Here is a 144,179-nt window from a genome sequence, read left to right as displayed (position 1 = left end):
GTTTTGAATGTTCACTGGAGAACCTCAACAGGTTTTACAGTTAGATCATGAGCTCCACTAATGACCTGCCCCAGTGGTTTCTCACAGTCTCAGTAATCAGTACTCAGCCTCTAGAAATTTATCACATTTTAATTTATATATATACATATATTTTTTTAAATACATGGTTTCAGTGGTTTCTGATCCAGGTAAGCAGATTACTGCTGTGCCTCTCTGAATGCACCTCTCTCTAGATTTTTGGAGGCATTTTGATATGTCAATCCATGTCAGTTCTCTGATGCCCGCATGTAGGGACTCCCAGCATCCGTGCATCCGTGACTCACATTGCAGAAAACGGAGCTTATGACTGACTCAGAGGAGGAGACAGGCCAAGAGAGAGAGTGCAGGGGTCCATAGCGGAAAGAGAGTTGGAGGGGTCCAGAAAGGACCCAACGTGGGCACACAGGCACAGAGCTGTGGTAATCTCCATGTGAATAGATGTTATGGGGGATGAGTGCAAGCGGTGCCTCATGGCCCAACATCAAGCAAACCTGATCAACATTTTATCACCCCTTCTGCTTTGTACCCAAGTTCTTCCAGCTGAAACCTGGAAACCAGTCCCCTGGACTTTAAATGAAAACCATCCAGAGGTTAGTGGGTCTTATGAGCTCTTAGCTCTTGGATTGTTTTAGGACCATTCAGACAAGGCAGTATTTTCATAAAAATGTGTACTATACTCTTCACATTTTGCCAATTTTGTAGTGATATATCCTGATATTATGGGTTTTCTCTCTCTTTTTTCTTTCACAGTGCTGATATTATTTTTTAATTAAAATGTACAACTTTTGTTAATCCTGTTAATGTATCTTAAATATATATTGCAAAATAATTGAATTTATTTATGGAATAATATCAGACTTACTGTGATAAAGATAATTTCCTTTATATTTTAAAAGATGTTTTGTATGATTTTTGAAGTTTACACACTTTTATATTATTCAATTGGTTGCCTTTCAATTTTTCTTCCATTGTGTTTTGTGGACCTTTTTAAAAATTTTATTCCCTGCCTTTTTTTAATCATTTCATTAGGGGTCCATACATCTCTTATCACAATCCATACATATATCAACTGTGTAAAGTACATTTGTATATTTATTGCCCTCATCATTCTCAAAACATTTGTTCTTCACTTAAGCCCCTGGAATCAGCTCGGTTTTCCCCTTCCTTCCCACTCTACCTCCCTCATGAACCCCTGATAATTTATACATTATTATTGTGTCATATCTTGCACTCTCTGAAGTCTCCCATCGCCCACTTTTCTGTTGTCCATCCTGTAGGAAGGAGGTCACATGTAGATCCTTGTAATTGGTTTCCCCTTTCCAACCCACCCTCCCTCCACCCTCCCAGTGTCGCCACTCACACCAGTGGTCCTGAAGAGATCATCCACCTTATATTCCCTGCATTTCCAGTTCCTATCTGTACCAGTGTACATCCTCTGGTCTACCCAGATTTGTAAGGTAGAATTGGGATCATGATAGTGGGGGAGGAGGAAGTATTTAGCAACTAGAGGAAAGTTGTATGTTTCATAGTTGCTACATCACACCCTGACTGGCTAGTCTCCTCCCCAAGACTCTTCTGTAAGGGGATGTCCAGTGGCCTACAAACGGACTTTGGGTCTCCATTCCACACTCCCCCACCCCCATTCACTATGATTTTTTTTGTTCTTGTGGACTGGTTTTTATGTGAGTAGTGGAAATAAGCATATGCCTGCTAAAATGATACATTTGTTTCAATTCTTTTCAACGAGTAAGAAAAGCTAAGTTCATGGAAGACATAGGTGGCTATTTAGGAATACACGCTCATTACATTAAAAGTGAGAGAGAGGAGGATACAGTAAAATGAGTAAGACTCTCCCAACCCCAGGAGTCGGTGAGAAATCACTGCACTTCACAGACCAGAGGAATAGCCGTGGTGGCAGTTACATAATTTCATGTTAACTTGATAAATAAGTGTAGGGGTGGAGTCTAGCCTGTCAATCAGCTCACAGCCTGAAGATGCTTACTTGTGTGTGTGGCCTTCTCATGACGATTCTGAGAATTTCCTCTCTCTTGGGAGGCGGGACACACCTTGTCTGTGCTTCATCTCCCTGTGGGGAGGCCCATGCAGAAAGCTGGAGGAACCACATGGATACACACACCAGCACCAAGAGGCTTCCACTGATATTGGATCCACAAGACTTTCCAGCCACTAGACTGTGATCTTCCTGCACTCATCATCACTGAATACTCTGTGAGTCAAGAGAAATGTACGGACTAGTATTGGACATATGGCCTAATATCAGGCTTATGGATTTGATCTGGACTGGGCTTGGATGTTTTCTCAACGTACAATTGCTATTTGATAGAAAGCTCTCTCTTAACCTCTCTGGGTTTGTTTTTCTAATCAACTTCACCTAAAACAACCCCCTTGAATGGTCAGTGTTAGTGTTTGGGAAGTTGATTTTGTCACCTCTCACCTATGAAGTGAATGAAATTATAGGAGACGTGTGTACGCGGATACGTCTGTACCAGTCATGACCAGCTGTGAGTTCACTTGGTGAGATATTCCCACAATTAGCCATCAGTATTCCAGAATGCACTTGAGATGAACAGCTCAGCTATCACTATGTGTGATGCTCTAAAGCAGCAGTCTCAATGGGGTCAAGACCCCTTTGGGGGTCGAACAAACCTTTGACAGGGGTCATCTGATTTATAAAAGCAGCAAAACTACAGTCATGGAGTATCAATGAAAAATAATTTCATGGTTGGGAGGTCACCGCAATATGAGGAAGTGTATTAAAGGGTCGTGGCATTAGGAAGGTTGAGAATTGCTGCTCTAGAGTTATCAAGGCTTCTTATTATTTATCACTGATTTAGACCAGGAATACATTCATGAATGTGAATTATATGCACATACGAGAGCTCTATAGATTTGAAGGCTGAAGCCATTCCCCTGGGGAAGCATTAAGCAAAGATATTGCCACATAGGTTATTCCTAAACCACTGACAACAAAGTGCACTCATGAAGGGGTGACTGTGGAGCTTCATTTTCCTATTGGCAGTCGCCCTGGGTAGGATAAGACATGGGAATGGAGCGAACACTGTGGCAGCTCCAGAGCCCTCACTTTCTGGTTTACGTCCTCACACACAGGTGTGCATGCCTAAATGCAGTTAGTGCAGTCTGGGGCTGAGGTGAAAAAGTTGGGAGATTCGTGAAGGTGTCTTGTAGGACTTCTGTGAGCCCCTTCACCAGTGATGGAATGAATAGGGTTTGACAAGTACCCGGAAGAGGCTTTCAGTGGATGGCTGGATCAACACCCACACTGGGAAATCAACATATATCCAGGGATTCACATAGGGCTCTGTCTTCTCCTTGGATGCCCCCATCAGCACAGCTTATCTACGGATAAGCAGCCTGAAGTCCAAGGACACTGCAACCTGACTGTGTGAGACAAGCGCTGTGAAACCCATATCCTGAGAGCGTCAGAAAACCCGGGGGAATGGCAGCTGTGCTCACTGAGGCAGGGACTCCGAATATTTCGCTGAATCCTTTCTTTACTTGTTACGCATTTCAAGATGGGAAACAAAGACAATTACTTCCTGAAAATAGCATAACGTTCCTGTGAAATGAAATCACCCCTCAAGAGAGGAGGATAAAGATACCTTGGTATGTAAGCTTTGTTCATCAATTTGTGTAAATAGTTCCGTTACAGCACTAAGAACTATGCAGACTCTGGAGGGTTGATTCAATATCTGCAGAGACAATGACATGAACACAGTTTATCTGCAAATGGACGGTAAGAAAATGAAAGACAAGACCCTCTGTTACTCTGTGAGAAAATGAGAGGAAGTGAGTGTGATCCCAGACACAAACTCCCTGCTGGGAGGGAGCTGGGCAGCAGGGGGCGCTCAGGACCCACAGATCACAGGACACACTCAGGAGCAGGTGCAGAGGGACAGTTTCAGGGCTGGTTTCCTTTTGTGGTCTGGTTATGCATCTCCATCTCGCTGTTTCCCTCAAGGGTTTTCTCTATTTTTATGACATAGGAATACAATGTAAATGTATAAAAATATTTAAAATCAGACCTATTGCATGTAGGATGTATAATAATGGAATTGAAATCTCAGCAAAAAAAGTGGGGAGTAAGAACCAAATAAAAATATAATTTTTATTTATTAGTGTTATATTGATATTCTAAACGTGGCAGCACTTGCATTGTTCAAGTAATCCTTGATAATAGTTGTATTGATTGGATTTCCTTGAAGGCAAATATAATCTTATCACAGCGAGTACTGTATTTCATGATGGGTTTAGCAAAACCTTTCTGACAATTCCATGCCATTCTCTTGACTGTGCTGTTCCCAGCATAGTAACTCCTATGATTTTCTGATCAAATTGGCCAATACTGGTCAGTGCACTTATGCTCACTAATGCCTAGGATATCAATCAATACACATGTATACCATTTAATATTTGACCACTTCCAATTTCCCAACATCCGTAGTATGCAAATTACAAGTTCTGTTCCTAAGAAGACTTCTGCAGCTGTTTCTCTTTACCTTGAGGCATGCCCCATCAGCAAATGGAGATCCTGATGACTCAACTCCCAAATCACATCATCATGGAAATCAAGATGACTTCAAGAAATCAGCTCCTCTTCAGTAACATTTTGAGTGCCCTCAAACCTGAGTGGCCCATCTGGCAGTAGCTTCAACAATTTCCTACTTCCTTTGCCTAGGCTTTCAGTATTCAGCCATGCTTCAAAGTTATGCATAAGGTTTTAGCAGCTTCTTCCTCTGAAGAGGGAGAGGGGTCCTTCTGCATTGTCTGTTCTTAGTCTGGAAGCTTTGCTGAAATCTGCTCACTTTGGGTGACCCTTCTGGCATTTGATATAAGAGTGACATATCTTCCAGCATGTCAGCAAAACACAAGCCACCACAGTATAATTAACTACCAGACAGGTGGTGAGAATATGTCATTATTTCTTCAAAATATATCAAACAACTTCTGGCTAATATTTTAATGCAATAAATAAATAACAGCATAATGCAACCAAATAATGGAGTAATTCAATTTAACATGTTCAATTATTGACTTAACATTGAAACAGAAGATCCAAAAGGACATCAAGAATCAAATAAGTAAACAAATAAATGAGTCTAGTAAACTAAAATCAATGACCTACATATAACATACTCCACCAAGAACAAAACAAATATACTCCCATTAAGCCGAGGTTTATTTCAGAAATAAAGTTAAGCATGAAATAGATGGAAATAGGAAAGGAACATAGATAGATAAATACAGATAGATGATAGATACAAGATATGGACAGTATATACAGAGAAAATAGATGATAACTTAATCAATTGTTCAGTAGATTGGTAGACCAATTAACAGATTTATGATAGATAGATAGATAGATAGATAGATAGATAGATAGATAGATAGATAGATATAGAGCAGAGATTGGAAATGTATAGAAGGATGGAGAGGGAGATAAAGAAACTCGATCAACAAACTCCAATGTCATTGTGTATTCAGATTCGGGGATTTGGGCTGAGTCCAGGCAGAGGGTGTTCAGATAACACTTTTTTCTATTTGAGATAAATTGAAGACTAAATGCCCAAACTACAACATGAGGTGTGTCATAAGGAGTTGTACATGGATGTTATACAACAATGACTCACTCTTCAAGAGATTTTCTTAAGAAACTGGGTCTCCACAACAGGAATATATCACTTATTTGATGCGTGTGGTGATGCAGATAAAAGTAGGTAAGGAAAGTTATGTGAGACCAGATTGTAAGCACCATGAAGGGAAGGTTGGGATGCATGGCACAGGGTCTCAGGCCAAACAGGCACATGATCCTGATTCAAGACTCAGTGTGTGATGAGGAAGATACAGGTTTCCTAGCAGAATTGGAGCCTCCCCTATCTCATTTTTCCCTGTGTCGTGGTTTTTAGTCCTCTTCCTGCCTCTGAGAACCAAGATTAAGATGTTTTTAGCATGACTGTCAACTCCAGAGAACAGAGGGAGGAGAATGAGGCATGGAAGTAGGACACATTCTCTGGGTCCTTGTTTGTTTCTTGGGAGACCCCAAGTGCATAAACCACAACCTGGGGTGCTCTCTCCTCATCAGGAGAAAACTGAGGGGAAATGCTTTAATTTTATTTTCTCTTTTTTTTTTTTGTGGATTGCATGAAGGTATACTGAGAAGATTAGTGTTCATTCAAAAATGCATGCACTTTTGTTTCATTTCATTGACTGCAATGCACACAAACTCCTGTTACAATTACCTTTTCTTTCCAAACATTATGAATTTTTCCCTGGATAAATGTTGCCCTTTTAATCACAGAAGTTTGATTGTTCTAAAGTCATTGTATCTCCCCAGGACTATTGCTCCCTTGTAGGCTTGTCAGTTATTTGGCTGGAAGTTTTTCCAAGGGCTGAGTTCTGTCCCAGACCTGAAGGGAGGCTGACAACCACAGTCTCAGGACTTCCACAAGTCTACCAACCAGTAAATCTATTCTTTTTTTCTCTTTTCTTTGTGTGTGTGTGTGTGTGTGTATGTTTCTCTCTGTGTGTATTGTTTCACTTTTTATCCCACTCTTCCTAAGACCTTCTAATGCTATCTTTTCCAAAGAAATGGGTACTGATAGTAAGGCACCATATGTTTCTTCTGGTCTGAGAGTTCAGGAGACTCGAATCTATGATTGATTACAGCATTGGACTAATGGTTTCCATCTGTCTTCAATTATCATCACTCTGGAAAGGGAGAAACAATTAGCTGCACTTCATATGTTTTAATGTCCCCAGTCACTACTCTCAAAACCCAGACGTAGGACATTGTCTTTGTGGGCTGTTATGTCAGTGGTTCTTTGTGTTCCCCGAACCCCAAGGCCTCCTCCTCAGAGAGAGAAAAAGTTAACCCACTGATTGTTTTCTTTAGTTTAGATCAGAGTAGGTCAGAGAAATGTTTAGGGACAGATTATATTTCTTCTCAGGCAGCAGGAAGCACAGGGCAGACCTGGGTACTAGGAGGTACCTGAGAGTTTACTAAGAAGGGACCATTTGGGAAATCAGATTCTGCAAAGTCTTCACTAAGGAGACAGAGGTACTCTCTATCTGGACATCATTCCCCACAGACAGTAAGGAGGGACCCTTTGTGACGCCCCAGGCTCCTTGGGCTGCAGATTCACACTGGGTTTGAAACAACTCCTCCCCGGGTGTGGACTAAGAGATACACTGAGTGGAGAGCCACAGTGCAAAACTCTCCATGCGTGAGGTGTCAGTGCCGGGTGGTGGTGGTGGTTGTGGTGATGGTGGTGGTGGTGGTGGTGGTGGTGGTGGTGGTGGTGGTGGTGGTGGTGGTGGTGGTGTGTGTGTGTGTGTGTGTGTGTGTGTGTGTGTGTGTTTTGCAGGATGTTACTAGGATCAGGTTCTGTCCCTCCCAGCAGTCCAACACACGCACCTCCTCCTACCTTGGGTTTCCAGGGTTATAAGACTGGAGGAGTCTGACATGGAGAGCAGGGAAGAAATATGCAAAGTGAAGACATCCATTTTAGATCCACAGGCCACCTCCACAGGGGAAGCACCCTCATCATCCAGCTGGGGACCACAGTGTGATCCCTTTCCATCCTCCTTGCAAGATGGGCTCTGCCAGCCTAGCTCTCCTCATTGCTCTTCTCCAAGGTCAGGATCGTCACAGGATTTGAGATGAATGGGGTGGTGGGGTGGTGGTGGTGGTGGTGGTGGTGGTGGTGGTGGTGGTGGTGTGTGTGTGTGTAGAGGGAATATCTGATCTCTGAATCCTATCTCCACTGGTGTCTGTGCTCAGGTGACCTGGTGCAGTCTGGGGCAGAGGTGAAAAGACCTGGGGAATCTTCGAGGATCTCCTGTAAGGCATCTGAGTACAGCTTTACTGGAAGCTGGAGCCACTGGATTAGGCAGCCACCTGGAAAGGGCTTGGAATGGGTAGGAATGATTTATCCTGTTGACTCTGATACCAGGTACAACCCATCCTTCCAAGGAAAAGTCACCATCTCCACAGACAACTCCATCAGCACCACGTACCTGCAATGGAGCAGCCTGAAGAACATGTATTACTGTGCAAGAGACACGGTGAGAGAACCCCCTTCCTGAGAGGGGCAGAAACCCTCAGCCTGATGCAGCTGCAGAGCAGGAGTCTCAGAGGCATCTCTCAGTCCAGCACCAGAGGACACAGTGTCTGTTGTCTCCTAGAGAGTGAGAATAAAAACACAGGTCACTGACATGACAGGGAGACATCTCACCACATGGGGGCACTGACGCCTCTTACTGGATTGGGTTTCTCTTAAGTGGCTCACTGTGTAACATATGATTAACCGTAGGGCTATAGAGCAGATTAAGTACAGTTTCTTCATGAAATTCTCAGAGTTCAGTCCTTGATGCCCTTGAAGAATGAGCAGGTGCATTGTCAAAATTGAAGAAAATGCTCAGCTCAAATTTTCTGGCCCTTTCTCAACACATCCATTCCCAATATTATTAGACCTTCTTTCCTTCTTTCTAATAAGTGGACATGTTATTTGCTTGCTTTCTAGCTTCATTCACTTGCCTGCATTCAACTTGATGTGGGAAACAGTTCTGGAGAAATCTCTTGGTGGAGCGGTAATGCTGTGGCATTCGCAAACTACTCATGGATTCCAGACCTTATAACAGTCAGTTATACTCATAAGAAAATGATTGGTATAGTTTCCTGGTTAAAAGTGGCCTCCTCAGGAGGAGACTCCAAAGCCTCTTGAGATAGGACGACCTTGGTTCAGGGAGAGGGTATTTGGGATTGATTGGATTCAGGCAGCAGCCAGGGAGAGGCCATGGTGAACAGGGATCTCCTACTATAAATCTCTGTAGTATTGACCTTGATTCTTCCAGGAAACAGTTCTCCCTACCCCTGACCTCTGTGAGCACTGAGGACCCATCTGTCTATTTCAGTGCAGGTGGACATAGACAGGGCAGTCAGTGTGACCCTCACAGGACAGCTCTGGGGCTGGACTGCATGGGGCTTACTGACCAGCAGGGGGAGCTCAGGACAAACAACAAGCACCGGATCCAGGAGCAGGTTCAGAGCTGAGCACAGGTGGGCCTTTCTCCGGAGTCTTGAGTTGGTTTTGTTCCCACAGCTCTCAAACAGATTCAATGGAAACCCTGTTTACAATCGTAGAGAGTGTACTAGTCTCTTCTAAATTGTACATGGAAACTCTCACTGTCAAATAGTTGATTGTGACCCAAAGTGACTCTATCGGACAGGTTTGAACTTGTAAAAGGTATTTGCATAGAAGTGGTTGGTCTTGCAACATTCTGTCCTGTGATCGACAATTTTAATTTTTAGTTTCAACTCAGTTGAAAGTGTAGAAAATATGAGTAAAAGTCAGCATAGCTACTCCCACAACAAGCTGCCAGGAAGAGCATTCACTCTCTCTCCCAATATCTAAAGTCAAAGCAAAGCAAATAAAAATTGTTACATGACTCAATCATTATATAGTGTCCTTGATATTGCCTTGTCCATTTGAGCCAAACGTAGTAAAGATCAAGGGATTGGAATAATCTTTTAAGTTTCAGGATCCTTCTGCATTTAAACTCTGAAAATTTACTTTTACGGTGGGACTTTGTGAATCCTTACAATTATTATTGTCCATTCCTCGATTGTTTTGTTCCTTCAATAAACTCTTTAATTTTTGAGTGAAGCTCCAGTTTGATCTTTGGAAGGGGAACACAAAGGGAAGTAATATATACTTTTCTTGCCCATATATATCTACCAATCACTGCCAAATTCCTAAAAAAGAAAGAAAGAAAACAAACAATACATATGCAAATATATTAATGTATGAGGATGGGGAACTATATCTATGTGCACATATTTATAGGTTTAGAATTAAGGTAGCAGAAGGACATTGGGCCTCCACTCAAGTACTCCCTTAATGCAAGAATACTTTCTTCTACTAAATTGGCATTCTATGATTCTCACCTTCCTAACACAACCGCTGAAGACAAAGTGGATGAATAAGCAAGTGTGGTGAATAAAGCTGATGGTGCCCAGCTATCAAAAGATAAAGTGTCTGGGGTCTTAAAGGCTTGAAGGTAAACAAGCGGCCATCTAGCACAAATGCAACAAAGCCCACGTGGAAGAAGCACACCAGCCTGTAGGCTCACGAGGAGCCAAAGGGATCAGGTATCAGGAATCATCAGAACAAAAATTTTTACCATAGTAAATGAGGGGGGCAGTGCGGAGAGGAGACCCACAGCCCATTTTTAGGCCACTGGAGACCCCTTGCAGAGGGGTCTTGGGGAGGAGATGAGCCAGTCAGGGTGCGATGTAGCAACGGTGAAAAATACAACTTTCCTCTCGTTCCTAAATGCTTCCTCCATCCCCCCATCCCCCACATATCATGATCCGAATTCTTCCTTGCAAGTCTGGCATGACCAGAGGATGTACACTGGTACAGATAGGAACTGGAAGCACAAGGAATCCAGGGAGGATGATCCCTTCAGGACCAGTGGTATGAGTGGCGATACTGGGAGCATAGAGGGAGGGTGGGTTGGAAAGGGGAATCGATTACAAAGATCTACATGTGACCTCCTCCCTGAGGGATGGACAACAGAAAAGTGGGTGAAGGGAGACATTGGACAGGTCAAGATATGACAAAATAATAATTTATAAATTATCAAGGGCTCATGAGGGAGGGGGTAGTGGAGAGGGAGGGGGCAAAATGAGGACCTGATGCCAGGGGCTTAAGTGGAGAGTAAATATTTTGAGAATGATGAGGGCAATGAATGTACAAATGTGTTTTATACAATTGATGTATGTATGGATTGTTATAAGAGTTGTATGAACCACTAATAAAGTGATTAAAAATAACAATAGATGTACCATTTCTGGGAAAAAGTTATCATTGATAACTAATCCCTTGTGACAAGATTATATTTGTTGTGAATATAGTAGCTAAGGAGTACAGTATAAGATGAACTTTGGACATTGTCTTAGAGATTATTTCCCAAGCTGCTTAAGGTTGTGTCACAGTGTAAATTCCATAGCTTGTCCAAGGAACTTCTCCTTAAGATATGAGATGTTGCCACAGGATGTTGGAGTGCCTCATTTATTGCCTGCAATTATTCTGTATTTCCCTTCCTGATATCCTGTATCTGTTGAGCTCTTTCCTCACAAAAAAATATCCCACTACACCAAATGAGTATCCATTCTGGCCAGGCAAACATGTCCACCAAGACATTCCCAACCTTCAGGTCACAGGTCACATGGAACATAAGAATTTTGGTCAAGGAACCAAAAGTCACCCAAAAGGTCAAATAAGACACTTGGAACCAAGAAGTACAAGGAGCTGTGTCTTGCCCGGCTACTGAGAGATATAGCATCTGGGGACGTAAAGGCTTGAAAGCAAATAAGCAGGCATCTAGCCCAGAAGCAACAAAGCCCACACAGAAGCAGCTCACCAACATAGGTGATCGTGAAGGGCAGAGGAGACCAGGTCCCAAACAACAAAGGTGGGGTGGTGGCGAGAATCACATCACCGTGAATGAGGGGGAGTGCATGATGGGGACCCAATGCCCATCTGTAGACAGCTGGACATCCCTTCCAGAGGGGTAGTGTGGAGGAGATGAGTCACTCAGGGTTCACTGTAGCAACAATGAAACTCAAAACCTTCCTCTAGTTCCTGAACGCTTCCTCCCTTCCCAATTATCATGACCCCAATTCTACCTTGCGGACCTGGTTATACCAGAGGATGTACAGCGGTGAAGTAGGTATCTGGAAACACAGGGAATCTAGGACAGATGAACCCCTCAATACCCGCGGTAGGAGTGGCTACACCAGGATGGAAGGGGGTGCAGAAAGGGAGAGCCAATCTTGGAGATCTATGTGTAACCTCCTCTCTGGGAAATGGGCAATGGGGAGGTGGGTGAGGGGAGACACCGGGGAGTGTAAGATAAGATATAATAATTATTTATAAACTATCAAGGGACCAGGGGGAAGGGGGGAGCAGGGAGGGAGGGGAAGGGGGAAAATGGGAAACCGGGCTGATTCCAGGAACCCAAGTGGAAGGTGAATTTTGAGAATGACGAGTGCAAAGAATGTATAAGGGTGCTTTGCTCAATTGATGTATGTACGGATTGTGATAAGAGTTGTATGAGCCCAATAAAAAGATTTATTAATTTAAAAAAGAATCTTAACCTCACCCTAATGCATATTCGTAACCATCCCTGTGAAATATGTTTCACATCCTTAATCCTATACATTTACTTGTTGGTATATATTTCCAAACCTTTAAGCCATGCCTACCATCTTTTTCAGAGGCTTTCTTTGGGGAATCTTCTGCCTCAGTCCTTGCTTGATCCAAGGAGAGCGGGTCCCTTTCACTGTCATGCAGCCCTGTGTTTGTTTCTAGCAGGAGTCATGTTGGTAACACAGTTCCTTTCGTCGAGTGTGCTTTTCAACATGATGGAATACACTGTCATATAGAGTCTCTATGAGTCGGAATCCACTGATGGCAGTGAGTGTGGTGTTGGTGTTAGCACAAAGAAGATGATGGGGTCAGACTTGCAGTTTCTGAGAAGATTGGGAACTTCTCTTCTTTATTCCTGGGCTTCTAATATGCAGAGCACTTCATCAATTTCCAGGTAAAGTCTCAAACCTAGTGAAAAACATTTCATCATAGACAGGGTTCTCTAGGATCCATAGACCTTTTCCATAGGACATCAATGTCCTGTGGAGATTCCTCTGCCTAGCTATTACTTCTCTCTAGCAGTGTCAAGATTCCAAAAATGGGCTGGATTACTGAGGCTTCCATTACTTGTCATCAGTGATTATTTTCCCTGTTCCTAGTTGTCCAAGATTTGGGTCCAAGAGTGAGAAATCATCACAGATCCTCTGCATAGGCTTTGCTGTCTCTGATGCCTAGATGCTGCTGGAGCTGGAGCTGCCAAAACCTTCAGAAAAGGTTGCAGTAGTTGTGAGCAATATATTTCAATAGCAGAAAACAACATCTCATCTTTAAGGAACTGATGATGCTCAAGCTCCAGAAAAATATACAGACTCAAATCTGTTCTCCCTGCATCTGAGCTCAATGACACTGAGGACGTGGCTGTCCATTAATGTGTGAGGGAAACAGAGGACTCACTACCATCACAAACACAAACGTCCCTGTGATGATGGTATTGGTCTATGGGGATAACTTGGGTTGTGGAAAGGACAGGGGCAAGAATTCTGAGACCATAGAAATGGGGGAGGCATGGGAACAAGGAGCATCCTATTAGCATCTAGAGTTTCAGTTCCCTCCAAAATGACCACTCTGTGAATATTTATTACAAAACCCCACAGATATTGCGCTGTTTATACATTTGTAGATTTTATGCTGTGGTAGTTACACAATTTCATGTTAACTTGATAAAAGACTGAAGGTGAAGGGGTGGATTCTAGCCCATCAATCAGATCAAAGCATGGTGATCCCTTCTTGTGCGTGTGGCCTTCTTATGAGTCTTCTCGGAAGTGTTTTCTTGAATCTCCCATTAGAAGAGGTAGATATCTATCTATCTCTCTCTCTCTCTCTCTCTCTCTCTCTCTCTCTCTCTCTCTCTCTCTCTCTCATTTTCATGTTGACAAGCCACGTGGAGCCACAGTGATGGCAACCAAAGCCCTGAAGATGCGTCCACTGCCATTGGATCCCCAGGACTTTCCACTTGCCTGCGATCATCCTGCATTCAGCATCATTGCATGTGCTATGTGACTTAAAAGAGGAATTCAGACATATGGGCTAATATCAGACCTATGAGCTAATATTGAACTTATAAATTTTATCTGTACTGGCTGGGATGTTTTATTGATGTGTAATTACTTCTTGATATAAAGTTATCTTTTACACATATATGAGTAGCAATGGACTTGTTTCGCTAGACAACCTGGTTTAACACATATGCAAATATGACATTGTATGTATTCATGAATACCTGTTTTATATACAAATGCTATTTGTATCATTGATAGCTAGTACATGTAGTTAATGATTTTCATAGCCTAAATGGCTGTGTTGGACTGAATTAATTAATGACTGCTGTTTCCATTTACTGGAACCAGAAAACGATGAGTATGCTATATCATAAGTTAGGAGGGCAGGGGGTGGGGGAGGAAACCAATAAATATAAGAACTCAAATGAAGTGGAAGGAACACATTAAGTAAGCCAATTAAAAGAAAAGTGACTTTTAGGAGATAAAGTTAAATAATCAATATCGAGTTTTCCTGATCATGACAAAAGAAGTAGGACCAGGGAGGAGATTTCATTCTTCATGTTTTCTGTACACATTCTATGATCAACTTCAGGCCCAAAGTTAAAGAGTATCACTGAAATGTGGAAATTCCATGGAAAGCAAAAAACAAGACAAAACAAAACAAAAAACATCTAATAAGGTTCCCTTGTAATACAAGAAACAGATTATAGAGTTACCCATCATAATCATGTGTACCCATCTCTTAAAAGGGATGGGAGAGGATGCAGTAGGAGCTCTTATGTCACAAAGGTTGTTGTGTCTGTAATATAAGGTTTATAAATTAGAAAGTACTTTTCAAAAATATTGATAATATACAATGATTAAAGCAATGCTTGATAAAAATCCTAACTAAGAGTTCTGTTTTCCCTTGAGAGTGCTTGTGTTTCTTTGAGTCTGAGGGAGAACTCTGGCCCATGATCTCTACTCATCTGCTTCAAATTTCAGGGGACATGCAAATGTAGCTCTCTGCCTGCTGATAAGCCGGCCACAGTCCCTGATGTGGGAGATCTCAGAGGACAGCCCCAGTCTCTGGGGTCTCTGATATTTCCATTTGTGCCCAGGAGCTAGTCCACAGACTTTGGCATTCATTTTTGGCTATTTTACATGGCAATTGTGATAGACTTTGCTCTGTGTGTTTAAAATTGTGAGGGCAATTGTTTGTATGTGGGTTGTATAATCAGAGTGCCTCTGTGTTTGCAGGTGTCCAGGGTGAGGTGCAGATAGCGGAGTCTGGAGGTGAACTAACAAAGCCTGGTGGCTCTCTGAGACTCTCCTGTGCAGACTCTGGATTCACTTTCAGTGACTCTTACATGCACTGAATCCGCCAGGCTCCAGGAAAGGGCCTGCAGTGGATCGCAGCCATTAGTGGTGATGGTACATATTCTACACCAACTCCGCGAAGGGTCCATTTACTATCTCCAGAGATAACTCCAAGAACACACTCTTATCTTCAAATGAATAATCTGAAAGTTGAGGACATGTCCATGTATTACTGTACAAGAGACACAGTGAGGGGAACTCAGTGAGAGCCCAGACACAAACTTCCCCTGTAGGGAGGAGACTGGTCTCCAGGGAGGTGCTCAGGACCCACAGAGCATAGGACTCAGCCCCAGAGCAGGAGCATCTGAAGTTTCAAGGCTTGTGGTCACATGTGGATTCGTCTAAATCTCACAGTTCCCTAGGGAATCTATCTCTAATTTAAAAATATTAATTATATGCCTACTCCATATATCTTTGATTTCAAAAGTTATGTTGTAACACGAGAATATATTCTGTCTTACAGCAACAGTCTGTCCCTGAAGGACAAGAAATGACACTCTCAGGGGTCCCTGTGTCAGAATTCTCATGACGCTCAGATAAATACTTTTCAACTAGACTCAGGGGAAATGGAGGGATGGAGGTCTGGGTAAAGATAACCATTAATTGTTTTTGTATTGGCTGGAAATTTAATAGTATATCCTTCCACCACACTTTGAGAAGTATTCCGACAATCATTTAGTTAATGATTTAGTTGAAATTTAAGCAGTTATCCTATGTTTTAAATTTAATTCTTCAGAATATGCAGGGTTTTGTATTTGGTTTGGTTTGGTTATTTTTCCAAACCATGGTGGCCTAGTACTTTTTTCTTTCTTTTTTGATTTTCTGTTTTGCCTTTTTAACATGCATATGAGGCCATAGAAAATGTTTGGCATGGTTAAAGCACATCTTTTTGGTCACAGGACCACTTTATCTCCAGGAGTCATGGGGCAGGCTGCAGTTGACTTCCTACCAGTATCACAGTTTCCAGCACTCCACTCCTGTCCCTGCCTCCCCATTCACAACCCTGCTGTCTCTCTGTTCTACTCCAAGAACAAGGGAATCCCCCTCATCCTGGATATCCATGTTCCCCCTTCCCTAAGTTTATTCCTACTCATTCTCACCACGATGTCTTTGCACATGAAAGGAACTGGAAGTTTCCATCACAGTAACATCTTCCCTGATGGTAGGTCCTAAGATGAATGATGCAGAAAATAACAAACTGCTCATTACTGCACTGTCCTGACAGCCTCCGTCTCCTCTAACTCACCAGCAACCATCTGACATAGCCTTGTCCCTGCCTTCTGCCACACCATAATGTGCCTTTTCTCTAGAGCCATGTTTTCCATGCAGATACACTGTGCAATTGCTTGTCCCAGCTCAGCCTTCTGTGACATGAAGGAATGACGTCCATAGAAAGTATCTACACCATTCAAGTTTTCCTTTGCAAATGCTCAGAAGCAAAGCCTGAGCTCCTCACAATTAAAAAGCAAGCCAACGGACAAAGAACAAAGAAACATATTTGAAATGCTTCATTATATTGTTTGTACTTTTTCTGCCATTTCTCCTAGATAATAAATTTTAAACTGCCAGGTTTCCCCCTCAAAACTTATGAATAAATTTCTCCCTCATTTGTCCTTAATTATCTGTCCCCCAGACAGCTCAAGCATAGGATCTTGAGAACGGACGGTGCAGGACCAGACAGTGTTCTGTTCTGCTGTGCACAGCGTCCCTGTGGGTCAAAACTGACTCAATACCATCCATCCACAACAACCACATGACCCAGAACTCTAATCCTGCCTTCATTCAGAACACGATGCTTTAGTGGGAAGAAGACATGCTAACTGCCCAATAATTGGTCTATTGCCTGTAGGACCCCTGTCCTGTAGCAATTTTAAAAGGCTTCAGCATAATGACCAGGGCTCATATGAAAATGTTTTAAGAAAATGGAAAACTGCAATGATGAGAAAAAGGGCAAAGAATTTGTGCCACATTTCCTTTTTCCCTTTTAAACTCTTTAGGGCTTTGTACCTACTTATTCTTCAAGGGTAGCAAGAGCAGTCCTAAGAATTAATTTGGAAATTTTTGCTCATCCATCTTACAACACTGACCTTTTTTTAAAAAATCACTTTATTGGGAGCTTGTACAACTCTTATCAATCATAATAGATACATCCATCCATTATGTCAAGCACATTTGTACATTTGTTGTCATCATCATTCTCAAAACATTGTCTTTCTACTTGAGCCTTTGGTATCAGCTCATTTTCCTCTTCCCTCCCAACTCACCCCTCCCTCCTGAACCCTTGATAATTTATAAATTATTATTTTGTCATCTCTTACATTGTCTGATATCTACCTTCACCCACTTTTCTGTTTTATAACCAGGGAGTGGGTTACATGTAGATCATTGTGATCAGTTTCCCCCTTCCCCCCCAACTTCACCTTCTCCCCCACCTTCCCCTAGCCTTCCTTGTATGACAACTCTTATTATTAGTCCTGAGGACAACCTCAACCTTGCCTCTTCCAAAATCTCAAGGGACATTAAGAAGGAAATGCTGTGAATCCTTCATAGATATAAAAAACATTTTTACATCTCTGTATGTAGTATTATTCCTAAAAACCAGAAATCTATAAATATAATCTTATGTATTGTGTTAGTAGAAGAATAAAATGAATTATAGATGATAACAATTTAGCATAGAACAGTAATATAATACATGTTACCAAGGATATTATCAGCATGCCCTTTCCAACACACTTAAAACACTCATATCTGTTCTAGGAACAGAACCCTCGGATCTCAGAAGTCATGCAACTTCATTTATTGCTATGTAGTAGGAGGGAATGCAAATCCACCCCTCCCTCTGCTGATGAAAGCCAACACAGCCCCAACCCTGCAGCTCTGGAAGTGCTCCTGGATTCTCAGGAGTCCCAACTCAGTGATCAGGACTGAGCACAACACAGAAAGCCTGGCCTCTTAGTTGAAAGGGGCTTGTCCTTGTTGCTATTTTAACAGGTGATTTTGTCATGAACCAGTTTGTGTGCTTGGGTGTGAGTGGGAGACACGGTGAACATGTCTGATGGTTTTCCTGCCATGGATATCTGTGTTTGCAGAAGTCCAGAGTGAGGTGCAGCTAGTGGAGTATGGGGTTCCTTGGGGGTCTCTGAGATTCTCCAGTGCAACCTCAAGGTTGCCCTTCAATAGCTATGCATGATCTGTGTCCACCAGGCTCCAGGGAAGGACCTGCAGTGGGTGTCAAGTGGTGATGGTGCATACTACAAAGACTTCTCCAAGATGTTTTTGTATCTCCAAGAACTGCTGCATCTGCATATGAACAGCCTGGAATTCGAGGACATGCCTTTTTATTTCTGTGCTACCATCACAGTGAGGAGAATTCAGACTGAACCAGGACACAAACCTCCCCTTCAGGGAGGAAACAGGCCCCCAGGGGGCGCGCAAGACCCACAGAGTCAAGCCTCAGGTCCAGGAGCAGGTGCAGATGGGGACATTCAGGACTGTTTTCCTGTTGTGATATTGGTGTTCTTCTCCATCTTGCAGTCTCCCTCAGAGAATCTCTTAATGATTATACTACCAGCTTTGCCTATCCTGTTTATACTACCAGCTTTGCCTATCCCTGATATTTCATACACTTAAAGAGCTGTATCATAACAAAGAAAATATTCTTCAGAAATATCAGCCTTTTTTCGTGTGGAGTAAAATGATTTTGCCAGGCAGTCCTCAGGATCGAGGTCCAGATGAAACTCATGGAAACTTGGTGATTTGGATCTAATGAAATTGAGGGAAGATGGAGCGACAGGGTACTACTGCCAGAGGTGAGTTATTTGAATTAAATCAGAAAGACTGGCTATTCAAACTTACCAAGTGATGCCTGAAGAGAAAGACTTGGTGATGTTACTTCTGAAGGGACAGACTGAGAGCAGAGGCTTCCATAGAATTTCCCGATTGTGACATTGATTTCCCGGCTATAGTTATGTAGGCAGCAAGTTAGGGAACAAACCATATGAAAACAGAATGTGGCTCCCATATGACTCTCATCTTTAGTAGGAAGTGTGCAGGTCGAACTCAGCACTGGTCCAAAGCCTCTTTGTGTCTTCTCTATTTTCTGTCTCTCTTGTTCAGCAAGATGCCATGATTCAGGAATGTTTATGCTTCCCAATGCAAGTCTGTTCACATTCTCAATATGCCATGTTCATGGATAAAGAGGCCCAATACCAAGGAAATGTTAAAACTACCCAGTACTGTCACTAAGTACAATGTAATCGTGATCCAAATGCCAATTTAACCCTTTAAAGAACTGGAAAATAATTACTCACTTTATATGGAGAATCCTAGGATAATCAAGGGACCCAAAAATATTTGGATCAAGTTAGGGGGACTCACACAAACTGACCTCAAAAGTATTACACCGCCACAGCAGTAAAAACAGCCTGGTACTCATACAATGATAGATATGTTGACCAATGAAATAGAATAGAAAACTAATAAATAATCCATCCACATACAGGCAACTCTTCAACAAAGGCCATAGGAACTGTATAAGGGAGAGCGACGTTATCTTCAACAATGGGGTTGGCACAATTGACTCGTCACCCTCAGAAGAATGAAAGACAACCCAAACCTCAGCCATGTACAAAAATGAATACAAGATGGGTCAAGGACCTAATGTAAATCCCAGAGCTATAGAGACCATCTATAAGGAGGCAGGGACACACGCAAGTGCCCCACTGCAGGGCATCCATATACTATCGAACACAGCAAAGGACATACACACAAAGAAGACAACAGAGATGAGAGTGTCCTCTGAAATCATATATGTGCATTATAAGAGTAAATAGGAAAGTCAAGCAACAAATGAAAAACAAAAAGATCTTGTGATTTTAAGCTACAAGATTTCATGTCTGTTTAGTGTACAACAATAGACAACTGGAGAAAAAATCTATTGCATTTTCCTTGAGGCCATATTTTCTATCATTTCCATATTTCAGTATTTTGAAAGATGCAGTACACCTTGATTAAGCGACCGGTCAAGCCCAACCCGAGGAGATGGGGACTACAAACAAATCCAGAAATCTGAGTCTAAAAGACCTCAATGTTTCTTCTTCAGAGTGCAGGGATTACTCGGGAGCTGAGGTTGTTAGTTTATTGTGCCAACCTGGCTAATAAAAACATTAATTGAAGTGCGGAGAGATAAATAGCTCGGAGAGCCTCGCCTCTCTTGTCTCTTGCTCTTTGATCATTGATCATCGGACCAGTGTGCAGCTACCTTACTTTTTCTTTGCCTCAATTTGCAAGCTACACTACCTGTGGGACACCTAATCCATGGACTGTGTCGCTGTAATTTGAGGTTCCTTCAAGACCTGATCCTCCACACCATTGTAATCTACATCTTTTGAGCTGGGGACTGTCGGACCCTGTCATCTGGCTGACTGTTGACCTGACTTGCTGTGTGCTGCCTGTAGCCAGATAGCCTGAATTGCTCTACAGAGGACTACCCAGCAGCCCTCAAGACTTGAAGGACTGCCAGTGTCTCACAACTCTCTCATAGGAGTGAATGGCGATGAGCCATATGTACTGCTTTATAATTTAATTAACTATTTATTTCGTATGTTATCTATCTATCTATGTAAATATGTAAGATGACATTGCCTATTCCTGTAAATAATTATAGTCAGAAGAAGCTCAATGAGTTCTAATCAGTCTTATAGGGTTCCTATGAGTCAGAATAGATTTGGTTTTGAAAGAAGAGATTGTTCATTTCTAGCTCAGTTGCTTGGTTTTCTGATTTTCCCTCAGTCAGAAGAATATCTGGCGTGTTCATAACTCTCAGACCTCACAAAGAAAAATTAATTCATGAGTTAGTGGATGCATATGTTCAAATCAAACAACACTGCTACCTTGGAACTCTGATTTTGTAATTTCAAATATTGGAATTTGGAGAGCCTACTAATTCAAGGTATGCCTGTTGGTCACATCACTCCCATCTCTGTCATCCAACTTTATTCAAGAATCATCCCTGGAGACACTTTCTTGTGGAACTGAGGTGCCTGCACCTTAGTATGCTATTCATAGCCCCAAACTCCTATAACAGCCAGGAACACTCCTAGACAAATGCCTGTTGTGGTTTCTTACTTAATGAGACCACCCCCATCACCGCCCTGCAATCAGGGGATTCCAAACCCTTCTGAGTCAGGGAGCCTTTGATACAGAAATGTCTGCCTCCTATCTCTTCCTCCTCCTGATGGTGCTGGGTCTCCCATCGGGTCAGTGGCAGGGAGATGCAGTGAATGACAGCACATTCAAAGACATATGGGGCCTTTAATGCTTATTTCATAAGACTCCAGGGGTCCTGCACCACATGCAGCTACAGGAGTCAAGCAATCAAGTGGTGAAGCCTTTACAGACTCTCCCTCTCACCTGTACCATCGCTAGGAACTCCATCTCCAGCAACAATGTTACTTGGGACTGGATCAGACAGAGCCCTGGGAGAAGCCTTAAGTGGATGGGAAGGAACTTCTATTGGTCAGAGTGGTTTAGCGAATACACACCATCCCTGAGAGACCATAGTCATTGACCAACACACATCCAAGATCCAGCTCTCCCTGCAGCTGAGCTCTGTGACCACTGACAAGCACTGTGCAAGGAGATAAGGAGAGGGAAAGTCGATGTGAGTCCCCACACAACCTACCATGCAGGACAGCTGGAGGCTGAACTAAGAGAGCTCTTATACCAGCAGGGGTAGCTCAGGCCCAGGAACCAGAAGCAGGTGGGTGTGTGAGCACAGATGAAATCTTCTGCTGTGTCTTGGGTTCATTTTGTTCCCACTGCTTAGGAGCAGATTGAGAGGAAACTCCAGTAGAAACTGTTCGGGAGAGTATGGGGGTGGGGGTCATTTTGACATTGTATGCCAGGTTTTTTCTCTTTTTTTAATTTGAGTAATTTCTTTTAAAATTTGGTTAGTAATCTCCATGTCCTTAAATATAGACACTGGTATCTTGTTCAGAATTGCATTAAAGTGATAGATCGCTTAGAGTGTCTTATTTTCACAAAGTTAAGGCTTACTACTTACTCATGATTATGACCCATTATTTGAATGATGTGTATGTCTTTTGGTTTCTTGGAATAGTGTTTTCTTTCTATGAGACTTTTGTTTCTCTGCTTAGGCTTATTCCAATTTGTTTTATGCTTGAGGTGGCGATTGCAAATTGTATTATTTTCTGATTTTCTTTTAAGAGCTTTCTCTATTGGTATGTGGGAACCAAACTGATTTTCTATGTTTACCTTATAACTTGTGAAATGGCTTACCCTTCCAACTAGTTGCAATAATTTTCTTCTCAAGCTTTTGCGTTTTCTATGTTTAGAGAGTTTTACTTCTTTATTACCATTTGGATGCCTCTGTTTTTCATTTGTTGGTTGATAGCTATAGTTAAGATTTGCAGCATGATATGAAATAAGATTCGTATTTAATGGTATCCTTAATCTGGTTCCAATTAGAAAGTTGAATGAGTTCACTTCCTCTCCATGGAGTGCAAAGTTTGCCATTGGCATTGCATTTTGCTGTTTTAAGACCTATCAAATCAGTTTGAACTCACAGAAACACTAGAGAAAACAATTAAACACAGGTCTTGCCTCATCCTCACAATTTTCATGTATGAGGCCTTTGTTGTGGTTACTGTGGCAATGTATATTCTTAAAGGTCATCCTTTTAAAAATGACCTTATGCTTTATCAAGCAGGATGTCCTCTTCCAAGTTCTGATTTCCTTGACACATGTTCAAAGTACTTGAGATGAAGTAATAACATGCTCACTTCTTTCTACTAATGATTACAAGTGTACATCATCCAATATATGATTGTTTGTTCTTCTGGCAGTCCATCACACCATGAAATTATTCACCAGTACCATAATTCAAATACATTGTTTAATTTTAGATCTTTCTCATTCATTCTCCATCTTTCACGTGCATATGAGACAATTGAAAACTTCATAGCTTGGGCCAGGTGTATCTCAGTCCTCAAAGGGACATCCTTGCTCTTCAATCTTTGAAGAGTTCTGTGCAACAGGTTTGCTCAATGAAATGCATCATTGACTGGGGTTTCCATGAATATTAATTGTAGATCCATGCAAAATGAACTCCATCCCAACCTTAATCTTGTCTCTATTTCCCATATTTTCCATTGTCCCATAGATTCATTTTGTTTACATTGAATTGTGGTGTACAGAGAAGGCAGAAATTCCTGGACTTCATCAGTAAGTTTTCAAATCCTGCTATCATCGTAGAACATGTTTTCAAATCCTGCTATCTTAGAACATGTAGCTTTATGTCACCTGCATATCACAGATTATTAGCGGAGTTTCCTACAACCTTGATGTGTTTTCCATTTAGTACAGCTTCTCATGTTATTTGTCCCATTTAGCATGTTATGCAGAGAAACTGCTGACATGTTCTATGATTCTGTATTTCTGTGATGCACAATGAACACCCATGGAAGCAACAAACCAAAAATCACACCACATTGAGCTTAGATATGAAAAATGACTTCATCAAAGTGCTTAAAATGCTTTCCAGATAATATGGCTATTCTATAACCACCCATTCCAAGAAAATATCTACAAAAAACCCCAATGCCAATCAAACAAACAATAATAGCAGCAATGATTAATGTGAGTTAATATATTTGTATTTTTGCAACTTAAATGTCTCCTTCAGTCAAGTTCCATTTCATACCCTTTGCCTATTTTGAGTCTCAAAACCCTACATGTTCCACTGTCATTACTGGCAGTAAGTGAGATGGCATGATAAAGAGAGAGAAGTTAACTCTCCAGCAAATATGCAGAGGAATGAGAAAACATGGTAAAATAAATGTCCACTCTTAACTGAGGTTTTTAAAATATCAGAATCTCTTAACATTCTCTGTGCTTTCTGTGTCCCAACAGTTTCTCTGATTTTCAGCCTAAGGAGATTGATTCCTCAATAGATGGAAGCAAATCTTAAGAAAGAGGAGGAACAGTGCATGAATACTTTCTTTTATTAAATTGGCACTCTATGATGCTCACTCTCCCGACACAACTGCTGAAGCCAAAGCAGGTGAACAAGTAAATGTGGTGAAGAAAGCTGATGGTGCCCGGCTAACAAAAGAGATAGTGACTGGGGTCTTAAAGGCTTGAAGATAAACAAGCGGCCATCTAGCTCAGAAGCAACAAATCCCACATGGAAGAACACACAAGCCTGTGTGATCGAGTGGTCCCAAAGGGATCAGTTATCAGGCATCAAAGAACAAAAAAAAATCACACCATTGACTGCACACCTCCATGATAGGATCGCTGAAGACAAATGCGTGCATAAGCAAATGTGGCGAAGAAAGCTGATGGTGCCCAGCTATCAAAAGAGATAGTGTCTGGGGTCTTAAAAGCTTGAAGGTGAACAAGCGGCCATCTAGCTCAGACGCAAAAAAGCCCAAATGGAAGAAGCACACCAACCAGTGCGATCACGGGGTGCCAAAGGGACCAGGTATAAGTATCATGCAAAAAAAAGACATATATGTGTGTGTATGTGTGTATATATATATATATATATATACCATATTGAATGAAGGGGGAAGTGCAGAGTGGAGACCCAGGGCCCAAGTGTCGGCCACTGGAGATCCCCTCATAGAGGGGTTTAGGAGAGGAGACGAGTCAGTCAGGGTGCGAGGTAGTACCGATGAAGAACACAGCTTTCCCCCAGATCCTGGATGCTTCCTCCCCCCAACTACCATGATCCGAATTCTACCTTGCAGGACTGGCTAGGGCAGAGGTTGTACAATGGTGCATATGGGGGGTGGAGGCACAGGGAATCCAGGGTGGATGATACCTTCAGGACCAAGGGTGTGAGGGGCGATGCTGGGTAAGTGGAGGGTGAATGGGTTGGAAAGGGGGAACTGATTACAAGGACCCACATGTGACCTCCTCCCTGGGAGAGGGACAGCAGAGAAGGGGGGAAAGGGATACTCTGGATAGGGCAAGATATGACAAAATAACAATGTATAAATTACCAAGGGCACATGAGGGAGAGGGGAGCGGGGAGGGAGGGGGAAAAAAAGAGGACCTGATGTAAAGGGCTTAAGTGGAGAGCAAATGCTTTGAGAATGATTGGGGCAGGGAACGTGCGGATGTGCTTTATACAATTGATGTATGTATATGTATGTTTGTGATAAGAGTTGTATGAGCCCCTAATAAAATGTAAAAAAAAGAAAATGATTAGGGCAAAGAATGTACAGATGTGCTTTATACAATTGATGTATGTATATGTATGGATTGTGATAAGAGTTGTATGAGCCCCTAATAAAATGTTTTTTTAAAAAAGAAATATAAAAAAAAAGAAAGAGGAGGACATTAGACTTTTTCTTTTCAGTTTCTGAGAAAAGATTGGAAGTTTCTCTACTTTTTTTCTTCTGGGGTTTCTAACATTCAGATCACTTCTTCAATTTCCAGGTTAAGTTTTAAAACTTAGTGAAAAACATCACGTTGTGGGAAGAGTTCTCGATGAACTGGAGCAGGGTTGCCCCCAGGCACTAGGGATATCAGGCCTCAGCATTGTAAGGAGAGTTCACTGAAGTCCCTGAGTGAAGTTTTCTCCGGTGTCCTACGTCTACGTTCCTAAAATTTACTCTGCGGTTTCTGATGACTCTGGGTTACGAACGGCCACCATTCACCGTTCTCCTTACACTCGTGCGTCTCCATCGACCTTAAAGGAAAGGGAGGACACGCAGATGCTGGCAGCTAAATTCAGCAGAGTTTGTCTCAACACAAAAGAGACAGCTCTGTGGGGTCCCGTCTTCCATGGTAAAACATTTCCAAGGGAATAAGAAATCTTCCCATCGCAATGACAATATGAGAGAATTGCCACCGATGGATTTTCCGATGTGCCTACAAACATCTTCAGGCCATGAAGTAGTGAAGCACGAGAACCCAGGCGCTTCACCCTTTTCCCTAGACCAGTGAAACTTAAGGAGCCACTATTGACCTGTGAGACATGACGTCCACAATTAAATGCTAATTGCCCAGAAATGAAGCGCCAGCCAGATCAGCCTGGGAAACAAGCTTCCATTAGACAATGAAGATGTGAGAATCTGGTACGGCCACAGATCACGGTTTCCATAGATCCATGCAATTCCGTGTTGAATTTCAGTCCGAAAATGAAACCGCTGGAGCCTCTGTTCAGCAGGCCCTGGTGTAGCTCCCAGAGGCACAATGGTGCTCCTCTAGAATTTGGACGAAAAACGTTTTCACGGGAATAAGCAACCTTGATCAAGCCAGGTGGGTCTTGGAAAAATGAAATTGCTGCATGTGCCTGGAATACTGACAAGCACACACGTGTGTCACTCCAAGGCGCATTCAGCAAGGAATCTGCATCGATTGAGCCAAGACAAAGGAAAGTTCAGGGAGGCAGCACCCGTGTAGAAAAGCATTTGTTCTTCAAAGAGGAGGCCAATCTTGTGAAACGACATACCCATGGCAAATAGTTTTCATCGGCAGAGTTTCATGGAGCAATATTGCGGGGAGAGAAAAGGCACCACCTGAGGGAGGCACGCTCAAAAAACTACCTAGGGCAGGAGACGGGTCGCCCCCGGCACTAGGGGTGTCGGGCCTCAACATTGTAAGCAGAGTTCACTGAAGTCCCTGAGTGATGTTTTCTCCAGTATCCTACGTCTACGTTCCTAAAATTTACTGTGCGGTTTCTGATGACTCTGGGTTATGAACGGCCACTATTCACCGTTCTCCTTACACTCGTGCGTCTCCATCGACCTTAAAGGAAAGGGAGGACACGCAGATGCTGGCAGCTAAATTCAGCAGAGTTTGTCTCAACACAAAAGAGACAGCTCTGTGGGGACCCGTCTTCCATGGTAAAACATTTCCAAGGGAATAAGAAATCTTCCCATCGCAATGACAATATGAGAGAATTGCCACCGATGGATTTGCCGATGTGCCTACAAACATCTTCAGGCCATGAAGTAGTGAAGCACGGGAACCCAGGCGCTTCACCCTTTTCCCTAGACCAGTGAAACTTAAGGAGCCACTATTGACCTGTGAGACATGACGTTGCTGGAAGCATCAGTGTACAGAGGCATGGGAACCTCAAAGGAGTTTCTTCCGTGTGAAAATAACAACCAGGCTGAACTTCATGGCAGGGTTCCAGATTCCTAGGAATTCCACGGGCTGTATTGCTCAGAGATAGAACCTACTGCTTGGGGCACAATCTGAAAAGCTTGCTGGACTCAGGGCTTTCCCAAAGACCCATGATTCTCAAAGAGCGAGAGTAAGTTTGACGGAAAAAACAAACTGCCGGTGTTGCCTTTTTTACCTTGAAACCGGCAAGAAGCAAGATTTCCCTTAAACCTTGAATCTCAGAAACATTTTGATCGTGAAGGAAAACCAGTGAGAGCCGATGTACTTCCAATAATCCAACACTTAAATTAAACCTCAAACCTAAATCCTATCCTAAAACCAACCCTAATCCTAACCCTAACCTAGGTGAAAACCTAACCCTAGGTGTAAACCTAAACAGAGATGTAACCCTAAGCCTAGGTCTAACTGTATTCTCCTAACCTTAAACTTAACCCTAACCTAGGGCTCACCCTAAACCAAGCTCTAACCCTAACCGTATGTCTACCCTAAGGCTAACCCTAATCCTAACCCCAAATCGGATGTGAACATGCAGCTCCCCCTACAACTAACCTTACTCCTAACCGTCATTCTTCGCCTGAACCTAACTTAACTCTATCCCTCACTTTCAATCGATACCTCAATTTCACCGTTAATGTAAACCAATCCCTTAAACTAGACAGAGAGCTAAACTTAACCTTAATGAAAACGGATGTAACACACAAACCGTAAGCCTGACCCCAACTCAACCTCTCCCACTGTCTAACCCTCACACAAATATTAACCCCAACCCATATCTAAACAGTCAAGTTTACCATAAGCCTAAATGAGACAATAGGTTCGCTCATCCTTAAGCACTAAACCATACTATTACCTTCAAACTCACACTCACCCTACATTTGATCCTCAGACTTACCATAACCCGAATCCTCACACAGCCGTAACTCTAACGTGAACTCTAACTCTGTCACTAAACATGCCCAAATGCCTGTACCTATGCCCGTCTAAAGTTAAACCTAAACCGAAATCTTCTGTGCCACCATTTTGCAGCAGTTTAAAGAAGTACACTGGGAAAGATTTTTCTGCAAGAAAGAAACTGCAGGCGGCGTGCCTGAAGTGAGAATATCATACTGCACGACCTCTTTGGCCTCAGATGCTAGAAGTGACATGAGTGGGCACTATAAAGAAATGGGAGTTTACTTTCTCCGTGATCATCAACCTTTGTGCATTCTCTTTGGTCTAGACGCCTGAAATAAAGACAGTTGTCCTGAGTCACATAAACCTCCACCGAGTGGTCTTAGTGAGGCGCGGGTACTTGCCGGTATCAGAGAATTCCGAAGAAGGCTGAACGTCCACAATTAAATGCTCATTGCACAGAAATGAAGCGCCAGCCAGATCAGCCTGGGAAACAAGCTTCCATTAGACAATGAAGATGTGAGAATCTGGTATGGCCACACTTCATAGTTTCCATAGATCCATGCAATTCCGTGTTGAATTTCAGTCCGAAAATGAAACCGCTGGAGCCTCTGTTCAGCAGGCCCTGGTGTAGCTCCCAGAGGCACAATGGTGCTCCTCTAGAATTTGGACGAAAAACGTTTTCACGGGAATAAGCAACCTTGATCAAGCCAGGTGGGTCTTGGAAAAACGAAATTGCTGCATGTGCCTGGAATACTGACAAGCACATACGTGTGTCACTCCAAGGCGCATTCAGCAAGGAATCTGCATCGATTGAGCCAAGACAAAGGAAAGTTCAGGGAGGCAGCACCCGTGTAGAAAAGCATTTGTTCTTCAAAGAGGAGGCCAATATTGTGAAACGACATACCCATGGCAAATAGATTTCATCGGCAGAGTTTCATGGAGCAATATTGCGGGGAGAGAAAAGGCACCACCTGAGGGAGGCACGCTCAAAAAACTACCTAGGGCAGGAGACGGGTCGCCCCCGGCACTAGGGGTGTCGGGCCTCAACATTGTAAGCAGAGTTCACTGAAGTCCCTGAGTGAAGTTTTCTCCAGTATCCTACGTCTACGTTCCTAAAATTTACTGTGCGGTTTCTGATGACTCTGGGTTACGAACGGCCACTATTCACCGTTCTCCTTACACTCGTGCATCTCCATCGACCTTAAAGGAAAGGGAGGACACGCAGATGCTGGCAGCTAAATTCAGCAGTTTGTCTCAACACAAAAGAGACAGCTCTGTGGGGACCCGTCTTCCAGGGTAAAACATTTCCTAGGGAATAAGAAATCTTCCCATCGCAATGACAATATGAGAGAATTGCCACCGATGGATTTGCCGATGTGCCTACAAACATCTTCAGGCCATGAAGTAGTGAAGCACGGGAACCCAGGCGCTTCACCCTTTTCCCTATAGCAGAGAAACTTAAGAGCCACTATTGAGCTGTGAGACATGACGTTGCTGGAAGCATCAGTGTACAGAGGCATGGGAACCTCAAAGGAGTTTTTTCCGTGTGAAAATAACAACCAGGCTGAACTTCATGGCAGGGTTCCAGATTCCTAGGAATTCCACGGGCTGTATTGCTCAGAGATAGAACCTACTGCTTGGGGCACAATCTGAAAAGCTTGCTGGACTCACGGCTTTCCAAAAGACCCAAGGTTCTCAAAGAGCGAGCGTAAGTTTGACGGAAAAAATAAACTGCCAGTGGCGCCTTTTTTACCTTGAAACCGGCAAGAAGCAAGATTTCCCTTAAACCTTGTATCTCAGAAACATTTTGATCGTGAAGGAAAACCAGTGAGAGCCGATGTACTTCCAATAATCCAACACTTAAATTAAACGTCAAACCTACATCCTATCCTAAAACCAACCCTAATCCTAACCCTAACCTAGTGAAAACCTAACCCTAGGTCTGAACCTAAACAGAGATGTAACCCTAAGCCTAGGTCTAACTGTATACTCCTAAATTTAAACTTAACGCTAACCTAAGGCTCACCCTAAACCAAGCCCTAACGCTAACCGTATGTCTATCCTAAGGCTAACCCTAATCCTAACCCCAAATCGGATGTGAACATGCAGTTCCCACTACAACTAACCTTACTCCTAACCGTCACCCTTCGTCTGAACCTAACTTAACTCTATCCCTCACCTTCAATCGATACATCAATTTCACCGTTAATGTAAACCAATCCCTTAAACTAGACAGAGAGCTAAACTTAACCTTAATGAAAACGGATGTAACACACTAACCGTAAGCCTGACCCCAACTCAACCTCTCACACGGTCTAACCCTCCCACAAATATTAACCCCAACCCATATCTACAACAGTCAAGTTTACCATAAGCCTAAATGAGACACTAGGTTCGCTCATCCTTAATCACTAAACCCTACTATTACCTTCAACCTCACACTCACCTTACATTTGATCCTCAGACTTACCATAACCCGAATCCTCACACAGCCGTAACTCTAACGTGAACTCTAACTCTGTCCCTAAACATGCCCAAATGCCTGTACCTATGCCCGTCTAAAGTTAAACCTAAACCGAAATCTTCTGTGCCACCATTTTGCAGCAGTTTAAAGAAGAACAGTGGGAAAGATTTTTCTGCAAGGAAGAAACTGCAGGCGGCGTGCCGGAACTGAGAATATCATGCTGCACGAGCTCTTTGGCCTCAGATGCTAAAAGTGCCATGTGTGGGAAGTATAAAGAAACGGGAGTTTACTTTCTCTGTGATCATCAACCTTTGTGGATTCTCTTTGTTCTAGACGCCTGAAATAAAGACAGTTGTCCTGGGTTCCCCTGCCTCTGTACACTGATGCTTCCAGCAACGTCATGTCTCACAGGCTCTTTAAGTTTTTCTGCTACAGGGAAAAGGGTGAAGCGCCTGGGTTCCCGTGCTTCACTACTTCATGGCCTGAAGAAGATGTTTATAGGCACATCGGCAAATCCACCGGTGGCAATTATCTCATATTGTCATTGCGATGGGAAGATTTCTTATTCGATAGGAAATGGTTTACCATGGAAAACGGGTCACCACAGAGCTGTCTCTTTTGTGTTGACACTAACTCTGCTGAATTTAGCTGCCAGCATCTGCGTGTCCTCCCTTTCCTTTAAGGTCGATGGAGAAGCATGAGTGTAAGGAGAACGGTGAATGGTGGCCATTCGTAACGCACAGTCATCAGAAACCGCACAGTACAAATGCACAGTACAAATGCACAGTACAAATTTGAAGTACAAATGCTTTTCTACACGGGTGCTGCCACCCTGAGCTTTCCTTTGTCTTTGCTCAATCGATGCAGATTCCTGTGCTGAACACGCCATGGACTAGCACAGGTGGGTTCTTGTCAGTATACGGGCAAACGCAGCAATTTCGATTGTCAAGACACACCTGGCTTGATCAAGGTTCTTTATTCCAGTGAAAACGATTTTTATCCAAATTCTAGAGGAGCACCAGTGTGCCTCTGGGAGCTACACCAGGGAGCGGCTCCGGAGTTTTCATTTTCTGACTAAAATTCAACACGGAATTTCATGGATCAAAGGAAACCGTGAATTGTGGACTTACCAGATTCTCACATCTTCATTGTGTAATGGAAGCTGAAGTTTCCCAGTCTGGTCCGGCTGCCACTTCATTTCTGGCAATGACCATTCAATTGTGGACGTTCAGCCTTCTTCGGAATTCTCTTATACCGGCATATTCCCGCGCCACATTAAGACCACTCGGTGGAGGTTTATGTGACTCAGGACAACTCTTTATTTCAGGCGTCTAGAACAAAGGCAATTCACAGAGGTTGATTATCTCTTATTAAAGTCCCGTTTCTCTATGATGCCCACTGATGACACTTCTACATCTGAGGGCAAAGAGCTCGTGCAGCATGATATTCTCATTTCAGCCACGCCGCCTGCAGTTTCTTCCTTGCAGAAAAATCTTTCCCAGTGTACTTCTTTAAAATGCTGCAAAAGAGTGGGACAGAAGATTTCGGTTTAGCGTTAACTTTAAACGGGCATAGATACAGGCATGTGGGCATTTTCAGAGACAGTGTTTCACTGGTCTACGGTAAAGGGTGAAGCGCCTGGGTTCCCGTGCTTCACTACTGTATGGCCTCAAGATGATGTTTGTAGGCACAGCGGCAAATCCATCGGTGGCCATTCTCTCATATTGTCATTGCGATGGGAAGATTCCTTATTCGCCAGGAAATGTTTTACCGTGGAAGACGGGTCACCACAGAGCTGTCTCTTTTGTGTTGAGACAAACTTTGCTGAATTTACGTGCCAGCAGTTGCGTGTCCTCCCTTTCTTTTAAGGTCGATGGAGACGCACGAGTGTAAGGAGAACGGTGAATGGTGGCCGTTCATAAGCCAGGATCATCAGAAACCGCAGAGTAAATTTTAGGAACGTAGACGTAGGACAGTGGAGAAAACTTCTCTCAGGGACTTCAGTGAACTCTCCTTACAATGCTGAGGCCTGCCTGACACGCCTAGTGCCTGGGGGCAAGCCGGCTCCTGCCCTAGGTAGTTTTGTTGAGCGTGCCTCCCTCAGGTGGTGCCTTTTCTCTCCCAGCAATATTGCTCCGTGAAATTCTGCCGATGATGAAAACTGTTTGCCATGGCTTTGTCCTTTCACCTCATTGGCCTCATCTTTGAAGTACACATGCTTTTCTACACGGGTGCTGCCTCCCTGAGCTTTCCTTTGTCCTGGCTCAATCGATGCAGGTTCCCGTGCTGAATAAGCCATGGACCAGCACAGGTGGGTGCTTGTCAGTATACCGGGCACACGCAGCAATTTCGTTTGTCTAGACCCACCTGGCTTGATCAAGGTTCGTTATTGCAGTGAAAACGATTTTTATCCAAATTCTAGAGGAGCACCACTGTGCCTCTGGGAGCTACACCTGGGCCTGCTGAACAGAGGTTACGGAGTTTTCATTTTCTGACTAAAATTCAACTAGGAATTTCATGGATCTAAGGAAACCGAGAATTGTGGACATACCAGATTCTCACATCTTCATTGTCTAATGGAAGTTTGAGTTTCCCAGTCTGGTCCGGCTGCCACTTCATTTCTGGCAATGACCATTCAATTGTGGAAGTTCAGCCTTCTTCGGAATTCTCTTATACCGGCATGTTCCCGCGCCACATTAATACCACTCGGTGGAGGTTTATGTGACTCAGGACAACTCTTTATTTCAGGCGCTAGAACAAAGGGAATTCACAGAGGTTGATGATCACTTATTAAAGTCCCGTTTCTCTATGATGCCCACTGATGACACTTCCGCATCTGAGGGCAAAGAGCTCGTGCAGCATGATATTCTCATTTCAGCCACGCCGCCTGCAGTTTCTTCCTTGCAGAAAAATCTTTCCCAGTGTACTTCTTTAAAATGCTGCAAAAGAGTGGGACAGAAGATTTCGGTTTAGCGTTAACTTTAAACGGGCATAGATACAGGCATGTGGGCATTTTTAGAGACAGTGTTTCACTGGTCTAGGGTAAAGGGTGAAGCGCCTGGGTTCCCGTGCTTCACTACTGTATGGCCTCAAGATGATGTTTGTAGGCACAGCGGCAAATCCATCGGTGGCCATTCTCTCATATTGTCATTGCGATGGGAAGATTCCTTATTCGCCAGGAAATGTTTTACCGTGGAAGACGGGTCACCACAGAGCTGTCTCTTTTGTGTTGAGACAAACTTTGCTGAATTTATCTGCCAGCAGTTGCGTGTCCTCCCTTTCTTTTAAGGTCGATGGAGACGCACGAGTGTAAGGAGAACGGTGAATGGTGGCCTTTCATAAGCCAGGATCATCAGAAACCGCAGAGTAAATTTTAGGAACGTAGACGTAGGACAGCGGAGAAAACTTCACTCAGGGACTTCAGTGAACTCTCCTTACAATGCTGAGGCCCGACACGCCTAGTGCCTGGGGGCAAGCCGGCTCCTGCCCTAGGTAGTTTTGTTGAGCGTGCCTCCCTCAGGTGGTGCCTTTTCTCTCCCAGCAATATTGCTCCGTGAAATTCTGCCGATGATGAAAGCTGTTTGCCATGGCTTTGTCCTTTCACCTCATTGGCCTCATCTTTGAAGTACAAATGCTTTTCTACACGGGTACTGTTTCCCTGAGCTTTCCTTTGTCTTGGCTCAATCGATGCAGGTTCCTGTGCTGAATAAGCCATGGACCAGCACAGGTGGGTGCTTGTCAGTATACCGGGCACACGCAGCAATTTCGTTTGTCAAGACCCACCTGGCTTGATCAAGGTTCGTTATTCCAGTGAAAACGATTTTTATCCAAATTCTAGAGGAGCACCAGTGTGCCTCTGGGAGCTACACCCGGGCCTGCTGAACAGAGGCTCCGGAGTTTTCATTTTCTGACTAAAATTCAACTAGGAATTTCATGGATCTAAGGAAACCGAGAATTGTGGACGAACCAGATTCTCACATCTTCATTGTCTAATGGAAGTTTGAGTTTCCCAGTCTGATCCGGCTGCCACTTCATTTCTGGCAATGACCATTCAATTGTGGACGTTCAGCCTTCTACGGAATTCTCTTATACCGGCATGTTCCCGCGCCACATTAAGACCACTCGGTGGAGGTTTATGTGACTCGGGACAACTCTTTATTTCAGGCGCTAGAACAAAGGGAATTCACAGAGGTTGATGATCACTTATTAAAGTCCCGTTTCTCTATGATGCCCACTGATGACACTTCCGCATCTGAGGGCAAAGAGCTCGTGCAGCATGATATTCTCATTTCAGCCACGCCGCCTGCAGTTTCTTCCTTGCAGAAAAATCTTTCCCAGTGTACTTCTTTAAAATGCTGCAAAAGAGTGGGACAGAAGATTTCGGTTTAGCGTTAACTTTAAACGGGCATAGATACAGGCATGTGGGCATTTTTAGAGACAGTGTTTCACTGGTCTAGGGTAAAGGGTGAAGCGCCTGGGTTCCCGTGCTTCACTACTGTATGGCCTCAAGATGATGTTTGTAGGCACAGCGGCAAATCCATCGGTGGCCATTCTCTCATATTGTCATTGCGATGGGAAGATTCCTTATTCGCCAGGAAATGTTTTACCGTGGAAGACGGGTCACCACAGAGCTGTCTCTTTTGTGTTGAGACAAACTTTGCTGAATTTACCTGCCAGCAGTTGCGTGTCCTCCCTTTCTTTTAAGGTCGATGGAGACGCACGAGTGTAAGGAGAACGGTGAATGGTGGCCGTTCATAAGCCAGGATCATCAGAAACCGCAGAGTAAATTTTAGGAACGTAGACGTAGGACAGCGGAGAAAACGTCATTCAGGGACTTCAGTGAACTCTCCTTACAATGCTGAGGCCTGCCTGACACGCCTAGTGCCTGGGGGCAAGCCGGCTCCTGCCCTAGGTAGTTTTGTTGAGCGTGCCTCCCTCAGGTGGTGCCTTTTCTCTCCCAGCAATATTGCTCCGTGAAATTCTGCCGATGATGAAAACTGTTTGCCATGGCTTTGTCCTTTCACCTCATTGGCCTCATCTTTGAAGTACAAATGCTTTTCTACACGGGTGCTGCCTCCCTGAGCTTTCCTTTGTCTTGGCTCAATCGATGCAGGTTCCTGTGCTGAATAAGCCATGGACCAGCACAGGTGGGTGCTTGTCAGTATACCGGGCACACGCAGCAATTTCGTTTGTCAAGACCCACCTGTCTTGATCAAGGTTCTTTATTCCAGTGAAAACGATTTTTATCCAAATTCTAGAGGAGCACCAGTGTGCCTCTGGGAGCTACACCCGGGCCTGCTAAACAGAGGCTCCGGAGTTTTCATTTTCTGACTAAAATTCAACACGGAATTTCATGGATCTAAGGAAACCGTGAATTGTGGACGTACCAGATTCTTACATCTTCATTGTCTAATGGAAGCTGAAGTTTCCCAGTCTGATCCGGCTGCCACTTCATTTCTGGCAATGACCATTCAATTGTGGACGTTCAGCCTTCGGAATTATCTTATACCGGCATGTTCTCGCGCCACATTAAGACCACTCGGTGGAGGTTTATGTGACTCAGGACAACTCTTTATTTCAGGCGTCTAGAACAAAGGGAATACACAGAGGTTGATGATCACTTATTAAAGTCCCGTTTCTCTATGATGCCCACTGATGACACTTCTACATCTGAGGGCAAAGAGCTCGTGCAGCATGATATTCTCATTTCAGCCACGCCGCCTGCAGTTTCTTCCTTGCAGAAAAATCTTTCCCAGTGTACTTCTTTAAAATGCTGCAAAAGAGTGGGACAGAAGATTTCGGTTTAGCGTTAACTTTAAACGGGCATAGATACAGGCATGTGGGCATTTTTAGAGACAGTGTTTCACTGGTCTAGGGTAAAGGGTGAAGCGCCTGGGTTCCCGTGCTTCACTACTGTATGGCCTCAAGATGATGTTTGTAGGCACAGCGGCAAATCCATCGGTGGCCATTCTCTCATATTGTCATTGCGATGGGAAGATTCCTTATTCGCCAGGAAATGTTTTACCGTGGAAGACGGGTCACCACAGAGCTGTCTCTTTTGTGTTGAGACAAACTTTGCTGAATTTACCTGCCAGCAGTTGCGTGTCCTCCCTTTCTTTTAAGGTCGATGGAGACGCACGAGTGTAAGGAGAACGGTGAATGGTGGCCGTTCATAAGCCAGGATCATCAGAAACCGCAGAGTAAATTTTAGGAACGTAGACGTAGGACAGCGGAGAAAACTTCACTCAGGGACTTCAGTGAACTCTCCTTACAATGCTGAGGCCTGACACGCCTAGTGCCTGGGGGCAAGCCGGCTCCTGCCCTAGGTAGTTTTGTTGAGCGTGCCTCCCTCAGGTGGTGCCTTTTCTCTCCCAGCAATATTGCTCCGTGAAATTCTGCCGATGATGAAAACTGTTTGCCATGGCTTTGTCCTTTCACCTCATTGGCCTCATCTTTGAAGTACAAATGCTTTTCTACACGGGTGCTGCCTCCCTGAGCTTTCCTTTGTCTTGGCTCAATCGATGCAGGTTCCTGTGCTGAATAAGCCATGGACCAGCACAGGTGGGTGCTTGTCAGTATACCGGGCACACGCAGCAATTTCGTTTGTCAAGACCCACCTGGCTTGATCAAGGTTCGTTATTCCAGTGAAAACGATTTTTATCCAAATTCTAGAGGAGCACCAGTGTGCCTCTGGGAGCTACACCCGGGCCTGCTGAACAGAGGCTCCGGAGTTTTCATTTTCTGACTAAAATTCAACTAGGAATTTCATGGATCTAAGGAAACCGAGAATTGTGGACGTACCAGATTCTCACATCTTCATTGTCTAATGGAAGTTTGAGTGTCCCAGTCTGGTCCGGCTGCCACTTCATTTCTGGCAATGACCATTCAATTGTGGAAGTTCAGCCTTCTACGGAATTCTCTTATACCGGCACGTTCCCGCGCCACATTAAGACCACTCGGTGGAGGTTAATGTGACTCAGGACAACTCTTTATTTCAGGCGCTAGAACAAAGGGAATTCACAGAGGTTGATGATCACTTATCAAAGTCCCGTTCCTCTATGATGCCCACTGATGACACTTCCGCATCTGAGGGCAACGAGCTCGTGCAGCATGATATTCTCATTTCAGCCACGCCGCCTGCAGTTTCTTCCTTGCAGAAAAATCTTTCCCAGTGTACTTCTTTAAAATGCTGCAAAAGAGTGGGACAGAAGATTTCGGTTTAGCGTTAACTTTAAACGGGCATAGATACAGGCATGTGGGCATTTTTAGAGACAGTGTTTCACTGGTCTAGGGTAAAGGGTGAAGCGCCTGGGTTCCCGTGCTTCACTACTGTATGGCCTCAAGATGATGTTTGTAGGCACAGCGGCAAATCCATCGGTGGCCATTCTCTCATATTGTCATTGCGATGGGAAGATTCCTTATTCGCCAGGAAATGTTTTACCGTGGAAGACGGGTCACCACAGAGCTGTCTCTTTTGTGTTGAGACAAACTGCTGAATTTACCTGCCAGCAGTTGCGTGTCCTCCCTTTCTTTTAAGGTCGATGGAGACGCACGAGTGTAAGGAGAACGGTGAATGGTGGCCGTTCATAAGCCAGGATCATCAGAAACCGCAGAGTAAATTTTAGGAACGTAGACGTAGGACAGCGGAGAAAACTTCACTCAGGGACTTCAGTGAACTCTCCTTACAATGCTGAGGCCTGACACGCCTAGTGCCTGGGGGCAAGCCGGCTCCTGCCCTAGGTAGTTTTGTTGAGCGTGCCTCCCTCAGGTGGTGCCTTTTCTCTCCCAGCAATATTGCTCCGTGAAATTCTGCCGATGATGAAAACTGTTTGCCATGGCTTTGTCCTTTCACCTCATTGGCCTCATCTTTGAAGTACAAATGCTTTTCTACACGGGTGCTGCCTCCCTGAGCTTTCCTTTGTCTTGGCTCAATCGATGCAGGTTCCTGTGCTGAATAAGCCATGGACCAGCACAGGTGGGTGCTTGTCAGTATACCGGGCACACGCAGCAATTTCGTTTGTCAAGACCCACCTGGCTTGATCAAGGTTCGTTATTCCAGTGAAAACGATTTTTATCCAAATTCTAGAGGAGCACCAGTGTGCCTCTGGGAGCTACACCCGGGCCTGCTGAACAGAGGCTCCGGAGTTTTCATTTTCTGACTAAAATTCAACTAGGAATTTCATGGATCTAAGGAAACCGAGAATTGTGGACGTACCAGATTCTCACATCTTCATTGTCTAATGGAAGTTTGAGTTTCCCAGTCTGGTCCGGCTGCCACTTCATTTCTGGCAATGACCATTCAATTGTGGAAGTTCAGCCTTCTACGGAATTCTCTTATACCGGCACGTTCCCGCGCCACATTAAGACCACTCGGTGGAGGTTTATGTGACTCAGGACAACTCTTTATTTCAGGCGCTAGAACAAAGGGAATTCACAGAGGTTGATGATCACTTATTAAAGTCCCATTTCTCTATGATGCCCACTGATGACACTACCGCATCTTAGGGCAAAGAGCTCGTGCAGCATGATATTCTCATTTCAGCCACGCCGCCTGCAGTTTCTTCCTTGCAGAAAAATCTTTCCCAGTGTACTTCTTTAAAATGCTGCAAAAGAGTGGGACAGAAGATTTCGGTTTAGCGTTAACTTTAAACGGGCATAGATACAGGCATGTGGGCATTTTTAGAGACAGTGTTTCACTGGTCTAGGGTAAAGGGTGAAGCGCTTGGGTTCCCGTGCTTCACTACTGTATGGCCTCAAGATGATGTTTGTAGGCACAGCGGCAAATCCATCGGTGGCCATTCTCTCATATTGTCATTGCGATGGGAAGATTCCTTATTCGCCAGGAAATGTTTTACCGTGGAAGACGGGTCACCACAGAGCTGTCTCTTTTGTGTTGAGACAAACTGCTGAATTTACCTGCCAGCAGTTGCGTGTCCTCCCTTTCTTTTAAGGTCGATGGAGACGCACGAGTGTAAGGAGAACGGTGAATGGTGGCCGTTCATAAGCCAGGATCATCAGAAACCGCAGAGTAAATTTTAGGAACGTAGACGTAGGACAGCGGAGAAAACTTCACTCAGGGACTTCAGTGAACTCTCCTTACAATGCTGAGGCCTGACACGCCTAGTGCCTGGGGGCAAGCCGGCTCCTGCCCTAGGTAGTTTTGTTGAGCGTGCCTCCCTCAGGTGGTGCCTTTTCTCTCCCAGCAATATTGCTCCGTGAAATTCTGCCGATGATGAAAACTGTTTGCCATGGCTTTGTCCTTTCACCTCATTGGCCTCATCTTTGAAGTACAAATGCTTTTCTACACGGGTGCTGCCTCCCTGAGCTTTCCTTTGTCTTGGCTCAATCGATGCAGGTTCCTGTGCTGAATAAGCCATGGACCAGCACAGGTGGGTGCTTGTCAGTATACCGGGCACACGCAGCAATTTCGTTTGTCAAGACCCACCTGGCTTGATCAAGGTTCGTTATTCCAGTGAAAACGATTTTTATCCAAATTCTAGAGGAGCACCAGTGTGCCTCTGGGAGCTACACCCGGGCCTGCTGAACAGAGGCTCCGGAGTTTTCATTTTCTGACTAAAATTCAACTAGGAATTTCATGGATCTAAGGAAACCGAGAATTGTGGACGTACCAGATTCTCACATCTTCATTGTCTAATGGAAGTTTGAGTTTCCCAGTCTGGTCCGGCTGCCACTTCATTTCTGGCAATGACCATTCAATTGTGGAAGTTCAGCCTTCTACGGAATTCTCTTATACCGGCACGTTCCCGCGCCACATTAAGACCACTCGGTGGAGGTTTATGTGACTCAGGACAACTCTTTATTTCAGGCGCTAGAACAAAGGGAATTCACAGAGGTTGATGATCACTTATTAAAGTCCCATTTCTCTATGATGCCCACTGATGACACTACCGCATCTGAGGGCAAAGAGCTCGTGCAGCATGATATTCTCATTTCAGCCACGCCGCCTGCAGTTTCTTCCTTGCAGAAAAATCTTTCCCAGTGTACTTCTTTAAAATGCTGCAAAAGAGTGGGACAGAAGATTTCGGTTTAGCGTTAACTTTAAACGGGCATAGATACAGGCATGTGGGCATTTTTAGAGACAGTGTTTCACTGGTCTAGGGTAAAGGGTGAAGCGCCTGGGTTCCCGTGCTTCACTACTGTATGGCCTCAAGATGATGTTTGTAGGCACAGCGGCAAATCCATCGGTGGCCATTCTCTCATATTGTCATTGCGATGGGAAGATTCCTTATTCGCCAGGAAATGTTTTACCGTGGAAGACGGGTCACCACAGAGCTGTCTCTTTTGTGTTGAGACAAACTGCTGAATTTACCTGCCAGCAGTTGCGTGTCCTCCCTTTCTTTTAAGGTCGATGGAGACGCACGAGTGTAAGGAGAACGGTGAATGGTGGCCGTTCATAAGCCAGGATCATCAGAAACCGCAGAGTAAATTTTAGGAACGTAGACGTAGGACAGCGGAGAAAACGTCATTCAGGGACTTCAGTGAACTCTCCTTACAATGCTGAGGCCTGCCTGACACGCCTAGGGCCTGGGGGCAAGCCGGCTCCTGCCCTAGGTAGTTTTGTTGAGTGTGCCTCCCTCAGGTGGTGCCTTTTCTCTCCCAGCAATATTGCTCCGTGAAATTCTGCCGATGATGAAAACTGTTTGCCATGGCTTTGTCCTTTCACCTCATTGGCCTCATCTTTGAAGTACAAATGCTTTTCTACACGGGTGCTGCCTCCCTGAGCTTTCCTTTGTCTTGGCTCAATCGATGCAGGTTCCTGTGCTGAATAAGCCATGGACCAGCACAGGTGGGTGCTTGTCAGTATACCGGACACACAGCAATTTCGTTTGTCAAGACCCACCTGGCTTGATCAAGGTTCTTTATTCCAGTGAAAACGATTTTTATCCAAATTCTAGAGGAGCACCAGTGTGCCTCTGGTAGCTACACCCGGGCCTGCTAAACAGAGACTCCGGAGTTTTCATTTTCTGACTAAAATTCAACTAGGAATTTCATGGATCTAAGGAAACCGTGAATTGTGGACGTACCAGATTCTTACATCTTCATTGTCTAATGGAAGCTGAAGTTTCCCAGTCTGATCCGGCTGCCACTTCATTTCTGGCAATGACCATTCAATTGTGGACGTTCAGCCTTCTTCGGAATTCTCTTCTACCGGCATGTTCTCGCGCCACATTAAGACCACTCGGTGGAGGTTTATGTGACTCAGGACAACTCTTTATTTCAGGCGTCTAGAACAAAGGCAATTCACAGAGGTTGATGATCACTTATTAAAGTCCCGTTTCTCTATGATGCCCACTGATGACACTTCCGCATCTGAGGGCAACGAGCTCGTGCAGCATGATATTCTCATTTCAGCCACGCCGCCTGCAGTTTCTTCCTTGCAGAAAAATCTTTCCCAGTGTACTTCTTTAAAATGCTGCAAAAGAGTGGGACAGAAGATTTCGGTTTAGCGTTAACTTTAAACGGGCATAGATACAGGCATGTGGGCATTTTTAGAGACAGTGTTTCACTGGTCTAGGGTAAAGGGTGAAGAGCCTGGGTTCCCGTGCTTCACTACCGTATGGCCTCAAGATGATGTTTGTAGGCACAGCGGCAAATCCATCGGTGGCCATTCTCTCATATTGTCATTGCGATGGGAAGATTCCTTATTCGCCAGGAAATGTTTTACCGTGGAAGACGGGTCACCACAGAGCTGTCTCTTTTGTGTTGAGACAAACTTTGCTGAATTTACCTGCCAGCAGTTGCGTGTCCTCCCTTTCTTTTAAGGTCGATGGAGACGCACGAGTGTAAGGAGAACGGTGAATGGTGGCCGTTCATAAGCCAGGATCATCAGAAACCGCAGAGTAAATTTTAGGAACGTAGACGTAGGACAGCGGAGAAAACTTCATTCAGGGACTTCAGTGAACTCTCCTTACAATGCTGAGGCCTGACACGCCTAGTGCCTGGGGGCAAGCCGGCTCCTGCCCTAGGTAGTTTTGTTGAGCGTGCCTCCCTCAGGTGGTGCCTTTTCTCTCCCAGCAATATTGCTCCGTGAAATTCTGCCGATGATGAAAACTGTTTGCCATGGCTTTGTCCTTTCACCTCATTGGCCTCATCTTTGAAGTACAAATGCTTTTCTACACGGGTGCTGCCTCCCTGAGCTTTCCTTTGTCTTGGCTCAATCGATGCAGGTTCCTGTGCTGAATAAGCCATGGACCAGCACAGGTGGGTGCTTGTCAGTATACCGGGCACACGCAGCAATTTCGTTTGTCAAGACCCACCTGGCTTGATCCATGTTCTTTATTCCAGTGAAAACGATTTTTATCCAAATTCTAGAGGAGCACCAGTGTGCCTCTGGGAGCTACACCCGGGCCTGCTGAACAGAGGCTCCGGAGTTTTCATTTTCTGACTAAAATTCAACTAGGAATTTCATGGATCTAAGGAAACCGAGAATTGTGGACGTACCAGATTCTCACATCTTCATTGTCTAATGGAAGTTTGAGTTTCCCAGTCTGGTCCGGCTGCCACTTCATTTCTGGCAATGACCATTCAATTGTGGAAGTTCAGCCTTCTACGGAATTCTCTTATACCGGCACGTTCCCGCGCCACATTAAGACCACTCGGTGGATGTTTATGTGACTCAGGACAACTCTTTATTTCAGGCGCTAGAACAAAGGGAATTCACAGAGGTTGATGATCACTTATTAAAGTCCCGTTTCTCTATGATGCCCACTGATGACACTTCCGCATCTGAGGGCAAAGAGCTCGTGCAGCATGATATTCTCATTTCAGCCACGCCGCCTGCAGTTTCTTCCTTGCAGAAAAATCTTTCCCAGTGTACTTCTTTAAAATGCTGCAAAAGAGTGGGACAGAAGATTTCGGTTTAGCGTTAACTTTAAACGGGCATAGATACAGGCATGTGGGCATTTTTAGAGACAGTGTTTCACTGGTCTAGGGTAAAGGGTGAAGCGCCTGGGTTCCCGTGCTTCACTACTGTATGGCCTCAAGATGATGTTTGTAGGCACAGCGGCAAATCCATCGGTGGCCATTCTCTCATATTGTCATTGCGATGGGAAGATTCCTTATTCGCCAGGAAATGTTTTACCGTGGAAGACGGGTCACCACAGAGCTGTCTCTTTTGTGTTGAGACAAACTGCTGAATTTACCTGCCAGCAGTTGCGTGTCCTCCCTTTCTTTTAAGGTCGATGGAGACGCACGAGTGTAAGGAGAACGGTGAATGGTGGCCGTTCATAAGCCAGGATCATCAGAAACCGCAGAGTAAATTTTAGGAACGTAGACGTAGGACAGCGGAGAAAACGTCATTCAGGGACTTCAGTGAACTCTCCTTACAATGCTGAGGCCTGCCTGACACGCCTAGGGCCTGGGGGCAAGCCGGCTCCTGCCCTAGGTAGTTTTGTTGAGCGTGCCTCCCTCAGGTGGTGCCTTTTCTCTCCCAGCAATATTGCTCCGTGAAATTCTGCCGATGATGAAAACTGTTTGCCATGGCTTTGTCCTTTCACCTCATTGGCCTCATCTTTGAAGTACAAATGCTTTTCTACACGGGTGCTGCCTCCCTGAGCTTTCCTTTGTCTTGGCTCAATCGATGCAGGTTCCTGTGCTGAATAAGCCATGGACCAGCACAGGTGGGTGCTTGTCAGTATACCGGACACACAGCAATTTCGTTTGTCAAGACCCACCTGGCTTGATCCATGTTCTTTATTCCAGTGAAAACGATTTTTATCCAAATTCTAGAGGAGCACCAGTGTGCCTCTGGGAGCTACACCCGGGCCTGCTAAACAGAGACTCCGGAGTTTTCATTTTCTGACTAAAATTCAACTAGGAATTTCATGAATCTAAGGAAACCGTGAATTGTGGACGTACCAGATTCTTACATCTTCATTGTCTAATGGAAGCTGAAGTTTCCCAGTCTGATCCGGCTGCCACTTCATTTCTGGCAATGACCATTCAATTGTGGACGTTCAGCCTTCTTCGGAATTCTCTTCTACCGGCATGTTCTCGCGCCACATTAAGACCACTCGGTGGAGGTTTATGTGACTCAGGACAACTCTTTATTTCAGGCGTCTAGAACAAAGGCAATTCACAGAGGTTGATGATCACTTATTAAAGTCCCGTTTCTCTATGATGCCCACTGATGACACTTCCGCATCTGAGGGCAACGAGCTCGTGCAGCATGATATTCTCATTTCAGCCACGCCGCCTGCAGTTTCTTCCTTGCAGAAAAATCTTTCCCAGTGTACTTCTTTAAAATGCTGCAAAAGAGTGGGACAGAAGATTTCGGTTTAGCGATAACTTTAAACGGGCATAGATACAGGCATGTGGGCATTTTTAGAGACAGTGTTTCACTGGTCTAGGGTAAAGGGTGAAGAGCCTGGGTTCCCGTGCTTCACTACCGTATGGCCTCAAGATGATGTTTGTAGGCACAGCGGCAAATCCATCGGTGGCCATTCTCTCATATTGTCATTGCGATGGGAAGATTCCTTATTCGCCAGGAAATGTTTTACCGTGGAAGACGGGTCACCACAGAGCTGTCTCTTTTGTGTTGAGACAAACTTTGCTGAATTTACCTGCCAGCAGTTGCGTGTCCTCCCTTTCTTTTAAGGTCGATGGAGACGCACGAGTGTAAGGAGAACGGTGAATGGTGGCCGTTCATAAGCCAGGATCATCAGAAACCGCAGAGTAAATTTTAGGAACGTAGACGTAGGACAGCGGAGAAAACTTCATTCAGGGACTTCAGTGAACTCTCCTTACAATGCTGAGGCCTGACACGCCTAGTGCCTGGGGGCAAGCCGGCTCCTGCCCTAGGTAGTTTTGTTGAGCGTGCCTCCCTCAGGTGGTGCCTTTTCTCTCCCAGCAATATTGCTCCGTGAAATTCTGCCGATGATGAAAACTGTTTGCCATGGCTTTGTCCTTTCACCTCATTGGCCTCATCTTTGAAGTACAAATGCTTTTCTACACGGGTGCTGCCTCCCTGAGCTTTCCTTTGTCTTGGCTCAATCGATGCAGGTTCCTGTGCTGAATAAGCCATGGACCAGCACAGGTGGGTGCTTGTCAGTATACCGGGCACACGCAGCAATTTCGTTTGTCAAGACCCACCTGGCTTGATCCATGTTCTTTATTCCAGTGAAAACGATTTTTATCCAAATTCTAGAGGAGCACCAGTGTGCCTCTGGGAGCTACACCCGGGCCTGCTGAACAGAGGCTCCGGAGTTTTCATTTTCTGACTAAAATTCAACTAGGAATTTCATGGATCTAAGGAAACCGAGAATTGTGGACGTACCAGATTCTCACATCTTCATTGTCTAATGGAAGTTTGAGTTTCCCAGTCTGGTCCGGCTGCCACTTCATTTCTGGCAATGACCATTCAATTGTGGAAGTTCAGCCTTCTACGGAATTCTCTTATACCGGCACGTTCCCGCGCCACATTAAGACCACTCGGTGGAGGTTTATGTGACTCAGGACAACTCTTTATTTCAGGCGCTAGAACAAAGGGAATTCACAGAGGTTGATGATCACTTATTAAAGTCCCGTTTCTCTATGATGCCCACTGATGACACTTCCGCATCTGAGGGCAAAGAGCTCGTGCAGCATGATATTCTCATTTCAGCCACGCCGCCTGCAGTTTCTTCCTTGCAGAAAAATCTTTCCCAGTGTACTTCTTTAAAATGCTGCAAAAGAGTGGGACAGAAGATTTCGGTTTAGCGTTAACTTTAAACGGGCATAGATACAGGCATGTGGGCATTTTTAGAGACAGTGTTTCACTGGTCTAGGGTAAAGGGTGAAGCGCCTGGGTTCCCGTGCTTCACTACTGTATGGCCTCAAGATGATGTTTGTAGGCACAGCGGCAAATCCATCGGTGGCCATTCTCTCATATTGTCATTGCGATGGGAAGATTCCTTATTCGCCAGGAAATGTTTTACCGTGGAAGACGGGTCACCACAGAGCTGTCTCTTTTGTGTTGAGACAAACTTTGCTGAATTTACCTGCCAGCAGTTGCGTGTCCTCCCTTTCTTTTAAGGTCGATGGAGACGCACGAGTGTAAGGAGAACGGTGAATGGTGGCCGTTCATAAGCCAGGATCATCAGAAACCGCAGAGTAAATTTTAGGAACGTAGACGTAGGACAGCGGAGAAAACGTCATTCAGGGACTTCAGTGAACTCTCCTTACAATGCTGAGGCCTGCCTGACACGCCTAGGGCCTGGGGGCAAGCCGGCTCCTGCCCTAGGTAGTTTTGTTGAGCGTGCCTCCCTCAGGTGGTGCCTTTTCTCTCCCAGCAATATTGCTCCGTGAAATTCTGCCGATGATGAAAACTGTTTGCCATGGCTTTGTCCTTTCACCTCATTGGCCTCATCTTTGAAGTACAAATGCTTTTCTACACGGGTGCTGCCTCCCTGAGCTTTCCTTTGTCTTGGCTCAATCGATGCAGGTTCCTGTGCTGAATAAGCCATGGACCAGCACAGGTGGGTGCTTGTCAGTATACCGGACACACAGCAATTTCGTTTGTCAAGACCCACCTGGCTTGATCAAGGTTCTTTATTCCAGTGAAAACGATTTTTATCCAAATTCTAGAGGAGCACCAGTGTGCCTCTGGGAGCTACACCCGGGCCTGCTAAACAGAGACTCCGGAGTTTTCATTTTCTGACTAAAATTCAACTAGGAATTTCATGAATCTAAGGAAACCGTGAATTGTGGACGTACCAGATTCTTACATCTTCATTGTCTAATGGAAGCTGAAGTTTCCCAGTCTGATCCGGCTGCCACTTCATTTCTGGCAATGACCATTCAATTGTGGACGTTCAGCCTTCTTCGGAATTCTCTTCTACCGGCATGTTCTCGCGCCACATTAAGACCACTCGGTGGAGGTTTATGTGACTCAGGACAACTCTTTATTTCAGGCGTCTAGAACAAAGGCAATTCACAGAGGTTGATGATCACTTATTAAAGTCCCGTTTCTCTATGATGCCCACTGATGACACTTCCGCATCTGAGGGCAACGAGCTCGTGCAGCATGATATTCTCATTTCAGCCACGCCGCCTGCAGTTTCTTCCTTGCAGAAAAATCTTTCCCAGTGTACTTCTTTAAAATGCTGCAAAAGAGTGGGACAGAAGATTTCGGTTTAGCGTTAACTTTAAACGGGCATAGATACAGGCATGTGGGCATTTTTAGAGACAGTGTTTCACTGGTCTAGGGTAAAGGGTGAAGAGCCTGGGTTCCCGTGCTTCACTACCGTATGGCCTCAAGATGATGTTTGTAGGCACAGCGGCAAATCCATCGGTGGCCATTCTCTCATATTGTCATTGCGATGGGAAGATTCCTTATTCGCCAGGAAATGTTTTACCGTGGAAGACGGGTCACCACAGAGCTGTCTCTTTTGTGTTGAGACAAACTTTGCTGAATTTACCTGCCAGCAGTTGCGTGTCCTCCCTTTCTTTTAAGGTCGATGGAGACGCACGAGTGTAAGGAGAACGGTGAATGGTGGCCGTTCATAAGCCAGGATCATCAGAAACCGCAGAGTAAATTTTAGGAACGTAGACGTAGGACAGCGGAGAAAACTTCATTCAGGGACTTCAGTGAACTCTCCTTACAATGCTGAGGCCTGACACGCCTAGTGCCTGGGGGCAAGCCGGCTCCTGCCCTAGGTAGTTTTGTTGAGCGTGCCTCCCTCAGGTGGTGCCTTTTCTCTCCCAGCAATATTGCTCCGTGAAATTCTGCCGATGATGAAAACTGTTTGCCATGGCTTTGTCCTTTCACCTCATTGGCCTCATCTTTGAAGTACAAATGCTTTTCTACACGGGTGCTGCCTCCCTGAGCTTTCCTTTGTCTTGGCTCAATCGATGCAGGTTCCTGTGCTGAATAAGCCATGGACCAGCACAGGTGGGTGCTTGTCAGTATACCGGACACACAGCAATTTCGTTTGTCAAGACCCACCTGGCTTGATCAAGGTTCTTTATTCCAGTGAAAACGATTTTTATCCAAATTCTAGAGGAGCACCAGTGTGCCTCTGGGAGCTACACCCGGGCCTGCTAAACAGAGACTCCGGAGTTTTCATTTTCTGACTAAAATTCAACTAGGAATTTCATGAATCTAAGGAAACCGTGAATTGTGGACGTACCAGATTCTTACATCTTCATTGTCTAATGGAAGCTGAAGTTTCCCAGTCTGATCCGGCTGCCACTTCATTTCTGGCAATGACCATTCAATTGTGGACGTTCAGCCTTCTTCGGAATTCTCTTCTACCGGCATGTTCTCGCGCCACATTAAGACCACTCGGTGGAGGTTTATGTGACTCAGGACAACTCTTTATTTCAGGCGTCTAGAACAAAGGCAATTCACAGAGGTTGATGATCACTTATTAAAGTCCCGTTTCTCTATGATGCCCACTGATGACACTTCCGCATCTGAGGGCAACGAGCTCGTGCAGCATGATATTCTCATTTCAGCCACGCCGCCTGCAGTTTCTTCCTTGCAGAAAAATCTTTCCCAGTGTACTTCTTTAAAATGCTGCAAAAGAGTGGGACAGAAGATTTCGGTTTAGCGATAACTTTAAACGGGCATAGATACAGGCATGTGGGCATTTTTAGAGACAGTGTTTCACTGGTCTAGGGTAAAGGGTGAAGAGCCTGGGTTCCCGTGCTTCACTACCGTATGGCCTCAAGATGATGTTTGTAGGCACAGCGGCAAATCCATCGGTGGCCATTCTCTCATATTGTCATTGCGATGGGAAGATTCCTTATTCGCCAGGAAATGTTTTACCGTGGAAGACGGGTCACCACAGAGCTGTCTCTTTTGTGTTGAGACAAACTTTGCTGAATTTACCTGCCAGCAGTTGCGTGTCCTCCCTTTCTTTTAAGGTCGATGGAGACGCACGAGTGTAAGGAGAACGGTGAATGGTGGCCGTTCATAAGCCAGGATCATCAGAAACCGCAGAGTAAATTTTAGGAACGTAGACGTAGGACAGCGGAGAAAACTTCATTCAGGGACTTCAGTGAACTCTCCTTACAATGCTGAGGCCTGACACGCCTAGTGCCTGGGGGCAAGCCGGCTCCTGCCCTAGGTAGTTTTGTTGAGCGTGCCTCCCTCAGGTGGTGCCTTTTCTCTCCCAGCAATATTGCTCCGTGAAATTCTGCCGATGATGAAAACTGTTTGCCATGGCTTTGTCCTTTCACCTCATTGGCCTCATCTTTGAAGTACAAATGCTTTTCTACACGGGTGCTGCCTCCCTGAGCTTTCCTTTGTCTTGGCTCAATCGATGCAGGTTCCTGTGCTGAATAAGCCATGGACCAGCACAGGTGGGTGCTTGTCAGTATACCGGGCACACGCAGCAATTTCGTTTGTCAAGACCCACCTGGCTTGATCAAGGTTCGTTATTCCAGTGAAAACGATTTTTATCCAAATTCTAGAGGAGCACCAGTGTGCCTCTGGGAGCTACACCCGGGCCTGCTGAACAGAGGCTCCGGAGTTTTCATTTTCTGACTAAAATTCAACTAGGAATTTCATGGATCTAAGGAAACCGAGAATTGTGGACGTACCAGATTCTCACATCTTCATTGTCTAATGGAAGTTTGAGTTTCCCAGTCTGGTCCGGCTGCCACTTCATTTCTGGCAATGACCATTCAATTGTGGAAGTTCAGCCTTCTACGGAATTCTCTTATACCGGCACGTTCCCGCGCCACATTAAGACCACTCGGTGGAGGTTTATGTGACTCAGGACAACTCTTTATTTCAGGCGCTAGAACCAAGGGAATTCACAGAGGTTGATGATCACTTATTAAAGTCCCGTTTCTCTATGATGCCCACTGATGACACTTCCGCATCTGAGGGCAAAGAGCTCGTGCAGCATGATATTCTCATTTCAGCCACGCCGCCTGCAGTTTCTTCCTTGCAGAAAAATCTTTCCCAGTGTACTTCTTTAAAATGCTGCAAAAGAGTGGGACAGAAGATTTCGGTTTAGCGTTAACTTTAAACGGGCATAGATACAGGCATGTGGGCATTTTTAGAGACAGTGTTTCACTGGTCTAGGGTAAAGGGTGAAGCGCCTGGGTTCCCGTGCTTCACTACTGTATGGCCTCAAGATGATGTTTGTAGGCACAGCGGCAAATCCATCGGTGGCCATTCTCTCATATTGTCATTGCGATGGGAAGATTCCTTATTCGCCAGGAAATGTTTTACCGTGGAAGACGGGTCACCACAGAGCTGTCTCTTTTGTGTTGAGACAAACTTTGCTGAATTTACCTGCCAGCAGTTGCGTGTCCTCCCTTTCTTTTAAGGTCGATGGAGACGCACGAGTGTAAGGAGAACGGTGAATGGTGGCCGTTCATAAGCCAGGATCATCAGAAACCGCAGAGTAAATTTTAGGAACGTAGACGTAGGACAGCGGAGAAAACTTCATTCAGGGACTTCAGTGAACTCTCCTTACAATGCTGAGGCCTGACACGCCTAGTGCCTGGGGGCAAGCCGGCTCCTGCCCTAGGTAGTTTTGTTGAGCGTGCCTCCCTCAGGTGGTGCCTTTTCTCTCCCAGCAATATTGCTCCGTGAAATTCTGCCGATGATGAAAACTGTTTGCCATGGCTTTGTCCTTTCACCTCATTGGCCTCATCTTTGAAGTACAAATGCTTTTCTACACGGGTGCTGCCTCCCTGAGCTTTCCTTTGTCTTGGCTCAATCGATGCAGGTTCCTGTGCTGAATAAGCCATGGACCAGCACAGGTGGGTGCTTGTCAGTATACCGGGCACACGCAGCAATTTCGTTTGTCAAGACCCACCTGGCTTGATCCATGTTCTTTATTCCAGTGAAAACGATTTTTATCCAAATTCTAGAGGAGCACCAGTGTGCCTCTGGGAGCTACACCCGGGCCTGCTGAACAGAGGCTCCGGAGTTTTCATTTTCTGACTAAAATTCAACTAGGAATTTCATGGATCTAAGGAAACCGAGAATTGTGGACGTACCAGATTCTCACATCTTCATTGTCTAATGGAAGTTTGAGTTTCCCAGTCTGGTCCGGCTGCCACTTCATTTCTGGCAATGACCATTCAATTGTGGAAGTTCAGCCTTCTACGGAATTCTCTTATACCGGCACGTTCCCGCGCCACATTAAGACCACTCGGTGGAGGTTTATGTGACTCAGGACAACTCTTTATTTCAGGCGCTAGAACCAAGGGAATTCACAGAGGTTGATGATCACTTATTAAAGTCCCGTTTCTCTATGATGCCCACTGATGACACTTCCGCATCTGAGGGCAAAGAGCTCGTGCAGCATGATATTCTCATTTCAGCCACGCCGCCTGCAGTTTCTTCCTTGCAGAAAAATCTTTCCCAGTGTACTTCTTTAAAATGCTGCAAAAGAGTGGGACAGAAGATTTCGGTTTAGCGTTAACTTTAAACGGGCATAGATACAGGCATGTGGGCATTTTTAGAGACAGTGTTTCACTGGTCTAGGGTAAAGGGTGAAGCGCCTGGGTTCCCGTGCTTCACTACTGTATGGCCTCAAGATGATGTTTGTAGGCACAGCGGCAAATCCATCGGTGGCCATTCTCTCATATTGTCATTGCGATGGGAAGATTCCTTATTCGCCAGGAAATGTTTTACCGTGGAAGACGGGTCACCACAGAGCTGTCTCTTTTGTGTTGAGACAAACTGCTGAATTTACCTGCCAGCAGTTGCGTGTCCTCCCTTTCTTTTAAGGTCGATGGAGACGCACGAGTGTAAGGAGAACGGTGAATGGTGGCCGTTCATAAGCCAGGATCATCAGAAACCGCAGAGTAAATTTTAGGAACGTAGACGTAGGACAGCGGAGAAAACGTCATTCAGGGACTTCAGTGAACTCTCCTTACAATGCTGAGGCCTGCCTGACACGCCTAGGGCCTGGGGGCAAGCCGGCTCCTGCCCTAGGTAGTTTTGTTGAGCGTGCCTCCCTCAGGTGGTGCCTTTTCTCTCCCAGCAATATTGCTCCGTGAAATTCTGCCGATGATGAAAACTGTTTGCCATGGCTTTGTCCTTTCACCTCATTGGCCTCATCTTTGAAGTACAAATGCTTTTCTACACGGGTGCTGCCTCCCTGAGCTTTCCTTTGTCTTGGCTCAATCGATGCAGGTTCCTGTGCTGAATAAGCCATGGACCAGCACAGGTGGGTGCTTGTCAGTATACCGGACACACAGCAATTTCGTTTGTCAAGACCCACCTGGCTTGATCAAGGTTCTTTATTCCAGTGAAAACGATTTTTATCCAAATTCTAGAGGAGCACCAGTGTGCCTCTGGGAGCTACACCCGAGCCTGCTAAACAGAGACTCCGGAGTTTTCATTTTCTGACTAAAATTCAACTAGGAATTTCATGAATCTAAGGAAACCGTGAATTGTGGACGTACCAGATTCTTACATCTTCATTGTCTAATGGAAGCTGAAGTTTCCCAGTCTGATCCGGCTGCCACTTCATTTCTGGCAATGACCATTCAATTGTGGACGTTCAGCCTTCTTCGGAATTCTCTTCTACCGGCATGTTCTCGCGCCACATTAAGACCACTCGGTGGAGGTTTATGTGACTCAGGACAACTCTTTATTTCAGGCGTCTAGAACAAAGGCAATTCACAGAGGTTGATGATCACTTATTAAAGTCCCGTTTCTCTATGATGCCCACTGATGACACTTCCGCATCTGAGGGCAACGAGCTCGTGCAGCATGATATTCTCATTTCAGCCACGCCGCCTGCAGTTTCTTCCTTGCAGAAAAATCTTTCCCAGTGTACTTCTTTAAAATGCTGCAAAAGAGTGGGACAGAAGATTTCGGTTTAGCGTTAACTTTAAACGGGCATAGATACAGGCATGTGGGCATTTTTAGAGACAGTGTTTCACTGGTCTAGGGTAAAGGGTGAAGAGCCTGGGTTCCCGTGCTTCACTACCGTATGGCCTCAAGATGATGTTTGTAGGCACAGCGGCAAATCCATCGGTGGCCATTCTCTCATATTGTCATTGCGATGGGAAGATTCCTTATTCGCCAGGAAATGTTTTACCGTGGAAGACGGGTCACCACAGAGCTGTCTCTTTTGTGTTGAGACAAACTTTGCTGAATTTACCTGCCAGCAGTTGCGTGTCCTCCCTTTCTTTTAAGGTCGATGGAGACGCACGAGTGTAAGGAGAACGGTGAATGGTGGCCGTTCATAAGCCAGGATCATCAGAAACCGCAGAGTAAATTTTAGGAACGTAGACGTAGGACAGCGGAGAAAACTTCATTCAGGGACTTCAGTGAACTCTCCTTACAATGCTGAGGCCTGACACGCCTAGTGCCTGGGGGCAAGCCGGCTCCTGCCCTAGGTAGTTTTGTTGAGCGTGCCTCCCTCAGGTGGTGCCTTTTCTCTCCCAGCAATATTGCTCCGTGAAATTCTGCCGATGATGAAAACTGTTTGCCATGGCTTTGTCCTTTCACCTCATTGGCCTCATCTTTGAAGTACAAATGCTTTTCTACACGGGTGCTGCCTCCCTGAGCTTTCCTTTGTCTTGGCTCAATCGATGCAGGTTCCTGTGCTGAATAAGCCATGGACCAGCACAGGTGGGTGCTTGTCAGTATACCGGGCACACGCAGCAATTTCGTTTGTCAAGACCCACCTGGCTTGATCAAGGTTCGTTATTCCAGTGAAAACGATTTTTATCCAAATTCTAGAGGAGCACCAGTGTGCCTCTGGGAGCTACACCCGGGCCTGCTGAACAGAGGCTCCGGAGTTTTCATTTTCTGACTAAAATTCAACTAGGAATTTCATGGATCTAAGGAAACCGAGAATTGTGGACGTACCAGATTCTCACATCTTCATTGTCTAATGGAAGTTTGAGTTTCCCAGTCTGGTCCGGCTGCCACTTCATTTCTGGCAATGACCATTCAATTGTGGAAGTTCAGCCTTCTACGGAATTCTCTTATACCGGCACGTTCCCGCGCCACATTAAGACCACTCGGTGGAGGTTTATGTGACTCAGGACAACTCTTTATTTCAGGCGCTAGAACCAAGGGAATTCACAGAGGTTGATGATCACTTATTAAAGTCCCGTTTCTCTATGATGCCCACTGATGACACTTCCGCATCTGAGGGCAAAGAGCTCGTGCAGCATGATATTCTCATTTCAGCCACGCCGCCTGCAGTTTCTTCCTTGCAGAAAAATCTTTCCCAGTGTACTTCTTTAAAATGCTGCAAAAGAGTGGGACAGAAGATTTCGGTTTAGCGTTAACTTTAAACGGGCATAGATACAGGCATGTGGGCATTTTTAGAGACAGTGTTTCACTGGTCTAGGGTAAAGGGTGAAGCGCCTGGGTTCCCGTGCTTCACTACTGTATGGCCTCAAGATGATGTTTGTAGGCACAGCGGCAAATCCATCGGTGGCCATTCTCTCATATTGTCATTGCGATGGGAAGATTCCTTATTCGCCAGGAAATGTTTTACCGTGGAAGACGGGTCACCACAGAGCTGTCTCTTTTGTGTTGAGACAAACTGCTGAATTTACCTGCCAGCAGTTGCGTGTCCTCCCTTTCTTTTAAGGTCGATGGAGACGCACGAGTGTAAGGAGAACGGTGAATGGTGGCCGTTCATAAGCCAGGATCATCAGAAACCGCAGAGTAAATTTTAGGAACGTAGACGTAGGACAGCGGAGAAAACGTCATTCAGGGACTTCAGTGAACTCTCCTTACAATGCTGAGGCCTGCCTGACACGCCTAGGGCCTGGGGGCAAGCCGGCTCCTGCCCTAGGTAGTTTTGTTGAGCGTGCCTCCCTCAGGTGGTGCCTTTTCTCTCCCAGCAATATTGCTCCGTGAAATTCTGCCGATGATGAAAACTGTTTGCCATGGCTTGGTCCTTTCACCTCATTGGCCTCATCTTTGAAGTACAAATGCTTTTCTACACGGGTGCTGCCTCCCTGAGCTTTCCTTTGTCTTGGCTCAATCGATGCAGGTTCCTGTGCTGAATAAGCCATGGACCAGCACAGGTGGGTGCTTGTCAGTATACCGGACACACAGCAATTTCGTTTGTCAAGACCCACCTGGCTTGATCAAGGTTCTTTATTCCAGTGAAAACGATTTTTATCCAAATTCTAGAGGAGCACCAGTGTGCCTCTGGGAGCTACACCCGGGCCTGCTAAACAGAGACTCCGGAGTTTTCATTTTCTGACTAAAATTCAACTAGGAATTTCATGGATCTAAGGAAACCGTGAATTGTGGACGTACCAGATTCTTACATCTTCATTGTCTAATGGAAGCTGAAGTTTCCCAGTCTGATCCGGCTGCCACTTCATTTCTGGCAATGACCATTCAATTGTGGACGTTCAGCCTTCTTCGGAATTCTCTTCTACCGGCATGTTCTCGCGCCACATTAAGACCACTCGGTGGAGGTTTATGTGACTCAGGACAACTCTGTATTTCAGGCGTCTAGAACAAAGGCAATTCACAGAGGTTGATGATCACTTATTAAAGTCCCGTTTCTCTATGATGCCCACTGATGACACTTCCGCATCTGAGGGCAACGAGCTCGTGCAGCATGATATTCTCATTTCAGCCACGCCGCCTGCAGTTTCTTCCTTGCAGAAAAATCTTTCCCAGTGTACTTCTTTAAAATGCTGCAAAAGAGTGGGACAGAAGATTTCGGTTTAGCGTTAACTTTAAACGGGCATAGATACAGGCATGTGGGCATTTTTAGAGACAGTGTTTCACTGGTCTAGGGTAAAGGGTGAAGAGCCTGGGTTCCCGTGCTTCACTACCGTATGGCCTCAAGATGATGTTTGTAGGCACAGCGGCAAATCCATCGGTGGCCATTCTCTCATATTGTCATTGCGATGGGAAGATTCCTTATTCACCAGGAAATGTTTTACCGTGGAAGACGGGTCACCACAGAGCTGTCTCTTTTGTGTTGAGACAAACTTTGCTGAATTTACGTGCCAGCAGTTGCGTGTCCTCCCTTTCTTTTAAGGTCGATGGAGACGCACGAGTGTAAGGAGAACGGTGAATGGTGGCCGTTCATAAGCCAGGATCATCAGAAACCGCAGAGTAAATTTTAGGAACGTAGACGTAGGACAGCGGAGAAAACTTCACTCAGGGACTTCAGTGAACTCTCCTTACGATGCTGAGGCCTGACACGCCTAGTGCCTGGGGGCAAGCCGGCTCCTGCCCTAGGTAGTTTTGTTGAGCGTGCCTCCCTCAGGTGGTGCCTTTTCTCTCCCAGCAATATTGCTCCGTGAAATTCTGCCGATGATGAAAACTGTTTGCCATGGCTTTGTCCTTTCACCTCATTGGCCTCATCTTTGAAGTACAAATGCTTTTCTACACGGGTGCTGCCTCCCTGAGCTTTCCTTTGTCTTGGCTCAATCGATGCAGGTTCCTGTGCTGAATAAGCCATGGACCAGCACAGGTGGGTGCTTGTCAGTATACCGGGCACACGCAGCAATTTCGTTTGTCACGACCCACCTGGCTTGATCAAGGTTTGTTATTCCAGTGAAAACGATTTTTATCCAAATTCTAGAGGAGCACCAGTGTGCCTCTGGGAGCTACACCTGGGCCTGCTGAACAGAGGCTCCGGAGTTTTCATTTTCTGACTAAAATTCAACACGGAATTTCATGGATCTAAGGAAACCGTGAATTGTGGACGTACCAGATTCTCACATCTTCATTGTCTAATGGAAGCTGAAGTTTCCCAGTCTGATCCGGCTGCCACTTCATTTCTGGCCATGACCATTCAATTGTGGACGTTCAGCCTTCTTCGGAATTCTCTTATACCGGCATGTTCCCGCGCCACATTAAGACCACTCGGTGGAGGTTTATGTGACTCAGGACAACTCTTTATTTCAGGCGCTAGAACAAAGGGAATTCACAGAGGTTGATGATCACTTATCAAAGTCCCGTTCCTCTATGATGCCCACTGATGACACTTCCGCATCTGAGGGCAACGAGCTCGTGCAGCATGATATTCTCATTTCAGCCACGCCGCCTGCAGTTTCTTCCTTGCAGAAAAATCTTTCCCAGTGTACTTCTTTAAAATGCTGCAAAAGAGTGGTACAGAAGATTTCGGTTTAGCGTTAACTTTAAACGGGCATAGATACAGGCATGTGGGCATTTTTAGAGACAGTGTTTCACTGGTCTAGGGTAAAGGGTGAAGCGCCTGGGTTCCCGTGCTTCACTACTGTATGGCCTCAAGATGATGTTTGTAGGCACAGCGGCAAATCCATCGGTGGCCATTCTCTCATATTGTCATTGCGATGGGAAGATTCCTTATTCGCCAGGAAATGTTTTACCGTGGAAGACGGGTCACCACAGAGCTGTCTCTTTTGTGTTGAGACAAACTTTGCTGAATTTACCTGCCAGCAGTTGCGTGTCCTCCCTTTCTTTTAAGGTCGATGGAGACGCACGAGTGTAAGGAGAACGGTGAATGGTGGCCGTTCATAAGCCAGGATCATCAGAAACCGCAGAGTAAATTTTAGGAACGTAGACGTAGGACAGCGGAGAAAACTTCATTCAGGGACTTCAGTGAACTCTCCTTACAATGCTGAGGCCTGACACGCCTAGTGCCTGGGGGCAAGCCGGCTCCTGCCCTAGGTAGTTTTGTTGAGCGTGCCTCCCTCAGGTGGTGCCTTTTCTCTCCCAGCAATATTGCTCCGTGAAATTCTGCCGATGATGAAAACTGTTTGCCATGGCTTTGTCCTTTCACCTCATTGGCCTCATCTTTGAAGTACAAATGCTTTTCTACACGGGTGCTGCCTCCCTGAGCTTTCCTTTGTCTTGGCTCAATCGATGCAGGTTCCTGTGCTGAATAAGCCATGGACCAGCACAGGTGGGTGCTTGTCAGTATACCGGGCACACGCAGCAATTTCGTTTGTCAAGACCCACCTGGCTTGATCAAGGTTCGTTATTCCAGTGAAAACGATTTTTATCCAAATTCTAGAGGAGCACCAGTGTGCCTCTGGGAGCTACACCCGGGCCTGCTGAACAGAGGCTCCGGAGTTTTCATTTTCTGACTAAAATTCAACTAGGAATTTCATGGATCTAAGGAAACCGAGAATTGTGGACGTACCAGATTCTCACATCTTCATTGTCTAATGGAAGTTTGAGTTTCCCAGTCTGGTCCGGCTGCCACTTCATTTCTGGCAATGACCATTCAATTGTGGAAGTTCAGCCTTCTACGGAATTCTCTTATACCGGCACGTTCCCGCGCCACATTAAGACCACTCGGTGGAGGTTTATGTGACTCAGGACAACTCTTTATTTCAGGCGCTAGAACCAAGGGAATTCACAGAGGTTGATGATCACTTATTAAAGTCCCGTTTCTCTATGATGCCCACTGATGACACTTCCGCATCTGAGGGCAAAGAGCTCGTGCAGCATGATATTCTCATTTCAGCCACGCCGCCTGCAGTTTCTTCCTTGCAGAAAAATCTTTCCCAGTGTACTTCTTTAAAATGCTGCAAAAGAGTGGGACAGAAGATTTCGGTTTAGCGTTAACTTTAAACGGGCATAGATACAGGCATGTGGGCATTTTTAGAGACAGTGTTTCACTGGTCTAGGGTAAAGGGTGAAGCGCCTGGGTTCCCGTGCTTCACTACTGTATGGCCTCAAGATGATGTTTGTAGGCACAGCGGCAAATCCATCGGTGGCCATTCTCTCATATTGTCATTGCGATGGGAAGATTCCTTATTCGCCAGGAAATGTTTTACCGTGGAAGACGGGTCACCACAGAGCTGTCTCTTTTGTGTTGAGACAAACTGCTGAATTTACCTGCCAGCAGTTGCGTGTCCTCCCTTTCTTTTAAGGTCGATGGAGACGCACGAGTGTAAGGAGAACGGTGAATGGTGGCCGTTCATAAGCCAGGATCATCAGAAACCGCAGAGTAAATTTTAGGAACGTAGACGTAGGACAGCGGAGAAAACGTCATTCAGGGACTTCAGTGAACTCTCCTTACAATGCTGAGGCCTGCCTGACACGCCTAGGGCCTGGGGGCAAGCCGGCTCCTGCCCTAGGTAGTTTTGTTGAGCGTGCCTCCCTCAGGTGGTGCCTTTTCTCTCCCAGCAATATTGCTCCGTGAAATTCTGCCGATGATGAAAACTGTTTGCCATGGCTTTGTCCTTTCACCTCATTGGCCTCATCTTTGAAGTACAAATGCTTTTCTACACGGGTGCTGCCTCCCTGAGCTTTCCTTTGTCTTGGCTCAATCGATGCAGGTTCCTGTGCTGAATAAGCCATGGACCAGCACAGGTGGGTGCTTGTCAGTATACCGGACACACAGCAATTTCGTTTGTCAAGACCCACCTGGCTTGATCAAGGTTCTTTATTCCAGTGAAAACGATTTTTATCCAAATTCTAGAGGAGCACCAGTGTGCCTCTGGGAGCTACACCCGGGCCTGCTAAACAGAGACTCCGGAGTTTTCATTTTCTGACTAAAATTCAACTAGGAATTTCATGGATCTAAGGAAACCGTGAATTGTGGACGTACCAGATTCTTACATCTTCATTGTCTAATGGAAGCTGAAGTTTCCCAGTCTGATCCGGCTGCCACTTCATTTCTGGCAATGACCATTCAATTGTGGACGTTCAGCCTTCTTCGGAATTCTCTTCTACCGGCATGTTCTCGCGCCACATTAAGACCACTCGGTGGAGGTTTATGTGACTCAGGACAACTCTGTATTTCAGGCGTCTAGAACAAAGGCAATTCACAGAGGTTGATGATCACTTATTAAAGTCCCGTTTCTCTATGATGCCCACTGATGACACTTCCGCATCTGAGGGCAACGAGCTCGTGCAGCATGATATTCTCATTTCAGCCACGCCGCCTGCAGTTTCTTCCTTGCAGAAAAATCTTTCCCAGTGTACTTCTTTAAAATGCTGCAAAAGAGTGGGACAGAAGATTTCGGTTTAGCGTTAACTTTAAACGGGCATAGATACAGGCATGTGGGCATTTTTAGAGACAGTGTTTCACTGGTCTAGGGTAAAGGGTGAAGAGCCTGGGTTCCCGTGCTTCACTACCGTATGGCCTCAAGATGATGTTTGTAGGCACAGCGGCAAATCCATCGGTGGCCATTCTCTCATATTGTCATTGCGATGGGAAGATTCCTTATTCACCAGGAAATGTTTTACCGTGGAAGACGGGTCACCACAGAGCTGTCTCTTTTGTGTTGAGACAAACTTTGCTGAATTTACGTGCCAGCAGTTGCGTGTCCTCCCTTTCTTTTAAGGTCGATGGAGACGCACGAGTGTAAGGAGAACGGTGAATGGTGGCCGTTCATAAGCCAGGATCATCAGAAACCGCAGAGTAAATTTTAGGAACGTAGACGTAGGACAGCGGAGAAAACTTCACTCAGGGACTTCAGTGAACTCTCCTTACGATGCTGAGGCCTGACACGCCTAGTGCCTGGGGGCAAGCCGGCTCCTGCCCTAGGTAGTTTTGTTGAGCGTGCCTCCCTCAGGTGGTGCCTTTTCTCTCCCAGCAATATTGCTCCGTGAAATTCTGCCGATGATGAAAACTGTTTGCCATGGCTTTGTCCTTTCACCTCATTGGCCTCATCTTTGAAGTACAAATGCTTTTCTACACGGGTGCTGCCTCCCTGAGCTTTCCTTTGTCTTGGCTCAATCGATGCAGGTTCCTGTGCTGAATAAGCCATGGACCAGCACAGGTGGGTGCTTGTCAGTATACCGGACACACAGCAATTTCGTTTGTCAAGACCCACCTGGCTTGATCCATGTTCTTTATTCCAGTGAAAACGATTTTTATCCAAATTCTAGAGGAGCACCAGTGTGCCTCTGGGAGCTACACCCGGGCCTGCTGAACAGAGGCTCCGGAGTTTTCATTTTCTGACTAAAATTCAACACGGAATTTCATGGATCTAAGGAAACCGTGAATTGTGGACGTACCAGATTCTCACATCTTCATTGTCTAATGGAAGCTGAAGTTTCCCAGTCTGATCCGGCTGCCACTTCATTTCTGGCAATGACCATTCAATTGTGGACGTTCAGCCTTCTTCGGAATTCTCTTATACCGGCATGTTCCCGCGCCACATTAAGACCACTCGGTGGAGGTTTATGTGACTCAGGACAACTCTTTATTTCAGGCGCTAGAACAAAGGGAATTCACAGAGGTTGATGATCACTTATTAAAGTCCCGTTTCTCTATGATGCCCACTGATGACACTTCCGCATCTGAGGGCAACGAGCTCGTGCAGCATGATATTCTCATTTCAGCCACACCGCCTGCAGTTTCTTCCTTGCAGAAAAATCTTTCCCAGTGTACTTCTTTAAAATGCTGCAATAGAGTGGGACAGAAGATTTCGGTTTAGCGTTAACTTTAAACGGGCATAGATACAGGCATGTGGGCATTTTTAGAGACAGTGTTTCACTGGTCTAGGGTAAAGGGTGAAGCGCCTGGGTTCCCGTGCTTCACTACTGTATGGCCTCAAGATGATGTTTGTAGGCACAGCGGCAAATCCATCGGTGGCCATTCTCTCATATTGTCATTGCGATGGGAAGATTCCTTATTCGCCAGGAAATGTTTTACCGTGGAAGACGGGTCACCACAGAGCTGTCTCTTTTGTGTTGAGACAAACTTTGCTGAATTTACCTGCCAGCAGTTGCGTGTCCTCCCTTTCTTTTAAGGTCGATGGAGACGCACGAGTGTAAGGAGAACGGTGAATGGTGGCCGTTCATAAGCCAGGATCATCAGAAACCGCAGAGTAAATTTTAGGAACGTAGACGTAGGACAGCGGAGAAAACTTCACTCAGGGACTTCAGTGAACTCTTCTTACAATGCTGAGGCCTGACACGCCTAGTGCCTGGGGGCAACCCGGCTCCTGCCCTAGGTAGTTTTGTTGAGCGTGCCTCCCTCAGGTGGTGCCTTTTCTCTCCCAGCAATATTGCTCCGTGAAATTCTGCCGATGATGAAAACTGTTTGCCATGGCTTTGTCCTTTCACCTCATTGGCCTCATCTTTGAAGTACAAATGCTTTTCTACACGGGTGCTGCCTCCCTGAGCTTTCCTTTGTCTTGGCTCAATCGATGCAGGTTCCTGTGCTGAATAAGCCATGGACCAGCACAGGTGGGTGCTTGTCAGTATACCGGGCACACGCAGCAATTTCGTTTGTCAAGACCCACCTGGCTTGATCAAGGTTCTTTATTCCAGTGAAAACGATTTTTATCCAAATTCTAGAGGAGCACCAGTGTGCCTCTGGGAGCTACACCCGGGCCTGCTGAACAGAGGCTCCGGAGTTTTCATTTTCTGACTAAAATTCAACACGGAATTTCATGGATCTAAGGAAACCGTGAATTGTGGACGTACCAGATTCTCACATCTTCATTGTCTAATGGAAGCTGAAGTTTCCCAGTCTGATCCGGCTGCCACTTCATTTCTGGCAATGACCATTCAATTGTGGACGTTCAGCCTTCTTCGGAATTCTCTTATACCGGCATGTTCCTGCGCCACATTAAGACCACTCGGTGGAGGTTTATGTGACTCAGGACAACTCTTTATTTCAGACGCTAGAACAAAGGGAATTCACAGAGGTTGATGATCACTTATCAAAGTCCCGTTCCTCTATGATGCCCACTGATGACACTTCCGCATCTGAGGGCAACGAGCTCGTGCAGCATGATATTCTCATTTCAGCCACGCCGCCTGCAGTTTCTTCCTTGCAGAAAAATCTTTCCCAGTGTACTTCTTTAAAATGCTGCAAAAGAGTGGGACAGAAGATTTCGGTTTAGCGTTAACTTTAAACGGGCATAGATACAGGCATGTGGGCATTTTTAGAGACAGTGTTTCACTGGTCTAGGGTAAAGGGTGAAGCGCCTGGGTTCCCGTGCTTCACTACTGTATGGCCTCAAGATGATGTTTGTAGGCACAGCGGCAAATCCATCGGTGGCCATTCTCTCATATTGTCATTGCGATGGGAAGATTCCTTATTCGCCAGGAAATGTTTTACCGTGGAAGACGGGTCACCACAGAGCTGTCTCTTTTGTGTTGAGACAAACTTTGCTGAATTTACCTGCCAGCAGTTGCGTGTCCTCCCTTTCTTTTAAGGTCGATGGAGACGCACGAGTGTAAGGAGAACGGTGAATGGTGGCCGTTCATAAGCCAGGATCATCAGAAACCGCAGAGTAAATTTTAGGAACGTAGACGTAGGACAGCGGAGAAAACTTCATTCAGGGACTTCAGTGAACTCTCCTTACAATGCTGAGGCCTGACACGCCTAGTGCCTGGGGGCAAGCCGGCTCCTGCCCTAGGTAGTTTTGTTGAGTGTGCCTCCCTCAGGTGGTGCCTTTTCTCTCCCAGCAATATTGCTCCGTGAAATTCTGCCGATGATGAAAACTGTTTGCCATGGCTTTGTCCTTTCACCTCATTGGCCTCATCTTTGAAGTACAAATGCTTTTCTACACGGGTGCTGCCTCCCTGAGCTTTCCTTTGTCTTGGCTCAATCGATGCAGGTTCCTGTGCTGAATAAGCCATGGACCAGCACAGGTGGGTGCTTGTCAGTATACCGGGCACACGCAGCAATTTCGTTTGTCAAGACCCACCTGGCTTGATCCATGTTCTTTATTCCAGTGAAAACGATTTTTATCCAAATTCTAGAGGAGCACCAGTGTGCCTCTGGGAGCTACACCCGGGCCTGCTGAACAGAGGCTCCGGAGTTTTCATTTTCTGACTAAAATTCAACACGGAATTTCATGGATCTAAGGAAACCGTGAATTGTGGACGTACCAGATTCTCACATCTTCATTGTCTAATGGAAGCTGAAGTTTCCCAGTCTGATCCGGCTGCCACTTCATTTCTGGCAATGACCATTCAATTGTGGACGTTCAGCCTTCTTCGGAATTCTCTTATACCGGCATGTTCCCGCGCCACATTAAGACCACTCGGTGGAGGTTTATGTGACTCAGGACAACTCTTTATTTCAGGCGCTAGAACAAAGGGAATTCACAGAGGTTGATGATCACTTATTAAAGTCCCGTTCCTCTATGATGCCCACTGATGACACTTCCGCATCTGAGGGCAACGAGCTCGTGCAGCATGATATTCTCATTTCAGCCACGCCGCCTGCAGTTTCTTCCTTGCAGAAAAATCTTTCCCAGTGTACTTCTTTAAAATGCTGCAAAAGAGTGGGACAGAAGATTTCGGTTTAGCGTTAACTTTAAACGGGCATAGATACAGGCATGTGGGCATTTTTAGAGACAGTGTTTCACTGGTCTAGGGTAAAGGGTGAAGCGCCTGGGTTCCCGTGCTTCACTACTGTATGGCCTCAAGATGATGTTTGTAGGCACAGCGGCAAATCCATCGGTGGCCATTCTCTCATATTGTCATTGCGATGGGAAGATTCCTTATTCGCCAGGAAATGTTTTACCGTGGAAGACGGGTCACCACAGAGCTGTCTCTTTTGTGTTGAGACAAACTTTGCTGAATTTACCTGCCAGCAGTTGCGTGTCCTCCCTTTCTTTTAAGGTCGATGGAGACGCACGAGTGTAAGGAGAACGGTGAATGGTGGCCGTTCATAAGCCAGGATCATCAGAAACCGCAGAGTAAATTTTAGGAACGTAGACGTAGGACAGCGGAGAAAACTTCATTCAGGGACTTCAGTGAACTCTCCTTACAATGCTGAGGCCTGACACGCCTAGTGCCTGGGGGCAAGCCGGCTCCTGCCCTAGGTAGTTTTGTTGAGCGTGCCTCCCTCAGGTGGTGCCTTTTCTCTCCCAGCAATATTGCTCCGTGAAATTCTGCCGATGATGAAAACTGTTTGCCATGGCTTTGTCCTTTCACCTCATTGGCCTCATCTTTGAAGTACAAATGCTTTTCTACACGGGTGCTGCCTCCCTGAGCTTTCCTTTGTCTTGGCTCAATCGATGCAGGTTCCTGTGCTGAATAAGCCATGGACCAGCACAGGTGGGTGCTTGTCAGTATACCGGGCACACGCAGCAATTTCGTTTGTCAAGACCCACCTGGCTTGATCAAGGTTCTTTATTCCAGTGAAAACGATTTTTATCCAAATTCTAGAGGAGCACCAGTGTGCCTCTGGGAGCTACACCCGGGCCTGCTGAACAGAGGCTCCGGAGTTTTCATTTTCTGACTAAAATTCAACACGGAATTTCATGGATCTAAGGAAACCGTGAATTGTGGACGTACCAGATTCTCACATCTTCATTGTCTAATGGAAGCTGAAGTTTCCCAGTCTGATCCGGCTGCCACTTCATTTCTGGCAATGACCATTCAATTGTGGACGTTCAGCCTTCTTCGGAATTCTCTTATACCGGCATGTTCCCGCGCCACATTAAGACCACTCGGTGGAGGTTTATGTGACTCAGGACAACTCTTTATTTCAGGCGCTAGAACAAAGGGAATTCACAGAGGTTGATGATCACTTATTAAAGTCCCGTTTCTCTATGATGCCCACTGATGACACTTCCGCATCTGAGGGCAACGAGCTCGTGCAGCATGATATTCTCATTTCAGCCACGCCGCCTGCAGTTTCTTCCTTGCAGAAAAATCTTTCCCAGTGTACTTCTTTAAAATGCTGCAAAAGAGTGGGACAGAAGATTTCGGTTTAGCGTTAACTTTAAACGGGCATAGATACAGGCATGTGGGCAATTTTAGAGACAGTGTTTCACTGGTCTAGGGTAAAGGGTGAAGCGCCTGGGTTCCCGTGCTTCACTACTGTATGGCCTCAAGATGATGTTTGTAGGCACAGCGGCAAATCCATCGGTGGCCATTCTCTCATATTGTCATTGCGATGGGAAGATTCCTTATTCGCCAGGAAATGTTTTACCGTGGAAGACGGGTCACCACAGAGCTGTCTCTTTTGTGTTGAGACAAACTTTGCTGAATTTACCTGCCAGCAGTTGCGTGTCCTCCCTTTCTTTTAAGGTCGATGGAGACGCACGAGTGTAAGGAGAACGGTGAATGGTGGCCGTTCATAAGCCAGGATCATCAGAAACCGCAGAGTAAATTTTAGGAACGTAGACGTAGGACAGCGGAGAAAACTTCATTCAGGGACTTCAGTGAACTCTCCTTACAATGCTGAGGCCTGACACGCCTAGTGCCTGGGGGCAAGCCGGCTCCTGCCCTAGGTAGTTTTGTTGAGCGTGCCTCCCTCAGGTGGTGCCTTTTCTCTCCCAGCAATATTGCTCCGTGAAATTCTGCCGATGATGAAAACTGTTTGCCATGGCTTTGTCCTTTCACCTCATTGGCCTCATCTTTGAAGTACAAATGCTTTTCTACACGGGTGCTGCCTCCCTGAGCTTTCCTTTGTCTTGGCTCAATCGATGCAGGTTCCTGTGCTGAATAAGCCATGGACCAGCACAGGTGGGTGCTTGTCAGTATACCGGGCACACGCAGCAATTTCGTTTGTCAAGACCCACCTGGCTTGATCCATGTTCTTTATTCCAGTGAAAACGATTTTTATCCAAATTCTAGAGGAGCACCAGTGTGCCTCTGGGAGCTACACCCGGGCCTGCTGAACAGAGGCTCCGGAGTTTTCATTTTCTGACTAAAATTCAACACGGAATTTCATGGATCTAAGGAAACCGTGAATTGTGGACGTACCAGATTCTCACATCTTCATTGTCTAATGGAAGCTGAAGTTTCCCAGTCTGATCCGGCTGCCACTTCATTTCTGGCAATGACCATTCAATTGTGGACGTTCAGCCTTCTTCGGAATTCTCTTATACCGGCATGTTCCCGCGCCACATTAAGACCACTCGGTGGAGGTTTATGTGACTCAGGACAACTCTTTATTTCAGGCGCTAGAACAAAGGGAATTCACAGAGGTTGATGATCACTTATTAAAGTCCCGTTCCTCTATGATGCCCACTGATGACACTTCCGCATCTGAGGGCAACGAGCTCGTGCAGCATGATATTCTCATTTCAGCCACGCCGCCTGCAGTTTCTTCCTTGCAGAAAAATCTTTCCCAGTGTACTTCTTTAAAATGCTGCAAAAGAGTGGGACAGAAGATTTCGGTTTAGCGTTAACTTTAAACGGGCATAGATACAGGCATGTGGGCATTTTTAGAGACAGTGTTTCACTGGTCTAGGGTAAAGGGTGAAGCGCCTGGGTTCCCGTGCTTCACTACTGTATGGCCTCAAGATGATGTTTGTAGGCACAGCGGCAAATCCATCGGTGGCCATTCTCTCATATTGTCATTGCGATGGGAAGATTCCTTATTCGCCAGGAAATGTTTTACCGTGGAAGACGGGTCACCACAGAGCTGTCTCTTTTGTGTTGAGACAAACTTTGCTGAATTTACCTGCCAGCAGTTGCGTGTCCTCCCTTTCTTTTAAGGTCGATGGAGACGCACGAGTGTAAGGAGAACGGTGAATGGTGGCCGTTCATAAGCCAGGATCATCAGAAACCGCAGAGTAAATTTTAGGAACGTAGACGTAGGACAGCGGAGAAAACTTCACTCAGGGACTTCAGTGAACTCTCCTTACAATGCTGAGGCCTGACACGCCTAGTGCCTGGGGGCAAGCCGGCTCCTGCCCTAGGTAGTTTTGTTGAGCGTGCCTCCCTCAGGTGGTGCCTTTTCTCTCCCAGCAATATTGCTCCGTGAAATTCTGCCGATGATGAAAACTGTTTGCCATGGCTTTGTCCTTTCACCTCATTGGCCTCATCTTTGAAGTACAAATGCTTTTCTACACGGGTGCTGCCTCCCTGAGCTTTCCTTTGTCTTGGCTCAATCGATGCAGGTTCCTGTGCTGAATAAGCCATGGACCAGCACAGGTGGGTGCTTGTCAGTATACCGGGCACACGCAGCAATTTCGTTTGTCAAGACCCACCTGGCTTGATCCATGTTCTTTATTCCAGTGAAAACGATTTTTATCCAAATTCTAGAGGAGCACCAGTGTGCCTCTGGGAGCTACACCCGGGCCTGCTGAACAGAGGCTCCGGAGTTTTCATTTTCTGACTAAAATTCAACACGGAATTTCATGGATCTAAGGAAACCGTGAATTGTGGACGTACCAGATTCTCACATCTTCATTGTCTAATGGAAGCTGAAGTTTCCCAGTCTGATCCGGCTGCCACTTCATTTCTGGCAATGACCATTCAATTGTGGACGTTCAGCCTTCTTCGGAATTCTCTTATACCGGCATGTTCCCGCGCCACATTAAGACCACTCGGTGGAGGTTTATGTGACTCAGGACAACTCTTTATTTCAGGCGCTAGAACAAAGGGAATTCACAGAGGTTGATGATCACTTATTAAAGTCCCGTTTCTCTATGATGCCCACTGATGACACTTCCGCATCTGAGGGCAACGAGCTCGTGCAGCATGATATTCTCATTTCAGCCACGCCGCCTGCAGTTTCTTCCTTGCAGAAAAATCTTTCCCAGTGTACTTCTTTAAAATGCTGCAAAAGAGTGGGACAGAAGATTTCGGTTTAGCGTTAACTTTAAACGGGCATAGATACAGGCATGTGGGCATTTTTAGAGACAGTGTTTCACTGGTCTAGGGTAAAGGGTGAAGCGCCTGGGTTCCCGTGCTTCACTACTGTATGGCCTCAAGATGATGTTTGTAGGCACAGCGGCAAATCCATCGGTGGCCATTTTCTCATATTGTCATTGCGATGGGAAGATTCCTTATTCGCCAGGAAATGTTTTACCGTGGAAGACGGGTCACCACAGAGCTGTCTCTTTTGTGTTGAGACAAACTTTGCTGAATTTACCTGCCAGCAGTTGCGTGTCCTCCCTTTCTTTTAAGGTCGATGGAGACGCACGAGTGTAAGGAGAACGGTGAATGGTGGCCGTTCATAAGCCAGGATCATCAGAAACCGCAGAGTAAATTTTAGGAACGTAGACGTAGGACAGCGGAGAAAACTTCATTCAGGGACTTCAGTGAACTCTCCTTACAATGCTGAGGCCTGACACGCCTAGTGCCTGGGGGCAAGCCGGCTCCTGCCCTAGGTAGTTTTGTTGAGCGTGCCTCCCTCAGGTGGTGCCTTTTCTCTCCCAGCAATATTGCTCCGTGAAATTCTGCCGATGATGAAAACTGTTTGCCATGGCTTTGTCCTTTCACCTCATTGGCCTCATCTTTGAAGTACAAATGCTTTTCTACACGGGTGCTGCCTCCCTGAGCTTTCCTTTGTCTTGGCTCAATCGATGCAGGTTCCTGTGCTGAATAAGCCATGGACCAGCACAGGTGGGTGCTTGTCAGTATACCGGGCACACGCAGCAATTTCGTTTGTCAAGACCCACCTGGCTTGATCAAGGTCCGTTATTCCAGTGAAAACGATTTTTATCCAAATTCTAGAGGAGCACCAGTGTGCCTCTGGGAGCTACACCCGGGCCTGCTGAACAGAGGCTCCGGAGTTTTCATTTTCTGACTAAAATTCAACTAGGAATTTCATGGATCTAAGGAAACCGTGAATTGTGGACGTACCAGATTCTCACATCTTCATTGTCTAATGGAAGCTGAAGTTTCCCAGTCTGATCCGGCTGCCACTTCATTTCTGGCAATGACCATTCAATTGTGGACGTTCAGCCTTCTTCGGAATTCTCTTATACCGGCATGTTCCCGCGCCACATTAAGACCACTCGGTGGAGGTTTATGTGACTCAGGACAACTCTTTATTTCAGGCGCTAGAACAAAGGGAATTCACAGAGGTTGATGATCACTTATTAAAGTCCCGTTTCTCTATGATGCCCACTGATGACACTTCCGCATCTGAGGGCAACGAGCTCGTGCAGCATGATATTCTCATTTCAGCCACGCCGCCTGCAGTTTCTTCCTTGCAGAAAAATCTTTCCCAGTGTACTTCTTTAAAATGCTGCAAAAGAGTGGGACAGAAGATTTCGGTTTAGCGTTAACTTTAAACGGGCATAGATACAGGCATGTGGGCATTTTTAGAGACAGTGTTTCACTGGTCTAGGGTAAAGGGTGAAGCGCCTGGGTTCCCGTGCTTCACTACTGTATGGCCTCAAGATGATGTTTGTAGGCACAGCGGCAAATCCATCGGTGGCCATTCTCTCATATTGTCATTGCGATGGGAAGATTCCTTATTCGCCAGGAAATGTTTTACCGTGGAAGACGGGTCACCACAGAGCTGTCTCTTTTGTGTTGAGACAAACTTTGCTGAATTTACCTGCCAGCAGTTGCGTGTCCTCCCTTTCTTTTAAGGTCGATGGAGACGCACGAGTGTAAGGAGAACGGTGAATGGTGGCCGTTCATAAGCCAGGATCATCAGAAACCGCAGAGTAAATTTTAGGAACGTAGACGTAGGACAGCGGAGAAAACTTCATTCAGGGACTTCAGTGAACTCTCCTTACAATGCTGAGGCCTGACACGCCTAGTGCCTGGGGGCAAGCCGGCTCCTGCCCTAGGTAGTTTTGTTGAGCGTGCCTCCCTCAGGTGGTGCCTTTTCTCTCCCAGCAATATTGCTCCGTGAAATTCTGCCGATGATGAAAACTGTTTGCCATGGCTTTGTCCTTTCACCTCATTGGCCTCATCTTTGAAGTACAAATGCTTTTCTACACGGGTGCTGCCTCCCTGAGCTTTCCTTTGTCTTGGCTCAATCGATGCAGGTTCCTGTGCTGAATAAGCCATGGACCAGCACAGGTGGGTGCTTGTCAGTATACCGGGCACACGCAGCAATTTCGTTTGTCAAGACCCACCTGGCTTGATCAAGGTCCGTTATTCCAGTGAAAACGATTTTTATCCAAATTCTAGAGGAGCACCAGTGTGCCTCTGGGAGCTACACCCGGGCCTGCTGAACAGAGGCTCCGGAGTTTTCATTTTCTGACTAAAATTCAACTAGGAATTTCATGGATCTAAGGAAACCGTGAATTGTGGACGTACCAGATTCTCACATCTTCATTGTCTAATGGAAGCTGAAGTTTCCCAGTCTGATCCGGCTGCCACTTCATTTCTGGCAATGACCATTCAATTGTGGACGTTCAGCCTTCTTCGGAATTCTCTTATACCGGCATGTTCCCGCGCCACATTAAGACCACTCGGTGGAGGTTTATGTGACTCAGGACAACTCTTTATTTCAGGCGCTAGAACAAAGGGAATTCACAGAGGTTGATGATCACTTATTAAAGTCCCGTTTCTCTATGATGCCCACTGATGACACTTCCGCATCTGAGGGCAACGAGCTCGTGCAGCATGATATTCTCATTTCAGCCACGCCGCCTGCAGTTTCTTCCTTGCAGAAAAATCTTTCCCAGTGTACTTCTTTAAAATGCTGCAAAAGAGTGGGACAGAAGATTTCGGTTTAGCGTTAACTTTAAACGGGCATAGATACAGGCATGTGGGCATTTTTAGAGACAGTGTTTCACTGGTCTAGGGTAAAGGGTGAAGCGCCTGGGTTCCCGTGCTTCACTACTGTATGGCCTCAAGATGATGTTTGTAGGCACAGCGGCAAATCCATCGGTGGCCATTCTCTCATATTGTCATTGCGATGGGAAGATTCCTTATTCGCCAGGAAATGTTTTACCGTGGAAGACGGGTCACCACAGAGCTGTCTCTTTTGTGTTGAGACAAACTTTGCTGAATTTACCTGCCAGCAGTTGCGTGTCCTCCCTTTCTTTTAAGGTCGATGGAGACGCACGAGTGTAAGGAGAACGGTGAATGGTGGCCGTTCATAAGCCAGGATCATCAGAAACCGCAGAGTAAATTTTAGGAACGTAGACGTAGGACAGCGGAGAAAACTTCATTCAGGGACTTCAGTGAACTCTCCTTACAATGCTGAGGCCTGACACGCCTAGTGCCTGGGGGCAAGCCGGCTCCTGCCCTAGGTAGTTTTGTTGAGCGTGCCTCCCTCAGGTGGTGCCTTTTCTCTCCCAGCAATATTGCTCCGTGAAATTCTGCCGATGATGAAAACTGTTTGCCATGGCTTTGTCCTTTCACCTCATTGGCCTCATCTTTGAAGTACAAATGCTTTTCTACACGGGTGCTGCCTCCCTGAGCTTTCCTTTGTCTTGGCTCAATCGATGCAGGTTCCTGTGCTGAATAAGCCATGGACCAGCACAGGTGGGTGCTTGTCAGTATACCGGGCACACGCAGCAATTTCGTTTGTCAAGACCCACCTGGCTTGATCCATGTTCTTTATTCCAGTGAAAACGATTTTTATCCAAATTCTAGAGGAGCACCAGTGTGCCTCTGGGAGCTACACCCGGGCCTGCTGAACAGAGGCTCCGGAGTTTTCATTTTCTGACTAAAATTCAACACGGAATTTCATGGATCTAAGGAAACCGTGAATTGTGGACGTACCAGATTCTCACATCTTCATTGTCTAATGGAAGCTGAAGTTTCCCAGTCTGATCCGGCTGCCACTTCATTTCTGGCAATGACCATTCAATTGTGGACGTTCAGCCTTCTTCGGAATTCTCTTATACCGGCATGTTCCCGCGCCACATTAAGACCACTCGGTGGAGGTTTATGTGACTCAGGACAACTCTTTATTTCAGGCGCTAGAACAAAGGGAATTCACAGAGGTTGATGATCACTTATTAAAGTCCCGTTTCTCTATGATGCCCACTGATGACACTTCCGCATCTGAGGGCAACGAGCTCGTGCAGCATGATATTCTCATTTCAGCCACGCCGCCTGCAGTTTCTTCCTTGCAGAAAAATCTTTCCCAGTGTACTTCTTTAAAATGCTGCAAAAGAGTGGGACAGAAGATTTCGGTTTAGCGTTAACTTTAAACGGGCATAGATACAGGCATGTGGGCAATTTTAGAGACAGTGTTTCACTGGTCTAGGGTAAAGGGTGAAGCGCCTGGGTTCCCGTGCTTCACTACTGTATGGCCTCAAGATGATGTTTGTAGGCACAGCGGCAAATCCATCGGTGGCCATTCTCTCATATTGTCATTGCGATGGGAAGATTCCTTATTCGCCAGGAAATGTTTTACCGTGGAAGACGGGTCACCACAGAGCTGTCTCTTTTGTGTTGAGACAAACTTTGCTGAATTTACCTGCCAGCAGTTGCGTGTCCTCCCTTTCTTTTAAGGTCGATGGAGACGCACGAGTGTAAGGAGAACGGTGAATGGTGGCCGTTCATAAGCCAGGATCATCAGAAACCGCAGAGTAAATTTTAGGAACGTAGACGTAAGACAGCAGAGAAAACTTCATTCAGGGACTTCAGTGAACTCTCCTTACAATGCTGAGGCCTGACACGCCTAGTGCCTGGGGGCAAGCCGGCTCCTGCCCTAGGTAGTTTTGTTGAGCGTGCCTCCCTCAGGTGGTGCCTTTTCTCTCCCAGCAATATTGCTCCGTGAAATTCTGCCGATGATGAAAACTGTTTGCCATGGCTTTGTCCTTTCACCTCATTGGCCTCATCTTTGAAGTACAAATGCTTTTCTACACGGGTGCTGCCTCCCTGAGCTTTCCTTTGTCTTGGCTCAATCGATGCAGGTTCCTGTGCTGAATAAGCCATGGACCATCACAGGTGGGTGCTTGTCAGTATACCGGGCACACGCAGCAATTTCGTTTGTCAAGACCCACCTGGCTTGATCCATGTTCTTTATTCCAGTGAAAACGATTTTTATCCAAATTCTAGAGGAGCACCAGTGTGCCTCTGGGAGCTACACCCGGGCCTGCTGAACAGAGGCTCCGGAGTTTTCATTTTCTGACTAAAATTCAACACGGAATTTCATGGATCTAAGGAAACCGTGAATTGTGGACGTACCAGATTCTCACATCTTCATTGTCTAATGGAAGCTGAAGTTTCCCAGTCTGATCCGGCTGCCACTTCATTTCTGGCAATGACCATTCAATTGTGGACGTTCAGCCTTCTTCGGAATTCTCTTATACCGGCATGTTCCCGCGCCACATTAAGACCACTCGGTGGAGGTTTATGTGACTCAGGACAACTCTTTATTTCAGGCGCTAGAACAAAGGGAATTCACAGAGGTTGATGATCACTTATTAAAGTCCCGTTTCTCTATGATGCCCACTGATGACACTTCCGCATCTGAGGGCAACGAGCTCGTGCAGCATGATATTCTCATTTCAGCCACGCCGCCTGCAGTTTCTTCCTTGCAGAAAAATCTTTCCCAGTGTACTTCTTTAAAATGCTGCAAAAGAGTGGGACAGAAGATTTCGGTTTAGCGTTAACTTTAAACGGGCATAGATACAGGCATGTGGGCATTTTTAGAGACAGTGTTTCACTGGTCTAGGGTAAAGGGTGAAGCGCCTGGGTTCCCGTGCTTCACTACTGTATGGCCTCAAGATGATGTTTGTAGGCACAGCGGCAAATCCATCGGTGGCCATTCTCTCATATTGTCATTGCGATGGGAAGATTCCTTATTCGCCAGGAAATGTTTTACCGTGGAAGACGGGTCACCACAGAGCTGTCTCTTTTGTGTTGAGACAAACTTTGCTGAATTTACCTGCCAGCAGTTGCGTGTCCTCCCTTTCTTTTAAGGTCGATGGAGACGCACGAGTGTAAGGAGAACGGTGAATGGTGGCCGTTCATAAGCCAGGATCATCAGAAACCGCAGAGTAAATTTTAGGAACGTAGACGTAGGACAGCGGAGAAAACTTCATTCAGGGACTTCAGTGAACTCTCCTTACAATGCTGAGGCCTGACACGCCTAGTGCCTGGGGGCAACCCGGCTCCTGCCCTAGGTAGTTTTGTTGAGCGTGCCTCCCTCAGGTGGTGCCTTTTCTCTCCCAGCAATATTGCTCCGTGAAATTCTGCCGATGATGAAAACTGTTTGCCATGGCTTTGTCCTTTCACCTCATTGGCCTCATCTTTGAAGTACAAATGCTTTTCTACACGGGTGCTGCCTCCCTGAGCTTTCCTTTGTCTTGGCTCAATCGATGCAGGTTCCTGTGCTGAATAAGCCATGGACCATCACAGGTGGGTGCTTGTCAGTATACCGGGCACACGCAGCAATTTCGTTTGTCAAGACCCACCTGGCTTGATCCATGTTCTTTATTCCAGTGAAAACGATTTTTATCCAAATTCTAGAGGAGCACCAGTGTGCCTCTGGGAGCTACACCCGGGCCTGCTGAACAGAGGCTCCGGAGTTTTCATTTTCTGACTAAAATTCAACACGGAATTTCATGGATCTAAGGAAACCGTGAATTGTGGACGTACCAGATTCTCACATCTTCATTGTCTAATGGAAGCTGAAGTTTCCCAGTCTGATCCGGCTGCCACTTCATTTCTGGCAATGACCATTCAATTGTGGACGTTCAGCCTTCTTCGGAATTCTCTTATACCGGCATGTTCCCGCGCCACATTAAGACCACTCGGTGGAGGTTTATGTGACTCAGGACAACTCTTTATTTCAGGCGCTAGAACAAAGGGAATTCACAGAGGTTGATGATCACTTATTAAAGTCCCGTTTCTCTATGATGCCCACTGATGACACTTCCGCATCTGAGGGCAACGAGCTCGTGCAGCATGATATTCTCATTTCAGCCACGCCGCCTGCAGTTTCTTCCTTGCAGAAAAATCTTTCCCAGTGTACTTCTTTAAAATGCTGCAAAAGAGTGGGACAGAAGATTTCGGTTTAGCGTTAACTTTAAACGGGCATAGATACAGGCATGTGGGCATTTTTAGAGACAGTGTTTCACTGGTCTAGGGTAAAGGGTGAAGCGCCTGGGTTCCCGTGCTTCACTACTGTATGGCCTCAAGATGATGTTTGTAGGCACAGCGGCAAATCCATCGGTGGCCATTCTCTCATATTGTCATTGCGATGGGAAGATTCCTTATTCGCCAGGAAATGTTTTACCGTGGAAGACGGGTCACCACAGAGCTGTCTCTTTTGTGTTGAGACAAACTTTGCTGAATTTACCTGCCAGCAGTTGCGTGTCCTCCCTTTCTTTTAAGGTCGATGGAGACGCACGAGTGTAAGGAGAACGGTGAATGGTGGCCGTTCATAAGCCAGGATCATCAGAAACCGCAGAGTAAATTTTAGGAACGTAGACGTAGGACAGCGGAGAAAACTTCATTCAGGGACTTCAGTGAACTCTCCTTACAATGCTGAGGCCTGACACGCCTAGTGCCTGGGGGCAAGCCGGCTCCTGCCCTAGGTAGTTTTGTTGAGCGTGCCTCCCTCAGGTGGTGCCTTTTCTCTCCCAGCAATATTGCTCCGTGAAATTCTGCCGATGATGAAAACTGTTTGCCATGGCTTTGTCCTTTCACCTCATTGGCCTCATCTTTGAAGTACAAATGCTTTTCTACACGGGTGCTGCCTCCCTGAGCTTTCCTTTGTCTTGGCTCAATCGATGCAGGTTCCTGTGCTGAATAAGCCATGGACCAGCACAGGTGGGTGCTTGTCAGTATACCGGGCACACGCAGCAATTTCGTTTGTCAAGACCCACCTGGCTTGATCCATGTTCTTTATTCCAGTGAAAACGATTTTTATCCAAATTCTAGAGGAGCACCAGTGTGCCTCTGGGAGCTACACCCGGGCCTGCTGAACAGAGGCTCCGGAGTTTTCATTTTCTGACTAAAATTCAACACGGAATTTCATGGATCTAAGGAAACCGTGAATTGTGGACGTACCAGATTCTCACATCTTCATTGTCTAATGGAAGCTGAAGTTTCCCAGTCTGATCCGGCTGCCACTTCATTTCTGGCAATGACCATTCAATTGTGGACGTTCAGCCTTCTTCGGAATTCTCTTATACCGGCATGTTCCCGCGCCACATTAAGACCACTCGGTGGAGGTTTATGTGACTCAGGACAACTCTTTATTTCAGGCGCTAGAACAAAGGGAATTCACAGAGGTTGATGATCACTTATTAAAGTCCCGTTTCTCTATGATGCCCACTGATGACACTTCCGCATCTGAGGGCAACGAGCTCGTGCAGCATGATATTCTCATTTCAGCCACGCCGCCTGCAGTTTCTTCCTTGCAGAAAAATCTTTCCCAGTGTACTTCTTTAAAATGCTGCAAAAGAGTGGGACAGAAGATTTCGGTTTAGCGTTAACTTTAAACGGGCATAGATACAGGCATGTGGGCATTTTTAGAGACAGTGTTTCACTGGTCTAGGGTAAAGGGTGAAGCGCCTGGGTTCCCGTGCTTCACTACTGTATGGCCTCAAGATGATGTTTGTAGGCACAGCGGCAAATCCATCGGTGGCCATTCTCTCATATTGTCATTGCGATGGGAAGATTCCTTATTCGCCAGGAAATGTTTTACCGTGGAAGACGGGTCACCACAGAGCTGTCTCTTTTGTGTTGAGACAAACTTTGCTGAATTTACCTGCCAGCAGTTGCGTGTCCTCCCTTTCTTTTAAGGTCGATGGAGACGCACGAGTGTAAGGAGAACGGTGAATGGTGGCCGTTCATAAGCCAGGATCATCAGAAACCGCAGAGTAAATTTTAGGAACGTAGACGTAGGACAGCGGAGAAAACTTCATTCAGGGACTTCAGTGAACTCTCCTTACAATGCTGAGGCCTGACACGCCTAGTGCCTGGGGGCAAGCCGGCTCCTGCCCTAGGTAGTTTTGTTGAGCGTGCCTCCCTCAGGTGGTGCCTTTTCTCTCCCAGCAATATTGCTCCGTGAAATTCTGCCGATGATGAAAACTGTTTGCCATGGCTTTGTCCTTTCACCTCATTGGCCTCATCTTTGAAGTACAAATGCTTTTCTACACGGGTGCTGCCTCCCTGAGCTTTCCTTTGTCTTGGCTCAATCGATGCAGGTTCCTGTGCTGAATAAGCCATGGACCAGCACAGGTGGGTGCTTGTCAGTATACCGGGCACACGCAGCAATTTCGTTTGTCAAGACCCACCTGGCTTGATCCATGTTCTTTATTCCAGTGAAAACGATTTTTATCCAAATTCTAGAGGAGCACCAGTGTGCCTCTGGGAGCTACACCCGGGCCTGCTGAACAGAGGCTCCGGAGTTTTCATTTTCTGACTAAAATTCAACACGGAATTTCATGGATCTAAGGAAACCGTGAATTGTGGACGTACCAGATTCTCACATCTTCATTGTCTAATGGAAGCTGAAGTTTCCCAGTCTGATCCGGCTGCCACTTCATTTCTGGCAATGACCATTCAATTGTGGACGTTCAGCCTTCTTCGGAATTCTCTTATACCGGCATGTTCCCGCGCCACATTAAGACCACTCGGTGGAGGTTTATGTGACTCAGGACAACTCTTTATTTCAGGCGCTAGAACAAAGGGAATTCACAGAGGTTGATGATCACTTATTAAAGTCCCGTTTCTCTATGATGCCCACTGATGACACTTCCGCATCTGAGGGCAACGAGCTCGTGCAGCATGATATTCTCATTTCAGCCACGCCGCCTGCAGTTTCTTCCTTGCAGAAAAATCTTTCCCAGTGTACTTCTTTAAAATGCTGCAAAAGAGTGGGACAGAAGATTTCGGTTTAGCGTTAACTTTAAACGGGCATAGATACAGGCATGTGGGCATTTTTAGAGACAGTGTTTCACTGGTCTAGGGTAAAGGGTGAAGCGCCTGGGTTCCCGTGCTTCACTACTGTATGGCCTCAAGATGATGTTTGTAGGCACAGCGGCAAATCCATCGGTGGCCATTCTCTCATATTGTCATTGCGATGGGAAGATTCCTTATTCGCCAGGAAATGTTTTACCGTGGAAGACGGGTCACCACAGAGCTGTCTCTTTTGTGTTGAGACAAACTTTGCTGAATTTACCTGCCAGCAGTTGCGTGTCCTCCCTTTCTTTTAAGGTCGATGGAGACGCACGAGTGTAAGGAGAACGGTGAATGGTGGCCGTTCATAAGCCAGGATCATCAGAAACCGCAGAGTAAATTTTAGGAACGTAGACGTAGGACAGCGGAGAAAACTTCATTCAGGGACTTCAGTGAACTCTCCTTACAATGCTGAGGCCTGACACGCCTAGTGCCTGGGGGCAAGCCGGCTCCTGCCCTAGGTAGTTTTGTTGAGCGTGCCTCCCTCAGGTGGTGCCTTTTCTCTCCCAGCAATATTGCTCCGTGAAATTCTGCCGATGATGAAAACTGTTTGCCATGGCTTTGTCCTTTCACCTCATTGGCCTCATCTTTGAAGTACAAATGCTTTTCTACACGGGTGCTGCCTCCCTGAGCTTTCCTTTGTCTTGGCTCAATCGATGCAGGTTCCTGTGCTGAATAAGCCATGGACCAGCACAGGTGGGTGCTTGTCAGTATACCGGGCACACGCAGCAATTTCGTTTGTCAAGACCCACCTGGCTTGATCCATGTTCTTTATTCCAGTGAAAACGATTTTTATCCAAATTCTAGAGGAGCACCAGTGTGCCTCTGGGAGCTACACCCGGGCCTGCTGAACAGAGGCTCCGGAGTTTTCATTTTCTGACTAAAATTCAACACGGAATTTCATGGATCTAAGGAAACCGTGAATTGTGGACGTACCAGATTCTCACATCTTCATTGTCTAATGGAAGCTGAAGTTTCCCAGTCTGATCCGGCTGCCACTTCATTTCTGGCAATGACCATTCAATTGTGGACGTTCAGCCTTCTTCGGAATTCTCTTATACCGGCATGTTCCCGCGCCACATTAAGACCACTCGGTGGAGGTTTATGTGACTCAGGACAACTCTTTATTTCAGGCGCTAGAACAAAGGGAATTCACAGAGGTTGATGATCACTTATTAAAGTCCCGTTTCTCTATGATGCCCACTGATGACACTTCCGCATCTGAGGGCAACGAGCTCGTGCAGCATGATATTCTCATTTCAGCCACGCCGCCTGCAGTTTCTTCCTTGCAGAAAAATCTTTCCCAGTGTACTTCTTTAAAATGCTGCAAAAGAGTGGGACAGAAGATTTCGGTTTAGCGTTAACTTTAAACGGGCATAGATACAGGCATGTGGGCATTTTTAGAGACAGTGTTTCACTGGTCTAGGGTAAAGGGTGAAGCGCCTGGGTTCCCGTGCTTCACTACTGTATGGCCTCAAGATGATGTTTGTAGGCACAGCGGCAAATCCATCGGTGGCCATTCTCTCATATTGTCATTGCGATGGGAAGATTCCTTATTCGCCAGGAAATGTTTTACCGTGGAAGACGGGTCACCACAGAGCTGTCTCTTTTGTGTTGAGACAAACTTTGCTGAATTTACCTGCCAGCAGTTGCGTGTCCTCCCTTTCTTTTAAGGTCGATGGAGACGCACGAGTGTAAGGAGAACGGTGAATGGTGGCCGTTCATAAGCCAGGATCATCAGAAACCGCAGAGTAAATTTTAGGAACGTAGACGTAGGACAGCGGAGAAAACTTCATTCAGGGACTTCAGTGAACTCTCCTTACAATGCTGAGGCCTGACACGCCTAGTGCCTGGGGGCAAGCCGGCTCCTGCCCTAGGTAGTTTTGTTGAGCGTGCCTCCCTCAGGTGGTGCCTTTTCTCTCCCAGCAATATTGCTCCGTGAAATTCTGCCGATGATGAAAACTGTTTGCCATGGCTTTGTCCTTTCACCTCATTGGCCTCATCTTTGAAGTACAAATGCTTTTCTACACGGGTGCTGCCTCCCTGAGCTTTCCTTTGTCTTGGCTCAATCGATGCAGGTTCCTGTGCTGAATAAGCCATGGACCAGCACAGGTGGGTGCTTGTCAGTATACCGGGCACACGCAGCAATTTCGTTTGTCAAGACCCACCTGGCTTGATCCATGTTCTTTATTCCAGTGAAAACGATTTTTATCCAAATTCTAGAGGAGCACCAGTGTGCCTCTGGGAGCTACACCCGGGCCTGCTGAACAGAGGCTCCGGAGTTTTCATTTTCTGACTAAAATTCAACACGGAATTTCATGGATCTAAGGAAACCGTGAATTGTGGACGTACCAGATTCTCACATCTTCATTGTCTAATGGAAGCTGAAGTTTCCCAGTCTGATCCGGCTGCCACTTCATTTCTGGCAATGACCATTCAATTGTGGACGTTCAGCCTTCTTCGGAATTCTCTTATACCGGCATGTTCCCGCGCCACATTAAGACCACTCGGTGGAGGTTTATGTGACTCAGGACAACTCTTTATTTCAGGCGCTAGAACAAAGGGAATTCACAGAGGTTGATGATCACTTATTAAAGTCCCGTTTCTCTATGATGCCCACTGATGACACTTCCGCATCTGAGGGCAACGAGCTCGTGCAGCATGATATTCTCATTTCAGCCACGCCGCCTGCAGTTTCTTCCTTGCAGAAAAATCTTTCCCAGTGTACTTCTTTAAAATGCTGCAAAAGAGTGGGACAGAAGATTTCGGTTTAGCGTTAACTTTAAACGGGCATAGATACAGGCATGTGGGCATTTTTAGAGACAGTGTTTCACTGGTCTAGGGTAAAGGGTGAAGCGCCTGGGTTCCCGTGCTTCACTACTGTATGGCCTCAAGATGATGTTTGTAGGCACAGCGGAAAATCCATCGGTGGCCATTCTCTCATATTGTCATTGCGATGGGAAGATTCCTTATTCGCCAGGAAATGTTTTACCGTGGAAGACGGGTCACCACAGAGCTGTCTCTTTTGTGTTGAGACAAACTTTGCTGAATTTACCTGCCAGCAGTTGCGTGTCCTCCCTTTCTTTTAAGGTCGATGGAGACGCACGAGTGTAAGGAGAACGGTGAATGGTGGCCGTTCATAAGCCAGGATCATCAGAAACCGCAGAGTAAATTTTAGGAACGTAGACGTAGGACAGCGGAGAAAACTTCATTCAGGGACTTCAGTGAACTCTCCTTACAATGCTGAGGCCTGACACGCCTAGTGCCTGGGGGCAACCCGGCTCCTGCCCTAGGTAGTTTTGTTGAGCGTGCCTCCCTCAGGTGGTGCCTTTTCCCTCCCAGCAATATTGCTCCGTGAAATTCTGCCGATGATGAAAACTGTTTGCCATGGCTTTGTCCTTTCACCTCATTGGCCTCATCTTTGAAGTACAAATGCTTTTCTACACGGGTGCTGCCTCCCTGAGCTTTCCTTTGTCTTGGCTCAATCGATGCAGGTTCCTGTGCTGAATAAGCCATGGACCAGCACAGGTGGGTGCTTGTCAGTATACCGGGCACACGCAGCAATTTCGTTTGTCAAGACCCACCTGGCTTGATCAAGGTTCTTTATTCCAGTGAAAACGATTTTTATCCAAATTCTAGAGGAGCACCAGTGTGCCTCTGGGAGCTACACCTGGGCCTGCTGAACAGAGGCTCCGGAGTTTTCATTTTCTGACTAAAATTCAACACGGAATTTCATGGATCTAAGATAACCGTGAATTGTGGACGTACCAGATTCTCACATCTTCATTGTCTAATGGAAGCTGAAGTTTCCCAGTCTGATCCGGCTGCCACTTCATTTCTGGCAATGACCATTCAATTGTGGACGTTCAGCCTTCTTCGGAATTCTCTTATACCGGCATGTTCCCGCGCCACATTAAGACCACTCGGTGGAGGTTTATGTGACTCAAGACAACTCTTTATTTCAGGCGCTAGAACAAAGGGAATTCACAGAGGTTGATGATCACTTATCAAAGTCCCGTTCCTCTATGATGCCCACTGATGACACTTCCGCATCTGAGGGCAACGAGCTCGTGCAGCATGATATTCTCATTTCAGCCACGCCGCCTGCAGTTTCTTCCTTGCAGAAAAATCTTTCCCAGTGTACTTCTTTAAAATGCTGCAAAAGAGTGGGACAGAAGATTTCGGTTTAGCGTTAACTTTAAACGGGCATAGATACAGGCATGTGGGCATTTTTAGAGACAGTGTTTCACTGGTCTAGGGTAAAGGGTGAAGCGCCTGGGTTCCCGTGCTTCACTACTGTATGGCCTCAAGATGATGTTTGTAGGCACAGCGGCAAATCCATCGGTGGCCATTCTCTCATATTGTCATTGCGATGGGAAGATTCCTTATTCGCCAGGAAATGTTTTACCGTGGAAGACGGGTCACCACAGAGCTGTCTCTTTTGTGTTGAGACAAACTTTGCTGAATTTACCTGCCAGCAGTTGCGTGTCCTCCCTTTCTTTTAAGGTCGATGGAGACGCACGAGTGTAAGGAGAACGGTGAATGGTGGCCGTTCATAAGCCAGGATCATCAGAAACCGCAGAGTAAATTTTAGGAACGTAGACGTAGGACAGCGGAGAAAACTTCACTCAGGGACTTCAGTAAACTCTCCTTACAATGCTGAGGCCTGACACGCCTAGTGCCTGGGGGCAAGCCGGCTCCTGCCCTAGGTAGTTTTGTTGAGCGTGCCTCCCTCAGGTGGTGCCTTTTCTCTCCCAGCAATATTGCTCCGTGAAATTCTGCCGATGATGAAAACTGTTTGCCATGGCTTTGTCCTTTCACCTCATTGGCCTCATCTTTGAAGTACAAATGCTTTTCTACACGGGTGCTGCCTCCCTGAGCTTTCCTTTGTCTTGGCTCAATCGATGCAGGTTCCTGTGCTGAATAAGCCATGGACCAGCACAGGTGGGTGCTTGTCAGTATACCGGGCACACGCAGCAATTTCGTTTGTCAAGACCCACCTGGCTTGATCCATGTTCTTTATTCCAGTGAAAACGATTTTTATCCAAATTCTAGAGGAGCACCAGTGTGCCTCTGGGAGCTACACCCGGGCCTGCTGAACAGAGGCTCCGGAGTTTTCATTTTCTGACTAAAATTCAACACGGAATTTCATGGATCTAAGGAAACCGTGAATTGTGGACGTACCAGATTCTCACATCTTCATTGTCTAATGGAAGCTGAGTTTCCCAGTCTGATCCGGCTGCCACTTCATTTCTGGCAATGACCATTCAATTGTGGACGTTCAGCCTTCTTCGGAATTCTCTTATACCGGCATGTTCCCGTGCCACATTAAGACCACTCGGTGGAGGTTTATGTGACTCAGGACAACTCTTTATTTCAGGCGTCTAGAACAAAGGCAATTCACAGAGGTTGATTATCTCTTATCAAAGTCCCGTTTCTCTATGATGCCCACTGATGACACTTCTGCATCTGAGGGCAAAGAGCTCGTGCAGCATGATATTCTCATTTCAGCCACGCCGCCTGCAGTTTCTTCCTTGCAGAAAAATCTTTCCCAGTGTACTTCTTTAAAATGCTGCAAAAGAGTGGGACAGAAGATTTCGGTTTAGCGTTAACTTTAAACGGGCATAGATACAGGCATGTGGGCATTTTTAGAGACAGTGTTTCACTGGTCTAGGGTAAAGGGTGAAGCGCCTGGGTTCCCGTGCTTCACTACTGTATGGCCTCAAGATGATGTTTGTAGGCACAGCGGCAAATCCATCGGTGGCCATTCTCTCATATTGTCATTGCGATGGGAAGATTCCTTATTCGCCAGGAAATGTTTTACCGTGGAAGACGGGTCACCACAGAGCTGTCTCTTTTGTGTTGAGACAAACTTTGCTGAATTTACCTGCCAGCAGTTGCGTGTCCTCCCTTTCTTTTAAGGTCGATGGAGACGCACGAGTGTAAGGAGAACGGTGAATGGTGGCCGTTCATAAGCCAGGATCATCAGAAACCGCAGAGTAAATTTTAGGAACGTAGACGTAGGACAGCGGAGAAAACTTCATTCAGGGACTTCAGTGAACTCTCCTTACAATGCTGAGGCCTGACACGCCTAGTGCCTGGGGGCAAGCCGGCTCCTGCCCTAGGTAGTTTTGTTGAGCGTGCCTCCCTCAGGTGGTGCCTTTTCTCTCCCAGCAATATTGCTCCGTGAAATTCTGCCGATGATGAAAACTGTTTGCCATGGCTTTGTCCTTTCACCTCATTGGCCTCATCTTTGAAGTACAAATGCTTTTCTACACGGGTGCTGCCTCCCTGAGCTTTCCTTTGTCTTGGCTCAATCGATGCAGGTTCCTGTGCTGAATAAGCCATGGACCAGCACAGGTGGGTGCTTGTCAGTATACCGGGCACACGCAGCAATTTCGTTTGTCAAGACCCACCTGGCTTGATCCATGTTCTTTATTCCAGTGAAAACGATTTTTATCCAAATTCTAGAGGAGCACCAGTGTGCCTCTGGGAGCTACACCCGGGCCTGCTGAACAGAGGCTCCGGAGTTTTCATTTTCTGACTAAAATTCAACACGGAATTTCATGGATCTAAGGAAACCGTGAATTGTGGACGTACCAGATTCTCACATCTTCATTGTCTAATGGAAGCTGAAGTTTCCCAGTCTGATCCGGCTGCCACTTCATTTCTGGCAATGACCATTCAATTGTGGACGTTCAGCCTTCTTCGGAATTCTCTTATACCGGCATGTTCCCGCGCCACATTAAGACCACTCGGTGGAGGTTTATGTGACTCAGGACAACTCTTTATTTCAGGCGCTAGAACAAAGGGAATTCACAGAGGTTGATGATCACTTATTAAAGTCCCGTTTCTCTATGATGCCCACTGATGACACTTCCGCATCTGAGGGCAACGAGCTCGTGCAGCATGATATTCTCATTTCAGCCACGCCGCCTGCAGTTTCTTCCTTGCAGAAAAATCTTTCCCAGTGTACTTCTTTAAAATGCTGCAAAAGAGTGGGACAGAAGATTTCGGTTTAGCGTTAACTTTAAACGGGCATAGATACAGGCATGTGGGCATTTTTAGAGACAGTGTTTCACTGGTCTAGGGTAAAGGGTGAAGCGCCTGGGTTCCCGTGCTTCACTACTGTATGGCCTCAAGATGATGTTTGTAGGCACAGCGGCAAATCCATCGGTGGCCATTCTCTCATATTGTCATTGCGATGGGAAGATTCCTTATTCGCCAGGAAATGTTTTACCGTGGAAGACGGGTCACCACAGAGCTGTCTCTTTTGTGTTGAGACAAACTTTGCTGAATTTACCTGCCAGCAGTTGCGTGTCCTCCCTTTCTTTTAAGGTCGATGGAGACGCACGAGTGTAAGGAGAACGGTGAATGGTGGCCGTTCATAAGCCAGGATCATCAGAAACCGCAGAGTAAATTTTAGGAACGTAGACGTAGGACAGCGGAGAAAACTTCATTCAGGGACTTCAGTGAACTCTCCTTACAATGCTGAGGCCTGACACGCCTAGTGCCTGGGGGCAACCCGGCTCCTGCCCTAGGTAGTTTTGTTGAGCGTGCCTCCCTCAGGTGGTGCCTTTTCTCTCCCAGCAATATTGCTCCGTGAAATTCTGCCGATGATGAAAACTGTTTGCCATGGCTTTGTCCTTTCACCTCATTGGCCTCATCTTTGAAGTACAAATGCTTTTCTACACGGGTGCTGCCTCCCTGAGCTTTCCTTTGTCTTGGCTCAATCGATGCAGGTTCCTGTGCTGAATAAGCCATGGACCAGCACAGGTGGGTGCTTGTCAGTATACCGGGCACACGCAGCAATTTCGTTTGTCAAGACCCACCTGGCTTGATCCATGTTCTTTATTCCAGTGAAAACGATTTTTATCCAAATTCTAGAGGAGCACCAGTGTGCCTCTGGGAGCTACACCCGGGCCTGCTGAACAGAGGCTCCGGAGTTTTCATTTTCTGACTAAAATTCAACACGGAATTTCATGGATCTAAGGAAACCGTGAATTGTGGACGTACCAGATTCTCACATCTTCATTGTCTAATGGAAGCTGAAGTTTCCCAGTCTGATCCGGCTGCCACTTCATTTCTGGCAATGACCATTCAATTGTGGACGTTCAGCCTTCTTCGGAATTCTCTTATACCGGCATGTTCCCGCGCCACATTAAGACCACTCGGTGGAGGTTTATGTGACTCAGGACAACTCTTTATTTCAGGCGCTAGAACAAAGGGAATTCACAGAGGTTGATGATCACTTATTAAAGTCCCGTTTCTCTATGATGCCCACTGATGACACTTCCGCATCTGAGGGCAACGAGCTCGTGCAGCATGATATTCTCATTTCAGCCACGCCGCCTGCAGTTTCTTCCTTGCAGAAAAATCTTTCCCAGTGTACTTCTTTAAAATGCTGCAAAAGAGTGGGACAGAAGATTTCGGTTTAGCGTTTACTTTAAACGGGCATAGATACAGGCATGTGGGCATTTTTAGAGACAGTGTTTCACTGGTCTAGGGTAAAGGGTGAAGCGCCTGGGTTCCCGTGCTTCACTACTGTATGGCCTCAAGATGATGTTTGTAGGCACAGCGGCAAATCCATCGGTGGCCATTCTCTCATATTGTCATTGCGATGGGAAGATTCCTTATTCGCCAGGAAATGTTTTACCGTGGAAGACGGGTCACCACAGAGCTGTCTCTTTTGTGTTGAGACAAACTTTGCTGAATTTACCTGCCAGCAGTTGCGTGTCCTCCCTTTCTTTTAAGGTCGATGGAGACGCACGAGTGTAAGGAGAACGGTGAATGGTGGCCGTTCATAAGCCAGGATCATCAGAAACCGCAGAGTAAATTTTAGGAACGTAGACGTAGGACAGCGGAGAAAACTTCATTCAGGGACTTCAGTGAACTCTCCTTACAATGCTGAGGCCTGACACGCCTAGTGCCTGGGGGCAAGCCGGCTCCTGCCCTAGGTAGTTTTGTTGAGCGTGCCTCCCTCAGGTGGTGCCTTTTCTCTCCCAGCAATATTGCTCCGTGAAATTCTGCCGATGATGAAAACTGTTTGCCATGGCTTTGTCCTTTCACCTCATTGGCCTCATCTTTGAAGTACAAATGCTTTTCTACACGGGTGCTGCCTCCCTGAGCTTTCCTTTGTCTTGGCTCAATCGATGCAGGTTCCTGTGCTGAATAAGCCATGGACCAGCACAGGTGGGTGCTTGTCAGTATACCGGGCACACGCAGCAATTTCGTTTGTCAAGACCCACCTGGCTTGATCCATGTTCTTTATTCCAGTGAAAACGATTTTTATCCAAATTCTAGAGGAGCACCAGTGTGCCTCTGGGAGCTACACCCGGGCCTGCTGAACAGAGGCTCCGGAGTTTTCATTTTCTGACTAAAATTCAACACGGAATTTCATGGATCTAAGGAAACCGTGAATTGTGGACGTACCAGATTCTCACATCTTCATTGTCTAATGGAAGCTGAAGTTTCCCAGTCTGATCCGGCTGCCACTTCATTTCTGGCAATGACCATTCAATTGTGGACGTTCAGCCTTCTTCGGAATTCTCTTATACCGGCATGTTCCCGCGCCACATTAAGACCACTCGGTGGAGGTTTATGTGACTCAGGACAACTCTTTATTTCAGGCGCTAGAACAAAGGGAATTCACAGAGGTTGATGATCACTTATCAAAGTCCCGTTTCTCTATGATGCCCACTGATGACACTTCCGCATCTGAGGGCAACGAGCTCGTGCAGCATGATATTCTCATTTCAGCCACGCCGCCTGCAGTTTCTTCCTTGCAGAAAAATCTTTCCCAGTGTACTTCTTTAAAATGCTGCAAAAGAGTGGGACAGAAGATTTCGGTTTAGCGTTAACTTTAAACGGGCATAGATACAGGCATGTGGGCATTTTTAGAGACAGTGTTTCACTGGTCTAGGGTAAAGGGTGAAGCGCCTGGGTTCCCGTGCTTCACTACTGTATGGCCTCAAGATGATGTTTGTAGGCACAGCGGCAAATCCATCGGTGGCCATTCTCTCATATTGTCATTGCGATGGGAAGATTCCTTATTCGCCAGGAAATGTTTTACCGTGGAAGACGGGTCACCACAGAGCTGTCTCTTTTGTGTTGAGACAAACTTTGCTGAATTTACCTGCCAGCAGTTGCGTGTCCTCCCTTTCTTTTAAGGTCGATGGAGACGCACGAGTGTAAGGAGAACGGTGAATGGTGGCCGTTCATAAGCCAGGATCATCAGAAACCGCAGAGTAAATTTTAGGAACGTAGACGTAGGACAGCGGAGAAAACTTCATTCAGGGACTTCAGTGAACTCTCCTTACAATGCTGAGGCCTGACACGCCTAGTGCCTGGGGGCAAGCCGGCTCCTGCCCTAGGTAGTTTTGTTGAGCGTGCCTCCCTCAGGTGGTGCCTTTTCTCTCCCAGCAATATTGCTCCGTGAAATTCTGCCGATGATGAAAACTGTTTGCCATGGCTTTGTCCTTTCACCTCATTGGCCTCATCTTTGAAGTACAAATGCTTTTCTACACGGGTGCTGCCTCCCTGAGCTTTCCTTTGTCTTGGCTCAATCGATGCAGGTTCCTGTGCTGAATAAGCCATGGACCAGCACAGGTGGGTGCTTGTCAGTATACCGGGCACACGCAGCAATTTCGTTTGTCAAGACCCACCTGGCTTGATCCATGTTCTTTATTCCAGTGAAAACGATTTTTATCCAAATTCTAGAGGAGCACCAGTGTGCCTCTGGGAGCTACACCCGGGCCTGCTGAACAGAGGCTCCGGAGTTTTCATTTTCTGACTAAAATTCAACACGGAATTTCATGGATCTAAGGAAACCGTGAATTGTGGACGTACCAGATTCTCACATCTTCATTGTCTAATGGAAGCTGAAGTTTCCCAGTCTGATCCGGCTGCCACTTCATTTCTGGCAATGACCATTCAATTGTGGACGTTCAGCCTTCTTCGGAATTCTCTTATACCGGCATGTTCCCGCGCCACATTAAGACCACTCGGTGGAGGTTTATGTGACTCAGGACAACTCTTTATTTCAGGCGCTAGAACAAAGGGAATTCACAGAGGTTGATGATCACTTATCAAAGTCCCGTTCCTCTATGATGCCCACTGATGACACTTCCGCATCTGAGGGCAACGAGCTCGTGCAGCATGATATTCTCATTTCAGCCACGCCGCCTGCAGTTTCTTCCTTGCAGAAAAATCTTTCCCAGTGTACTTCTTTAAAATGCTGCAAAAGAGTGGGACAGAAGATTTCGGTTTAGCGTTAACTTTAAACGGGCATAGATACAGGCATGTGGGCATTTTTAGAGACAGTGTTTCACTGGTCTAGGGTAAAGGGTGAAGCGCCTGGGTTCCCGTGCTTCACTACTGTATGGCCTCAAGATGATGTTTGTAGGCACAGCGGCAAATCCATCGGTGGCCATTCTCTCATATTGTCATTGCGATGGGAAGATTCCTTATTCGCCAGGAAATGTTTTACCGTGGAAGACGGGTCACCACAGAGCTGTCTCTTTTGTGTTGAGACAAACTTTGCTGAATTTACCTGCCAGCAGTTGCGTGTCCTCCCTTTCTTTTAAGGTCGATGGAGACGCACGAGTGTAAGGAGAACGGTGAATGGTGGCCGTTCATAAGCCAGGATCATCAGAAACCGCAGAGTAAATTTTAGGAACGTAGACGTAGGACAGCGGAGAAAACTTCATTCAGGGACTTCAGTGAACTCTCCTTACAATGCTGAGGCCTGACACGCCTAGTGCCTGGGGGCAAGCCGGCTCCTGCCCTAGGTAGTTTTGTTGAGCGTGCCTCCCTCAGGTGGTGCCTTTTCTCTCCCAGCAATATTGCTCCGTGAAATTCTGCCGATGATGAAAACTGTTTGCCATGGCTTTGTCCTTTCACCTCATTGGCCTCATCTTTGAAGTACAAATGCTTTTCTACACGGGTGCTGCCTCCCTGAGCTTTCCTTTGTCTTGGCTCAATCGATGCAGGTTCCTGTGCTGAATAAGCCATGGACCAGCACAGGTGGGTGCTTGTCAGTATACCGGGCACACGCAGCAATTTCGTTTGTCAAGACCCACCTGGCTTGATCCATGTTCTTTATTCCAGTGAAAACGATTTTTATCCAAATTCTAGAGGAGCACCAGTGTGCCTCTGGGAGCTACACCCGGGCCTGCTGAACAGAGGCTCCGGAGTTTTCATTTTCTGACTAAAATTCAACACGGAATTTCATGGATCTAAGGAAACCGTGAATTGTGGACGTACCAGATTCTCACATCTTCATTGTCTAATGGAAGCTGAGTTTCCCAGTCTGATCCGGCTGCCACTTCATTTCTGGCAATGACCATTCAATTGTGGACGTTCAGCCTTCTTCGGAATTCTCTTATACCGGCATGTTCCCGTGCCACATTAAGACCACTCGGTGGAGGTTTATGTGACTCAGGACAACTCTTTATTTCAGGCGTCTAGAACAAAGGCAATTCACAGAGGTTGATTATCTCTTATCAAAGTCCCGTTTCTCTATGATGCCCACTGATGACACTTCTGCATCTGAGGGCAAAGAGCTCGTGCAGCATGATATTCTCATTTCAGCCACGCCGCCTGCAGTTTCTTCCTTGCAGAAAAATCTTTCCCAGTGTACTTCTTTAAAATGCTGCAAAAGAGTGGGACAGAAGATTTCGGTTTAGCGTTAACTTTAAACGGGCATAGATACAGGCATGTGGGCATTTTTAGAGACAGTGTTTCACTGGTCTAGGGTAAAGGGTGAAGCGCCTGGGTTCCCGTGCTTCACTACTGTATGGCCTCAAGATGATGTTTGTAGGCACAGCGGCAAATCCATCGGTGGCCATTCTCTCATATTGTCATTGCGATGGGAAGATTCCTTATTCGCCAGGAAATGTTTTACCGTGGAAGACGGGTCACCACAGAGCTGTCTCTTTTGTGTTGAGACAAACTTTGCTGAATTTACCTGCCAGCAGTTGCGTGTCCTCCCTTTCTTTTAAGGTCGATGGAGACGCACGAGTGTAAGGAGAACGGTGAATGGTGGCCGTTCATAAGCCAGGATCATCAGAAACCGCAGAGTAAATTTTAGGAACGTAGACGTAGGACAGCGGAGAAAACTTCATTCAGGGACTTCAGTGAACTCTCCTTACAATGCTGAGGCCTGACACGCCTAGTGCCTGGGGGCAAGCCGGCTCCTGCCCTAGGTAGTTTTGTTGAGCGTGCCTCCCTCAGGTGGTGCCTTTTCTCTCCCAGCAATATTGCTCCGTGAAATTCTGCCGATGATGAAAACTGTTTGCCATGGCTTTGTCCTTTCACCTCATTGGCCTCATCTTTGAAGTACAAATGCTTTTCTACACGGGTGCTGCCTCCCTGAGCTTTCCTTTGTCTTGGCTCAATCGATGCAGGTTCCTGTGCTGAATAAGCCATGGACCAGCACAGGTGGGTGCTTGTCAGTATACCGGGCACACGCAGCAATTTCGTTTGTCAAGACCCACCTGGCTTGATCCATGTTCTTTATTCCAGTGAAAACGATTTTTATCCAAATTCTAGAGGAGCACCAGTGTGCCTCTGGGAGCTACACCCGGGCCTGCTGAACAGAGGCTCCGGAGTTTTCATTTTCTGACTAAAATTCAACACGGAATTTCATGGATCTAAGGAAACCGTGAATTGTGGACGTACCAGATTCTCACATCTTCATTGTCTAATGGAAGCTGAAGTTTCCCAGTCTGATCCGGCTGCCACTTCATTTCTGGCAATGACCATTCAATTGTGGACGTTCAGCCTTCTTCGGAATTCTCTTATACCGGCATGTTCCCGCGCCACATTAAGACCACTCGGTGGAGGTTTATGTGACTCAGGACAACTCTTTATTTCAGGCGCTAGAACAAAGGGAATTCACAGAGGTTGATGATCACTTATTAAAGTCCCGTTTCTCTATGATGCCCACTGATGACACTTCCGCATCTGAGGGCAACGAGCTCGTGCAGCATGATATTCTCATTTCAGCCACGCCGCCTGCAGTTTCTTCCTTGCAGAAAAATCTTTCCCAGTGTACTTCTTTAAAATGCTGCAAAAGAGTGGGACAGAAGATTTCGGTTTAGCGTTAACTTTAAACGGGCATAGATACAGGCATGTGGGCATTTTTAGAGACAGTGTTTCACTGGTCTAGGGTAAAGGGTGAAGCGCCTGGGTTCCCGTGCTTCACTACTGTATGGCCTCAAGATGATGTTTGTAGGCACAGCGGCAAATCCATCGGTGGCCATTCTCTCATATTGTCATTGCGATGGGAAGATTCCTTATTCGCCAGGAAATGTTTTACCGTGGAAGACGGGTCACCACAGAGCTGTCTCTTTTGTGTTGAGACAAACTTTGCTGAATTTACCTGCCAGCAGTTGCGTGTCCTCCCTTTCTTTTAAGGTCGATGGAGACGCACGAGTGTAAGGAGAACGGTGAATGGTGGCCGTTCATAAGCCAGGATCATCAGAAACCGCAGAGTAAATTTTAGGAACGTAGACGTAGGACAGCGGAGAAAACTTCATTCAGGGACTTCAGTGAACTCTCCTTACAATGCTGAGGCCTGACACGCCTAGTGCCTGGGGGCAAGCCGGCTCCTGCCCTAGGTAGTTTTGTTGAGCGTGCCTCCCTCAGGTGGTGCCTTTTCTCTCCCAGCAATATTGCTCCGTGAAATTCTGCCGATGATGAAAACTGTTTGCCATGGCTTTGTCCTTTCACCTCATTGGCCTCATCTTTGAAGTACAAATGCTTTTCTACACGGGTGCTGCCTCCCTGAGCTTTCCTTTGTCTTGGCTCAATCGATGCAGGTTCCTGTGCTGAATAAGCCATGGACCAGCACAGGTGGGTGCTTGTCAGTATACCGGGCACACGCAGCAATTTCGTTTGTCAAGACCCACCTGGCTTGATCCATGTTCTTTATTCCAGTGAAAACGATTTTTATCCAAATTCTAGAGGAGCACCAGTGTGCCTCTGGGAGCTACACCCGGGCCTGCTGAACAGAGGCTCCGGAGTTTTCATTTTCTGACTAAAATTCAACTAGGAATTTCATGGATCTAAGGAAACCGTGAATTGTGGACGTACCAGATTCTCACATCTTCATTGTCTAATGGAAGCTGAAGTTTCCCAGTCTGATCCGGCTGCCACTTCATTTCTGGCAATGACCATTCAATTGTGGACGTTCAGCCTTCTTCGGAATTCTCTTATACCGGCATGTTCCCGCGCCACATTAAGACCACTCGGTGGAGGTTTATGTGACTCAGGACAACTCTTTATTTCAGGCGCTAGAACAAAGGGAATTCACAGAGGTTGATGATCACTTATTAAAGTCCCGTTTCTCTATGATGCCCACTGATGACACTTCCGCATCTGAGGGCAACGAGCTCGTGCAGCATGATATTCTCATTTCAGCCACGCCGCCTGCAGTTTCTTCCTTGCAGAAAAATCTTTCCCAGTGTACTTCTTTAAAATGCTGCAAAAGAGTGGGACAGAAGATTTCGGTTTAGCGTTAACTTTAAACGGGCATAGATACAGGCATGTGGGCATTTTTAGAGACAGTGTTTCACTGGTCTAGGGTAAAGGGTGAAGCGCCTGGGTTCCCGTGCTTCACTACTGTATGGCCTCAAGATGATGTTTGTAGGCACAGCGGCAAATCCATCGGTGGCCATTCTCTCATATTGTCATTGCGATGGGAAGATTCCTTATTCGCCAGGAAATGTTTTACCGTGGAAGACGGGTCACCACAGAGCTGTCTCTTTTGTGTTGAGACAAACTTTGCTGAATTTACCTGCCAGCAGTTGCGTGTCCTCCCTTTCTTTTAAGGTCGATGGAGACGCACGAGTGTAAGGAGAACGGTGAATGGTGGCCGTTCATAAGCGAGGATCATCAGAAACCGCAGAGTAAATTTTAGGAACGTAGACGTAGGACAGCGGAGAAAACTTCATTCAGGGACTTCAGTGAACTCTCCTTACAATGCTGAGGCCTGACACGCCTAGTGCCTGGGGGCAAGCCGGCTCCTGCCCTAGGTAGTTTTGTTGAGCGTGCCTCCCTCAGGTGGTGCCTTTTCTCTCCCAGCAATATTGCTCCGTGAAATTCTGCCGATGATGAAAACTGTTTGCCATGGCTTTGTCCTTTCACCTCATTGGCCTCATCTTTGAAGTACAAATGCTTTTCTACACGGGTGCTGCCTCCCTGAGCTTTCCTTTGTCTTGGCTCAATCGATGCAGGTTCCTGTGCTGAATAAGCCATGGACCAGCACAGGTGGGTGCTTGTCAGTATACCGGGCACACGCAGCAATTTCGTTTGTCAAGACCACCTGGCTTGATCCATGTTCTTTATTCCAGTGAAAACGATTTTTATCCAAATTCTAGAGGAGCACCAGTGTGCCTCTGGGAGCTACACCCGGGCCTGCTGAACAGAGGCTCCGGAGTTTTCATTTTCTGACTAAAATTCAACACGGAATTTCATGGATCTAAGGAAACCGTGAATTGTGGACGTACCAGATTCTCACATCTTCATTGTCTAATGGAAGCTGAAGTTTCCCAGTCTGATCCGGCTGCCACTTCATTTCTGGCAATGACCATTCAATTGTGGACGTTCAGCCTTCTTCAGAATTCTCTTATACCGGCATGTTCCCGTGCCACATTAAGACCACTCGGTGGAGGTTTATGTGACTCAGGACAACTCTTTATTTCAGGCGTCTAGAACAAAGGCAATTCACAGAGGTTGATTATCTCTTATTAAAGTCCCGTTTCTCTATGATGCCCACTGATGACACTTCCGCATCTGAGGGCAACGAGCTCGTGCAGCATGATATTCTCATTTCAGCCACGCCGCCTGCAGTTTCTTCCTTGCAGAAAAATCTTTCCCAGTGAACTTCTTTAAAATGCTGCAAAAGAGTGGGACAGAAGATTTCGGTTTAGCGTTAACTTTAAACGGGCATAGATACAGGCATGTGGGCATTTTTAGAGACAGTGTTTCACTGGTCTAGGGTAAAGGGTGAAGCGCCTGGGTTCCCGTGCTTCACTACTGTATGGCCTCAAGATGATGTTTGTAGGCACAGCGGCAAATCCATCGGTGGCCATTCTCTCATATTGTCATTGCGATGGGAAGATTCCTTATTCGCCAGGAAATGTTTTACCGTGGAAGACGGGTCACCACAGAGCTGTCTCTTTTGTGTTGAGACAAACTTTGCTGAATTTACCTGCCAGCAGTTGCGTGTCCTCCCTTTCTTTTAAGGTCGATGGAGACGCACGAGTGTAAGGAGAACGGTGAATGGTGGCCGTTCATAAGCCAGGATCATCAGAAACCGCAGAGTAAATTTTAGGAACGTAGACGTAGGACAGCGGAGAAAACTTCATTCAGGGACTTCAGTGAACTCTCCTTACAATGCTGAGGCCTGACACGCCTAGTGCCTGGGGGCAAGCCGGCTCCTGCCCTAGGTAGTTTTGTTGAGCGTGCCTCCCTCAGGTGGTGCCTTTTCTCTCCCAGCAATATTGCTCCGTGAAATTCTGCCGATGATGAAAACTGTTTGCCATGGCTTTGTCCTTTCACCTCATTGGCCTCATCTTTGAAGTACAAATGCTTTTCTACACGGGTGCTGCCTCCCTGAGCTTTCCTTTGTCTTGGCTCAATCGATGCAGGTTCCTGTGCTGAATAAGCCATGGACCAGCACAGGTGGGTGCTTGTCAGTATACCGGGCACACGCAGCAATTTCGTTTGTCAAGACCCACCTGGCTTGATCCATGTTCTTTATTCCAGTGAAAACGATTTTTATCCAAATTCTAGAGGAGCACCAGTGTGCCTCTGGGAGCTACACCCGGGCCTGCTGAACAGAGGCTCCGGAGTTTTCATTTTCTGACTAAAATTCAACACGGAATTTCATGGATCTAAGGAAACCGTGAATTGTGGACGTACCAGATTCTCACATCTTCATTGTCTAATGGAAGCTGAAGTTTCCCAGTCTGATCCGGCTGCCACTTCATTTCTGGCAATGACCATTCAATTGTGGACGTTCAGCCTTCTTCGGAATTCTCTTATACCGGCATGTTCCCGCGCCACATTAAGACCACTCGGTGGAGGTTTATGTGACTCAGGACAACTCTTTATTTCAGGCGCTAGAACAAAGGGAATTCACAGAGGTTGATGATCACTTATTAAAGTCCCGTTTCTCTATGATGCCCACTGATGACACTTCCGCATCTGAGGGCAACGAGCTCGTGCAGCATGATATTCTCATTTCAGCCACGCCGCCTGCAGTTTCTTCCTTGCAGAAAAATCTTTCCCAGTGTACTTCTTTAAAATGCTGCAAAAGAGTGGGACAGAAGATTTCGGTTTAGCGTTAACTTTAAACGGGCATAGATACAGGCATGTGGGCAATTTTAGAGACAGTGTTTCACTGGTCTAGGGTAAAGGGTGAAGCGCCTGGGTTCCCGTGCTTCACTACTGTATGGCCTCAAGATGATGTTTGTAGGCACAGCGGCAAATCCATCGGTGGCCATTCTCTCATATTGTCATTAGGATGGGAAGAGTCGTTATTCGCCAGGAAATGTTTTACCGTGGAAGACGGGTCACCACAGAGCTGTCTCTTTTGTGTTGAGACAAACTTTGCTGAATTTACCTGCCAGCAGTTGCGTGTCCTCCCTTTCTTTTAAGGTCGATGGAGACGCACGAGTGTAAGGAGAACGGTGAATGGTGGCCGTTCATAAGCCAGGATCATCAGAAACCGCAGAGTAAATTTTAGGAACGTAGACGTAGGACAGCGGAGAAAACTTCATTCAGGGACTTCAGTGAACTCTCCTTACAATGCTGAGGCCTGACACGCCTAGTGCCTGGGGGCAAGCCGGCTCCTGCCCTAGGTAGTTTTGTTGAGCGTGCCTCCCTCAGGTGGTGCCTTTTCTCTCCCAGCAATATTGCTCCGTGAAATTCTGCCGATGATGAAAACTGTTTGCCATGGCTTTGTCCTTTCACCTCATTGGCCTCATCTTTGAAGTACAAATGCTTTTCTACACGGGTGCTGCCTCCCTGAGCTTTCCTTTGTCTTGGCTCAATCGATGCAGGTTCCTGTGCTGAATAAGCCATGGACCAGCACAGGTGGGTGCTTGTCAGTATACCGGGCACACGCAGCAATTTCGTTTGTCAAGACCCACCTGGCTTGATCCATGTTCTTTATTCCAGTGAAAACGATTTTTATCCAAATTCTAGAGGAGCACCAGTGTGCCTCTGGGAGCTACACCCGGGCCTGCTGAACAGAGGCTCCGGAGTTTTCATTTTCTGACTAAAATTCAACACGGAATTTCATGGATCTAAGGAAACCGTGAATTGTGGACGTACCAGATTCTCACATCTTCATTGTCTAATGGAAGCTGAGTTTCCCAGTCTGATCCGGCTGCCACTTCATTTCTGGCAATGACCATTCAATTGTGGACGTTCAGCCTTCTTCGGAATTCTCTTATACCGGCATGTTCCCGCGCCACATTAAGACCACTCGGTGGAGGTTTATGTGACTCAGGACAACTCTTTATTTCAGGCGCTAGAACAAAGGGAATTCACAGAGGTTGATGATCACTTATTAAAGTCCCGTTCCTCTATGATGCCCACTGATGACACTTCCGCATCTGAGGGCAACGAGCTCGTGCAGCATGATATTCTCATTTCAGCCACGCCGCCTGCAGTTTCTTCCTTGCAGAAAAATCTTTCCCAGTGTACTTCTTTAAAATGCTGCAAAAGAGTGGGACAGAAGATTTCGGTTTAGCGTTAACTTTAAACGGGCATAGATACAGGCATGTGGGCATTTTTAGAGACAGTGTTTCACTGGTCTAGGGTAAAGGGTGAAGCGCCTGGGTTCCCGTGCTTCACTACTGTATGGCCTCAAGATGATGTTTGTAGGCACAGCGGCAAATCCATCGGTGGCCATTCTCTCATATTGTCATTGCGATGGGAAGATTCCTTATTCGCCAGGAAATGTTTTACCGTGGAAGACGGGTCACCACAGAGCTGTCTCTTTTGTGTTGAGACAAACTTTGCTGAATTTACCTGCCAGCAGTTGCGTGTCCTCCCTTTCTTTTAAGGTCGATGGAGACGCACGAGTGTAAGGAGAACGGTGAATGGTGGCCGTTCATAAGCCAGGATCATCAGAAACTGCAGAGTAAATTTTAGGAACGTAGACGTAGGACAGCGGAGAAAACTTCATTCAGGGACTTCAGTGAACTCTCCTTACAATGCTGAGGCCTGACACGCCTAGTGCCTGGGGGCAAGCCGGCTCCTGCCCTAGGTAGTTTTGTTGAGCGTGCCTCCCTCAGGTGGTGCCTTTTCTCTCCCAGCAATATTGCTCCGTGAAATTCTGCCGATGATGAAAACTGTTTGCCATGGCTTTGTCCTTTCACCTCATTGGCCTCATCTTTGAAGTACAAATGCTTTTCTACACTGGTGCTGCCTCCCTGAGCTTTCCTTTGTCTTGGCTCAATCGATGCAGGTTCCTGTGCTGAATAAGCCATGGACCAGCACAGGTGGGTGCTTGTCAGTATACCGGGCACACGCAGCAATTTCGTTTGTCAAGACCCACCTGGCTTGATCCATGTTCTTTATTCCAGTGAAAACGATTTTTATCCAAATTCTAGAGGAGCACCAGTGTGCCTCTGGGAGCTACACCCGGGCCTGCTGAACAGAGGCTCCGGAGTTTTCATTTTCTGACTAAAATTCAACACGGAATTTCATGGATCTAAGGAAACCGTGAATTGTGGACGTACCAGATTCTCACATCTTCATTGTCTAATGGAAGCTGAAGTTTCCCAATCTGATCCGGCTGCCACTTCATTTCTGGCAATGACCATTCAATTGTGGACGTTCAGCCTTCTTCGGAATTCTCTTATACCGGCATGTTCCCGCGCCACATTAAGACCACTCGGTGGAGGTTTATGTGACTCAGGACAACTCTTTATTTCAGGCGCTAGAACAAAGGGAATTCACAGAGGTTGATGATCACTTATTAAAGTCCCGTTTCTCTATGATGCCCACTGATGACACTTCCGCATCTGAGGGCAACGAGCTCGTGCAGCATGATATTCTCATTTCAGCCACGCCGCCTGCAGTTTCTTCCTTGCAGAAAAATCTTTCCCAGTGTACTTCTTTAAAATGCTGCAAAAGAGTGGGACAGAAGATTTCGGTTTAGCGTTAACTTTAAACGGGCATAGATACAGGCATGTGGGCATTTTTAGAGACAGTGTTTCACTGGTCTAGGGTAAAGGGTGAAGCGCCTGGGTTCCCGTGCTTCACTACTGTATGGCCTCAAGATGATGTTTGTAGGCACAGCGGCAAATCCATCGGTGGCCATTCTCTCATATTGTCATTGCGATGGGAAGATTCCTTATTCGCCAGGAAATGTTTTACCGTGGAAGACGGGTCACCACAGAGCTGTCTCTTTTGTGTTGAGACAAACTTTGCTGAATTTACCTGCCAGCAGTTGCGTGTCCTCCCTTTCTTTTAAGGTCGATGGAGACGCACGAGTGTAAGGAGAACGGTGAATGGTGGCCGTTCATAAGCCAGGATCATCAGAAACCGCAGAGTAAATTTTAGGAACGTAGACGTAGGACAGCGGAGAAAACTTCATTCAGGGACTTCAGTGAACTCTCCTTACAATGCTGAGGCCTGACACGCCTAGTGCCTGGGGGCAAGCCGGCTCCTGCCCTAGGTAGTTTTGTTGAGCGTGCCTCCCTCAGGTGGTGCCTTTTCTCTCCCAGCAATATTGCTCCGTGAAATTCTGCCGATGATGAAAACTGTTTGCCATGGCTTTGTCCTTTCACCTCATTGGCCTCATCTTTGAAGTACAAATGCTTTTCTACACGGGTGCTGCCTCCCTGAGCTTTCCTTTGTCTTGGCTCAATCGATGCAGGTTCCTGTGCTGAATAAGCCATGGACCAGCACAGGTGGGTGCTTGTCAGTATACCGGGCACACGCAGCAATTTCGTTTGTCAAGACCCACCTGGCTTGATCCATGTTCTTTATTCCAGTGAAAACGATTTTTATCCAAATTCTAGAGGAGCACCAGTGTGCCTCTGGGAGCTACACCCGGGCCTGCTGAACAGAGGCTCCGGAGTTTTCATTTTCTGACTAAAATTCAACTAGGAATTTCATGGATCTAAGGAAACCGTGAATTGTGGACGTACCAGATTCTCACATCTTCATTGTCTAATGGAAGCTGAAGTTTCCCAGTCTGATCCGGCTGCCACTTCATTTCTGGCAATGACCATTCAATTGTGGACGTTCAGCCTTCTTCGGAATTCTCTTATACCGGCATGTTCCCGCGCCACATTAAGACCACTCGGTGGAGGTTTATGTGACTCAGGACAACTCTTTATTTCAGGCGCTAGAACAAAGGGAATTCACAGAGGTTGATGATCACTTATTAAAGTCCCGTTTCTCTATGATGCCCACTGATGACACTTCCGCATCTGAGGGCAACGAGCTCGTGCAGCATGATATTCTCATTTCAGCCACGCCGCCTGCAGTTTCTTCCTTGCAGAAAAATCTTTCCCAGTGTACTTCTTTAAAATGCTGCAAAAGAGTGGGACAGAAGATTTCGGTTTAGCGTTAACTTTAAACGGGCATAGATACAGGCATGTGGGCATTTTTAGAGACAGTGTTTCACTGGTCTAGGGTAAAGGGTGAAGCGCCTGGGTTCCCGTGCTTCACTACTGTATGGCCTCAAGATGATGTTTGTAGGCACAGCGGCAAATCCATCGGTGGCCATTCTCTCATATTGTCATTGCGATGGGAAGATTCCTTATTCGCCAGGAAATGTTTTACCGTGGAAGACGGGTCACCACAGAGCTGTCTCTTTTGTGTTGAGACAAACTTTGCTGAATTTACCTGCCAGCAGTTGCGTGTCCTCCCTTTCTTTTAAGGTCGATGGAGACGCACGAGTGTAAGGAGAACGGTGAATGGTGGCCGTTCATAAGCGAGGATCATCAGAAACCGCAGAGTAAATTTTAGGAACGTAGACGTAGGACAGCGGAGAAAACTTCATTCAGGGACTTCAGTGAACTCTCCTTACAATGCTGAGGCCTGACACGCCTAGTGCCTGGGGGCAAGCCGGCTCCTGCCCTAGGTAGTTTTGTTGAGCGTGCCTCCCTCAGGTGGTGCCTTTTCTCTCCCAGCAATATTGCTCCGTGAAATTCTGCCGATGATGAAAACTGTTTGCCATGGCTTTGTCCTTTCACCTCATTGGCCTCATCTTTGAAGTACAAATGCTTTTCTACACGGGTGCTGCCTCCCTGAGCTTTCCTTTGTCTTGGCTCAATCGATGCAGGTTCCTGTGCTGAATAAGCCATGGACCAGCACAGGTGGGTGCTTGTCAGTATACCGGGCACACGCAGCAATTTCGTTTGTCAAGACCACCTGGCTTGATCCATGTTCTTTATTCCAGTGAAAACGATTTTTATCCAAATTCTAGAGGAGCACCAGTGTGCCTCTGGGAGCTACACCCGGGCCTGCTGAACAGAGGCTCCGGAGTTTTCATTTTCTGACTAAAATTCAACACGGAATTTCATGGATCTAAGGAAACCGTGAATTGTGGACGTACCAGATTCTCACATCTTCATTGTCTAATGGAAGCTGAAGTTTCCCAGTCTGATCCGGCTGCCACTTCATTTCTGGCAATGACCATTCAATTGTGGACGTTCAGCCTTCTTCGGAATTCTCTTATACCGGCATGTTCCCGCGCCACATTAAGACCACTCGGTGGAGGTTTATGTGACTCAGGACAACTCTTTATTTCAGGCGCTAGAACAAAGGGAATTCACAGAGGTTGATGATCACTTATTAAAGTCCCGTTTCTCTATGATGCCCACTGATGACACTTCCGCATCTGAGGGCAACGAGCTCGTGCAGCATGATATTCTCATTTCAGCCACGCCGCCTGCAGTTTCTTCCTTGCAGAAAAATCTTTCCCAGTGTACTTCTTTAAAATGCTGCAAAAGAGTGGGACAGAAGATTTCGGTTTAGCGTTAACTTTAAACGGGCATAGATACAGGCATGTGGGCAATTTTAGAGACAGTGTTTCACTGGTCTAGGGTAAAGGGTGAAGCGCCTGGGTTCCCGTGCTTCACTACTGTATGGCCTCAAGATGATGTTTGTAGGCACAGCGGCAAATCCATCGGTGGCCATTCTCTCATATTGTCATTAGGATGGGAAGAGTCGTTATTCGCCAGGAAATGTTTTACCGTGGAAGACGGGTCACCACAGAGCTGTCTCTTTTGTGTTGAGACAAACTTTGCTGAATTTACCTGCCAGCAGTTGCGTGTCCTCCCTTTCTTTTAAGGTCGATGGAGACGCACGAGTGTAAGGAGAACGGTGAATGGTGGCCGTTCATAAGCCAGGATCATCAGAAACCGCAGAGTAAATTTTAGGAACGTAGACGTAGGACAGCGGAGAAAACTTCATTCAGGGACTTCAGTGAACTCTCCTTACAATGCTGAGGCCTGACACGCCTAGTGCCTGGGGGCAAGCCGGCTCCTGCCCTAGGTAGTTTTGTTGAGCGTGCCTCCCTCAGGTGGTGCCTTTTCTCTCCCAGCAATATTGCTCCGTGAAATTCTGCCGATGATGAAAACTGTTTGCCATGGCTTTGTCCTTTCACCTCATTGGCCTCATCTTTGAAGTACAAATGCTTTTCTACACGGGTGCTGCCTCCCTGAGCTTTCCTTTGTCTTGGCTCAATCGATGCAGGTTCCTGTGCTGAATAAGCCATGGACCAGCACAGGTGGGTGCTTGTCAGTATACCGGGCACACGCAGCAATTTCGTTTGTCAAGACCCACCTGGCTTGATCCATGTTCTTTATTCCAGTGAAAACGATTTTTATCCAAATTCTAGAGGAGCACCAGTGTGCCTCTGGGAGCTACACCCGGGCCTGCTGAACAGAGGCTCCGGAGTTTTCATTTTCTGACTAAAATTCAACACGGAATTTCATGGATCTAAGGAAACCGTGAATTGTGGACGTACCAGATTCTCACATCTTCATTGTCTAATGGAAGCTGAGTTTCCCAGTCTGATCCGGCTGCCACTTCATTTCTGGCAATGACCATTCAATTGTGGACGTTCAGCCTTCTTCGGAATTCTCTTATACCGGCATGTTCCCGCGCCACATTAAGACCACTCGGTGGAGGTTTATGTGACTCAGGACAACTCTTTATTTCAGGCGCTAGAACAAAGGGAATTCACAGAGGTTGATGATCACTTATTAAAGTCCCGTTCCTCTATGATGCCCACTGATGACACTTCCGCATCTGAGGGCAACGAGCTCGTGCAGCATGATATTCTCATTTCAGCCACGCCGCCTGCAGTTTCTTCCTTGCAGAAAAATCTTTCCCAGTGTACTTCTTTAAAATGCTGCAAAAGAGTGGGACAGAAGATTTCGGTTTAGCGTTAACTTTAAACGGGCATAGATACAGGCATGTGGGCATTTTTAGAGACAGTGTTTCACTGGTCTAGGGTAAAGGGTGAAGCGCCTGGGTTCCCGTGCTTCACTACTGTATGGCCTCAAGATGATGTTTGTAGGCACAGCGGCAAATCCATCGGTGGCCATTCTCTCATATTGTCATTGCGATGGGAAGATTCCTTATTCGCCAGGAAATGTTTTACCGTGGAAGACGGGTCACCACAGAGCTGTCTCTTTTGTGTTGAGACAAACTTTGCTGAATTTACCTGCCAGCAGTTGCGTGTCCTCCCTTTCTTTTAAGGTCGATGGAGACGCACGAGTGTAAGGAGAACGGTGAATGGTGGCCGTTCATAAGCCAGGATCATCAGAAACTGCAGAGTAAATTTTAGGAACGTAGACGTAGGACAGCGGAGAAAACTTCATTCAGGGACTTCAGTGAACTCTCCTTACAATGCTGAGGCCTGACACGCCTAGTGCCTGGGGGCAAGCCGGCTCCTGCCCTAGGTAGTTTTGTTGAGCGTGCCTCCCTCAGGTGGTGCCTTTTCTCTCCCAGCAATATTGCTCCGTGAAATTCTGCCGATGATGAAAACTGTTTGCCATGGCTTTGTCCTTTCACCTCATTGGCCTCATCTTTGAAGTACAAATGCTTTTCTACACTGGTGCTGCCTCCCTGAGCTTTCCTTTGTCTTGGCTCAATCGATGCAGGTTCCTGTGCTGAATAAGCCATGGACCAGCACAGGTGGGTGCTTGTCAGTATACCGGGCACACGCAGCAATTTCGTTTGTCAAGACCCACCTGGCTTGATCCATGTTCTTTATTCCAGTGAAAACGATTTTTATCCAAATTCTAGAGGAGCACCAGTGTGCCTCTGGGAGCTACACCCGGGCCTGCTGAACAGAGGCTCCGGAGTTTTCATTTTCTGACTAAAATTCAACACGGAATTTCATGGATCTAAGGAAACCGTGAATTGTGGACGTACCAGATTCTCACATCTTCATTGTCTAATGGAAGCTGAAGTTTCCCAATCTGATCCGGCTGCCACTTCATTTCTGGCAATGACCATTCAATTGTGGACGTTCAGCCTTCTTCGGAATTCTCTTATACCGGCATGTTCCCGCGCCACATTAAGACCACTCGGTGGAGGTTTATGTGACTCAGGACAACTCTTTATTTCAGGCGCTAGAACAAAGGGAATTCACAGAGGTTGATGATCACTTATTAAAGTCCCGTTTCTCTATGATGCCCACTGATGACACTTCCGCATCTGAGGGCAACGAGCTCGTGCAGCATGATATTCTCATTTCAGCCACGCCGCCTGCAGTTTCTTCCTTGCAGAAAAATCTTTCCCAGTGTACTTCTTTAAAATGCTGCAAAAGAGTGGGACAGAAGATTTCGGTTTAGCGTTAACTTTAAACGGGCATAGATACAGGCATGTGGGCATTTTTAGAGACAGTGTTTCACTGGTCTAGGGTAAAGGGTGAAGCGCCTGGGTTCCCGTGCTTCACTACTGTATGGCCTCAAGATGATGTTTGTAGGCACAGCGGCAAATCCATCGGTGGCCATTCTCTCATATTGTCATTGCGATGGGAAGATTCCTTATTCGCCAGGAAATGTTTTACCGTGGAAGACGGGTCACCACAGAGCTGTCTCTTTTGTGTTGAGACAAACTTTGCTGAATTTACCTGCCAGCAGTTGCGTGTCCTCCCTTTCTTTTAAGGTCGATGGAGACGCACGAGTGTAAGGAGAACGGTGAATGGTGGCCGTTCATAAGCCAGGATCATCAGAAACCGCAGAGTAAATTTTAGGAACGTAGACGTAGGACAGCGGAGAAAACTTCATTCAGGGACTTCAGTGAACTCTCCTTACAATGCTGAGGCCTGACACGCCTAGTGCCTGGGGGCAAGCCGGCTCCTGCCCTAGGTAGTTTTGTTGAGCGTGCCTCCCTCAGGTGGTGCCTTTTCTCTCCCAGCAATATTGCTCCGTGAAATTCTGCCGATGATGAAAACTGTTTGCCATGGCTTTGTCCTTTCACCTCATTGGCCTCATGTTTGAAGTACAAATGCTTTTCTACACGGGTGCTGCCTCCCTGAGCTTTCCTTTGTCTTGGCTCAATCGATGCAGGTTCCTGTGCTGAATAAGCCATGGACCAGCACAGGTGGGTGCTTGTCAGTATACCGGGCACACGCAGCAATTTCGTTTGTCAAGACCCACCTGGCTTGATCCATGTTCTTTATTCCAGTGAAAACGATTTTTATCCAAATTCTAGAGGAGCACCAGTGTGCCTCTGGGAGCTACACCCGGGCCTGCTGAACAGAGGCTCCGGAGTTTTCATTTTCTGACTAAAATTCAACACGGAATTTCATGGATCTAAGGAAACCGTGAATTGTGGACGTACCAGATTCTCACATCTTCATTGTCTAATGGAAGCTGAAGTTTCCCAGTCTGATCCGGCTGCCACTTCATTTCTGGCAATGACCATTCAATTGTGGACGTTCAGCCTTCTTCGGAATTCTCTTATACCGGCATGTTCCCGCGCCACATTAAGACCACTCGGTGGAGGTTTATGTGACTCAGGACAACTCTTTATTTCAGGCGCTAGAACAAAGGGAATTCACAGAGGTTGATGATCACTTATTAAAGTCCCGTTTCTCTATGATGCCCACTGATGACACTTCCGCATCTGAGGGCAACGAGCTCGTGCAGCATGATATTCTCATTTCAGCCACGCCGCCTGCAGTTTCTTCCTTGCAGAAAAATCTTTCCCAGTGTACTTCTTTAAAATGCTGCAAAAGAGTGGGACAGAAGATTTCGGTTTAGCGTTAACTTTAAACGGGCATAGATACAGGCATGTGGGCAATTTTAGAGACAGTGTTTCACTGGTCTAGGGTAAAGGGTGAAGCGCCTGGGTTCCCGTGCTTCACTACTGTATGGCCTCAAGATGATGTTTGTAGGCACAGCGGCAAATCCATCGGTGGCCATTCTCTCATATTGTCATTAGGATGGGAAGAGTCGTTATTCGCCAGGAAATGTTTTACCGTGGAAGACGGGTCACCACAGAGCTGTCTCTTTTGTGTTGAGACAAACTTTGCTGAATTTACCTGCCAGCAGTTGCGTGTCCTCCCTTTCTTTTAAGGTCGATGGAGACGCACGAGTGTAAGGAGAACGGTGAATGGTGGCCGTTCATAAGCCAGGATCATCAGAAACCGCAGAGTAAATTTTAGGAACGTAGACGTAGGACAGCGGAGAAAACTTCATTCAGGGACTTCAGTGAACTCTCCTTACAATGCTGAGGCCTGACACGCCTAGTGCCTGGGGGCAAGCCGGCTCCTGCCCTAGGTAGTTTTGTTGAGCGTGCCTCCCTCAGGTGGTGCCTTTTCTCTCCCAGCAATATTGCTCCGTGAAATTCTGCCGATGATGAAAACTGTTTGCCATGGCTTTGTCCTTTCACCTCATTGGCCTCATCTTTGAAGTACAAATGCTTTTCTACACGGGTGCTGCCTCCCTGAGCTTTCCTTTGTCTTGGCTCAATCGATGCAGGTTCCTGTGCTGAATAAGCCATGGACCAGCACAGGTGGGTGCTTGTCAGTATACCGGGCACACGCAGCAATTTCGTTTGTCAAGACCCACCTGGCTTGATCCATGTTCTTTATTCCAGTGAAAACGATTTTTATCCAAATTCTAGAGGAGCACCAGTGTGCCTCTGGGAGCTACACCCGGGCCTGCTGAACAGAGGCTCCGGAGTTTTCATTTTCTGACTAAAATTCAACACGGAATTTCATGGATCTAAGGAAACCGTGAATTGTGGACGTACCAGATTCTCACATCTTCATTGTCTAATGGAAGCTGAGTTTCCCAGTCTGATCCGGCTGCCACTTCATTTCTGGCAATGACCATTCAATTGTGGACGTTCAGCCTTCTTCGGAATTCTCTTATACCGGCATGTTCCCGCGCCACATTAAGACCACTCGGTGGAGGTTTATGTGACTCAGGACAACTCTTTATTTCAGGCGCTAGAACAAAGGGAATTCACAGAGGTTGATGATCACTTATTAAAGTCCCGTTCCTCTATGATGCCCACTGATGACACTTCCGCATCTGAGGGCAACGAGCTCGTGCAGCATGATATTCTCATTTCAGCCACGCCGCCTGCAGTTTCTTCCTTGCAGAAAAATCTTTCCCAGTGTACTTCTTTAAAATGCTGCAAAAGAGTGGGACAGAAGATTTCGGTTTAGCGTTAACTTTAAACGGGCATAGATACAGGCATGTGGGCATTTTTAGAGACAGTGTTTCACTGGTCTAGGGTAAAGGGTGAAGCGCCTGGGTTCCCGTGCTTCACTACTGTATGGCCTCAAGATGATGTTTGTAGGCACAGCGGCAAATCCATCGGTGGCCATTCTCTCATATTGTCATTGCGATGGGAAGATTCCTTATTCGCCAGGAAATGTTTTACCGTGGAAGACGGGTCACCACAGAGCTGTCTCTTTTGTGTTGAGACAAACTTTGCTGAATTTACCTGCCAGCAGTTGCGTGTCCTCCCTTTCTTTTAAGGTCGATGGAGACGCACGAGTGTAAGGAGAACGGTGAATGGTGGCCGTTCATAAGCCAGGATCATCAGAAACTGCAGAGTAAATTTTAGGAACGTAGACGTAGGACAGCGGAGAAAACTTCATTCAGGGACTTCAGTGAACTCTCCTTACAATGCTGAGGCCTGACACGCCTAGTGCCTGGGGGCAAGCCGGCTCCTGCCCTAGGTAGTTTTGTTGAGCGTGCCTCCCTCAGGTGGTGCCTTTTCTCTCCCAGCAATATTGCTCCGTGAAATTCTGCCGATGATGAAAACTGTTTGCCATGGCTTTGTCCTTTCACCTCATTGGCCTCATCTTTGAAGTACAAATGCTTTTCTACACTGGTGCTGCCTCCCTGAGCTTTCCTTTGTCTTGGCTCAATCGATGCAGGTTCCTGTGCTGAATAAGCCATGGACCAGCACAGGTGGGTGCTTGTCAGTATACCGGGCACACGCAGCAATTTCGTTTGTCAAGACCCACCTGGCTTGATCCATGTTCTTTATTCCAGTGAAAACGATTTTTATCCAAATTCTAGAGGAGCACCAGTGTGCCTCTGGGAGCTACACCCGGGCCTGCTGAACAGAGGCTCCGGAGTTTTCATTTTCTGACTAAAATTCAACACGGAATTTCATGGATCTAAGGAAACCGTGAATTGTGGACGTACCAGATTCTCACATCTTCATTGTCTAATGGAAGCTGAAGTTTCCCAATCTGATCCGGCTGCCACTTCATTTCTGGCAATGACCATTCAATTGTGGACGTTCAGCCTTCTTCGGAATTCTCTTATACCGGCATGTTCCCGCGCCACATTAAGACCACTCGGTGGAGGTTTATGTGACTCAGGACAACTCTTTATTTCAGGCGCTAGAACAAAGGGAATTCACAGAGGTTGATGATCACTTATTAAAGTCCCGTTTCTCTATGATGCCCACTGATGACACTTCCGCATCTGAGGGCAACGAGCTCGTGCAGCATGATATTCTCATTTCAGCCACGCCGCCTGCAGTTTCTTCCTTGCAGAAAAATCTTTCCCAGTGTACTTCTTTAAAATGCTGCAAAAGAGTGGGACAGAAGATTTCGGTTTAGCGTTAACTTTAAACGGGCATAGATACAGGCATGTGGGCATTTTTAGAGACAGTGTTTCACTGGTCTAGGGTAAAGGGTGAAGCGCCTGGGTTCCCGTGCTTCACTACTGTATGGCCTCAAGATGATGTTTGTAGGCACAGCGGCAAATCCATCGGTGGCCATTCTCTCATATTGTCATTGCGATGGGAAGATTCCTTATTCGCCAGGAAATGTTTTACCGTGGAAGACGGGTCACCACAGAGCTGTCTCTTTTGTGTTGAGACAAACTTTGCTGAATTTACCTGCCAGCAGTTGCGTGTCCTCCCTTTCTTTTAAGGTCGATGGAGACGCACGAGTGTAAGGAGAACGGTGAATGGTGGCCGTTCATAAGCGAGGATCATCAGAAACCGCAGAGTAAATTTTAGGAACGTAGACGTAGGACAGCGGAGAAAACTTCATTCAGGGACTTCAGTGAACTCTCCTTACAATGCTGAGGCCTGACACGCCTAGTGCCTGGGGGCAAGCCGGCTCCTGCCCTAGGTAGTTTTGTTGAGCGTGCCTCCCTCAGGTGGTGCCTTTTCTCTCCCAGCAATATTGCTCCGTGAAATTCTGCCGATGATGAAAACTGTTTGCCATGGCTTTGTCCTTTCACCTCATTGGCCTCATCTTTGAAGTACAAATGCTTTTCTACACGGGTGCTGCCTCCCTGAGCTTTCCTTTGTCTTGGCTCAATCGATGCAGGTTCCTGTGCTGAATAAGCCATGGACCAGCACAGGTGGGTGCTTGTCAGTATACCGGGCACACGCAGCAATTTCGTTTGTCAAGACCACCTGGCTTGATCCATGTTCTTTATTCCAGTGAAAACGATTTTTATCCAAATTCTAGAGGAGCACCAGTGTGCCTCTGGGAGCTACACCCGGGCCTGCTGAACAGAGGCTCCGGAGTTTTCATTTTCTGACTAAAATTCAACACGGAATTTCATGGATCTAAGGAAACCGTGAAATGTGGACGTACCAGATTCTCACATCTTCATTGTCTAATGGAAGCTGAAGTTTCCCAGTCTGATCCGGCTGCCACTTCATTTCTGGCAATGACCATTCAATTGTGGACGTTCAGCCTTCTTCAGAATTCTCTTATACCGGCATGTTCCCGTGCCACATTAAGACCACTCGGTGGAGGTTTATGTGACTCAGGACAACTCTTTATTTCAGGCGTCTAGAACAAAGGCAATTCACAGAGGTTGATTATCTCTTATTAAAGTCCCGTTTCTCTATGATGCCCACTGATGACACTTCCGCATCTGAGGGCAACGAGCTCGTGCAGCATGATATTCTCATTTCAGCCACGCCGCCTGCAGTTTCTTCCTTGCAGAAAAATCTTTCCCAGTGTACTTCTTTAAAATGCTGCAAAAGAGTGGGACAGAAGATTTCGGTTTAGCGTTAACTTTAAACGGGCATAGATACAGGCATGTGGGCATTTTTAGAGACAGTGTTTCACTGGTCTAGGGTAAAGGGTGAAGCGCCTGGGTTCCCGTGCTTCACTACTGTATGGCCTCAAGATGATGTTTGTAGGCACAGCGGCAAATCCATCGGTGGCCATTCTCTCATATTGTCATTGCGATGGGAAGATTCCTTATTCGCCAGGAAATGTTTTACCGTGGAAGACGGGTCACCACAGAGCTGTCTCTTTTGTGTTGAGACAAACTTTGCTGAATTTACCTGCCAGCAGTTGCGTGTCCTCCCTTTCTTTTAAGGTCGATGGAGACGCACGAGTGTAAGGAGAACGGTGAATGGTGGCCGTTCATAAGCCAGGATCATCAGAAACCGCAGAGTAAATTTTAGGAACGTAGACGTAGGACAGCGGAGAAAACTTCATTCAGGGACTTCAGTGAACTCTCCTTACAATGCTGAGGCCTGACACGCCTAGTGCCTGGGGGCAAGCCGGCTCCTGCCCTAGGTAGTTTTGTTGAGCGTGCCTCCCTCAGGTGGTGCCTTTTCTCTCCCAGCAATATTGCTCCGTGAAATTCTGCCGATGATGAAAACTGTTTGCCATGGCTTTGTCCTTTCACCTCATTGGCCTCATGTTTGAAGTACAAATGCTTTTCTACACGGGTGCTGCCTCCCTGAGCTTTCCTTTGTCTTGGCTCAATCGATGCAGGTTCCTGTGCTGAATAAGCCATGGACCAGCACAGGTGGGTGCTTGTCAGTATACCGGGCACACGCAGCAATTTCGTTTGTCAAGACCCACCTGGCTTGATCCATGTTCTTTATTCCAGTGAAAACGATTTTTATCCAAATTCTAGAGGAGCACCAGTGTGCCTCTGGGAGCTACACCCGGGCCTGCTGAACAGAGGCTCCGGAGTTTTCATTTTCTGACTAAAATTCAACACGGAATTTCATGGATCTAAGGAAACCGTGAATTGTGGACGTACCAGATTCTCACATCTTCATTGTCTAATGGAAGCTGAAGTTTCCCAGTCTGATCCGGCTGCCACTTCATTTCTGGCAATGACCATTCAATTGTGGACGTTCAGCCTTCTTCGGAATTCTCTTATACCGGCATGTTCCCGCGCCACATTAAGACCACTCGGTGGAGGTTTATGTGACTCAGGACAACTCTTTATTTCAGGCGCTAGAACAAAGGGAATTCACAGAGGTTGATGATCACTTATTAAAGTCCCGTTTCTCTATGATGCCCACTGATGACACTTCCGCATCTGAGGGCAACGAGCTCGTGCAGCATGATATTCTCATTTCAGCCACGCCGCCTGCAGTTTCTTCCTTGCAGAAAAATCTTTCCCAGTGTACTTCTTTAAAATGCTGCAAAAGAGTGGGACAGAAGATTTCGGTTTAGCGTTAACTTTAAACGGGCATAGATACAGGCATGTGGGCATTTTTAGAGACAGTGTTTCACTGGTCTAGGGTAAAGGGTGAAGCGCCTGGGTTCCCGTGCTTCACTACTGTATGGCCTCAAGATGATGTTTGTAGGCACAGCGGCAAATCCATCGGTGGCCATTCTCTCATATTGTCATTGCGATGGGAAGATTCCTTATTCGCCAGGAAATGTTTTACCGTGGAAGACGGGTCACCACAGAGCTGTCTCTTTTGTGTTGAGACAAACTTTGCTGAATTTACCTGCCAGCAGTTGCGTGTCCTCCCTTTCTTTTAAGGTCGATGGAGACGCACGAGTGTAAGGAGAACGGTGAATGGTGGCCGTTCATAAGCGAGGATCATCAGAAACCGCAGAGTAAATTTTAGGAACGTAGACGTAGGACAGCGGAGAAAACTTCATTCAGGGACTTCAGTGAACTCTCCTTACAATGCTGAGGCCTGACACGCCTAGTGCCTGGGGGCAAGCCGGCTCCTGCCCTAGGTAGTTTTGTTGAGCGTGCCTCCCTCAGGTGGTGCCTTTTCTCTCCCAGCAATATTGCTCCGTGAAATTCTGCCGATGATGAAAACTGTTTGCCATGGCTTTGTCCTTTCACCTCATTGGCCTCATCTTTGAAGTACAAATGCTTTTCTACACGGGTGCTGCCTCCCTGAGCTTTCCTTTGTCTTGGCTCAATCGATGCAGGTTCCTGTGCTGAATAAGCCATGGACCAGCACAGGTGGGTGCTTGTCAGTATACCGGGCACACGCAGCAATTTCGTTTGTCAAGACCACCTGGCTTGATCCATGTTCTTTATTCCAGTGAAAACGATTTTTATCCAAATTCTAGAGGAGCACCAGTGTGCCTCTGGGAGCTACACCCGGGCCTGCTGAACAGAGGCTCCGGAGTTTTCATTTTCTGACTAAAATTCAACACGGAATTTCATGGATCTAAGGAAACCGTGAATTGTGGACGTACCAGATTCTCACATCTTCATTGTCTAATGGAAGCTGAAGTTTCCCAGTCTGATCCGGCTGCCACTTCATTTCTGGCAATGACCATTCAATTGTGGACGTTCAGCCTTCTTCAGAATTCTCTTATACCGGCATGTTCCCGTGCCACATTAAGACCACTCGGTGGAGGTTTATGTGACTCAGGACAACTCTTTATTTCAGGCGTCTAGAACAAAGGCAATTCACAGAGGTTGATTATCTCTTATTAAAGTCCCGTTTCTCTATGATGCCCACTGATGACACTTCCGCATCTGAGGGCAACGAGCTCGTGCAGCATGATATTCTCATTTCAGCCACGCCGCCTGCAGTTTCTTCCTTGCAGAAAAATCTTTCCCAGTGTACTTCTTTAAAATGCTGCAAAAGAGTGGGACAGAAGATTTCGGTTTAGCGTTAACTTTAAACGGGCATAGATACAGGCATGTGGGCATTTTTAGAGACAGTGTTTCACTGGTCTAGGGTAAAGGGTGAAGCGCCTGGGTTCCCGTGCTTCACTACTGTATGGCCTCAAGATGATGTTTGTAGGCACAGCGGCAAATCCATCGGTGGCCATTCTCTCATATTGTCATTGCGATGGGAAGATTCCTTATTCGCCAGGAAATGTTTTACCGTGGAAGACGGGTCACCACAGAGCTGTCTCTTTTGTGTTGAGACAAACTTTGCTGAATTTACCTGCCAGCAGTTGCGTGTCCTCCCTTTCTTTTAAGGTCGATGGAGACGCACGAGTGTAAGGAGAACGGTGAATGGTGGCCGTTCATAAGCCAGGATCATCAGAAACCGCAGAGTAAATTTTAGGAACGTAGACGTAGGACAGCGGAGAAAACTTCATTCAGGGACTTCAGTGAACTCTCCTTACAATGCTGAGGCCTGACACGCCTAGTGCCTGGGGGCAAGCCGGCTCCTGCCCTAGGTAGTTTTGTTGAGCGTGCCTCCCTCAGGTGGTGCCTTTTCTCTCCCAGCAATATTGCTCCGTGAAATTCTGCCGATGATGAAAACTGTTTGCCATGGCTTTGTCCTTTCACCTCATTGGCCTCATGTTTGAAGTACAAATGCTTTTCTACACGGGTGCTGCCTCCCTGAGCTTTCCTTTGTCTTGGCTCAATCGATGCAGGTTCCTGTGCTGAATAAGCCATGGACCAGCACAGGTGGGTGCTTGTCAGTATACCGGGCACACGCAGCAATTTCGTTTGTCAAGACCCACCTGGCTTGATCCATGTTCTTTATTCCAGTGAAAACGATTTTTATCCAAATTCTAGAGGAGCACCAGTGTGCCTCTGGGAGCTACACCCGGGCCTGCTGAACAGAGGCTCCGGAGTTTTCATTTTCTGACTAAAATTCAACACGGAATTTCATGGATCTAAGGAAACCGTGAATTGTGGACGTACCAGATTCTCACATCTTCATTGTCTAATGGAAGCTGAAGTTTCCCAGTCTGATCCGGCTGCCACTTCATTTCTGGCAATGACCATTCAATTGTGGACGTTCAGCCTTCTTCGGAATTCTCTTATACCGGCATGTTCCCGCGCCACATTAAGACCACTCGGTGGAGGTTTATGTGACTCAGGACAACTCTTTATTTCAGGCGCTAGAACAAAGGGAATTCACAGAGGTTGATGATCACTTATTAAAGTCCCGTTTCTCTATGATGCCCACTGATGACACTTCCGCATCTGAGGGCAACGAGCTCGTGCAGCATGATATTCTCATTTCAGCCACGCCGCCTGCAGTTTCTTCCTTGCAGAAAAATCTTTCCCAGTGTACTTCTTTAAAATGCTGCAAAAGAGTGGGACAGAAGATTTCGGTTTAGCGTTAACTTTAAACGGGCATAGATACAGGCATGTGGGCAATTTTAGAGACAGTGTTTCACTGGTCTAGGGTAAAGGGTGAAGCGCCTGGGTTCCCGTGCTTCACTACTGTATGGCCTCAAGATGATGTTTGTAGGCACAGCGGCAAATCCATCGGTGGCCATTCTCTCATATTGTCATTAGGATGGGAAGAGTCGTTATTCGCCAGGAAATGTTTTACCGTGGAAGACGGGTCACCACAGAGCTGTCTCTTTTGTGTTGAGACAAACTTTGCTGAATTTACCTGCCAGCAGTTGCGTGTCCTCCCTTTCTTTTAAGGTCGATGGAGACGCACGAGTGTAAGGAGAACGGTGAATGGTGGCCGTTCATAAGCCAGGATCATCAGAAACCGCAGAGTAAATTTTAGGAACGTAGACGTAGGACAGCGGAGAAAACTTCATTCAGGGACTTCAGTGAACTCTCCTTACAATGCTGAGGCCTGACACGCCTAGTGCCTGGGGGCAAGCCGGCTCCTGCCCTAGGTAGTTTTGTTGAGCGTGCCTCCCTCAGGTGGTGCCTTTTCTCTCCCAGCAATATTGCTCCGTGAAATTCTGCCGATGATGAAAACTGTTTGCCATGGCTTTGTCCTTTCACCTCATTGGCCTCATCTTTGAAGTACAAATGCTTTTCTACACGGGTGCTGCCTCCCTGAGCTTTCCTTTGTCTTGGCTCAATCGATGCAGGTTCCTGTGCTGAATAAGCCATGGACCAGCACAGGTGGGTGCTTGTCAGTATACCGGGCACACGCAGCAATTTCGTTTGTCAAGACCACCTGGCTTGATCCATGTTCTTTATTCCAGTGAAAACGATTTTTATCCAAATTCTAGAGGAGCACCAGTGTGCCTCTGGGAGCTACACCCGGGCCTGCTGAACAGAGGCTCCGGAGTTTTCATTTTCTGACTAAAATTCAACACGGAATTTCATGGATCTAAGGAAACCGTGAATTGTGGACGTACCAGATTCTCACATCTTCATTGTCTAATGGAAGCTGAAGTTTCCCAGTCTGATCCGGCTGCCACTTCATTTCTGGCAATGACCATTCAATTGTGGACGTTCAGCCTTCTTCAGAATTCTCTTATACCGGCATGTTCCCGTGCCACATTAAGACCACTCGGTGGAGGTTTATGTGACTCAGGACAACTCTTTATTTCAGGCGTCTAGAACAAAGGCAATTCACAGAGGTTGATTATCTCTTATTAAAGTCCCGTTTCTCTATGATGCCCACTGATGACACTTCCGCATCTGAGGGCAACGAGCTCGTGCAGCATGATATTCTCATTTCAGCCACGCCGCCTGCAGTTTCTTCCTTGCAGAAAAATCTTTCCCAGTGTACTTCTTTAAAATGCTGCAAAAGAGTGGGACAGAAGATTTCGGTTTAGCGTTAACTTTAAACGGGCATAGATACAGGCATGTGGGCATTTTTAGAGACAGTGTTTCACTGGTCTAGGGTAAAGGGTGAAGCGCCTGGGTTCCCGTGCTTCACTACTGTATGGCCTCAAGATGATGTTTGTAGGCACAGCGGCAAATCCATCGGTGGCCATTCTCTCATATTGTCATTGCGATGGGAAGATTCCTTATTCGCCAGGAAATGTTTTACCGTGGAAGACGGGTCACCACAGAGCTGTCTCTTTTGTGTTGAGACAAACTTTGCTGAATTTACCTGCCAGCAGTTGCGTGTCCTCCCTTTCTTTTAAGGTCGATGGAGACGCACGAGTGTAAGGAGAACGGTGAATGGTGGCCGTTCATAAGCCAGGATCATCAGAAACCGCAGAGTAAATTTTAGGAACGTAGACGTAGGACAGCGGAGAAAACTTCATTCAGGGACTTCAGTGAACTCTCCTTACAATGCTGAGGCCTGACACGCCTAGTGCCTGGGGGCAAGCCGGCTCCTGCCCTAGGTAGTTTTGTTGAGCGTGCCTCCCTCAGGTGGTGCCTTTTCTCTCCCAGCAATATTGCTCCGTGAAATTCTGCCGATGATGAAAACTGTTTGCCATGGCTTTGTCCTTTCACCTCATTGGCCTCATGTTTGAAGTACAAATGCTTTTCTACACGGGTGCTGCCTCCCTGAGCTTTCCTTTGTCTTGGCTCAATCGATGCAGGTTCCTGTGCTGAATAAGCCATGGACCAGCACAGGTGGGTGCTTGTCAGTATACCGGGCACACGCAGCAATTTCGTTTGTCAAGACCCACCTGGCTTGATCCATGTTCTTTATTCCAGTGAAAACGATTTTTATCCAAATTCTAGAGGAGCACCAGTGTGCCTCTGGGAGCTACACCCGGGCCTGCTGAACAGAGGCTCCGGAGTTTTCATTTTCTGACTAAAATTCAACACGGAATTTCATGGATCTAAGGAAACCGTGAATTGTGGACGTACCAGATTCTCACATCTTCATTGTCTAATGGAAGCTGAAGTTTCCCAGTCTGATCCGGCTGCCACTTCATTTCTGGCAATGACCATTCAATTGTGGACGTTCAGCCTTCTTCGGAATTCTCTTATACCGGCATGTTCCCGCGCCACATTAAGACCACTCGGTGGAGGTTTATGTGACTCAGGACAACTCTTTATTTCAGGCGCTAGAACAAAGGGAATTCACAGAGGTTGATGATCACTTATTAAAGTCCCGTTTCTCTATGATGCCCACTGATGACACTTCCGCATCTGAGGGCAACGAGCTCGTGCAGCATGATATTCTCATTTCAGCCACGCCGCCTGCAGTTTCTTCCTTGCAGAAAAATCTTTCCCAGTGTACTTCTTTAAAATGCTGCAAAAGAGTGGGACAGAAGATTTCGGTTTAGCGTTAACTTTAAACGGGCATAGATACAGGCATGTGGGCAATTTTAGAGACAGTGTTTCACTGGTCTAGGGTAAAGGGTGAAGCGCCTGGGTTCCCGTGCTTCACTACTGTATGGCCTCAAGATGATGTTTGTAGGCACAGCGGCAAATCCATCGGTGGCCATTCTCTCATATTGTCATTAGGATGGGAAGAGTCGTTATTCGCCAGGAAATGTTTTACCGTGGAAGACGGGTCACCACAGAGCTGTCTCTTTTGTGTTGAGACAAACTTTGCTGAATTTACCTGCCAGCAGTTGCGTGTCCTCCCTTTCTTTTAAGGTCGATGGAGACGCACGAGTGTAAGGAGAGCGGTGAATGGTGGCCGTTCATAAGCCAGGATCATCAGAAACCGCAGAGTAAATTTTAGGAACGTAGACGTAGGACAGCGGAGAAAACTTCATTCAGGGACTTCAGTGAACTCTCCTTACAATGCTGAGGCCTGACACGCCTAGTGCCTGGGGGCAAGCCGGCTCCTGCCCTAGGTAGTTTTGTTGAGCGTGCCTCCCTCAGGTGGTGCCTTTTCTCTCCCAGCAATATTGCTCCGTGAAATTCTGCCGATGATGAAAACTGTTTGCCATGGCTTTGTCCTTTCACCTCATTGGCCTCATCTTTGAAGTACAAATGCTTTTCTACACGGGTGCTGCCTCCCTGAGCTTTCCTTTGTCTTGGCTCAATCGATGCAGGTTCCTGTGCTGAATAAGCCATGGACCAGCACAGGTGGGTGCTTGTCAGTATACCGGGCACACGCAGCAATTTCGTTTGTCAAGACCACCTGGCTTGATCCATGTTCTTTATTCCAGTGAAAACGATTTTTATCCAAATTCTAGAGGAGCACCAGTGTGCCTCTGGGAGCTACACCCGGGCCTGCTGAACAGAGGCTCCGGAGTTTTCATTTTCTGACTAAAATTCAACACGGAATTTCATGGATCTAAGGAAACCGTGAATTGTGGACGTACCAGATTCTCACATCTTCATTGTCTAATGGAAGCTGAAGTTTCCCAGTCTGATCCGGCTGCCACTTCATTTCTGGCAATGACCATTCAATTGTGGACGTTCAGCCTTCTTCAGAATTCTCTTATACCGGCATGTTCCCGTGCCACATTAAGACCACTCGGTGGAGGTTTATGTGACTCAGGACAACTCTTTATTTCAGGCGTCTAGAACAAAGGCAATTCACAGAGGTTGATTATCTCTTATTAAAGTCCCGTTTCTCTATGATGCCCACTGATGACACTTCCGCATCTGAGGGCAACGAGCTCGTGCAGCATGATATTCTCATTTCAGCCACGCCGCCTGCAGTTTCTTCCTTGCAGAAAAATCTTTCCCAGTGTACTTCTTTAAAATGCTGCAAAAGAGTGGGACAGAAGATTTCGGTTTAGCGTTAACTTTAAACGGGCATAGATACAGGCATGTGGGCATTTTTAGAGACAGTGTTTCACTGGTCTAGGGTAAAGGGTGAAGCGCCTGGGTTCCCGTGCTTCACTACTGTATGGCCTCAAGATGATGTTTGTAGGCACAGCGGCAAATCCATCGGTGGCCATTCTCTCATATTGTCATTGCGATGGGAAGATTCCTTATTCGCCAGGAAATGTTTTACCGTGGAAGACGGGTCACCACAGAGCTGTCTCTTTTGTGTTGAGACAAACTTTGCTGAATTTACCTGCCAGCAGTTGCGTGTCCTCCCTTTCTTTTAAGGTCGATGGAGACGCACGAGTGTAAGGAGAACGGTGAATGGTGGCCGTTCATAAGCCAGGATCATCAGAAACCGCAGAGTAAATTTTAGGAACGTAGACGTAGGACAGCGGAGAAAACTTCATTCAGGGACTTCAGTGAACTCTCCTTACAATGCTGAGGCCTGACACGCCTAGTGCCTGGGGGCAAGCCGGCTCCTGCCCTAGGTAGTTTTGTTGAGCGTGCCTCCCTCAGGTGGTGCCTTTTCTCTCCCAGCAATATTGCTCCGTGAAATTCTGCCGATGATGAAAACTGTTTGCCATGGCTTTGTCCTTTCACCTCATTGGCCTCATGTTTGAAGTACAAATGCTTTTCTACACGGGTGCTGCCTCCCTGAGCTTTCCTTTGTCTTGGCTCAATCGATGCAGGTTCCTGTGCTGAATAAGCCATGGACCAGCACAGGTGGGTGCTTGTCAGTATACCGGGCACACGCAGCAATTTCGTTTGTCAAGACCCACCTGGCTTGATCCATGTTCTTTATTCCAGTGAAAACGATTTTTATCCAAATTCTAGAGGAGCACCAGTGTGCCTCTGGGAGCTACACCCGGGCCTGCTGAACAGAGGCTCCGGAGTTTTCATTTTCTGACTAAAATTCAACACGGAATTTCATGGATCTAAGGAAACCGTGAATTGTGGACGTACCAGATTCTCACATCTTCATTGTCTAATGGAAGCTGAAGTTTCCCAGTCTGATCCGGCTGCCACTTCATTTCTGGCAATGACCATTCAATTGTGGACGTTCAGCCTTCTTCGGAATTCTCTTATACCGGCATGTTCCCGCGCCACATTAAGACCACTCGGTGGAGGTTTATGTGACTCAGGACAACTCTTTATTTCAGGCGCTAGAACAAAGGGAATTCACAGAGGTTGATGATCACTTATTAAAGTCCCGTTTCTCTATGATGCCCACTGATGACACTTCCGCATCTGAGGGCAACGAGCTCGTGCAGCATGATATTCTCATTTCAGCCACGCCGCCTGCAGTTTCTTCCTTGCAGAAAACTCTTTCCCAGTGTACTTCTTTAAAATGCTGCAAAAGAGTGGGACAGAAGATTTCGGTTTAGCGTTAACTTTAAACGGGCATAGATACAGGCATGTGGGCATTTTTAGAGACAGTGTTTCACTGGTCTAGGGTAAAGGGTGAAGCGCCTGGGTTCCCGTGCTTCACTACTGTATGGCCTCAAGATGATGTTTGTAGGCACAGCGGCAAATCCATCGGTGGCCATTCTCTCATATTGTCATTGCGATGGGAAGATTCCTTATTCGCCAGGAAATGTTTTACCGTGGAAGACGGGTCACCACAGAGCTGTCTCTTTTGTGTTGAGACAAACTTTGCTGAATTTACCTGCCAGCAGTTGCGTGTCCTCCCTTTCTTTTAAGGTCGATGGAGACGCACGAGTGTAAGGAGAACGGTGAATGGTGGCCGTTCATAAGCCAGGATCATCAGAAACCGCAGAGTAAATTTTAGGAACGTAGACGTAGGACAGCGGAGAAAACTTCATTCAGGGACTTCAGTGAACTCTCCTTACAATGCTGAGGCCTGCCTGACACGCCTAGTGCCTGGGGGCAAGCCGGCTCCTGCCCTAGGTAGTTTTGTTGAGCGTGCCTCCCTCAGGTGGTGCCTTTTCTCTCCCAGCAATATTGCTCCGTGAAATTCTGCCGATGATGAAAACTGTTTGCCATGGCTTTGTCCTTTCACCTCATTGGCCTCATCTTTGAAGTACAAATGCTTTTCTACACGGGTGCTGCCTCCCTGAGCTTTCCTTTGTCTTGGCTCAATCGATGCAGGTTCCTGTGCTGAATAAGCCATGGACCAGCACAGGTGGGTGCTTGTCAGTATACCGGGCACACGCAGCAATTTCGTTTGTCAAGACCCACCTGGCTTGATCCATGTTCTTTATTCCAGTGAAAACGATTTTTATCCAAATTCTAGAGGAGCACCAGTGTGCCTCTGGGAGCTACACCCGGGCCTGCTGAACAGAGGCTCCGGAGTTTTCATTTTCTGACTAAAATTCAACACGGAATTTCATGGATCTAAGGAAACCGTGAATTGTGGACGTACCAGATTCTCACATCTTCATTGTCTAATGGAAGCTGAAGTTTCCCAGTCTGATCCGGCTGCCACTTCATTTCTGGCAATGACCATTCAATTGTGGACGTTCAGCCTTCTTCGGAATTCTCTTATACCGGCATGTTCCCGCGCCACATTAAGACCACTCGGTGGAGGTTTATGTGACTCAGGACAACTCTTTATTTCAGGCGCTAGAACAAAGGGAATTCACAGAGGTTGATGATCACTTATTAAAGTCCCGTTTCTCTATGATGCCCACTGATGACACTTCCGCATCTGAGGGCAACGAGCTCGTGCAGCATGATATTCTCATTTCAGCCACGCCGCCTGCAGTTTCTTCCTTGCAGAAAAATCTTTCCCAGTGTACTTCTTTAAAATGCTGCAAAAGAGTGGGACAGAAGATTTCGGTTTAGCGTTAACTTTAAACGGGCATAGATACAGGCATGTGGGCAATTTTAGAGACAGTGTTTCACTGGTCTAGGGTAAAGGGTGAAGCGCCTGGGTTCCCGTGCTTCACTACTGTATGGCCTCAAGATGATGTTTGTAGGCACAGCGGCAAATCCATCGGTGGCCATTCTCTCATATTGTCATTAGGATGGGAAGAGTCGTTATTCGCCAGGAAATGTTTTACCGTGGAAGACGGGTCACCACAGAGCTGTCTCTTTTGTGTTGAGACAAACTTTGCTGAATTTACCTGCCAGCAGTTGCGTGTCCTCCCTTTCTTTTAAGGTCGATGGAGACGCACGAGTGTAAGGAGAACGGTGAATGGTGGCCGTTCATAAGCCAGGATCATCAGAAACCGCAGAGTAAATTTTAGGAACGTAGACGTAGGACAGCGGAGAAAACTTCATTCAGGGACTTCAGTGAACTCTCCTTACAATGCTGAGGCCTGACACGCCTAGTGCCTGGGGGCAAGCCGGCTCCTGCCCTAGGTAGTTTTGTTGAGCGTGCCTCCCTCAGGTGGTGCCTTTTCTCTCCCAGCAATATTGCTCCGTGAAATTCTGCCGATGATGAAAACTGTTTGCCATGGCTTTGTCCTTTCACCTCATTGGCCTCATCTTTGAAGTACAAATGCTTTTCTACACGGGTGCTGCCTCCCTGAGCTTTCCTTTGTCTTGGCTCAATCGATGCAGGTTCCTGTGCTGAATAAGCCATGGACCAGCACAGGTGGGTGCTTGTCAGTATACCGGGCACACGCAGCAATTTCGTTTGTCAAGACCCACCTGGCTTGATCCATGTTCTTTATTCCAGTGAAAACGATTTTTATCCAAATTCTAGAGGAGCACCAGTGTGCCTCTGGGAGCTACACCCGGGCCTGCTGAACAGAGGCTCCGGAGTTTTCATTTTCTGACTAAAATTCAACACGGAATTTCATGGATCTAAGGAAACCGTGAATTGTGGACGTACCAGATTCTCACATCTTCATTGTCTAATGGAAGCTGAGTTTCCCAGTCTGATCCGGCTGCCACTTCATTTCTGGCAATGACCATTCAATTGTGGACGTTCAGCCTTCTTCGGAATTCTCTTATACCGGCATGTTCCTGCGCCACATTAAGACCACTCGGTGGAGGTTTATGTGACTCAGGACAACTCTTTATTTCAGGCGCTAGAACAAAGGGAATTCACAGAGGTTGATGATCACTTATTAAAGTCCCGTTCCTCTATGATGCCCACTGATGACACTTCCGCATCTGAGGGCAACGAGCTCGTGCAGCATGATATTCTCATTTCAGCCACGCCGCCTGCAGTTTCTTCCTTGCAGAAAAATCTTTCCCAGTGTACTTCTTTAAAATGCTGCTAAAGAGTGGGACAGAAGATTTCGGTTTAGCGTTAACTTTAAACGGGCATAGATACAGGCATGTGGGCATTTTTAGAGACAGTGTTTCACTGGTCTAGGGTAAAGGGTGAAGCGCCTGGGTTCCCGTGCTTCACTACTGTATGGCCTCAAGATGATGTTTGTAGGCACAGCGGCAAATCCATCGGTGGCCATTCTCTCATATTGTCATTGCGATGGGAAGATTCCTTATTCGCCAGGAAATGTTTTACCGTGGAAGACGGGTCACCACAGAGCTGTCTCTTTTGTGTTGAGACAAACTTTGCTGAATTTACCTGCCAGCAGTTGCGTGTCCTCCCTTTCTTTTAAGGTCGATGGAGACGCACGAGTGTAAGGAGAACGGTGAATGGTGGCCGTTCATAAGCCAGGATCATCAGAAACCGCAGAGTAAATTTTAGGAACGTAGACGTAGGACAGCGGAGAAAACTTCATTCAGGGACTTCAGTGAACTCTCCTTACAATGCTGAGGCCTGACACGCCTAGTGCCTGGGGGCAAGCCGGCTCCTGCCCTAGGTAGTTTTGTTGAGCGTGCCTCCCTCAGGTGGTGCCTTTTCTCTCCCAGCAATATTGCTCCGTGAAATTCTGCCGATGATGAAAACTGTTTGCCATGGCTTTGTCCTTTCACCTCATTGGCCTCATCTTTGAAGTACAAATGCTTTTCTACACGGGTGCTGCCTCCCTGAGCTTTCCTTTGTCTTGGCTCAATCGATGCAGGTTCCTGTGCTGAATAAGCCATGGACCAGCACAGGTGGGTGCTTGTCAGTATACCGGGCACACGCAGCAATTTCGTTTGTCAAGACCCACCTGGCTTGATCCATGTTCTTTATTCCAGTGAAAACGATTTTTATCCAAATTCTAGAGGAGCACCAGTGTGCCTCTGGGAGCTACACCCGGGCCTGCTGAACAGAGGCTCCGGAGTTTTCATTTTCTGACTAAAATTCAACACGGAATTTCATGGATCTAAGGAAACCGTGAATTGTGGACGTACCAGATTCTCACATCTTCATTGTCTAATGGAAGCTGAAGTTTCCCAGTCTGATCCGGCTGCCACTTCATTTCTGGCAATGACCATTCAATTGTGGACGTTCAGCCTTCTTCGGAATTCTCTTATACCGGCATGTTCCCGCGCCACATTAAGACCACTCGGTGGAGGTTTATGTGACTCAGGACAACTCTTTATTTCAGGCGCTAGAACAAAGGGAATTCACAGAGGTTGATGATCACTTATTAAAGTCCCGTTTCTCTATGATGCCCACTGATGACACTTCCGCATCTGAGGGCAACGAGCTCGTGCAGCATGATATTCTCATTTCAGCCACGCCGCCTGCAGTTTCTTCCTTGCAGAAAAATCTTTCCCAGTGTACTTCTTTAAAATGCTGCAAAAGAGTGGGACAGAAGATTTCGGTTTAGCGTTAACTTTAAACGGGCATAGATACAGGCATGTGGGCAATTTTAGAGACAGTGTTTCACTGGTCTAGGGTAAAGGGTGAAGCGCCTGGGTTCCCGTGCTTCACTACTGTATGGCCTCAAGATGATGTTTGTAGGCACAGCGGCAAATCCATCGGTGGCCATTCTCTCATATTGTCATTAGGATGGGAAGAGTCGTTATTCGCCAGGAAATGTTTTACCGTGGAAGACGGGTCACCACAGAGCTGTCTCTTTTGTGTTGAGACAAACTTTGCTGAATTTACCTGCCAGCAGTTGCGTGTCCTCCCTTTCTTTTAAGGTCGATGGAGACGCACGAGTGTAAGGAGAGCGGTGAATGGTGGCCGTTCATAAGCCAGGATCATCAGAAACCGCAGAGTAAATTTTAGGAACGTAGACGTAGGACAGCGGAGAAAACTTCATTCAGGGACTTCAGTGAACTCTCCTTACAATGCTGAGGCCTGACACGCCTAGTGCCTGGGGGCAAGCCGGCTCCTGCCCTAGGTAGTTTTGTTGAGCGTGCCTCCCTCAGGTGGTGCCTTTTCTCTCCCAGCAATATTGCTCCGTGAAATTCTGCCGATGATGAAAACTGTTTGCCATGGCTTTGTCCTTTCACCTCATTGGCCTCATCTTTGAAGTACAAATGCTTTTCTACACGGGTGCTGCCTCCCTGAGCTTTCCTTTGTCTTGGCTCAATCGATGCAGGTTCCTGTGCTGAATAAGCCATGGACCAGCACAGGTGGGTGCTTGTCAGTATACCGGGCACACGCAGCAATTTCGTTTGTCAAGACCACCTGGCTTGATCCATGTTCTTTATTCCAGTGAAAACGATTTTTATCCAAATTCTAGAGGAGCACCAGTGTGCCTCTGGGAGCTACACCCGGGCCTGCTGAACAGAGGCTCCGGAGTTTTCATTTTCTGACTAAAATTCAACACGGAATTTCATGGATCTAAGGAAACCGTGAATTGTGGACGTACCAGATTCTCACATCTTCATTGTCTAATGGAAGCTGAAGTTTCCCAGTCTGATCCGGCTGCCACTTCATTTCTGGCAATGACCATTCAATTGTGGACGTTCAGCCTTCTTCAGAATTCTCTTATACCGGCATGTTCCCGTGCCACATTAAGACCACTCGGTGGAGGTTTATGTGACTCAGGACAACTCTTTATTTCAGGCGTCTAGAACAAAGGCAATTCACAGAGGTTGATTATCTCTTATTAAAGTCCCGTTTCTCTATGATGCCCACTGATGACACTTCCGCATCTGAGGGCAACGAGCTCGTGCAGCATGATATTCTCATTTCAGCCACGCCGCCTGCAGTTTCTTCCTTGCAGAAAAATCTTTCCCAGTGTACTTCTTTAAAATGCTGCAAAAGAGTGGGACAGAAGATTTCGGTTTAGCGTTAACTTTAAACGGGCATAGATACAGGCATGTGGGCATTTTTAGAGACAGTGTTTCACTGGTCTAGGGTAAAGGGTGAAGCGCCTGGGTTCCCGTGCTTCACTACTGTATGGCCTCAAGATGATGTTTGTAGGCACAGCGGCAAATCCATCGGTGGCCATTCTCTCATATTGTCATTGCGATGGGAAGATTCCTTATTCGCCAGGAAATGTTTTACCGTGGAAGACGGGTCACCACAGAGCTGTCTCTTTTGTGTTGAGACAAACTTTGCTGAATTTACCTGCCAGCAGTTGCGTGTCCTCCCTTTCTTTTAAGGTCGATGGAGACGCACGAGTGTAAGGAGAACGGTGAATGGTGGCCGTTCATAAGCCAGGATCATCAGAAACCGCAGAGTAAATTTTAGGAACGTAGACGTAGGACAGCGGAGAAAACTTCATTCAGGGACTTCAGTGAACTCTCCTTACAATGCTGAGGCCTGACACGCCTAGTGCCTGGGGGCAAGCCGGCTCCTGCCCTAGGTAGTTTTGTTGAGCGTGCCTCCCTCAGGTGGTGCCTTTTCTCTCCCAGCAATATTGCTCCGTGAAATTCTGCCGATGATGAAAACTGTTTGCCATGGCTTTGTCCTTTCACCTCATTGGCCTCATCTTTGAAGTACAAATGCTTTTCTACACGGGTGCTGCCTCCCTGAGCTTTCCTTTGTCTTGGCTCAATCGATGCAGGTTCCTGTGCTGAATAAGCCATGGACCAGCACAGGTGGGTGCTTGTCAGTATACCGGGCACACGCAGCAATTTCGTTTGTCAAGACCCACCTGGCTTGATCCATGTTCTTTATTCCAGTGAAAACGATTTTTATCCAAATTCTAGAGGAGCACCAGTGTGCCTCTGGGAGCTACACCCGGGCCTGCTGAACAGAGGCTCCGGAGTTTTCATTTTCTGACTAAAATTCAACACGGAATTTCATGGATCTAAGGAAACCGTGAATTGTGGACGTACCAGATTCTCACATCTTCATTGTCTAATGGAAGCTGAAGTTTCCCAGTCTGATCCGGCTGCCACTTCATTTCTGGCAATGACCATTCAATTGTGGACGTTCAGCCTTCTTCGGAATTCTCTTATACCGGCATGTTCCCGCGCCACATTAAGACCACTCGGTGGAGGTTTATGTGACTCAGGACAACTCTTTATTTCAGGCGCTAGAACAAAGGGAATTCACAGAGGTTGATGATCACTTATCAAAGTCCCGTTCCTCTATGATGCCCACTGATGACACTTCCGCATCTGAGGGCAACGAGCTCGTGCAGCATGATATTCTCATTTCAGCCACGCCGCCTGCAGTTTCTTCCTTGCAGAAAAATCTTTCCCAGTGTACTTCTTTAAAATGCTGCAAAAGAGTGGGACAGAAGATTTCGGTTTAGCGTTAACTTTAAACGGGCATAGATACAGGCATGTGGGCATTTTTAGAGACAGTGTTTCACTGGTCTAGGGTAAAGGGTGAAGCGCCTGGGTTCCCGTGCTTCACTACTGTATGGCCTCAAGATGATGTTTGTAGGCACAGCGGCAAATCCATCGGTGGCCATTCTCTCATATTGTCATTGCGATGGGAAGATTCCTTATTCGCCAGGAAATGTTTTACCGTGGAAGACGGGTCACCACAGAGCTGTCTCTTTTGTGTTGAGACAAACTTTGCTGAATTTACCTGCCAGCAGTTGCGTGTCCTCCCTTTCTTTTAAGGTCGATGGAGACGCACGAGTGTAAGGAGAACGGTGAATGGTGTCCGTTCATAAGCGAGGATCATCAGAAACCGCAGAGTAAATTTTAGGAACGTAGACGTAGGACAGCGGAGAAAACTTCATTCAGGGACTTCAGTGAACTCTCCTTACAATGCTGAGGCCTGACACGCCTAGTGCCTGGGGGCAAGCCGGCTCCTGCCCTAGGTAGTTTTGTTGAGCGTGCCTCCCTCAGGTGGTGCCTTTTCTCTCCCAGCAATATTGCTCCGTGAAATTCTGCCGATGATGAAAACTGTTTGCCATGGCTTTGTCCTTTCACCTCATTGGCCTCATCTTTGAAGTACAAATGCTTTTCTACATGGGTGCTGCCTCCCTGAGCTTTCCTTTGTCTTGGCTCAATCGATGCAGGTTCCTGTGCTGAATAAGCCATGGACCAGCACAGGTGGGTGCTTGTCAGTATACCGGGCACACGCAGCAATTTCGTTTGTCAAGACCCACCTGGCTTGATCCATGTTCTTTATTCCAGTGAAAACGATTTTTATCCAAATTCTAGAGGAGCACCAGTGTGCCTCTGGGAGCTACACCCGGGCCTGCTGAACAGAGGCTCCGGAGTTTTCATTTTCTGACTAAAATTCAACACGGAATTTCATGGATCTAAGGAAACCGTGAATTGTGGACGTACCAGATTCTCACATCTTCATTGTCTAATGGAAGCTGAAGTTTCCCAGTCTGATCCGGCTGCCACTTCATTTCTGGCAATGACCATTCAATTGTGGACGTTCAGCCTTCTTCGGAATTCTCTTATACCGGCATGTTCCCGCGCCACATTAAGACCATTCGGTGGAGGTTTATGTGACTCAGGACAACTCTTTATTTCAGGCGCTAGAACAAAGGGAATTCACAGAGGTTGATGATCACTTATTAAAGTCCCGTTTCTCTATGATGCCCACTGATGACACTTCCGCATCTGAGGGCAACGAGCTCGTGCAGCATGATATTCTCATTTCAGCCACGCCGCCTGCAGTTTCTTCCTTGCAGAAAAATCTTTCCCAGTGTACTTCTTTAAAATGCTGCAAAAGAGTGGGACAGAAGCTTTCGGTTTAGCGTTAACTTTAAACGGGCATAGATACAGGCATGTGGGCATTTTTAGAGACAGTGTTTCACTGGTCTAGGGTAAAGGGTGAAGCGCCTGGGTTCCCGTGCTTCACTACTGTATGGCCTCAAGATGATGTTTGTAGGCACAGCGGCAAATCCATCGGTGGCCATTCTCTCATATTGTCATTGCGATGGGAAGATTCCTTATTCGCCAGGAAATGTTTTACCGTGGAAGACGGGTCACCACAGAGCTGTCTCTTTTGTGTTGAGACAAACTTTGCTGAATTTACCTGCCAGCAGTTGCGTGTCCTCCCTTTCTTTTAAGGTCGATGGAGACGCACGAGTGTAAGGAGAACGGTGAATGGTGGCCGTTCATAAGCCAGGATCATCAGAAACCGCAGAGTAAATTTTAGGAACGTAGACGTAGGACAGCGGAGAAAACTTCATTCAGGGACTTCAGTGAACTCTCCTTACAATGCTGAGGCCTGACACGCCTAGTGCCTGGGGGCAAGCCGGCTCCTGCCCTAGGTAGTTTTGTTGAGCGTGCCTCCCTCAGGTGGTGCCTTTTCTCTCCCAGCAATATTGCTCCGTGAAATTCTGCCGATGATGAAAACTGTTTGCCATGGCTTTGTCCTTTCACCTCATTGGCCTCATCTTTGAAGTACAAATGCTTTTCTACACGGGTGCTGCCTCCCTGAGCTTTCCTTTGTCTTGGCTCAATCGATGCAGGTTCCTGTGCTGAATAAGCCATGGACCAGCACAGGTGGGTGCTTGTCAGTATACCGGGCACACGCAGCAATTTCGTTTGTCAAGACCCACCTGGCTTGATCCATGTTCTTTATTCCAGTGAAAACGATTTTTATCCAAATTCTAGAGGAGCACCAGTGTGCCTCTGGGAGCTACACCCGGGCCTGCTGAACAGAGGCTCCGGAGTTTTCATTTTCTGACTAAAATTCAACACGGAATTTCATGGATCTAAGGAAACCGTGAATTGTGGACGTACCAGATTCTCACATCTTCATTGTCTAATGGAAGCTGAAGTTTCCCAGTCTGATCCGGCTGCCACTTCATTTCTGGCAATGACCATTCAATTGTGGACGTTCAGCCTTCTTCGGAATTCTCTTATACCGGCATGTTCCCGCGCCACATTAAGACCACTCGGTGGAGGTTTATGTGACTCAGGACAACTCTTTATTTCAGGCGCTAGAACAAAGGGAATACACAGAGGTTGATGATCACTTATTAAAGTCCCGTTCCTCTATGATGCCCACTGATGACACTTCCGCATCTGAGGGCAACGAGCTCGTGCAGCATGATATTCTCATTTCAGCCACGCCGCCTGCAGTTTCTTCCTTGCAGAAAAATCTTTCCCAGTGTACTTCTTTAAAATGCTGCAAAAGAGTGGGACAGAAGATTTCGGTTTAGCGTTAACTTTAAACGGGCATAGATACAGGCATGTGGGCATTTTTAGAGACAGTGTTTCACTGGTCTAGGGTAAAGGGTGAAGCGCCTGGGTTCCCGTGCTTCACTACTGTATGGCCTCAAGATGATGTTTGTAGGCACAGCGGCAAATCCAACGGTGGCCATTCTCTCATATTGTCATTGCGATGGGAAGATTCCTTATTCGCCAGGAAATGTTTTACCGTGGAAGACGGGTCACCACAGAGCTGTCTCTTTTGTGTTGAGACAAACTTTGCTGAATTTACCTGCCAGCAGTTGCGTGTCCTCCCTTTCTTTTAAGGTCGATGGAGACGCACGAGTGTAAGGAGAACGGTGAATGGTGGCCGTTCATAAGCCAGGATCATCAGAAACCGCAGAGTAAATTTTAGGAACGTAGACGTAGGACAGCGGAGAAAACTTCATTCAGGGACTTCAGTGAACTCTCCTTACAATGCTGAGGCCTGACACGCCTAGTGCCTGGGGGCAAGCCGGCTCCTGCCCTAGGTAGTTTTGTTGAGCGTGCCTCCCTCAGGTGGTGCCTTTTCTCTCCCAGCAATATTGCTCCGTGAAATTCTGCCGATGATGAAAACTGTTTGCCATGGCTTTGTCCTTTCACCTCATTGGCCTCATCTTTGAAGTACAAATGCTTTTCTACACGGGTGCTGCCTCCCTGAGCTTTCCTTTGTCTTGGCTCAATCGATGCAGGTTCCTGTGCTGAATAAGCCATGGACCAGCACAGGTGGGTGCTTGTCAGTATACCGGGCACACGCAGCAATTTCGTTTGTCAAGACCCACCTGGCTTGATCCATGTTCTTTATTCCAGTGAAAACGATTTTTATCCAAATTCTAGAGGAGCACCAGTGTGCCTCTGGGAGCTACACCTGGGCCTGCTGAACAGAGGCTCCGGAGTTTTCATTTTCTGACTAAAATTCAACTAGGAATTTCATGGATCTAAGGAAACCGTGAATTGTGGACGTACCAGATTCTCACATCTTCATTGTCTAATGGAAGCTGAAGTTTCCCTGTCTGATCCGGCTGCCACTTCATTTCTGGCAATGACCATTCAATTGTGGACGTTCAGCCTTCTTCGGAATTCTCTTATACCGGCATGTTCCCGCGCCACATTAAGACCACTCGGTGGAGGTTTATGTGACTCAGGACAACTCTTTATTTCAGGCGCTAGAACAAAGGGAATTCACAGAGGTTGATGATCACTTATTAAAGTCCCGTTCCTCTATGATGCCCACTGATGACACTTCCGCATCTGAGGGCAACGAGCTCGTGCAGCATGATATTCTCATTTCAGCCACGCCGCCTGCAGTTTCTTCCTTGCAGAAAAATCTTTCCCAGTGTACTTCTTTAAAATGCTGCAAAAGAGTGGGACAGAAGATTTCGGTTTAGCGTTAACTTTAAACGGGCATAGATACAGGCATGTGGGCATTTTTAGAGACAGTGTTTCACTGGTCTAGGGTAAAGGGTGAAGCGCCTGGGTTCCCGTGCTTCACTACTGTATGGCCTCAAGATGATGTTTGTAGGCACAGCGGCAAAGCCATCGGTGGCCATTCTCTCATATTGTCATTGCGATGGGAAGATTCCTTATTCGCCAGGAAATGTTTTACCGTGGAAGACGGGTCACCACAGAGCTGTCTCTTTTGTGTTGAGACAAACTTTGCTGAATTTACCTGCCAGCAGTTGCGTGTCCTCCCTTTCTTTTAAGGTCGATGGAGACGCACGAGTGTAAGGAGAACGGTGAATGGTGGCCGTTCATAAGCCAGGATCATCAGAAACCGCAGAGTAAATTTTAGGAACGTAGACGTAGGACAGCGGAGAAAACTTCACTCAGGGACTTCAGTGAACTCTCCTTACAATGCTGAGGCCTGACACGCCTAGTGCCTGGGGGCAAGCCGGCTCCTGCCCTAGGTAGTTTTGTTGAGCGTGCCTCCCTCAGGTGGTGCCTTTTCTCTCCCAGCAATATTGCTCCGTGAAATTCTGCCGATGATGAAAACTGTTTGCCATGGCTTTGTCCTTTCACCTCATTGGCCTCATCTTTGAAGTACAAATGCTTTTCTACACGGGTGCTGCCTCCCTGAGCTTTCCTTTGTCTTGGCTCAATCGAGGCAGGTTCCTGTGCTGAATAAGCCATGGACCAGCACAGGTGGGTGCTTGTCAGTATACCGGGCACACGCAGCAATTTCGTTTGTCAAGACCCACCTGGCTTGATCCATGTTCTTTATTCCAGTGAAAACGATTTTTATCCAAATTCTAGAGGAGCACCAGTGTGCCTCTGGGAGCTACACCTGGGCCTGCTGAACAGAGGCTCCGGAGTTTTCATTTTCTGACTAAAATTCAACACGGAATTTCATGGATCTAAGGAAACCGTGAATTGTGGACGTACCAGATTCTCACATCTTCATTGTCTAATGGAAGCTGAAGTTTCCCAGTCTGATCCGGCTGCCACTTCATTTCTGGCAATGACCATTCAATTGTGGACGTTCAGCCTTCTTCGGAATTCTCTTATACCGGCATGTTCCCGCGCCACATTAAGACCACTCGGTGGAGGTTTATGTGACTCAGGACAACTCTTTATTTCAGGCGCTAGAACAAAGGGAATTCACAGAGGTTGATGATCACTTATCAAAGTCCCGTTCCTCTATGATGCCCACTGATGACACTTCCGCATCTGAGGGCAACGAGCTCGTGCAGCATGATATTCTCATTTCAGCCACGCCGCCTGCAGTTTCTTCCTTGCAGAAAAATCTTTCCCAGTGTACTTCTTTAAAATGCTGCAAAAGAGTGGGACAGAAGATTTCGGTTTAGCGTTAACTTTAAACGGGCATAGATACAGGCATGTGGGCATTTTTAGAGACAGTGTTTCACTGGTCTAGGGTAAAGGGTGAAGCGCCTGGGTTCCCGTGCTTCACTACTGTATGGCCTCAAGATGATGTTTGTAGGCACAGCGGCAAATCCATCGGTGGCCATTCTCTCATATTGTCATTGCGATGGGAAGATTCCTTATTCGCCAGGAAATGTTTTACCGTGGAAGACGGGTCACCACAGAGCTGTCTCTTTTGTGTTGAGACAAACTTTGCTGAATTTACCTGCCAGCAGTTGCGTGTCCTCCCTTTCTTTTAAGGTCGATGGAGACGCACGAGTGTAAGGAGAACGGTGAATGGTGGCCGTTCATAAGCCAGGATCATCAGAAACCGCAGAGTAAATTTTAGGAACGTAGACGTAGGACAGCGGAGAAAACTTCATTCAGGGACTTCAGTGAACTCTCCTTACAATGCTGAGGCCTGACACGCCTAGTGCCTGGGGGCAAGCCGGCTCCTGCCCTAGGTAGTTTTGTTGAGCGTGCCTCCCTCAGGTGGTGCCTTTTCTCTCCCAGCAATATTGCTCCGTGAAATTCTGCCGATGATGAAAACTGTTTGCCATGGCTTTGTCCTTTCACCTCATTGGCCTCATCTTTGAAGTACAAATGCTTTTCTACACGGGTGCTGCCTCCCTGAGCTTTCCTTTGTCTTGGCTCAATCGATGCAGGTTCCTGTGCTGAATAAGCCATGGACCAGCACAGGTGGGTTCTTGTCAGTATACCGGGCACACGCAGCAATTTCGTTTGTCAAGACCCACCTGGCTTGATCAAGGTTCTTTATTCCAGTGAAAACGATTTTTATCCAAATTCTAGAGGAGCACCAGTGTGCCTCTGGGAGCTACACCCGGGCCTGCTGAACAGAGGCTCCGGAGTTTTCATTTTCTGACTAAAATTCAACACGGAATTTCATGGATCTAAGGAAACCGTGAATTGTGGACGTACCAGATTCTCACATCTTCATTGTCTAATGGAAGCTGAAGTTTCCCAGTCTGATCCGGCTGCCACTTCATTTCTGGCAATGACCATTCAATTGTGGACGTTCAGCCTTCTTCGGAATTCTCTTATACCGGCATGTTCCCGCGCCACATTAAGACCATTCGGTGGAGGTTTATGTGACTCAGGACAACTCTTTATTTCAGGCGCTAGAACAAAGGGAATTCACAGAGGTTGATGATCACTTATTAAAGTCCCGTTTCTCTATGATGCCCACTGATGACACTTCCGCATCTGAGGGCAACGAGCTCGTGCAGCATGATATTCTCATTTCAGCCACGCCGCCTGCAGTTTCTTCCTTGCAGAAAAATCTTTCCCAGTGTACTTCTTTAAAATGCTGCAAAAGAGTGGGACAGAAGCTTTCGGTTTAGCGTTAACTTTAAACGGGCATAGATACAGGCATGTGGGCATTTTTAGAGACAGTGTTTCACTGGTCTAGGGTAAAGGGTGAAGCGCCTGGGTTCCCGTGCTTCACTACTGTATGGCCTCAAGATGATGTTTGTAGGCACAGCGGCAAATCCATCGGTGGCCATTCTCTCATATTGTCATTGCGATGGGAAGATTCCTTATTCGCCAGGAAATGTTTTACCGTGGAAGACGGGTCACCACAGAGCTGTCTCTTTTGTGTTGAGACAAACTTTGCTGAATTTACCTGCCAGCAGTTGCGTGTCCTCCCTTTCTTTTAAGGTCGATGGAGACGCACGAGTGTAAGGAGAACGGTGAATGGTGGCCGTTCATAAGCCAGGATCATCAGAAACCGCAGAGTAAATTTTAGGAACGTAGACGTAGGACAGCGGAGAAAACTTCATTCAGGGACTTCAGTGAACTCTCCTTACAATGCTGAGGCCTGACACGCCTAGTGCCTGGGGGCAAGCCGGCTCCTGCCCTAGGTAGTTTTGTTGAGCGTGCCTCCCTCAGGTGGTGCCTTTTCTCTCCCAGCAATATTGCTCCGTGAAATTCTGCCGATGATGAAAACTGTTTGCCATGGCTTTGTCCTTTCACCTCATTGGCCTCATCTTTGAAGTACAAATGCTTTTCTACACGGGTGCTGCCTCCCTGAGCTTTCCTTTGTCTTGGCTCAATCGATGCAGGTTCCTGTGCTGAATAAGCCATGGACCAGCACAGGTGGGTGCTTGTCAGTATACCGGGCACACGCAGCAATTTCGTTTGTCAAGACCCACCTGGCTTGATCCATGTTCTTTATTCCAGTGAAAACGATTTTTATCCAAATTCTAGAGGAGCACCAGTGTGCCTCTGGGAGCTACACCCGGGCCTGCTGAACAGAGGCTCCGGAGTTTTCATTTTCTGACTAAAATTCAACACGGAATTTCATGGATCTAAGGAAACCGTGAATTGTGGACGTACCAGATTCTCACATCTTCATTGTCTAATGGAAGCTGAAGTTTCCCTGTCTGATCCGGCTGCCACTTCATTTCTGGCAATGACCATTCAATTGTGGACGTTCAGCCTTCTTCGGAATTCTCTTATACCGGCATGTTCCCGCGCCACATTAAGACCACTCGGTGGAGGTTTATGTGACTCAGGACAACTCTTTATTTCAGGCGCTAGAACAAAGGGAATTCACAGAGGTTGATGATCACTTATTAAAGTCCCGTTCCTCTATGATGCCCACTGATGACACTTCCGCATCTGAGGGCAACGAGCTCGTGCAGCATGATATTCTCATTTCAGCCACGCCGCCTGCAGTTTCTTCCTTGCAGAAAAATCTTTCCCAGTGTACTTCTTTAAAATGCTGCAAAAGAGTGGGACAGAAGATTTCGGTTTAGCGTTAACTTTAAACGGGCATAGATACAGGCATGTGGGCATTTTTAGAGACAGTGTTTCACTGGTCTAGGGTAAAGGGTGAAGCGCCTGGGTTCCCGTGCTTCACTACTGTATGGCCTCAAGATGATGTTTGTAGGCACAGCGGCAAAGCCATCGGTGGCCATTCTCTCATATTGTCATTGCGATGGGAAGATTCCTTATTCGCCAGGAAATGTTTTACCGTGGAAGACGGGTCACCACAGAGCTGTCTCTTTTGTGTTGAGACAAACTTTGCTGAATTTACCTGCCAGCAGTTGCGTGTCCTCCCTTTCTTTTAAGGTCGATGGAGACGCACGAGTGTAAGGAGAACGGTGAATGGTGGCCGTTCATAAGCCAGGATCATCAGAAACCGCAGAGTAAATTTTAGGAACGTAGACGTAGGACAGCGGAGAAAACTTCACTCAGGGACTTCAGTGAACTCTCCTTACAATGCTGAGGCCTGACACGCCTAGTGCCTGGGGGCAAGCCGGCTCCTGCCCTAGGTAGTTTTGTTGAGCGTGCCTCCCTCAGGTGGTGCCTTTTCTCTCCCAGCAATATTGCTCCGTGAAATTCTGCCGATGATGAAAACTGTTTGCCATGGCTTTGTCCTTTCACCTCATTGGCCTCATCTTTGAAGTACAAATGCTTTTCTACACGGGTGCTGCCTCCCTGAGCTTTCCTTTGTCTTGGCTCAATCGAGGCAGGTTCCTGTGCTGAATAAGCCATGGACCAGCACAGGTGGGTGCTTGTCAGTATACCGGGCACACGCAGCAATTTCGTTTGTCAAGACCCACCTGGCTTGATCCATGTTCTTTATTCCAGTGAAAACGATTTTTATCCAAATTCTAGAGGAGCACCAGTGTGCCTCTGGGAGCTACACCTGGGCCTGCTGAACAGAGGCTCCGGAGTTTTCATTTTCTGACTAAAATTCAACACGGAATTTCATGGATCTAAGGAAACCGTGAATTGTGGACGTACCAGATTCTCACATCTTCATTGTCTAATGGAAGCTGAAGTTTCCCAGTCTGATCCGGCTGCCACTTCATTTCTGGCAATGACCATTCAATTGTGGACGTTCAGCCTTCTTCGGAATTCTCTTATACCGGCATGTTCCCGCGCCACATTAAGACCACTCGGTGGAGGTTTATGTGACTCAGGACAACTCTTTATTTCAGGCGCTAGAACAAAGGGAATTCACAGAGGTTGATGATCACTTATCAAAGTCCCGTTCCTCTATGATGCCCACTGATGACACTTCCGCATCTGAGGGCAACGAGCTCGTGCAGCATGATATTCTCATTTCAGCCACGCCGCCTGCAGTTTCTTCCTTGCAGAAAAATCTTTCCCAGTGTACTTCTTTAAAATGCTGCAAAAGAGTGGGACAGAAGATTTCGGTTTAGCGTTAACTTTAAACGGGCATAGATACAGGCATGTGGGCATTTTTAGAGACAGTGTTTCACTGGTCTAGGGTAAAGGGTGAAGCGCCTGGGTTCCCGTGCTTCACTACTGTATGGCCTCAAGATGATGTTTGTAGGCACAGCGGCAAATCCATCGGTGGCCATTCTCTCATATTGTCATTGCGATGGGAAGATTCCTTATTCGCCAGGAAATGTTTTACCGTGGAAGACGGGTCACCACAGAGCTGTCTCTTTTGTGTTGAGACAAACTTTGCTGAATTTACCTGCCAGCAGTTGCGTGTCCTCCCTTTCTTTTAAGGTCGATGGAGACGCACGAGTGTAAGGAGAACGGTGAATGGTGGCCGTTCATAAGCCAGGATCATCAGAAACCGCAGAGTAAATTTTAGGAACGTAGACGTAGGACAGCGGAGAAAACTTCATTCAGGGACTTCAGTGAACTCTCCTTACAATGCTGAGGCCTGACACGCCTAGTGCCTGGGGGCAAGCCGGCTCCTGCCCTAGGTAGTTTTGTTGAGCGTGCCTCCCTCAGGTGGTGCCTTTTCTCTCCCAGCAATATTGCTCCGTGAAATTCTGCCGATGATGAAAACTGTTTGCCATGGCTTTGTCCTTTCACCTCATTGGCCTCATCTTTGAAGTACAAATGCTTTTCTACACGGGTGCTGCCTCCCTGAGCTTTCCTTTGTCTTGGCTCAATCGATGCAGGTTCCTGTGCTGAATAAGCCATGGACCAGCACAGGTGGGTTCTTGTCAGTATACCGGGCACACGCAGCAATTTCGTTTGTCAAGACCCACCTGGCTTGATCAAGGTTCTTTATTCCAGTGAAAACGATTTTTATCCAAATTCTAGAGGAGCACCAGTGTGCCTCTGGGAGCTACACCCGGGCCTGCTGAACAGAGGCTCCGGAGTTTTCATTTTCTGACTAAAATTCAACACGGAATTTCATGGATCTAAGGAAACCGTGAATTGTGGACGTACCAGATTCTCACATCTTCATTGTCTAATGGAAGCTGAAGTTTCCCAGTCTGATCCGGCTGCCACTTCATTTCTGGCAATGACCATTCAATTGTGGACGTTCAGCCTTCTTCGGAATTCTCTTATACCGGCATGTTCCCGCGCCACATTAAGACCATTCGGTGGAGGTTTATGTGACTCAGGACAACTCTTTATTTCAGGCGCTAGAACAAAGGGAATTCACAGAGGTTGATGATCACTTATTAAAGTCCCGTTTCTCTATGATGCCCACTGATGACACTTCCGCATCTGAGGGCAACGAGCTCGTGCAGCATGATATTCTCATTTCAGCCACGCCGCCTGCAGTTTCTTCCTTGCAGAAAAATCTTTCCCAGTGTACTTCTTTAAAATGCTGCAAAAGAGTGGGACAGAAGCTTTCGGTTTAGCGTTAACTTTAAACGGGCATAGATACAGGCATGTGGGCATTTTTAGAGACAGTGTTTCACTGGTCTAGGGTAAAGGGTGAAGCGCCTGGGTTCCCGTGCTTCACTACTGTATGGCCTCAAGATGATGTTTGTAGGCACAGCGGCAAATCCATCGGTGGCCATTCTCTCATATTGTCATTGCGATGGGAAGATTCCTTATTCGCCAGGAAATGTTTTACCGTGGAAGACGGGTCACCACAGAGCTGTCTCTTTTGTGTTGAGACAAACTTTGCTGAATTTACCTGCCAGCAGTTGCGTGTCCTCCCTTTCTTTTAAGGTCGATGGAGACGCACGAGTGTAAGGAGAACGGTGAATGGTGGCCGTTCATAAGCCAGGATCATCAGAAACCGCAGAGTAAATTTTAGGAACGTAGACGTAGGACAGCGGAGAAAACTTCATTCAGGGACTTCAGTGAACTCTCCTTACAATGCTGAGGCCTGACACGCCTAGTGCCTGGGGGCAAGCCGGCTCCTGCCCTAGGTAGTTTTGTTGAGCGTGCCTCCCTCAGGTGGTGCCTTTTCTCTCCCAGCAATATTGCTCCGTGAAATTCTGCCGATGATGAAAACTGTTTGCCATGGCTTTGTCCTTTCACCTCATTGGCCTCATCTTTGAAGTACAAATGCTTTTCTACACGGGTGCTGCCTCCCTGAGCTTTCCTTTGTCTTGGCTCAATCGATGCAGGTTCCTGTGCTGAATAAGCCATGGACCAGCACAGGTGGGTGCTTGTCAGTATACCGGGCACACGCAGCAATTTCGTTTGTCAAGACCCACCTGGCTTGATCCATGTTCTTTATTCCAGTGAAAACGATTTTTATCCAAATTCTAGAGGAGCACCAGTGTGCCTCTGGGAGCTACACCCGGGCCTGCTGAACAGAGGCTCCGGAGTTTTCATTTTCTGACTAAAATTCAACACGGAATTTCATGGATCTAAGGAAACCGTGAATTGTGGACGTACGATTCTCACATCTTCATTGTCTAATGGAAGCTGAAGTTTCCCAGTCTGATCCGGCTGCCACTTCATTTCTGGCAATGACCATTCAATTGTGGACGTTCAGCCTTCTTCGGAATTCTCTTATACCGGCATGTTCCCGCGCCACATTAAGACCACTCGGTGGAGGTTTATGTGACTCAGGACAACTCTTTATTTCAGGCGCTAGAACAAAGGGAATACACAGAGGTTGAAGATCACTTATTAAAGTCCCGTTCCTCTATGATGCCCACTGATGACACTTCCGCATCTGAGGGCAACGAGCTCGTGCAGCATGATATTCTCATTTCAGCCACGCCGCCTGCAGTTTCTTCCTTGCAGAAAAATCTTTCCCAGTGTACTTCTTTAAAATGCTGCAAAAGAGTGCGACAGAAGATTTCGGTTTAGCGTTAACTTTAAACGGGCATAGATACAGGCATGTGGGCATTTTTAGAGACAGTGTTTCACTGGTCTAGGGTAAAGGGTGAAGCGCCTGGGTTCCCGTGCTTCACTACTGTATGGCCTCAAGATGATGTTTGTAGGCACAGCGGCAAATCCATCGGTGGCCATTCTCTCATATTGTCATTGCGATGGGAAGATTCCTTATTCGCCAGGAAATGTTTTACCGTGGAAGACGGGTCACCACAGAGCTGTCTCTTTTGTGTTGAGACAAACTTTGCTGAATTTACCTGCCAGCAGTTGCGTGTCCTCCCTTTCTTTTAAGGTCGATGGAGACGCACGAGTGTAAGGAGAACGGTGAATGGTGGCCGTTCATAAGCCAGGATCATCAGAAACCGCAGAGTAAATTTTAGGAACGTAGACGTAGGACAGCGGAGAAAACTTCATTCAGGGACTTCAGTGAACTCTCCTTACAATGCTGAGGCCTGACACGCCTAGTGCCTGGGGGCAAGCCGGCTCCTGCCCTAGGTAGTTTTGTTGAGCGTGCCTCCCTCAGGTGGTGCCTTTTCTCTCCCAGCAATATTGCTCCGTGAAATTCTGCCGATGATGAAAACTGTTTGCCATGGCTTTGTCCTTTCACCTCATTGGCCTCATCTTTGAAGTACAAATGCTTTTCTACACGGGTGCTGCCTCCCTGAGCTTTCCTTTGTCTTGGCTCAATCGATGCAGGTTCCTGTGCTGAATAAGCCATGGACCAGCACAGGTGGGTGCTTGTCAGTATACCGGGCACACGCAGCAATTTCGTTTGTCAAGACCCACCTGGCTTGATCCATGTTCTTTATTCCAGTGAAAACGATTTTTATCCAAATTCTAGAGGAGCACCAGTGTGCCTCTGGGAGCTACACCCGGGCCTGCTGAACAGAGGCTCCGGAGTTTTCATTTTCTGACTAAAATTCAACTAGGAATTTCATGGATCTAAGGAAACCGTGAATTGTGGACGTACCAGATTCTCACATCTTCATTGTCTAATGGAAGCTGAGTTTCCCAGTCTGATCCGGCTGCCACTTCATTTCTGGCAATGACCATTCAATTGTGGACGTTCAGGCTTCTTCGGAATTCTCTTATACCGGCATGTTCCCGCGCCACATTAAGACCACTCGGTGGAGGTTTATGTGACTCAGGACAACTCTTTATTTCAGGCGCTAGAACAAAGGGAATTCACAGAGGTTGATGATCACTTATCAAAGTCCCGTTCCTCTATGATGCCCACTGATGACACTTCCGCATCTGAGGGCAACGAGCTCGTGCAGCATGATATTCTCATTTCAGCCACGCCGCCTGCAGTTTCTTCCTTGCAGAAAAATCTTTCCCAGTGTACTTCTTTAAAATGCTGCAAAAGAGTGGGACAGAAGATTTCGGTTTAGCGTTAACTTTAAACGGGCATAGATACAGGCATGTGGGCATTTTTAGAGACAGTGTTTCACTGGTCTAGGGTAAAGGGTGAAGCGCCTGGGTTCCCGTGCTTCACTACTGTATGGCCTCAAGATGATGTTTGTAGGCACAGCGGCAAATCCATCGGTGGCCATTCTCTCATATTGTCATTGCGATGGGAAGATTCCTTATTCGCCAGGAAATGTTTTACCGTGGAAGACGGGTCACCACAGAGCTGTCTCTTTTGTGTTGAGACAAACTTTGCTGAATTTACCTGCCAGCAGTTGCGTGTCCTCCCTTTCTTTTAAGGTCGATGGAGACGCACGAGTGTAAGGAGAACGGTGAATGGTGGCCGTTCATAAGCCAGGATCATCAGAAACCGCAGAGTAAATTTTAGGAACGTAGACGTAGGACAGCGGAGAAAACTTCATTCAGGGACTTCAGTGAACTCTCCTTACAATGCTGAGGCCTGACACGCCTAGTGCCTGGGGGCAAGCCGGCTCCTGCCCTAGGTAGTTTTGTTGAGCGTGCCTCCCTCAGGTGGTGCCTTTTCTCTCCCAGCAATATTGCTCCGTGAAATTCTGCCGATGATGAAAACTGTTTGCCATGGCTTTGTCCTTTCACCTCATTGGCCTCATCTTTGAAGTACAAATGCTTTTCTACACGGGTGCTGCCTCCCTGAGCTTTCCTTTGTCTTGGCTCAATCGATGCAGGTTCCTGTGCTGAATAAGCCATGGACCAGCACAGGTGGGTGCTTGTCAGTATACCGGGCACACGCAGCAATTTCGTTTGTCAAGACCCACCTGGCTTGATCCATGTTCTTTATTCCAGTGAAAACGATTTTTATCCAAATTCTAGAGGAGCACCAGTGTGCCTCTGGGAGCTACACCCGGGCCTGCTGAACAGAGGCTCCGGAGTTTTCATTTTCTGACTAAAATTCAACACGGAATTTCATGGATCTAAGGAAACCGTGAATTGTGGACGTACCAGATTCTCACATCTTCATTGTCTAATGGAAGCTGAGTTTCCCAGTCTGATCCGGCTGCCACTTCATTTCTGGCAATGACCATTCAATTGTGGACGTTCAGCCTTCTTCGGAATTCTCTTATACCGGCATGTTCCCGTGCCACATTAAGACCACTCGGTGGAGGTTTATGTGACTCAGGACAACTCTTTATTTCAGGCGTCTAGAACAAAGGCAATTCACAGAGGTTGATTATCTCTTATCAAAGTCCCGTTTCTCTATGATGCCCACTGATGACACTTCTGCATCTGAGGGCAACGAGCTCGTGCAGCATGATATTCTCATTTCAGCCACGCCGCCTGCAGTTTCTTCCTTGCAGAAAAATCTTTCCCAGTGTACTTCTTTAAAATGCTGCAAAAGAGTGGGACAGAAGATTTCGGTTTAGCGTTAACTTTAAACGGGCATAGATACAGGCATGTGGGCATTTTTAGAGACAGTGTTTCACTGGTCTAGGGTAAAGGGTGAAGCGC

Source organism: Tenrec ecaudatus, unplaced genomic scaffold, assembly GCF_050624435.1.
Source record: "Tenrec ecaudatus isolate mTenEca1 unplaced genomic scaffold, mTenEca1.hap1 Scaffold_252, whole genome shotgun sequence".
In the NCBI taxonomy this organism is placed as follows: Eukaryota; Metazoa; Chordata; class Mammalia; order Afrosoricida; family Tenrecidae; genus Tenrec; species Tenrec ecaudatus.
Note: the sequence above shows the minus strand (reverse complement) of the source record.